At 41.7% G+C, this 110,000-nt stretch overlaps 6 protein-coding genes across 6 annotated transcripts in view; 1 reads left to right on the top strand and 5 right to left on the bottom strand.

Moving 5' to 3' along the window:
- Positions 1-3,845, bottom strand: part of phc2a (polyhomeotic homolog 2a (Drosophila)) — a 12,592-nt gene extending 8,747 nt beyond the window's left edge. The window contains exons 1-3 of the mRNA XM_076095486.1: positions 3,702-3,845; positions 3,183-3,261; positions 1,048-1,159 (exon numbers count right to left, since the gene is read on the bottom strand). Coding sequence (XP_075951601.1) covers positions 1,048-1,159; positions 3,183-3,261; positions 3,702-3,845 — 335 coding nt within the window. The remainder of the gene's footprint in view (positions 1-1,047; positions 1,160-3,182; positions 3,262-3,701) is intronic.
- Positions 3,846-31,232: 27,387 nt separating this feature from the next.
- Positions 31,233-41,331, top strand: rcc2 (regulator of chromosome condensation 2). The gene is made up of 13 exons (XM_076095475.1): positions 31,233-31,386; positions 32,580-32,794; positions 33,303-33,396; positions 35,197-35,340; positions 35,524-35,655; positions 35,986-36,074; positions 37,551-37,665; positions 38,025-38,191; positions 38,297-38,477; positions 38,653-38,758; positions 38,944-39,016; positions 39,120-39,197; positions 40,248-41,331. Exons 1-13 carry the CDS (start codon positions 31,290-31,292, stop codon positions 40,350-40,352), a joined length of 1,596 nt encoding a protein of 531 aa, XP_075951590.1. The 5' UTR covers positions 31,233-31,289; the 3' UTR covers positions 40,353-41,331.
- Positions 41,332-42,263: 932 nt separating this feature from the next.
- Positions 42,264-47,229, bottom strand: LOC142954458 (large ribosomal subunit protein eL22). Its single transcript, XM_076095480.1, has 4 exons — positions 47,169-47,229; positions 46,249-46,359; positions 45,834-45,958; positions 42,264-42,463 (listed from the first exon to the last, which is right to left on the bottom strand). Exons 1-4 carry the CDS (start codon positions 47,178-47,180, stop codon positions 42,319-42,321), a joined length of 393 nt encoding a protein of 130 aa, XP_075951595.1. The 5' UTR covers positions 47,181-47,229; the 3' UTR covers positions 42,264-42,318.
- Positions 47,230-50,861: 3,632 nt separating this feature from the next.
- On the bottom strand, positions 50,862-59,865 carry icmt (isoprenylcysteine carboxyl methyltransferase). Its single transcript, XM_076095478.1, has 5 exons — positions 59,614-59,865; positions 58,834-58,922; positions 57,172-57,341; positions 54,022-54,239; positions 50,862-52,936 (listed from the first exon to the last, which is right to left on the bottom strand). The coding sequence occupies exons 1-5, from the start codon at positions 59,830-59,832 to the stop codon at positions 52,757-52,759; spliced, it is 876 nt and encodes a 291-aa protein (XP_075951593.1). The 5' UTR covers positions 59,833-59,865; the 3' UTR covers positions 50,862-52,756.
- Positions 59,866-60,173: 308 nt separating this feature from the next.
- On the bottom strand, positions 60,174-102,660 carry rtel1 (regulator of telomere elongation helicase 1). The gene is made up of 34 exons (XM_076095474.1): positions 102,350-102,660; positions 101,729-101,927; positions 100,880-100,973; positions 100,689-100,770; positions 100,310-100,370; positions 91,939-92,014; positions 89,156-89,240; positions 88,249-88,314; positions 88,015-88,159; positions 87,827-87,865; positions 87,656-87,731; positions 87,066-87,163; positions 86,797-86,852; positions 86,098-86,169; positions 85,905-85,992; positions 85,448-85,580; positions 83,616-83,729; positions 83,209-83,249; positions 82,924-83,009; positions 82,687-82,764; positions 82,483-82,560; positions 80,375-80,521; positions 80,000-80,115; positions 78,935-79,058; positions 77,544-77,709; positions 77,281-77,438; positions 76,888-76,983; positions 70,469-70,682; positions 68,040-68,177; positions 67,334-67,465; positions 63,843-63,974; positions 63,120-63,308; positions 62,913-63,035; positions 60,174-60,487 (listed from the first exon to the last, which is right to left on the bottom strand). Exons 1-34 carry the CDS (start codon positions 102,449-102,451, stop codon positions 60,417-60,419), a joined length of 3,675 nt encoding a protein of 1,224 aa, XP_075951589.1. The 5' UTR covers positions 102,452-102,660; the 3' UTR covers positions 60,174-60,416.
- An 836-nt stretch (positions 102,661-103,496) lies between these two features.
- Positions 103,497-107,571, bottom strand: ndufb11 (NADH:ubiquinone oxidoreductase subunit B11). The gene is made up of 3 exons (XM_076095479.1): positions 107,355-107,571; positions 105,370-105,500; positions 103,497-103,706 (listed from the first exon to the last, which is right to left on the bottom strand). Exons 1-3 carry the CDS (start codon positions 107,526-107,528, stop codon positions 103,577-103,579), a joined length of 435 nt encoding a protein of 144 aa, XP_075951594.1. The 5' UTR covers positions 107,529-107,571; the 3' UTR covers positions 103,497-103,576.
- Positions 107,572-110,000: the final 2,429 nt, after the last annotated feature.

The raw sequence follows: 110,000 nt of genomic DNA, 5'->3' as shown, positions 1-110,000 counted from the left end.
GTCTAAAGGACTATCGCCCTGTGGAACTCACCCCCATTCTGTTCTCCAGCATGTCAAAAACAACATCCCAGCCAGCCTGGACCCTCACCAGTTTGCATACAGATCATTCCATACGTCATGACTCTTATCTGTATTATTTTGCAGCACCAGTAACAGGCCTGCTGCTGTTCAAAGCTGCTCTCCTTTCCCACAGTCAGTGCAGCATTACGCTGAACATGCGAGTGAAAATGACAGATGTATTTTAGGAGAGGACCGTGCTTTCCTCCATGGGGACCTTCAATGATCACCATGTTGGCCCTACATTCTTCTTATTGCTGAGACATAAATGGCCTCAGTGACAGGCCCTCAGCTGGAACCCTGTAAGGGTCTCTGTGTTTGCCATCTGGCTTCATCCGAGTTACTCTGAAAGGTTCAGCTTGTGTAGTGATGAGCTTCAGTAGCCACTAACTACACTTTCTGCTCATTCTGACTTGTAAAAGCTATTTAGAGGTCATTGGTGATGGGGTTCACATATTCCTATTAGGATTTTTTTATACTTTTATTATTATCTAATAAATATGCCAATTTGGAAACCAGTTACTGGAGTGTTATTAGTTTACATAGTGTATTTGTAGGGCTGGGTGAATTCAATACTAGCATTTATCATCTTTCGAAGGATGAAATCATACATCAAGATATCGTGATACACAGGTACGTCGTCTAAACTCATAACAACAAGCATATTGTAACTCAAATGTCTCAGAAAATATGATGATTTGGATAAAGTTTCAAGTAAATGAGCAAAAACTTTTCATTTGTCAAGTATTTAATTTATACAAAATAACAATGTGGTCATTTCATATAGACTATTTAAACATTGAATTACCAGAAAACATGCTCTCTTGAGACCCGGCAATTCATTTTTGTACACTGTAGTGCACATTATGTTTTTGCTAATTCCTCTCATACTACACATGTCACTCTATTGAGATACCGGAGACACACATTCCAGGGTGAATTGTAGAAATGAAGAAAACCAAGAGTAATGTCTTCACTCCCTTGCCTTACCGTTTGGCGCACACTGTAGAACAGAACCTCTTGGACCTTTTGAAGACATAGGCGAAGTCCACCTTCCCACACAGCTCACAGGTCAGCATGGGTTCCTTCTGGGCCTTTAGCTCTGAGGGAATACAGCCAAAACACACTCAGACCAACACCAGCAGCGGCACCATCACCGGTCCCTCCCTACCTCGTAGAGACATGGGGTACATCCCGAGTCTCTTAATTGTCATTTCCTCGCTCCTCGCTTGAACCGGAAGTTGTTCTGCTCTGCCATATTGACGGCCGTCCCAAAGCTCTTATTTAGATCGGAGGAGCGAGGAGCACATCCCAAGTCTCTTAATTGCATCCCCATTTCCCTCACTTGGGTCCTTTCCCTGCGTCTTAGTCCCTTCCACCAGGGATGCATGGAGGAAACCATGCGAGGAGAGAGGAAACGAGGAAATATGTTTTAAGAGACATGAGACGTCCTTTCCTCAGTTGTGTCAGAAGCGACGTCTGTTTCTGATGACGGTGGCTGATGATCACAGCTGGATCAGCTGTCGGTCGGCTTTAACAGCTGGAGAGACTTTTGATACGTTTGCGTCTGTTCACATGATCACTGTACTTAATAATAGTAACTAATAAGACTAATAACTAATAAAGACACACAGTAATCACCACTGTAGAGGTGTTTTCTCTCTGTAGTCTGTTACCTCTTAACAAATGTGTTCTGTTTAGAAGCGCAGGATCGATTTCTACGGCAGAATGCGTTTGTACGTCTTTAAATTCTGATTGTGAAGTCATTATTAGTTAACCCAGAATATGATTATGGTTTCTCTTGAACACTGGAATTAATTTATTAAGCTCCATGTTTCAGGTTAAATTTAAATGATAAGACTCATCAAACCCGACACAGGAATGATCCGCCTCACGTGACTGAATGAAATGATGATAAATGATGTAAAAAGTGTTTAGTCTCTCCAGCTCTCTCTGACTTTAATTGTATCCATAATAAAAGTTATTGAGGGAAATATCAGGTCATGAAAAGACAAATATTTCTAATAAATGAAGAAAGTTGTTTGTGGTCCTTTTGTTGGTCAGTCTACAATGAACATTTATTTAAACCAGATGGTGAATCAGAAAACAGGATCCCCTTGATCCCCAGGATCCCCAGGATCGAGGGGAGAGGAGGGATCTCTGAGGAGCCATGAGCGAGGACCCACGAGAACAGCCTTCCAGGAAGTATTTTAACGGCCGACACACCCCCTCATTGTTCATCAGTCATGTGATTGGACGCTGCAGCCGATCGAACTGATGAGATTTTTTTCAACATGTAAACAGTGAAGACGGATCACAGATTAAACTCAAGCTTTATATTTGATTCGTTTTCTGATTCAACATCTGGTTTAAATAAATGTTCATTGTAGACTGAACAACAAAAGGACCACAAACAACTTTCTTTATTTACTAGAAAGATTTGTGTTTTCATAATCTGATGTTTCCCTCAATAACTTTTATTATGAATACAATTAAAGTCAGAGAGAGCTGGAGAGATGAACCACTTTTTACATCATTTAATTCAGTCACGTGAGGCTGATCATTGCTGTGATCATTTAACCTGAAACATGGAGCCTAATAAATTAATTCAAGTGTACAAGAGAAACCATAATCATATTCTGGGTTAATTAATAATGACTTCACAATCAGAATTTCAAAACGTACACTCAAATAATTCATAAATAAGACAAATGCATTCCACCGTAATCGCGCTTATAAACAGAACAGTTTGTTAAAGAGTAACAGGCTACAGAGAGAACACACCTCTACTCTGGCAGTGAAGATAATTGTGTGTCTTTATTAGTTATTAGTATTATTAGATACTATTATTAAGTACAGTGATCATAGTCATAGTGCCCCCTGTAGCTGGGATGCAGGCATTGTACAGGACTGTCATGGAGAGGAGGGAGATGAGCCTGAAAGCAAAGCTCTCAGTTTACTGGCTGATTTACATCCCAGCATGCATCTGTGGTCATGATCTCAAGAAGAATAAGATCGCTTATGCAAGATGCCAAAATGAGTGCTAAGTCCAATCGTCTAACAGCAGGTAGAGAGCAGTGAAGCTGTGCTACTGGTCTGAGAACTTTATATCTACACAGCTTTACCTTTTGCTGAGAGGCCATCCATCTTTGAGTCTGCAGTGTGTCTCCTTAGGCTCTCGATGGAGAAAGATGGACGTTCCACCTGCAGACAGACAAAACACACTTCATCATAGCAGCTGATACTGTTGCACAAAACAAAACAAAGTGACCGAGAGCTCAAGGATAGATTGCCATGAAAAGTTGTTTTTGTGTCTTTATCTGCAGAAAACACAAAAGCAATGGGTGGAAACGGTGTGTTAGAGTGATCAATGCTTTTGATCAGTTCGATGTGTGCGTGTGTGGAGCTTCAGTGTGTCACCTGGTGACAGCAGTGTGGACTGATGGTTTTTCACCACGTTCTCATGCCTGTACCTTTTCAGAGAAAAAAAACAATCTATCTGGTCAGCATGTTTGAGAGCGGCCACTACAGACAGCCGACTCACAGGTCTCTGACTACCGTCCCTGTCTGTCCTGTGATGATCTGATTCTGTGTCTGTGTACTGGGACATTACAGAATGACACGTGCAGGGCTGCGGTACTCACGGGGAAAGGCTCAGCCCCCTCCTGGATAACGAAGCCTTCTATCAGATGGGTGAGGATATGGGACTTGACTAAGGCCTGGGCCGGTTTGCTCTCTCCATTGTGTTGGCTGCTGCTGCTGTTAGTGTTCCCATTCCCAGAGGTCATGACTGGAGCACAGGCCGCCCCTCACCTGTCAACACAAGCAGCAAGGCAAACTCGTCAAGCCACGTGGACCTGGGACCAGGCCCCACTGCTACTGATCAAACACACAAAGAATGCAATGTGAATGTAGCCGTTTACTGTTGCCCAGTGTTTTGTCATATGCACTAGTGCTAGTATCAGCTTGCTTGACATATAACAGGTGTTTTTTTAAACTCTTTGAGAACCATTTTTTATTTGGTAAAAGTGGTTAAAGTTGTTTTGTAAGTTGCTGACTTTGCACTTGCAACAAGTTGTCTTCTTGCACTTAGTCATGGGGATTCAGTTGTATAAGTTGAATGCATGCCGATGTAAAGTGTGGCCCCCCCATGTGTCACACTCTGAATGCAGTCTGGCGTGTCATTCTCTCCGCACTGGTGTTGAACAGCTCGGTCTACTCTTTGCCCTCATTTGTTCCACTTTGTTGTCCTTGTTCTCAGCTGTTTTGTCTGTTTCTGTGTAAGTACATTGAGAGCAATGAAAAAGTCGAATTCATGAGTCAAATTCCTTATATATGCCAATAAAGGATCACATTGTGTGTAACGCTACATTGTTGTTGTGGAAACCCATCGGTTCAATATCAAGCTGTGATTGTTAAACGAGAAAAGACTGATTAAATATCTGCTATACACAACAATGATCACGTTGTCTTGCTGGAACGCCTTGTATCAAATCAATGTAGCCCAGTGGTTACTTGGATTGGCTAGTTGAATGTGTGAATGAATTAAACTAACGTAACTACACAGCATTAAAGTCCACGCGTCCATGGCCCTTTTAAAAGAAGAACGACTTCAGAGTAGTTTGCTTACTTCTACAGACGGACCACCTCTGAATCGGTGAGAAAAGAGGCGCTCCGCTCGGTAACAATGGTAACGTTAGAGGGAAGAAAAACTCTTTGTTTAACGGCTCCAAACAACGCGTTCATTTACTTACACTCCCTCCGCCAAAACGGCGAGGAGCCGGTCCGCCACTTGTAACGCTGACAAATGTCCGAGCAGCTCAACGAGCCGCGAGTGAACTTATACGAGGACACGCAAAGTTAGCAACTGCTTCATATCCTCACTATGCTTCAGCTTTCTCCTGATTCCAACAGCAGACACAACAATCCTCTTGTCGCGTGCGTGTGTGGTTCACTGGAAGGATTTCCGGCAACAACCTTCAGAATAAAAACCTATATGGATAACGATATTTGTTTATTTTTCTGCATCAATTTCGACTAGCACCACTAACGTTTATTCTTGAACGTAGTTTGAAAGAATACCCAGTTAAAATATTTAACCGAAGGAATTGCCAGTTATCATACGATTGAAAGCTTCGGATATAAAAGCTAGTAAGCGGACCTGGTTTTAGTTTCCTAAATTTGCACTGGGCGCCTGGCGCTTCCAGTCCAGTGTCATGCCTTTATTCTGAAAGCATCGTGTTGTGGTTTGGTATTATCGTGCTTCGAACGTTGACTACATCACATTAACATACTACTAGCATTAGCCTAGTAAGTGGAAAGCAGTCTGGTCTGTCTGACTGCTGTGTGGGAACTAAATAAGAGGCTAAATAAGAACTAAATAAGTCCAGGCTGAGGACACTGTACAAATGAGCTTCCAATTACAAATTTAGACCAATATAATTCATAAACACTGTTAAATATTGTTCACTCAGTGAAGTGTATCATCTTTAAGTAGCAGTGAAGTTCACTGCCACTTAAAGATGATACGTGCTGTACGAAATGAGAAAGTCAGCTTTGAACTGGCATAAAAAACATTGAGGTGTGTAAATTAGATACATGAAACCCATATTAATAGTGTTCATTCAATAAATAATTCTGTACTGTAGCCTATTTACATTTTTTATGCAAATACATGTCTTTTTTCACTATATGTTCAAAACACAAACAATTGAAATGCAATTTAAAGATGAATAAACACACCTCAGACACAGTGTCAACATTTGAATATTTAATTAAATTAGGTTAAATCGTACACTATTTATAACTGTATCTGGCACATGTACAGCCATGCTGACGAATGAACACTGTCCTTATGATTCATTTAAAAACGTTTATTTTGAAGTGTGCAACCGGAAGTTGAGAAGACGCTGCTGCAGACTTGGAACCTCCACTGACATCTAGAAGCGGGACCACTCGTCAGTGCGGTCCTCTGCAATGACTCTGTCCTGTGAGGCCACCGTCAGAGAGAGTAGCCTAACTGCAGCACGAGTCTTATGTCATCGCTGGATTTGATGACAAAAGAGTGTTTAGCTTCTGGGACCCTGTCCCCGGCCTCCCTTCAAAGAAGGTTCATAAAGAAGAGGAGGGTCGCTCCGTGGGCGCAGCAGGATGCGGACAGCGACTGTCAGCTGTGCAGGTGAGACTCACAAAACTGTCCCAGAAAGTTTCAATTCACTGGAATCTAATCTACTGTTTCAGCTGCTAGTTGAGCTTTGATTTGACTAAATCTAGTTGTGATAAAGTTGTGTAAAGATGATTAAGACATCATCATAATTCTTTAAAAAACATTAATTCACTTAATCAGTGACAATTTATTTTTCTTTTCTGTTTTAAGATCAAGCTCTTAAAATATGTAGCTTGTCATTCCATATCTGTTTCATGATATCTTAGGCCATGTCTGCTTTTACAAAAAGGAAGGTGACCATTGTCCAACCATTTGTTACTAAATTGCTCCCTCTTAAGCATAAACTATTCTGTGTCCATATGTCGTCATCTGCCCATGCCTGTGAGGGTTTGCACGGTTTGAACTTGTGCGGCCCTAAATATATGACCGAGCTGACTTTAGTTGTGGCTCGATCACCATCTGCACAGGTGTGAACACATCACGCAGGCATTTAGACTTACATGTACATCCGTCGCCCGTTTATGCACCCATCTTTGTAGTCCGGCGCATCACTTCATAACTATTTTAGCATATAATAAGGAGCCCATGGAAACCCCCCTCCCCACACATTTTCATGTTGTCATTGGGGGTATGCATCTGACATTTCTTTGTAAAAACCAACAATGCGACAAATATTTTCACTTCATGTAGTAGTTTGCCAGGTGTGAAGGTGAGAAAGTATGCAGTTTTGTCTTTGTACATGCTTCAGTAATTCATCCGTTATATTCCTGCTTTTCCAGGTGCTCCATATTTTCCCTGTCTGGCAGTAGTCGCTCTGTTCGGCGGATTTTGACAGCCTGCATCATCTCTTTCCTGGCACTGCTTGGCTCTGTATCCATAGACCTCAGCTCCAGCTTTGACCTGCTGCACACAACAGAGGCTGCTTACGATGAGCTTACTTCATGTAGGACGAAAGCTATCCTGCAACACGTCAGTAAGCTTCAAAAGATGAGACATGTATTCACCAAAGACATGGGCAATGAGACATTGGAGGCAAGTTTTTCAGAGATTGTGTTTCCTGTGTTCGGTCATCTCTGCGGTGAAATGGCAGTTCAAAGCAATGGCCATGGGATCCCTTGTAGTGTTGAGTTGGCTGGATTTTGCCAAGAGTTGAGGTGGAGCGTTCAAGGATTTCTAAATACTTCTATGGATACAAATGGCACAAGTGAAAATGGTACCTCTGCTTACTCCCTGGCCATCGGAAGACTTCTTGACATCTGGGGTACCGTAGAAGATACTTTAATCAAAGTCAAACTGAATTCAAACTGGAGAGATGTACTGTCTGCAAGACTACTGATACAATTCATAGAGCTCAACCATCAGTTGATGGACTTCCCCCACATGGCAACTCACACTGACTTCCAGTATAAGTGGACTTATGTACTAAGCTACCTTGGCTTTGCCAGAGTTATGACGGAACAACTGAATGACTGCTGGGTAGAGAACATAGACCTCAAGTTAAACTCAAGCCAGCATGTAAAACATTCTTATATTTTTGACACAAGTCTTTGGCTGATCTCTGGAGCAGGGACAGAGCTTCTGTCGGGGTCTCACACTGGAATTCAGGCTCTGACATACACTCAGAACTGCTTGTTTGATCGTGCGGTGCCGGCTCTCAGGTTGGCGTCTCGAGCCGTGTCTTCGGGCCTCAGTATGAGGGTCTGCCTGCTGTCCATAGCCTGCCTCATCTACCCGGTAGTGATGGTCTCATTCAAGCAGATGACCGAGTGGATACAGAATTACGCCCAGAGCTTGAAGGAGAAGACAGAGGACCTGAAGCGCCAAAGGCAGTTGGCTGAGGATCTGCTGCACCAAATGCTACCCAAGTCAGTCGCCAAGCAGCTCCGCCGGCATAAACATGTCGAGGCAGAGAGCTATGAGAAGGTTGGTGCAATCGCAAAGAGTGAATTTATTTATCTCATTGTGTATGGCTCAAGTACAGGTTATAAACTAGATGATTGAGAGTGCTAAAACCCTTTTCACACCTGAATGGACCAATGTGCTACTCACTGATTGGTCATTGCAAATAAGGCAGCTATTTTGGAAACATCACTTTTCTCACTAACTATTTACCAAAACCAGTTCAAAATATTTTTGAGATGACAAACTGGTTATGTAGTTGAATTATCATGTTTTGTTGTTTATCTTCAATTCCTGTTGCCAGGCTCCAATGATCTCTAGGGACTGACTTCCCGACTGAAATCTTGTAGGGATGAGTGAGCTTGTAAGATGTAGTCTGGTTCTTTCTACAGCAATGTGAAAAAATAGCAAGCTCTTGGGGCAACAATGCGCTCTTAAATTTACGATGTATCAGCAAAAATAATAGTGAAAGAGCCAAGTTTCCCTGAGTTGATTGGTAACAGATGTTAAATCGCAGGACTTTGGGCATAGGTCAAATAACCAGCCTGAGGTGGGCAAAGCTTGGATTGGAAGTAGAGCTCAATACTGCTTGGAAAAGCAGGTCATTAGTTTGATCCCTGGAGGTGCAGGGTAAATCTTGGCTGGGAGGTGAAAGAGTAGTATTGCTTTTTGACTTCATGTCATCCGTAAGCTAGGAGCACAGTCTGCTGCCTCCCACCTCCTGTTGTTGCTCTACAAAAGCATAATTCAACCAGTCCCGCTGTACTGTCCTCTGCTTCTTCACCAAAAACAAGCTTCTCAGCATCACACTCACTGTCTCGAGAACCGTCACACGCCTAGCACTCACAATATCAAATGACACTGATCACCACCTAAACACTTAACATTACTTCCTTCTGGTCGGGGATACAGAACACTAATCAGGGGTCTCAAACTCATTTTCACTCCGGGCCACATCAGCATCATGGTCGCCCACATAGGGCCGGTTGTAAATGTAACTACTCGTAACATATTGTTAAATAACTGTCTCTGCATTTGATTATTGTTTATTCAAGTGTAAAAATATTGTACATGCAGTTATATAAATGTAAAAATATATTTAAGCACATTTCTGTTATTATAACTTAAATCCTTTTAATTTAGGGTTAAGAAACCCAGATTACTCTATCAAAGATCAAACTATTGAAGAAAATAGCAAAGACAAATATCAAACAAGTTATTACAATAACTTTGTTCAAAGCTTAAAATCCTTTCAAGGGAGCGTTTGCACAATCCCACGTGAAGTATTTCATGTGTTTTAAAGCCACGTTTAAAGTAGTCTTCAATGTACTCACAATACATTTCCATGTCAAGTGTACAGTAACCAGCCAAAGAGCTGCTTCTGTGACTGTGTGTTTAAGTATCTCATAATTTTGACTTTCAATCTCATAATTTTGACTTTCTATCTCAGAATTATGACTTTCTATCATAGTTATGACTTTCTATCTCATAACTTCGACTTTCTATCTCATAATTTCGACTATGGGGATATTTTTATTATGAAGTCTAACTTTTTTTTTATTTTTTAACTTTTTTTAAATTTTTGCTCGCGGATTCGCGGGCCACATAAAATGACGTGGCCGGGAGTTTGAGACCCCTGACTTAGATGGTCCATACCAGGACCTCTCTTTGACCCTCAACACTTCAACAAGAAAGCTCACCATCTTAACAATTGCATCTCAGTATGGTACCAGAAAGCACTGCAGAGGGTGGTAAAAGCTGCCCAGTGCATCACGGTACTCTACTCCCTACCATTTAGGCTACCCAGAACAAAAGGTTACTGTGGAGGGTGCATAAGAGACACCTCTCACCCTGGCCAAAGACTATTTGGACTTGTTGGTGGTGATTTTGGTACTCAACCCTGGACTTGTTAATTTGGACTTGGGACTCGACCAGGGACTTGTTAATTTGGATTTGGGACGTGACCAAGGACTTGTTGGTTTGGACTTGGGAATTGGCTTTGGGACTTGACCTAGACCTGTTGCTCTTGACTTGGATGTTATCGGCTCTGACTTGGTACTTTAATTACTTACTTGTGACTATGAAAACAACTTTTCGTTGTGCTCCCTCTTTCTGTAATCTTTCTTACCATGAATAAATAACAAACCCCAAGGTGTTAAAGTGTTAATGGAACTGTTGATTGTTAAAAAAGACTGCAACAGCTGCTGATAATATAACATTGTTTTGCTTTTAATGTCCATGAGGGAAACTCATCCTGCAACAAGGCATGATAAAAACAACTGCAATACATATGCAAACGTTAAAGGCAAATGGTAGAAACAGACAACACTGTTGAAGACAGATAAGACAATAACCTTTCCCCTCCACGCTCCTCCCCATTCACTTCTAACATTCAACCAAACGAATTCAGACCTCATAATGTTGTGAGGGTTGTGGGGTGCTGCTGCAAAGAACAGCTACCTCTGCAAGATCTGCAAACATGATGAATGAATGTGTGTGTTTGCTGCCTTTGTTGCTATTGTTGGCGTAATTACCTATAATTGCCCTGTTCCATATTCATCAGGAGATAAAACAAGTTATTTGGGTGAAAATTGCGTCTGGCTTATTGAAGAGGTTGGAAGCAGCTGTACCAAAAGCACTCTGTGTGTGTGTGTGTGTGTGGGGGGGGGGGGGGGGGTCCTATTCAGCTGTTACTGAATAGGACCACGGCTTATTTTTGAACAGATCTTGAAATAAAATCTGTAAAACAAGTTTTGAAGATCTGTATGGTAAAGACAAAGTGACGAGCAATACAAAAAAATGAAAATTAAAGATGGAAAATATCAATTCTGTTTAGCTTATTATGTCCTGACAATTTTACTTGTTCTATTGACGCTTTTGTCTATTCTATCTATTCTTGATCAAGTTAAATACATCCTTCTTCTTTTTTGGACATATTGTGACCAGTGCCAGATAATTAGTTGATATTTGTACAGTGGTGGAAAGTAAAATAAGTACACTTACTCAATCAGGTACTTGTGTTGTACTTGAGCATTTCCATTTACTTAATACCTCTCTTTCACTAGATTTCATGAAGAGATATTGCACATTATTACATATTGTATTGTACTTCTGTACTTTTACTCAGGATTTAAAATGGAGGACTTTTAATAGCATGTTTACATTGTTGTATTGGTATTTTTACTTAAGTAAAGACAATATTTGTTCCACGAGAGATAGTTAATGATTCAACTGTATAATGTTGGAGGACGATGTTTGTTTTGCTGAAAATGAAATGTACTTTGTCATACAAAAATGTGTTTTTTATTTAATTGTTTTACCTATACCCTCATTGATATAAGGGGTGGACAAAATAACAGAACCACCTTTACATTATAACTTTCATGAAGGTAGGATTTATTGTAGGATTGCTAGGTTCACTGTGTAAGAATGAATATATTTGCCCAGTTTTGTCAAGTACAGCCAATACCTTTGCACACTGATGAAGTCAGCTCTCTACATTTTGTTCCAGGTGACCATTTTTTTCTCAGACATTGTGGGCTTCACCTCTATCTCTGCGTCCTGTGCTCCTCTTCAAGTGGTGGAGATGCTCAACAACCTCTACATGTGCTTTGACACACGCATAGACTCCTACGATGTCTACAAGGTAACAATAAAATGTCACGCGCATGCACAGAAAGTTAGGAGAATACAGTAGTTGGGTTGCACACACAAGCTTTATTCTACTGACCAAACATGAAAAAGGTGCAGCTCAGTAGTTTCAGTTGTTGTTCAGCCTGCAGTTCCAGCCTCACTACAACGGTCATCCCTCTGTTAGATAGCCACTCTTCATTGAGTGCAGCTGTGCAGTGGGGCAACCAGGTGTTGTACCTCGTTCCTCTCTTTCAGGGAACAGAGGTTATCATCACAACATTTCGTTCCCTTACAGTCGATTTACTCGTTACAACACATGGGACATATATTCACGCCCCAAAAGGACAGAATGAGCCACAATAGGGGCTGTCACATCCAAACCGAGCAAAAGTATGCAGCGGCACAGATATCACTGACAGATACACCTTTAGATAAAGCCCCTGATGTTGCCATGCCCCTGGTTGAATGCGCCCTCACGTCGTGAGGCAATGGAAGACCTTTGTCTCTACAATCCAGTGAGAAATCTGAGAAATCCCAATCTGAGTACGGTGTATGTAGGACATGCACAGGACACAGGAAATGCAACCTCCCCTGTTCCTCTGTAGCAAAAGGAGAGCGAAAAGCCATAGAGCTATAGAATGCCGGGATCAAAGCCAGCATGACAAGTAAATATAGCTGCCAAACAGAGCTTAATTGTGGAAAAGGATAAGATAGAGCAGGGGTTCTTAACCTTTTTGACCTCGGGGCCCAACTTTTCAAGTACAAAGTGTCCCAGGGCCCATTCAAATATTAACACTATTAGTTTAACTAATTGATCTCACTCTTGGTTTGATTTGTATTCAACAACTATATTGTTACCTGTTCAACTCCACCCCTATTTTGGAGCAAAACCGCCTAAAATGACATACCCAAATTAAAATGGCTGTAGCTTCTGAACCACTCTGACTATATGCATCAAAAGTGTCAGAAAACCTGTAGGTCATACAGAATCAGAGCAGTGGGCCTTTGGAGTCAGTATAAATTGAAGATTTTTGTCCGCATAAAATAAAAAAGTATCTTTCTGTATAAATAACTGCCTGTGGCTGTATCTGTACATTTGAAGAAGATTGGACAAAGTATGACCATTCTACAGTGTTTCTTCCATGAAGAGATCCAGGCGGAGCTCTAAAAGGATATTTGGAGACCCAAATGGACACATGGTAACCAAATGATATTCTGACACACTAAAGATGTTTCTCCCTTTATATTTTGATATTATAGTATTTTCCTTTTATTTTTAGCCTTTGCAAATTGCAAAAACTATGTATATATGGTCGAAGACTTGGTGTGTGAGTGGCGGACTTGCTGTGCGTAATAGCTGCGACCGAGCGCACGTTCGAGCATGGGGGTAGCTTATAGAAGAGGAAGATAAGGTTTGTACTATAAGTACTAGCGTTTTCTGAAGCCACTAGCTCCATGGTAACATCCGCTAGCACATTGTCGGGTCTGTAATGTGTATTTTTCAGTCGAAATGCTGCAAGATCCGACTTGCAGCGGTTATGGCGACTTTGGACAGTGTGTGTTTGGGCTCCTTTTGTCAAAAATCCATCAGAAATGAAAGAAAATCGATGATTTCTTTGCAAAGATGAGGATTTTGGGCATGCTGGGATACCAAACACGGCCATGTTTTGTGATGTAGTTTGCGCAAGCAAGCCGTAGGAACGGAAGGGGAGGGGATCGAGGACGCCGGTGTCCTCGCGGAGTTGAACAGGCAAAACCCTTGTCAAATAAATGAGATGATACAATGTGATGATCACAAAGACATTTATTTATCATGTGTATGTAAACCTGCATACACAACAAGAAGCCCAACAGGCTTTCCCACGAGCGTTGGATGTTTCGTCGCTAGGTGTCGCTTTATTTTTGAAGGCTTCAGTGCTTCGTTTGATAGCATTAGCCCACATTCCACACACTGAGCCCTCGGCTCTGCCTCGTTGCCTCCGTTCACAAAGCCGTACTTAAGAAAGTCAGGATTGTACTTGCGCACACATTTAGACTTTTGGGGGGGTATGGCACCACTGTGGTCTTCATTTTTTCTTTTTAAAAACGTATCCATAATTTTCGCTTCAGGCTAGCGGCTAGCTGAGTGTCTTCTTCTGCTTATTGGAGCTTGTTAAACAACTGACTGACGCATTACCGCCACCAGGTGGTGGGAAGCTATATTGTTAATGAGCATCTCATGGATAACAGTAATATCTCTGGTGTCTTCAATTGATAACCTATGCGGTCCCGCGGCCCTCAGGTGCAAAACTGAAAGTTTTTTGCGGCCCTCTAGGTGGCGCTCGCGGCCCAATCGTGGGCCGCGGCCCCATGGTTAAGAATCACTGAGATAGAGCACTGAAATGGGAGTAAACTTCAGTCCAGACGCCAGTGCCCAAACGCCCGCCATTTACAGGCACATAGGCCTCTAGTGCATGATGAGCTCTTAATCTGGATCGTTGCCACCACACTTTGGGGTAGATCCATAGCTATAAAATTGGACCTCTCAACAGATATGCATGCAGCCGGCACAGTTCTGATCGCGGATTAACCACTTCCGCTCCTGCTTGAGAGAGGAGGGGAAGTGGGCCTTGCCGCCAGCAGACTGATTATCTCGGCATACCACAATTTGCCGGCCACTGAGGGGCCACCAGAATCAGGGACAGACCCTTTCCACACCCTTTCTAGAACAGGCAGTCAAATTTCCACTGGGGGAATGCATACAGGAGCATATTGGGCCACCGGTGTGCATCCAGTCCAGAGGTGCTACAGAGGGTACTGGGTGCCCTGGAGGCAAAGAGGTGGAGTTCTGCCTTGCCGAAACGATTACACATTTAAGCCACCATTAAATGGTACAACTTCCGCTCTCTTACAAGAGGTCCCCCCGGAGCACCGCCCTTTGGGAGGCATCTGTGGACACCACCTCGCGAAAGACATCCTCCCTTTATGGGAGCCCTGGCACAGTAAACCATAGTTCCCTTCAAGGGAGGAAAGCCTCCTCTTGTCAGCCCACGAAAAGAAAACTACTGACTCACTTCACTGAGAAGCCCAGAGCTTGAATGTGTGACAAGCAGGACAGCTGCACTGCCTGCTCTTTGGAGCCTGCTATCAGAGCCCAATCATCAAGATAGGCTAAAATGCAAACGCCTCTGTCGAAATGGTTCCCACACAGTGGTATTTCTTCCCTCACTACCACTGCTGCCTCGTTCCCTAAAACCATGTTCATTTTGGAGAGGAAATGGGGTGGTCAGACCTGGAACTGCAACTTGTACTTTGCAGTATTTTAAACAAAAAATGCAACCTTTATTGAATTTCCTAAATTAACAGTTACAACATTCCCACGGTGTACAGGAGGCACATTTGAGCACTGAAAATCATGAGAAACATAGAGAACACCTGCTGTGGTCACCAAATTAATATTTAGTGCACCCAAACTGGGGACTACATTTGTGTGCATGGGGGGGGTTGTACTTGGGCAACACCTTTAGGACTAAACCCCTGAATGAAACATTGAAGGCGCCTCTTGGGCAGCAACGGATGAGGGGGACTTCAATGCAGCTGGATGCAGCTCTCAACGTAGTCCCAGGGCTAGGGGGAGTGTGGTTTCATCCTCCTATGTGCTTACCCCCCCGGAGGTGGGCCCTTGCTCCAAGCCGAATAGCCGACTCCCCAGCTGGAAACCTGAACTCGCAGATGGTGTCCTCTTGGGGGCAGGCGGTGGCATTGCAGGCTTGCGGGTGCTCACAGTCTGGGAATCAGAATCAGAATCAGAACCAGAACCATTTATTGCCAAGATATGTTGCACATACAAGGAATTTGACATGTCGGGTGGTGCATAACATTAAACAATCAACAACAATCAACACAGTGAAAAAAGAAGAAACATATTAAAATGTACAGTAAAATATAAAATAAAGTGCACAAACGAACAGATAACAGGACTGTAAACAAGTGAGATGTACAGTAAGTGTAATGTAAAAGTGTCGAGTGTATTTAAGTAAGAAACCTAGAGGGGATGTGCAGGGGATTGACCAGTAGGAAATTGTCCTGGGGATGACACAGTCAGTGGGGGTCCCGGGCTTTGTTGACGAGCCCAACTGAAGACGGGAAAAAACTGTTCATGTGGTGTGAGGTCTTGATCCTCATGGACCGCAGCCTCCTGCCAGATGGAAGGGGCACAATCTTTCTTGCTTGCTTCAGGGTCCTTGAAGTAAACAAGTCCTGGAGGGACGGCAGATTGCAGCCAATCACCCTCTCGGCAGAGCGAATGATGCGCTGCAGTCTGCCCTTGTCCTTGGCTGTGGCTGCAGCGTACCAGACCGTGATGGAGGAGCAGAGGATGGACTCAATGATGGCTGTGTAGAAGTGCAACATCATTGTCTTTGGCAGGTTGAATTTCTATAGCTGCCTCAGGAAGTACATCCTCTGCTGAGCCTTCTTGGTGATGGAGCTGATGTTAAGCTCCCACTTGAGGTCCTGGGTTATGATGGAGCCCAGGAAGCGGAAGGACTCCACCACGTCGACGGGGGAGTCACACAGGGTGATGGGGGCAGGTGGGGCTGCATTCTTCTGGAAATCCACAACCATCTCCACTGTCTTTAGAGCGTTGAGCTCCAAGTTGTTCAGACTGCACCAGGTCACCAGATGGTCAGTCTCCCACCTGTAGACGGACTCATCCCCACCAGAGATGAGTCCAATGAGGGTGATGTCATCCGCAAACTTCAGGAGCTTGACGGACTGGTGACTGGAGGTGCAGCTGTTGGTGTAATGTTGGAATTATGTTGCACAGAGCCCCTGTCTGCTTCCTCTTCAGCTCAAACTTTGCCTGGATGGTGTCGCCCCTCAGCACATTCTGGCTCATCCAGATAGACCGCCCTGTCCCTATCCGGAAGAGAGTCAGCCACAGGTGTTTTTGTGCCATCACCATAGACGCTATCCCTCTGCCCACGGAGAGTGCTGCACAGAGGGTCGCATGGAGATTGTGACCTGTGGCAAGTCTGACCTCATTAAGAAGAGGTACCAGTGGACCGTCGGGGGGGCAGTGTAACCAGATCTGCCAGATGGATCGTCTGGTATGTCTGGAGCATGGTGACAGTGCTTGCCTTTGCTCGGTAGATCTTCTCCAGCTAAGGACGGCTCCATAGGTGCAGGATTGACCATGCCAACTGTTTCTGCTCACTGTATTGTGAAATGGGTAGACAGTGGTTTATACCATCACCTGATCAACTCTGAGACTAAATCTAGGCCCTTTTTGACTATTGACGGCTCCGGGGCTCCAGCTTCTGAGCCCGCAAAAGAGAGAGCTACTCTCTAGTTACTTGCATTGCGGTAAAGTGAGAGGAAGGATGTGTCGTCCTGGCCAACCGACACAGCAGCAGCGGCACACCGGCACAACGACAAAGCCTGCAGTTCAACCTCTGACAAGCTATGCATATCCAAGCCAATGTCCGGCCCCTCATCGTCATCATGCCGAGCTTTCTTCTATGTATTTCATGTTGTCAGCCCAGCTACCAGACTTCCATTAAGAGCTCTTCGCTGTCGGACTCAGACAATGCTGAGTCCCTTGACTCGGAGAGGTTGCTGCCGTTGCCGCTTGGGGTAAACCCATACATTTTGAGAATAATGTGTCCAAAATAATATCATTAATATATATACAGTATATATATATGGAATTAAGGGGGATGCCATAACATACTGTAAATAAAATGAATAAGATCCTGTCATATCTGAAACAAATTAAGACTGGACAATACAGACTCTGAAAAACTGAAAAGAGATTGGGTGGGGCAAATATATGACAGTACATTCTCTTCCAGAAATTGAGGAGTAATAATTCTTCAATCGAGTAAGAGATCCACGTGTGGACCAATCTTTGCAGTCTAAACATGATAATACGAGAGAGCTTTAGACACAATGTCAGACAAGCTGGCTTTGATAGATATCTGGAGACGACTGCATCCTCTTGAAACAGAACATACATTCTTCTTTCACCCACATACCCTTTTACTACAAAATAGACTACCTGACTACTGAAAGGCAGAAACTCATCTGATAATCTTTGCAGATCGTTATGTGAGAAGTTAGGAATGATGCTCAGCCCTTGTCGTCTAGAAGGCATTTGAAGGTTGAATTTGCATTCCTCTTCTACAGTCTAAAACAGTTTTCCTTTGGTACATCATTCATACAATGGGTGAGCTTATTATATATACAGACCCAATGGCAACTATATTGACTAATGGTATAACATCACGATCTTTTCAATTAGAATGCAGCAAAAGACGGGGGCACAATTTCTTAAAACCACGGCCAATTGCATTACATACCAATTCAAATATTAAAGGCATCCTATTAGGCCAACATGAATGCAAATTACTTTCATACGCTGATTATATTTTATTGATTTCAAGCAGCCCCCCAAGTAGCAGCAGTAATGACTGGCATAGTTATTATAGAATTTATTCATTTTAAATCAGAGGATATGCTCTTAGATTAGATTAGAGACAAATGACAGTTTAAATGGTCTCCTTCAGGGATGATACACAATATAATCCAAACCAACTTCTCTCCTATGATAACGTTAAAAATTTACTTCAAAATTGAGTTTAAATGAATTTCTCCCTACTTGCAAAAAATTATCCAATAAAAAGTGATAGTGATGGACAAGGAAAAAGCCTCTATTCAACTGTGCCAAAATATTTGCAGCCAAAGAGAACGAGGGTTTATCTTTACCAAAGCTAGACTGGTATCATTATGCATTCTCGTTTTTCAAATTGTCTAAAATAAATAAGCCATGGGTATGAATTGGTGTCACCATCTTCTCCAGAAACCTTTTTGACACAAGTAGCCAGGCCGGTACCATGATGCACTAATTAAAGTAGCTCAAGCGCCCAGTCAGGAGGTCTTAATAATCAGTTGGAAAAAAGATCTGACAGTGGTCATTCGGATAAACAATTGGAAAGAAATAATATCTTACTGGCACAAAGTCTCACAGGAAGCACAATCACAACTCACTCTTTCTAAAATCCTAAATAGAATTTATTGGACTCCAAATAAACTATCACGGCTAAAGTTGATTAAGTGTCCCCATACTGTCCCCATACTGCTGGCAGTATGGGGACACAACAGGCAGTATGGGGACACAACAGGTACTTTGTTGGACATCTGTTTTTCTTCTGTCTGTTGTCTTTTGTTGTGTTGTGACTTAAAGTTGCCTTTCTATTTATTATATTTATATATTTTGTATAGAAGATATGTCTTTTGGACAGCAAATGTGTAATGTGAGTTGGTGTTAAAGGGGAATTAGAAAAAAAAGAAAATCTGTACAATTTGTGATATAGCATGGATACCATGTGGTAATGTGTACCCACTTCTTTGTACAACTTAAACATCAATATTTGTTTTGCAAATTAAGATTTAAGGGAAATAAATCTTTATCTTTGATAAAAAGAACAATACTGCTGAGAAGATATCTGTGTCAATAGGAGGGGTGGTCGGCCATTAAAAAGGAGTGGGCTCAGAAAATGATTGATTTTTTTTTCAACATGATATTTATTGGTGTTGTAACGTAACAGCCACTGCATGCAATGCAGCAGTGTACAAGAATATAATCTCAGACCCTTGATACCAAATCCCCCTCCCTCCTTTTAATTTGTTGTTCCACTTGGTGGAAGCTAATGGGGATCGTTAAATAATTAATTTTCTTTTTTAGTTAACTTTCCTTGTAGTGAAAAGTCAAAATGTCTGTGTTGAATCAATATGTTATCATGACAGTGCTCCTTGAACCAATGTCCATATGTACCAATATATTGACAGTGCAATATCTGAGCAGATCCAAAGTAGCCAGCTGAGTTGTGCTGACTGCGGCTAAATGTCAGTCTGTAGACTAACATTGTGAACATTTACTGCAACTGGCTGTTTATCAGGAAGTAGATCCAGCATGTAACTCCACTGCTGTTTCTACATTTCTGTTTCAGAGATAGAACATGTTCAAGGTTATGGAAGGTCTATCATTGGACAGAGCTCCATTTACATTATTCTGAAACAACAGCTGGGCCAATATTTGTTGTTTTCATTATTTTTGTAAAGCTTAAACAGAAGGTGGTCGATGAGCTAAAGAGAAAACATGATTGGATGATCAGTTGACGATCTGGACATGACCAATCAGATTGGACTATGTAAAAACACACCCCTACACTGAAATCTGGTATCCATGATTCCAGTGTTGCTGCAAAACTGGGCAGGAAAAGAATATATGGGCATGATTGGTGGCATGTCTTTACAGGTTTTTTAAAAAAATGCAGTTGTACTCCCTCCAAAATAATGAACTTGTTTTCCATGTATTACAGCTTACATACTGCCATATTTCGGGTGCAGTGAAATTCATTTAATTCTTTAATTAGAAACAACAAGGTGTACTCTTCATCGATTGCTTTGATTTCCTGACTACAATCCTCAATCTAATGTATCGGACAAAGCATATTTTTGTATTCACTCTATTAGATGTTGTTTTAAAAGCTGTTGAGTGTAACTGCTTTACTGTTTTATTTGGTCCACTTTTTTTGAAGGAATCATGTAGATGTGCATTTAGATTTTTTTTCCTTTAAAATAAATCTAAACAAAAAGAAAGCAATAACATTTGTCCAAGGAATCATTGACACTAAGGCAGAAGCACATGCCTACATTGTGATACATTGAAACACAGTTAAACAGTGTAACAATAGAACAGAAACACCATACTGGAAAAGTGAGCTATTTTATTTTATTATGGACAAACACTTTTAGCATGATAAAGGAATCTTACCATAATGTGGTCTTCGGAAAAGCCCTGGAGGAATCAACTTGAGACTAATTTGCAGTAGAATGCTGGTCAAGCGTACCACTTTCTATGCTGTGTTTGTTCTTGTTTGTTCTTTGCCTCAAATTTCAAACTGAACAAACATGGAAGCTGATATACAAATCACGTTATCAAATTGTTTCATGGGTCATGCTACTATCAAAGTCAAATCCTGATTGCTCCATCTATCATCTCGCTACGACTCAGAAGTTGGTTACAGTCTTCATTTTTGTTTGGCCAAAATCTTTTCAGGTGGAGACGATTGGGGATGCATACATGGTTGTGAGCGGTCTGCCTGAGAGGAACGGGGACAGACATGCTGATGAGATCGCCAAGATGGCGCTGGATCTGGTAGCAGCCGTCAGACAGGTCTCCATCCCTCACATGCCCAACCACAGGCTGCAGCTCCGAGCCGGTATCCACACAGGTGAGAGAAGCGTCCTAAAAGATGCAGCCTGTCAGTTCTGTACTGACAACACAAAATGATCATTTGTGCAAGGATTGATAGAGAAGTTGATGGGTACAGTGAGTCAGGTGCTTAGCTGTGGGTGCTATCCAATACTTTACTTCAGGGAGAGAAACCTTGAAGATTACCATCAAAAAGGATATGGTTATTCTTGGTCCTGAGAGGATGATTCTCAGTGTATGTGATGACCCCTTGACCTTTCCTCTTAACGTCGTTGTCAACCCAACTCGTCAAATACCGACAGCTGTTAATTAACTCCAATGTAAACCCATCTGCATCAGTATTAGACAGTCAGAGCAACATACATATTCTAAATAACATAACAGAACGTTGGGTCAAACAAACAGACTTTCACCCAGGAAAACACTGTTTGTGTCTTGTGTGAAACTAAGTCAACGTTGACTTATTTTACCTTACTTTTGTTGCGTAAGTTAAGCAGTTAACTAATGCCGCATACGTAAGATACGTTACAAGCGCACCTATTTACAAAAACAAATGTACCTATTTGACCCAAACCACGACCTTTTCCTGAGTCTAAGGAAGCCTGTTGTTCCCTAAACCAAACCACGGAAATCTAAAAACTAACTAAACCTACGTTGGAAGTTTATTTTGAAAAGATACCATTTGTGTAACAGAACTTGACATGCCGTCACTGACACACTGACCAAGCTAAACCTAATCACTGGTTCATAAATACACTCTCAGCCAATCACATTACTGGTCTCATGTCTCTGAAAAAGCTGAGCCAATCACAGAGCCATGTAAACACACAGCAGCACAAACCTGCAGCCAGAGGCAGCAGTACTTTCGTAGTTTTTGTAATTTGGGTGACCCGACCCTTTGAGGGGTTATCTTTCTGACACCCAAGTGTTCCTCTCCAGTGTCCTCCGGTCTCCTGTCAGGATAAAGGCAGAATGAACACATACTGGTTGATTGGCCATAAGAACTACAGTGTGCAGAATGATGGTATCCCATTCCCTGTCTAGACCGTGTCAGACGTGTTTTTGCAAATCTTCAATTCCGAGGAGGAATTGTGATTAATTCAACTTAACTAAATTAACTTTCTTGATTTTTGTGACAAAATTTTAACTTTTTATCTAGCACCATCATCAGTTCAAAAATGTTATTTATCCAGTTTTATGACCAAATTACATTATAACATTCACATCAGCCTCAGCTGTGCTTTGTGTTTCCTGCACTTAAGTGAATGTCAGCATGCTAGCATGCTGAAGTAAGATGGCAGCAATGATAAACATTTCATACACTAAACATCAGCATATTAGAGTTTAGCTCAATCTACTGCTGTGCTAACCTACAGCCTCACAGAACTGCTAGTGTTGCTGTAGACTTTTAGTCTTTTTATTGAAATTATAATTTTTATTGGAAACCCTTATACTGGCGAGGCTTTGACAATAACACTATAGTCAATATATTGGGTTTTTTCTCCAGCCCTGTTGCATTGTGGGATGGTGAGCAGCTATAGAAACATGAGAGTAAAGTCGACATTGTTTGCCCTGGTCATTTGACTGGTTTAAATGTAAATGGCTCTCATTGACCGTAGAAATAGAATGAGTTAAGTTGCTACAGCGGTCACAGTTCTTTGCAGTGGCGACGGTACACGTACAAATGGCCGCCGGTCTGACCTGCTGCTATGTTCCATAGCTAAATCCATAAATGTCTCTTCTACTCTCATTTTATTTCTAAGAGCACAGTTCTTTTTCTCCTGGTTCTATAGGTCCATGTGTGGCGGGAATCGTGGGCTACAAGATGCCAAGATACTGTCTGTTTGGAGATACTGTTAACACAGCCTCTAGAATGGAGTCAACCAGTCTGCGTATGTTTACCTGGACACACAATACACAAACAAACTCATCTGTGTGCATGAATAGTTACACACCTCACACAAACACATAATTATAGCTGACCCTAAGTGGAAACTAGATATGTATGCCTGTATTTATAGGATTCAGTTTGACCTCTTCAGACTTTAGTGTCTCCAAGTGGTAGCATCCTCCAAAAAAAACAACATCCTGGGGCAGACGGCAGTGCATTTCTACAAGTTATACACATAAGTGCTTTAATAGATATTAGACCTTTGTTGCATGAAAATCCTTGAAATATGTACCATTTAATTCAAATTTGGAAAACTGATGGTGCTTAGAAGTATGCTTTGTTTGACTTTGGCTAAACCCCAGTCGTGTTTTACAGCATGTGTTATTGTTTGTGTGTCAGCTCAGAAAATCCACACCAGCTCAGAAACCTACTTGGCTCTGATCAAAGACAACGCCTACGAGCTGCAGCTCCGTGGAGAGATTGAGGTTAAGGTAAAGGTTCCCAACCATACTGTGAGATTCATTGTCTGTGCAGTCGTGAGGCAGTCACCCAGTGACAGTATGTTGTTGTATTGAGAAATCATTTTTTCTAATGTCATTTTAAAGATTGAAATGGACCTGGTTAAACAGTTGAGAGATATTCAATAAAAAGACTAAAACCTCGTCTCATTCTGTGAATGTGAGATCACTAAGTTCAGACACAGTTTTCATGTCATGTTCTAGGACAGTCAACTTATATTTACAAAGTTTACAACATTAAAGGGTCAGTTCACACACAATCAACATAAATATACCTTCTCACACAGTCCAAGTACTGTCTACATTTACATATAACTTTTTTATTTTGCCAGGTTGTGAGGTTTAGTATTGGGCAGCGGCATAGATGGATATTTCTGAAACCTCGGCATATAAAACTGAAACTATTTGAATGGCTTACCTCTAGTGCTTTTGGTAGCTTTTGTAATTTGGGTGAACAGATCCTTTTAAGTTGGATTTCTCATTAACACTCATCTGTCTGACGGGTTGGTAGTCACACACAAGTGTCACTGTTCCTCTCTTGTGTCCTCCCGTCTCCTGCCAGGGTAAAGGCAAAATGAACACATACTGGCTGATTGGCCATAAGAACTACAGTGTGCAGAACGACAGCCTGGTTTGCCACTGGAATCCCAACATGGCCAGAAAGAAGAAGACGGTGGCCGGCAGTGACGTCTCTGTGGGCAATGTGAGTTGAACTGGTTAAGTATTCCATGAGACTACCATTGGTGCTGTGTTGCCTGTCAGAATGTTAGGCCCTGTCCTGTAGCTGTTTCCCTCCATTCCCTTCCTTTTCTGTGCTTCAAATCGCCCACTCCACCTATTTTGGTTATTCCCTACTTGTATGAAAGCCTTTTTGTTCTGGTTTCCTTTATTCATCCTCATATTGCATATTTAACTTTTATACTGCATGTGGCTCATTTTCTGTGAATACTTTGATTCTCTATTTTATTTGAGATATCCATATAATTACGTTAATTTATATGTCCATGTAATTCTGTAAATTTTCAATTTTTGTAAGATTCCTCTATATGTTCTGTGTTCTTGACATGTTTGGTATGGTTAATAACATAAGGGTGTTACTGTAGCTACTGCTTTCTGACTTAGTAGTAACTAGTGTTTACTTCAAGTTGAACTGATCACTGGGAAACCTTTTCTGAAAGCTCTGATCCCACTTTAAAAGTGCCAGAAAGCAAACAAATATGACCGCCTCACGTCAGCCCAAGTCTATCATTCAAGGTAACTAAATACAAGTCAGTTCTATAACGTCAATGAACTGTATCTTTGAACCTCACTATACCAACTGTGCAATCATACAATCTTCAGTCGTCCAGTAGCGTGAATGTTTGCATGTCGTGAACATGGGAGTCTTTCCCATGGTTGCGATCCATCACATGTGAACATGGCATGAATATTCCTTTGCACCTTGTTGTTTCCTGCAGTTTCACTGAGTGGAATTCCAACCCTCAAAATTCACACATGCTGTTTTCATTCTCACAGTTGTCACAACTTCAGTTTGTCTCCCAGCACAGCTTACAAGTATGACGCAGTTGAAGTCTTGAAAGTCGATAACTAAGCATCTTAATGTCACCAGACGATTTCCCTTCAATCTCACTTCCCTCCATTTATTTCTACTGTTTCCCTGATGTTTACCGTCAGTATAGCCGATAGGTAAGCCCTGTTCCTGATGCTAAACAGCAGAGGAGTTGTGAAAACTCATTGTCGTTGATAAAATAATCTTTTGTCATTGATCGGAGTCTCTATAGCCATTCAATCGAACCTCTTAGGCGATTCTCATTCTGAATTTACGGTGGTTAGATGTGGTTTGACAACTCCACCCAGTGACACTCTGCAGGATTTTGGTAGGAAAATGAATGAATGTTATCTATATATATGTATATGTCATGAATTTCCCTTACATTCGTACCTCGGTGCCAGTCATCAGTGACAGTGCAGAGCCTCAGTGAGAACGCCACCACCCCAGTCTCCCTTCCGTCCTCAGTGTGAACCAAACTCCACCTCGGCCCCGGACAGACAAGCCTGGCCGGAGCGTGGCAGCTCAGATGGAGCCTTACGGCGGCAGCTACGGTACCCTGGGCTCCATGATCGGGGGGCTACAGGGAGGGGATGAGAGCCCTCTACCCAGAGTAGCAATGGGTGCCAACCCGACCTGCTGCCTGGCTCCAACCACCACCTGTAACCAGCTCAGGACTTCCGTTACTATGGGAACATCAATTAAACGAGGAGAATGACAGAGATTAGTTTGTAGTAGATAGTGTAATAACTGCTGACTTATGTGATTACTTGTCACCTTAAAGGAATAGTCCAATTCATATTTGCTTCTTTCATTTTTAAACATTTGAGTTGGAAAACCTCTATTAGAATGGTTGGTTTTCAAAATGAATCACCTGATCTCATAGCTTAACTTTTTTGAGTTCTAGTGATTTTTTTCTGTGGTATGTATGTATTTATGTTTGTATATTTTATGTATATACCTATTTGTATGTATTCTTGTTTCTTTTTTGTCACTGTGAAGCACTGTGTCCTAAATGTGAAGTATAAATACTGTTGACTTCCTTCCTTTTGATTCTTATTTGATAAAAGTGTATAGCCAAGACTTTTACTGAAAGCAGCCGGTATCTATATTTGTATTAACAATGTATGAACTCAAATTGTAAAAACTAATGTGACAATGTGTTTGGTGCCTCTAGTGATGAACCTGTAGAAAATGATCAGCTGTAATATGCAGCTCCCCTCGGCTTTACAGAGCTTTATAGTGGCTTTTCTTCTATCGCGTCAAACGCAGAGACGAGCTTGTGCATGTTGTTTGGCCCACAAGCTCACTGACTTGGTTCACACTCACCACAAGGCAAAATTCCTGTGCCAGCTTCTTGTTAACTTTTATAGAGGAGCAATAGAAAGCATCCTGACTGGAAACATCACAAACTAGGATGGGATGTGTACGGGACAGGACAGGAGGCTCTACAGGGGATTCAAACCGCCCAGAACATCACTGGTACCATCTACTGAGCATCAGTGATATTAGTGATGAGAGGTGCCTGCAAAGAGCTAAAGGATATTAAAATACTAAACCCACCAGCAAACACACGCATACACACACACGCTCACACACAAACAGACGTGTCTTCATGACTTTTGGGGACATTACATTTCCTGGAGATTTACCAAAAACCATAACCACTAGCAGTCTAATCCTAAACCTTACCCTAATCCTAAACCTTACCCTAACCTTAACCTCAACTTTAACCCAGTCTTCACCCGACAATTTAACGATTTACATTATGGGGATGAGCATTTTGTGTTTTGGAAGGAGAGTCCCTACAATGTGACTGTGTTTGAACAGATGTGTGTCCCCACACACTCACACATGAATCGGCCTAAATTACAAAATGGGCTGCTGTAATGCAGTTACATGTAGTCAAAAATGAAATCTAGAAGTTTTGAATCTGTACGTCTGATATATTCAGTATAAACTATAGAAATGTTTTCAAAAAGCACAATTGTTTTTACAGTGCTTTTAAATTATTAGTTAGCATTTCCATCATTCATCCTTTTTGTATCACAGGAAACGTCAATAAATATTCATATACTTGGTAGAGAGGAGATGACAGAATCTATCTCTAGTTCAGCCATTAACAAATTTATTAATGCTGCAAAAATCACAAACAATGTTTCCTTAGAGAAGTAAATGCCTTTGACAACTGCACACAAAGAAAGTATGCATTGAATTCTTTGTCTCACTGCATATACTACACTATACTCTACTGTTTCTATGTTATGGACAGTCTGTTATCTCAAAATATGACAATATCACGTCACACAACTCTTCTGTTCGTCATGCTTTTATGAATTATAGAAGTTAAAATGCCTAAATTAAAACAAATCAAACTTCAAATACAATGCACATAAATACATATATTTCAACTTTATGTATGCATTTACTAAGTCATAATTAAATTAAAGACTCATGTTGAATGACAATTATGAAGCTTGAATAAATAGTTTTTTATTGTAGCATGAATTTTCCATGCCATGTTGAATTGCAGTGTTGTCCAGCAGAGAGCAGCAAAGACCTGCCAAATACAAATTAATTTCATGAGCAGACTAAATATGAATGACTTTGAAATATTGTGAATATCAGCCCATTTTTTGATTAACTTCAGTGCCCTTTGTTTTTATCTTTTAAAGTCTATAGGCTCCATTCCATTATATAGGACTGATCTGTAAAAAACGTCCCTAGAAGGCCCTATTGTGTGATGTGAACGTTTTTTCGTTGTGTATGTGTGTATGTTTACAATTCAAGGATTCAAAGATTCAAGAATCATTTTATTATCATTATGGAACACTGGAATGCACAACAAAATGCAATTGTAGTCCATTTTCAACACAAGAAAAACATGACAAACAAAACAATGACAGTAGTGCATTTTTTGAATATGCATCATAAGGAATGTAAAAAACTATTCTCTGGGGAGATAATGGGGCTCAGTGGTAGAGCAGGGTTGTCCTTGAAATAGAGGATCAGTGGTTCGATCTCCAGCTCCACTAGTCCATGTCGAAGACGCTTAACCCCAAATTGTGAATGTGTGTAAATGTTAGTTAGGCAGGTGGCACCTTGTGTGGTAGCTCCTGTCATCAGTGTATGAATGGTTGTGAATGGGTAAATGATGACATGTAGTGTTAAATAGCTTTAAATGGTCGGAAGACTAGAAAAGAGATATACAAGTACTGTCCATTGACCATTTACCATAATATGGTCGACGTTTCAACATTAGAAATTCTACATCAATAAATGCCAATCAACTGTGACTGTGTTTGAGCACATCATGATGTCAGAACAGAGTCCACCTCCTCTGGTCCACCAGAGTCCTGCTCTCTGTCCTGATGTCCCCCCGTCAAGTGCAGCTTGATCCTGGACCACGATGGAGTCATGTCTCTGTGAAGATGTGGGCTCAACAGTCTACTGAACATCAGACAGCCAGGAGCATACTGGGTAGTGGAGTATCCTGAGGTCGTAGCAGGGTTAGCTTAGCTTCCATAACCCAGTTGCACTTTGGTTTTGTATTTCACCTGCTGAGCCACAAAAACCTTTTGGCTTTTTTCTCTTTTTAGCCCCAAAATACGCCCCAAAATATGAAAGACTTTATTTAAACATTAGACCTGCTGATTCAGTGGACAGTTTTAAACGACAACTAAAACACATCTTGTTTAGTATTGCCTATAGTCGCTGTCTGTTTTTTTATATTTTATAATTTGTAGAATTTAGAAATACAAATTTTCTCCCTTCCTCCTTTTGTAACTGTATGCTTTTTTGATGATTTTTTTTATGTTTTTGTTGCTGAATTAAAAAGCACATGCTGCATTCTGTGCATGAAAGGTGGTATAAATAAAGTTCATTCATCCATTCGTTGACCTTAATTTCCATGCAAAGCATTTCCCCAGGTGAAAGACTATAGCTTTTATATGAATGGTGCTGTTTGTTTGGTGTTATTTTTCTGTATGAATTTTGCCTGATGAAGGTCTGAGGACTGAAACGTCACGTGTGATGGACAGTGTGTAGGATTCTTTGGTGCTCTTTTTAAATCTATTAAAAGACTTAAATGAAACAACATTTTTTACACACACACACACACACACTAATAACTAATCCTAAATCTGAAAAAAGAGGAAGGTTTCCAATTTACTTTTGAATGTGGATACATGTGTGACACATCTCAGGTCTTCAGGCAGTTTGAAGACAACAAAAGTAGCTTAAAGCACCTTTACCAGATCTGGTTCTTTTTCTAGTTACAACAGTCCCCTCCTGCTCCTGCTTGCCTGTATACACATGAGCCAATGAAGAAGTTAAATTAGGATTCATATAATAAATTAAGATTTACTTTGGTTATTTACAACTAACTGCCTGGAAGATGTAATTTCTTCATTTGTGTCTTACCTCATCATCCTCACATTGTCACTGATTCTCTTGAGTGCCTTTTAGTTACCTTTAGTTTAGGTTAGAGTAATATAGTCCATAATGTCCGACAAAGCATTTGTGAAATTTATGTATGCTTTGAAAAATCCTTGGTTAATATATTAGCTGTATTTGCATGTATGTAACGCCACTAATGGCTATTTGTGCTTACTTTTTGGAGAAACAGGTCAGATTTAAGAAAATGCAAAGATGGTCAGAAAGTACAACATCTAGCAGGTATGAAGAAGATAAAAAAAATAAAAAAATAATGTTACACTTTTTCTAATCTTCTGTGAAATATTGAATAATTTCACGTCTTTGAGACTGAAATATTAGAACTCAAGAACAGAGATTGCGATCATATTTCATATTTGGTTCTGAATTGGGGACACCAGTCTTGGGTGCCCATCTTGAAACGGTGATGATTGTATAGATCTTCTGTGCTACTGAGTTGAAGATGTTTTTGAAGCACCCCGTTTCAGAATTTGTAACATTACTTTCTTGCAGCAACACCCATATTCAAGGCATTGTCTATTATCATGGCTACAACTTTGTGTTCTATATCGGAATCAGCTTTGTTAGCTGCATGTCCTACAATAAACTTGACACTGTTTCTTTGTTTTTCTCAATAAAGTTACACACTAATAGACATACAGCAGAACAAAAACAACAACAAAGCTTAAAGGTGCTAAATGAGAAATTGAGAGCATTTCTACTGGCCCTTTACACAGCAGCCATTTTGACATGTCATTGCGGGGTAAACACAGGTGTGGTTGACCCTGTTCCAGGTCTTCAGTGTTGTGAGTCCAGTCCCTATTTTTATTGATTTGGAACCCAAGGTATGAGTCTACCCTCTTCACTTCGTCTCCTTAGCTGATTACCAGAACAGGTTCCTCTGGTAGTCCACCACAAGCTCATTGGTTTTACTAAAAACAATGGTCCTGGCACTATGTGAAGAAGCTCTCTATCAGTCCTCTGTAAAAATAGTCTCTGAGTGAAGACAACATCATTTCCAGTGATGTCTCACTAGAATCTTATGTCTATATAGGGTTTACTTATTTGGGCAAAAATTACACTCAATACTTTTTATTAAATTCCTTCAAAGATTTCATATCATATGCACCTGGACAGACATGGATTTAAATTGCAACTTGACTGGTCGGTGGAGGCCGTGAGGCAAGCCAAAAAGATGGAACCTATAGTTTCAATCTTTAACAAAACATTGTGTTTTATAGGTTTATTAAGTTTTTTACATACAATCTCCAACTGAAAAGTAAGTTTAGCTGTCAGATAAATGTAGCTAATTGCATAAAAAGTAAGCCACAGTATTTACAATATATTTCAGGAGTGTATTTATATTAAAGATCTGCTTAAAAATAATGAAAACATGGAGTATAGAATAAATGTAATGTAACTTTTACCAGCTCTAGTTTTGATGTTTACTTGAGAGGAATATGAAGCATGATAATATGATCTGCTTAATGATTAGCCTAATTATGAAGAATTATCGAAAAAATTAGAAGATGTCATTGAGTAAAACGTTGTCATGTAATTACATTAAAATTCAAAACGCCAACACAAACAAAAAACATTGTTACATTATGCAAAGCCTGTTTATTATTAGGCCTATATTTATTCTTAATTCCAAGTTTTGGTCATTTTTTATGCCAGAGTTTTATGTCTTAATATAACTTATATTCGGTGGCAATACAACTTTTTGTAATACACGATTGTCGGTATTAGTTTTGTTAAACTTTTGCTTTCAGTGCCAGTTGTTTCCGACTAAACGTTGTCCTGTTTGTGCGTCATAGCGCTGACTGTTTCTCCGTCCAGTTGTATGAATTTGGTGAGTGCTTGGTTTCCTGTATGAATACTTAATGCAAACCACGTGGTGTGAAAGCAGACTGCAGCTTCTTTTGTTCAAATCAATCAAACCGGAGACGGGCAGAGAGCTGCTGAATCAGGAAATCACCGGTACATTTTGTTTCTTAGCTTGATGAAATTACAAATAACATGTTTTCGAAATCACAGAGATTGTACGTACGCTAAACTTAGAACGTGTCCAATCAAGAAAATATTGAAAAAGTTTTTGTCGTAGCATCCTTTCATGTAACGTTAGTTTCCATGTCTTTATTTAGAGTGCCTGTTAGCTTACAGTAGCGAGGTAACGTTAGCTTATTGAACCCATCAGTCAGCTATTCGCTAAATCTTAAACAAGTTTAATAAAGTCTGGGTTCCTGAGGATTTGCTGTTTTCAATAACATACCAAATTTGCCTTCCTTGTTTGTGTAGCGGCTAACTAACTATGCATGCTCTACGTTAGCCCGTCGACTAGCTTGTTACCCAACCATTATGTGAACAAAGAACGGCAGTGGTTAGCTGGTTAGCCCAATGAAGCTAGCAGCTAACGCTTGCTACCAGACGGACACCGGTAACTTAACATGTTTTAGTTTGCAGTTTGGCGCTAGTTTCCACTGGCTGTTGGTTAGACAGCTATGGTAGAAGGTCATTTTAAAAACAAATGCTTTATTCCAATGGTTGGTACTTGACAATAGAAGTGCACAGGGCTACTTGATTCACGTAGCGTTAACGTTCTAGTAAATTGAACGTTACTTTACACGTCTACGTTGGTCCATTTAAAGACACACACAGCACCGGAGTCGTTAGCAGCCGCTGTGTGTTTGTGTGTGGCTACAGACAGTATTGTCTGAATTATTATCTTAAAGTTTGTCAAATATATTTAACGAAAAGCAGAAGTGTAAAACATATTTATTTAATAACAGCCATCCGGTCACAACTTCCTCACGAGTTTCAATAGTTAATAGTTTGTCCGTAGTATTTATATAAGTCAGCTGTTTCCTGGTGTGGAACATCTTCACTGTGGCACATCAAAGACACATTTCATTGGCTCACTGCGTTGTGTAATTTTTCAGCATGGATGATTCTGTAATTCATAATGTGTGGACATTCAGTCCTACTTAAACAATCGTCAAATTATGTTTTTGTCACATTATCTATAATATCTTCCATTGTCCTTGGTGTTAATATTGTTCTTTGCTGTAGCCCAATAGCACTGTTCCAGATTTGAATTACAGTACAGTTACAGTCTGAATTACACAGTATTCTTACTGTCTGTATAAACTGACCACTGCCTCTTTCCCACCCAGCTTCGGATTTAAAAATGCCACGCAAGAAGGTTACGGATGTCTCAGGGAACGGTGGGATGAAAAAGAAGAGGGCCAGCGGCAAAAGGAAAGAGAGGGACTTTAGTAGCGACGACGAGTTTGACTACGAGCAGGAGAACAACAAGAAACCTGGCAAGCCCGCTGCCAAGTCCGGTCTCCAGCCGGTCACTGTGGCCGACGACGTCAAAGAGAAAATAGTGGGTTTGGGTTTGATACACTGTATGAAAACTAACCAAGGAGCTATTTCAAGAAAACTACCCAAATTATATTTATAAGTTTAAACGTTTCTTTAACGAACATTAAATTCTCACAAGAAGTCAGAATATTGAATTAGTAAAACACAACAATCTGCAGATGTATTGGTGTTCGAGTAGTGTTTTCCCCTTTGTGTTCGACAGTGTGACAGTGTCTTCAAAAAGCTTATGTCCAGTGTTTGTATATGATTACAGAAGAATAGTTACTTGCATTTAATCGATAAAAAAACAAATTGTACAGTTCATCAGTAGTTGGTTTAAAGTTCAGGAAAATAAACCAAAAAAGGCCAAACGTTGTAATCAGGATGATAAAAATGATTTCCCAAATGTCAGAATGTCCCCTGAATCAGATCACAGATGTGATCCAGCTATAGTTGAACTTATTCGCTAGTCCAAACAACAACATATATGTTTTTTTTATGTCATTAACCTTACTGTGTCCTTTCTACAGAAACTTGAGTGCTCAAAGGTTAAAGGTCAACTGATCATCTTTGGAGCAACCAACTGGGATTTGATTGGAAGAAAGGAGGTGCCCAAACAACAAGGTAGAATACCTTTTAATCAAATAGCTGGATCAGGTCTACAGGACTGTGATGTATGCCATACGTTATTACTTTCACAATAGCAATGATCAATACCTATCATATAAAAGTCATTTGAACTTTTGTCATTTCTAAATGCAAGAGAAGACAGGCGTTGGCAGGGTAAAGCCCATTCAGTGAGAGAAAGGCCTATTTTCATAACTTTACTAAAGCGGGTGCAGCCGTCCCTTTTCATCGACATCATTCTGTGTCAACACATTTTACAGGTGGCTACTCGCTGGAACTATTTCTTGGAGTTTTGTTGTCACATTGGTACCATTGTCCCTGTACAGAGACCAACACCATTGCTTACTGACTGTATTTGGCAACATACGCTGTAGACGCTGCACAGAAGTACTGGGAGGATGGACAAACTGCTGTTGGTCAAGAAATAGTTCCTGCTAGTATCTAAACTTACAAATTGTAATATTTACCTTCCCATTGATTTATAGATTCAACAAACAAGACATGTGTTAATTAGTGGACTTTAGAAGAGTTGGTGTGTGTATTTCTGAACTTTAGACAGATCCAGGCTAGCAGTTTCCCTTTGCTTCCACTCTTTATGCTAAGCTAACCATGTCCTGACTCCAGCTCTGTGCTTAACACACAAATGACAATGTTGATATCCATTTGTCTCTCGGCTTTAATGAGACCTGGAGCAGGATGACTCTCACGTAACCAGTCAATAACCATGTTACCGTGTTTGAATCAACACTCCTTCACAGGTGTGACACAACTTTTACCAACGCAGTATGGTCCCAATGTTAGCGTGGTCCTGATGCAGGGTAGTGAATAATATCCTATGATGAGATGTTGTGTTTGATGTGTGGCTCTCTGTACCTGACCCTCACTGTGGTGTACAGCTGATGTGTAGGAGGTTGTACAGCCAGACAGAATCAATAACGCATTGATCGGGTTCCCCCAGTGTGTCGTAGAGAATGGAATGACGACCACATGTTCGGTGTACATGTGTCTTTGTTTGGGATGCACAAGCCACATACGGATTAAAGCCAGTGAGATCCCATTAATTGATTGTGACAGTAATGTCTATTCATATGTATGCATGTTCTGTGCTGCCCCCCTGCAGCAGCCCACTGGTGCCTGGGGCGGGCTGTGTTCTGTCTGGTTCCATCCTTGCCTATCTACTCTGGTACACACTGATAAATGTGCTTTGTTGAGACTGAAGGGGGGGTTGGGGGTGTCAGCAGGAGCAGCTGCACAGACAAAGACCATCTCTAGATGGGCGAGAGGCTGCGCCTACCAAACCACCAAAAACCCATTCAAGCCCTTCTTTTGTAGTGCACTTGGGTATGAAAAGGTCTGGGTGGGTGTTTTTAGCACTTCCTGTGGAAGTGAAGCAGCAGTTTGTCTCGACTTGAACCGCCTCCATCAAAAATAAATGGAAACTAAATCTTTGTTGTGATGATATCTTTCTTTTCTTAACTGACTGACCTAGCTCGGTTCAAGTAACCAACGGATTTCACAATGACACACTCATCCCGGTACTGTTGAAAGGAAGAGTGCAGAGAGATTTCTGACACCCTTTAGAAAGTAACATGTATTTATATAAACCCTTAAACTAAAGGATAAGTCAGAACCTTACTGGTGATTGTGAGGCTGGACTTGTTTTATGAGGATGCTTTATATTAGAGGAGTTCATGTTGTGTTCTTTCCTCTCATACAGAGGAAATAACATGGGACAGGTGCTGACGGGTGGTGTGTGTGTGTGTGGATATCATACGGTTTTGGTCTGTGTCTTTTCAGCTGCTTTCCGCAATCTGGGCCAGAATCTGTGGGGTCCTCACCGCTACGGCTGTCTGAATGATGTCCAGGTCAGCTGTGTGGTGGCTGGGCCCTGTGCTGCACACAGTCTCCTCATGACCACTGAGGGCAAGCTGTGGAGCTGGGGTAAGTAACATGCTGCACTCAGCTGCAAATGATAAAATCATTCCTGATAAAATGATTGTGTGAGCCACACCAACAAAGTTTATGAGTGAATACTGACTGTGAGAACGTGGGTCTGTGTGGCGGTGTTAGTAGTCCAGACTGGAAGGAGTTCTCCATCACTGATCTCTTGGTTTCTGGCTTCAGGTCGTAATGACAAAGGTCAGCTGGGTCACGGAGACACCAAGCGCCTGGAGGCTCCCAAGTTGATCGAGGCCCTCGCAGATCATGTGATTGTTGCTGCAGCCTGTGGACGCAATCACACCCTGGCACTCACAGGTAGGCTGAACCAGGATGTGTGTTCCCTTCAGGGGCTTCTTGGTTTTCATCCCAGCCGAATACTACAGCAGCTGATCTCTGTCATTCAGTTCCTTCAGTTGGTGGTCATTGGTCCTCTGTTGTAGTCTTTGGTTGGAATAAAAACCAGCGTACTCTGGACTTCTAGTAATTGAACACAGAATTTGTTCGATTGTATTGGACATTATTTTGAGTTTTTGGTCATAAAAGATGTCATCCCGTTTTCATTGCTGTGTATTGTACAGAAGGGTAGACTGAATGTGAGAGTTGCTATATGCTGCTGTGTTTGCTGACGTCAGTGTTCCTCCTCAGAGGATGGCACTGCATACTCGTTTGGTGAGAACAAGCTGGGCCAGCTCGGCCAAGGCAACCAGACCGATGCAGTCCTCAGCCCAGCACCGGTGAGCCATCACTGTCACACTTATCACACTGTAGAGACGGGGAGCATGTGGGCTCATACAGACATGTTCTTTAATATGTGATCCATATGACAGAAAAGAATGAAATATGCAACGGGCTGCATATTGAGATGAATACAGAGTATATCGAGTAACCTTCAGTCTGAGCCATGCAGTCCTCCCCTGTGTAAGAACACATCATATACTCATATACTCAAGCACTACACACCATGAAGCATTTTGCTGATGTAGTAGAGCCCAGTTTTACTCAAAGACTTGCTCTTGAGCACAAGACTATCCATTTTCACAATCTGTTAGTGTTCTTCCACATACTGTCACTAACATGAGAATAGCGCTGTTCCACCTGAAAGGTTGGTCCACCTTAAGTGAGCCTCACACAAGTTGTCATTAACTTCTCAGCGAGCACATTTTCGTTAAGTCTTTCACTGTGGCTACAGCTCTGGTTTGTGTAATGCTGCGCTGCTCTTTACAGTTCCTCAGGAAGTATCAGTGGCATGGATAGATTTATAAAATCCAACTTAAATCTGATACAACAGATGAGTTATTAAACACTTCAGGAGTTCAGGAATAGCTTCTCAACAACACTTGGGCCAACACAGCCATGTCAGTTCACAAACCCTGCATGTGTCCCAGCCTGAGCCATAACAATAGCTACAGCCCCATCACAGCAATGGCCAGGCCGCAGAGAACTATATGAATTAGTGGTGTAATGGTACAGAGGACCGGTTCAGGAGTCACGGTTCAGTTTGGTACAACCGGAGAAACATCAGGATCTGTTTGTTTGCATTTATTTAGTACAGACACTAGGTTTCATTTTGCTCATCAGTAACTTTGGTTAACTATTGCCATTATAAAAATAAGGAACATTCTATATTGCACTCAACACTTACTATGGCTATAACTTAAAAGCATCTCTTATGATATGACATAAAAAAATACCAAAATACGTGGAATAATAAAAGAAAGCTTCACTAGGAGGATTCAGTAAGGTATATTTGGCTATATTTAAACATTCAAAGCACCCAAACATTTATTGTCACATCTGGGTGATGTGGTTGAATTTGTCAAAACATTTTGGATATGTTTCTGTTGAGCAACACGACTCACCTCGTCTCAAACACATCTCTCTCCTCTGTAGCCGGGAACCTGCAGTCCAGGTCTTCCAGCTCCAGGGTTTCACTTGTGCTCGCCTCAGCATATGTTGCTAACGGCCTACAGCTAAAAGTTTTCGGGTGGAATGCGGGCTTATGAATTTTGGTTCCGCATTACATGCGTCAATCCACATCCACCGTTGAACCCCAGAACTCTACCGGTTTACAATACACAAACCATTACAGCCTAATATGGATACAAATATGGATCAGAGACGATGCAAAAAGAGATTTTGAGTTAACATAAAAGTAGGAAGCATGTTAGTGTTCCTTCTTTATAGTCCTCCTTCTCTCTCGCTCCCTCTAGATTTCCTACAATGGCCAGCCCCTGGTGAAGGTGGCTTGTGGAGCTGAATTCAGCATGGTGGTGGACTGCAAAGGAAACCTGTACTCCTTCGGCTGCCCGGAGTACGGACAGCTGGGTACGCTCACAACGTGCAGACACACCTATTGTTTTTCATCTGACAGCTTTGTTAAAGTGTGTTTGAGTAACTTTGTTTTTGCTTCCAGCTGATGGATGATGCTGGAAGTTGACACCAGTTTTACAAAGAGTTCTTTACATCAGCACCTGCTTATTCAGCTGTCAGCAGTAGGGAAATGTCAGACATGTGAGGTCATTTAGAAGTGTTTAGAAATGTTAGTATCGACCTATAATCAATATTTTTAAACTCAACAGCGACGTTGACGTCTCCTTTAAAAATAGTATTGGATGCTGTATTATGTCTTAGAAATATTTGTCTCAAATGATATTTGTATAAAATGAGTCGTCTCTCTCATTCAGGTCATAACAGTGATGGCAAGTTCATAGCTCGCGCCCAGCGCATCGAGTTTGATTGTGAACTCATCGCTCGCCGTGTCGCCATCTTCATCGAGAAGTCCAAGGATGGCCAGATCATGCCCGTCCCCAATGTGGTGGTCCGAGATGTGGCCTGTGGGTCCAACCACACGGTGAGAAGCTCCACTTATTACTTTCCTCTGAACCGAATCATATGTTACAGTGGTCTTTACACTGAGCATTTACACTGAGCATTAAAAGTAGTGTGTGGCTTTCAGCTGGTGCTGGACTCTCAGAAGCGAGTGTTCAGCTGGGGTTTTGGTGGTTACGGGCGCCTGGGTCACACGGAGCCGAAGGACGAGATGGTTCCTCGACTGGTCAAACTGTTTGACTTTCCTGGACGCGCCGCCTCTCAGATCTGTACAGGCTACCAGTGTTCCTTCGCTATCAATGAGATGGGTAAGAACAGATCTCTGGATGTAACACGGTTTGATCCTAGTTACAGATTTAACTTTGAGGCAAAGGCTATAGATACTGAATACATGTTTTACTTCATCACTTTGAACTGACTTCACATTGGGTGTGTGCTGCTGTACTGTAGGTGTGTGATCAGTTTTTTATTTTTTATTTACAGGGGTGCTGTTCTTCTGGGGGGTGACAAACACCTCCAGAGAGTCAACCATGTACCCCAAAGCTGTGCAGGATCTGTGTGGATGGAAGGTCCGCAGTCTGGCCTGTGGGTGAGTGCTGACTCAACCTTTGTTCCTCCCTCCGAGTGTTCATGTGCACATGTGTACATTTTATTGTCCAGGGTCAAATCTCTGAGGCCTCAGTACACTGTTGGACTATCTGATATTCATGTTGTCACCCCTTGCTCTACATTGATGTGCAGAGTAGTTTGACTGAGTGTGTTTGTATTGAACAGGAAGAGCAGCATCGTTGTTGCTGCAGATGAGAGTACGATCAGCTGGGGACCCTCGCCCACATTTGGAGAGCTGGTAAGACCTGAGGCCTCCGCTCATTAAAATGATGGAACACATTTACAGGCATTTAATGGTGATGGAGCCAGGAGCTGATTGCACTTTGTCATTTGTCCTTCAGGGATATGGAGACAACAAACCCAAGTCCTCCACCACGGCCCAGGAGGTCAAGACCTTGGATGGCGTCTACATTGAGCAGGTAAATTGACATGTCAATCAAAGGTTCTCATCAGCTCCTAATAGAGAAGGTCAATACATCATATGCCACTTAGAGTTCCACACTGAGCCGTCCAACTTTGAATATGCCTTTGTTGTCTCTCTGTTTTGTCCTCACCACTGAGGGTTTGAAAAGGCTCAACTGAAACCAGACTAAGAGTCTACAGCCATGCTAGCGAGGCTAAATGCCTTTGCAGCATGCAAACATGTTCACAATGACGACGCTAACTTGCTCTTTGGTAGCAGGTATAATGGGGGCGACCTTGGCTCATGGGGTAGAGAGGGTCGTCCGGTAACCGCAAGGTCGGATGTTCGATCCTTGGCTCCCCGGGCGCTCCTCAGGAGCAGCCCACTGGGTTGGGTTAAATGCAGAGAATACATTTCCCCACTGTGGGACTAATAAGGGATTGTTCTCTTCTATTCTCTAATCTCAGTTTAGTGTGTTGGCATGCCAGCATTATCAGTCCAGCTGAGGCTGATGACAATGTCACTAGTTCTGCAGGTATTTGGTCAAATTCAAAGTGACGGTGCTCGATGAACAGTCAAAGGTCAGTTGGTCCTGAGTTGGTCATTTCACTCAAAACTACAAACCTAGTGAGCGCTAGAGGAAAAGTCATCCTCTCAGTACAAAGTCCTGCTGATATTAGTCAGTGTAATGATCATGCAGCTGAGCAGAGAAACCATCTGAAAATCAGGTTACTCTGATCTACACCGGTTACTGAGATGTGGTGTCTCGTTTACATGATGTAAAAATCTGGTTTCTTCAATGTCGATGAGAAATGTTACTGAAGTGCACGTAAACACACTGACTACAACATGTTCACCCTGCCCAGGACAAGTAGGTCACTTTGCTGTCACACATCTGAACTTCACTTTGACTTTGGTTTGTACACTTGTGACGAGTTAAGACATTTCTTTACAAGTGATGTGTGTGTCTTTGATCCAATGGACATGCTGTCTATTCTCTGCGCTACACTTGTTTGAGATGCACTGGCCTGTTGGAAAGCTTGAGTGACACTTGGTGTCTTTGCAGGTGGTGATGGGCTACTGTCACACTCTGGTGATTGCCAGACAGGACACTGAGCAGGAACAGGAGAGACTGAAAAAGCTGCCCGAGTACAACCCCCGAACGATCTGATCGGGCCTCCGACAGCAACACCTCAACCAGCGATGCTCATCAGGAACACCTGGCCTGTTTAGGCACTGCTGGTGTCACAGCGGGATGGTTGAGTTCAGGGGGAGGTGCTCACAAGTCCGAAGGATTTCCACACATCTCAACAACCAGCAAACAGGCTCTAACAATTTGGACAGTATAATCAGAGAAAATGGGACTGGAGACGGACAGAATCTCTGGATGGTCCAGCTCTCACAATGAACGGTCAAGATATCTTCACTTCCCACCTCGAGTGAACCTGCAACAGTTTGCTCCAAGCACTTCACATCTAGTAGAGGTGTGCTTCCCAAAACCCCCGTTCCATTTTGTAATACAACGAAACATTCATGTCTTGTTCTGTTGTTTTTCTTTGTTGCAGTATATAAAATGATAACGTTGTTTGTCACATTTACGGGTGCTATGACAGGACCCTCAGTCTTTTCCTACTGAGGGGTTTTCAAAGACCAATGCTCCATATCTGTGCCTTTTTCTACGTGTATGTTCAGGATATGGAAGTGTTGTTTGTGTCGTTCAGAGGATCAGCTGATTCAGCGGCTATGGCAGTATGAGCAGGCGTGTGCTGCTGCCACGGATTACAATCAGGATTTGAACGTCATGTTCTGAGTTGGGGCACTCCACTCGACGGTTACATTCCTTTTATCTTCTTCAGTGTTTGCATCAAGTATGCACACCTCAGTCCTTCCAAGACCAGTGTCTGCTCGATCTCGTCTTTGCTAATAACTATTCCGACGCTCAAAGCGGTTTCACAAGCAAGTCAGAACCTTTAGAACCAATAAATGCACCGTCTCTAAATATATCAAGGTGTGCTGGAAATGAAGGCATGTTCCTTTAAAAACAGCAGAGGTGTTTTCCTCCTACCTGTTCTTTCTTTTTTATGGTGAAATTTCTCTGGGTTACTTTGTTTTTTCATTGAAATGGTTAAATAAAGATTCATGTGAATTGATTTGTTGTCTTTACTTCTCTAGTCACAACCATCAAGTCATTTTAACGACTGTCCAAGTGTTCAGCCACCAAGTCATGTTGAGTCCTTTATTTTTTACCTTAAACTAAAATCTACAGTGTCCCTCACTGATCAACGCATCCTCTAAATACCATTTCATATAGCATCCGGAACCTCTTATCCTGTTCAGGGCGGAGGCAGGGAATCACCCTGGACCGGACACCAGACTCTCAGGGCAAATTTATCAATCCATGCTCGAATTTAGGAAGAATTGTGTAACAAAATAGACTTCACTCAAAGGTCCAGAGCTTTCAACCACGCCTCATTGTCTTTATCAGCAAACTGATAACTTGAGCAGGATTGCTTTTACAAAAGTGAACTGTGCTGCAACACTTCCTCTGGTGGTTCACTCTAGAGGAGCAAAGCCTGCTCTGAGAACGGGATCCTGTTTGCAGCTCATCATTCATGTCACATCACTCACCTGAAGGATCTGCAGTGTTCCAGTCAGCATGTGACTACAAATGCAAAAGAAACAACTTGACTGTAGCCTCATTGTCAAGCTTTCACTAAATCGTTTTGAAATACAAACGAGTTATTCACGCTCAATTTTCACCATGTGGAGACTGTTCTGTCCCTTGTGACCAATGCTGTTATTCAGATGCTTTGAACTGTCTTTATAGCACCTATGAGACAGAAAATTCACATTTGTCACACTGGACTTGAACTGTAGACATTACAGCAGAACTGGAGGAGCTAACTGATCAGTGGGCCAGAGTTCACCTGTGCCGAGTGAGTTTAGTCTGTAGGCTTGTCTTTACGTGACCATCTTAAACCTGTTTAAGAGTAAACTTTGGTTCTCATGTGAGCCTTGTTGGTTGTGACAGATCCGTCTGTCCCGTCACACCCTGCCAGTAAAGAAATCACCGGGACACCACTTCTGTACTGTAAACAACATTTATTTAAATGTACAAAATCTGATGAACTGTCAAGTTAATCTTCATCTTCCTCCTCCTCTTCATCCTGGTTGATCTGGAAGTAGCGGAGCTCGTAGCTCTCCTTGGTGTTGGCCACAACACGCAGCCAGTCACGAAGATTGTTCTTCTTCAGGTACTTCTTGGTCAGGTACTTCAGGTATCTGTGAAACAGGAGACCAAGACAGACCGTCAGACTCATTACTGGGATGATGGCAGCACAGTTAAATATAATAAGCACTGCCATGCTACCAACACTGAAGCTTCAGTCATGGCCACATTTAGTCACTTTCTCTTCACTAAGTGGTTTCTTTGGTTCTTGGCAATTTACTCCTCATTTCAAATATCCACAGGTACTGTCCCATTACTCCATTATTTTCCTTATTGATCAATCTGTTCAATAATCATTTAGTCTATAGAATGTCCATCACAACATGACATCACATGTTTTGGCTGATAAACTTTCTAAAAACCTGGCCATGGCCACATGTCACAGAAAAAGCAGAGAGAATGTACCAAGCTAAAAATGACGTCATGCTGTCAGCTGGATTTAATGAATGTCGACTTATTTATAAAGAAGAGTTTGGGAAACATGTTTGAATCTACACGCAATACAGCGAAAGTTATCTGTCGTTTGGATTTACGTTCACCGGGGATCTGACTGCACCAACGCCGCTATGCTTGGTGTGTTTGGGAAAAGCTCTCCGACAGTGCCATAGTCCCAAGCAAGCTGAAACGTCATCTCCAAAGAAACACCTGTCGCTTCACATCAACAACACGGACTATTCTGTAGTCACACTGAGTGAGGATCAACACATTGAGAGACTTGTCATTAAAATGTCAGCATATATGCTGTATTATGCTACAATGTGTCATTTTGTAACTTTTTGGTTGTTGGTGTGCCGCGGGATCTTTTTAATGTAAAAAAGGTTGGAAAACACCAGAGACGGTCTGCAGGGAGCAGAGCTCATTCTCTAAATGTAGAACACATAGCTAGTGAATTATCACAGTATTATTATTGCATCTTATACAATTCAGAGATATATTTTTGACCCACAATCCAATTAAGAAGTCATGTTAAAATCTGTAAAGAAATTAGTAACATTGGTCGCTGATTTTCAGCTGGTATTAAAGGTCCAGTGTGCAGCCTTTCAGGAGATAAACCAGCAGAAATAGAACTGTTTTCATATCTACATAGGGAGCCAGTCCTCTTCACAGAGTCCACCATGTTTCTACAGCGGCCCAGACAAACCAATCACTGACTCTAGAGAGACGTTCAGGTTTTTTGTTCCCTAAATGCCACCGTAGTTCTCTAACTTGCTGTGGTAACATGAGCTGCATGCTGAACTGTGGTACCTCCAGTCTTTGAAAGGCAGGAGTGAGTAGAGGCTATTCACTTGGCTGCAATCTGCAACCTCACTGCTAGATGCCACTACATGCTACACACTGACCCTTTAACACATGATCTGTATCTTCACATTTACATGTGCTATTAATAAATAAAGTTCTCTATTCAGCTAGGTGAATTGACCTGGAGCGTCCCAGGTCAATGGGAGCTCCAACATGACACACCTCATATAAACACATTATATAAAATATAGTCCTATGATTACTAACCATTAACAGACAGCAGCCTACTGCTCCTGTCTGTACCTTTACACTCACTATCAATACTGTAAATACTGCAGTATACTGTGGTACCATTACAACCCTATACGTTGGGTGAGTTTTTACTTAATGTGTCCAAACTTTACAGATATCATTTACACTTGAGATGCATCCCGATTATGTGAAGGGCTGCTTCAACGGATCGATTAAAATCAATTTAAATTTGGTCATTGCTTAGTTGGGTCTGTGTTATGATGCTCGACACGCTGTGGCAACGTCTCCACGGGGCAGTAAACCAGCCAATGCAGAGGGGTTTGTAGCTCACGTGATGATTTACAGGAAATGACACGTCTCCTCCTTCTCTGGAGAAAATATTTGAAAAGAGTCGGAGGCAGAGACGGACGATCCAGCAGAGAAAATACAGAGGAAAAGTCACGATCACAGGACAGAAACGACCGTTGGTTTTGTGATCGATCAATCAGCCCGGGTTTCTTTGTCAGTATTCAAAGTAATAATCGAGAGATTAATGGATTATCAAAATAGTCATTAGTTGCAGCCCTAATTAAGTGTTTTGCTGCAACTACACCTGAATTAACACGAGTTTCTCCTCAGCCAGACACAGATTTGATCTCTATATGAGCGTCAGTACAAGCCTATGGTGGGATACTGCAGGCCAACGTGGATGCACTAGTGTGCTCCAAAGACACTAAACTTGGCTTGGGACCTGAATGGTGGCCGGTTCATGTCCAGCGGAGTGTGGACTGTGTTTCAGTTCACGTCCTCTTATACTGCATTTACACAATATCAGAGCCTGCAGAGAGAATGCCAGTCCTCCATTCATTTGATTGCGGGTAATGTGCTTAACCGGCAGTGACGGGGACTGCAGGGGGCGCTAAACAACAACAACGCAGCAGCCTGTGGCGAAAAGATGAAACAGAATCGCAGACGTTTGTAGAAACCTGACGTCATGCTGCCAATAACCACAGATCCAGAGCTGTACAACCACGAGGGAACGTAAGACATAAATAGTTGTGCAGATGCTTAGTGTTAAAGAGCTATTAAGTGACAAACAGCTCCGCACAACCCTGCACTATATCGCCGCAACGCCTGATTTAGTGTAAATGCAGCCTTAAGGAACGGCACTGAATCCCTAAAGCGTAGTTTATGGTCTACAGAGAAGCCACAAAATGATGTCATAACCTGCACCAAGGCTCCAAGTGGTAGCGGCGCTAAGTCGGGCATCTCTGAATTTTGTTACTTGTGAGTGCGATCACGTGACTGTCACAAATCGTTCACTGATAAAAACACTTTTTACATGTCTAGGGCTTAGACAAAGAAGGCCAGTTCTTTTTGAGATGCTTTAGAAACAGGTCTTAAAAATCTACATTTGAGAAAATATTTTGGTGCCAAATCAAATTGTTTACAGGATATTCAACCTACGCTTCTTTATAATACATGCAATACTTAACATGTTTCTTTACAGAGCTTGTACAAAAGCAATAAAGTATCCATGAATATGAGATATGAGTTAACAGATAATCACAATCCTCCTCTGTATTCTGGAGGTTGGTTTATGGTGTTTTGCTTGTTACACTCGTCGTCTTTATGAAGTACATCTTCTTTATCCGCTCTCTGGACAACAATGCAACAAACAATGCGTTTAACATATTCATGCTCCATCTGTGGAGGCTCGCTACGGTTTCAGGTATAAACAAAGCTTTACTTCATGGCAGCCCATCTCTCTGACATCTCTCCACAGCTCCCTGTGTGTACATGTGTGGAATGAATAATAACAGAGTGTGAAAAGGCTCCAATGAGGGATTAACAAAGTCCTTCTTCTAGAAACTCTGTAGACTCAGACTAGGAGAGCCTTGTGATGTCTATGGCCCAGTAAACCACAGAAGCAGCTGGTGAAGTGTTACTGACCTTTTGGAGAAGGGCACCTCAGAGGAGACTGTAATCTTGCTCTTGCTCCTCTCGATGGAGACCACACCGTTACCCAGGTTACCGGCTTTCCCGTTCACCTTGATGCGCTCCTGAAGAAACTGCTCCTGGAAACAATGTTTATGGAAACGTCACACACACCCCACTAACAGCCATGTATACACTAATCTGAGATCTCAATGTTCAGGTTTAATATCTGCAGTTTGTGGCAAATATAACATGTCCACTGTGATGTTTACGTCATACAAGCAACTATTGAGTCTAAACAGTATGGATTGTAGATTGTGGTATCATTTATTTCTGTCTGTGCAAAGTCAGCAATAATTATTGTATCCTAATATTGTAAACAGACTAAAACAGCTGCACATTGAGAGGATCTGATGAGTGGCGGACTTACGAAGTTGGCAGCGTCCATGATGCCATCTTCAACGGGATGGGTGCAGTCCAGTGTGAACTTCAGGACCTGCTTCTTCTTCTTACCACCTTTGCCAGTGTTCTGCTTCTTGTGCTAACGAAACACGACACATTTACTAGAAAGAGGGTTATCTACCACAACACACACCAGAACGGAGATCGTGGCGCCATACACCGCGTAAAAACGACATATCTGGTGACTGACAAACAGGTCGAACGGAACATGGCAGCTGCTTCGTCAAAACACAGAATCCGTCTCTTATCGACAAAGATGCGTTTTCAACCACAGTTGGTTTGAGAAAATGGCTGAAAACTGATAAACATGCTGTGACGCTACTGGAAGATAATACTCCTGAATCCATAATCATAATAAACCAATGTATTCGTTATAAGTTTCGAGCTGGGGTGCATTGACTTCATGATAAAAGCAAGGCGAACATTAGTTGGATTTAACGCACGGCTTCCACTCCAGCTAACGTAAACGTTCCGGTGTCGGAGCTAACGTTACAGGATAACGGAAGGGAGTCCAGCTAACCGTATCATGTCACTGACGGTAAATATCAGCTGCTGCTACAAACACAGCATTTATACAACTTGTTAGACAAACTGCTGCCATGCAACCCTTCCGGACAAGCTAGCGGAGAGAAAACGTGGTGCGCCAACGTTACAGTACCGACAAACTGTCCGGCTAACGTTAGCTAAGAGGCAGATATAGGCCACAGAAAAACAGCTACCTATGTGCTTTTAACAACACTTCAAACCCGAAACCAAACCCTGCATTTGGAGCATGTTTTTTCCTCTCGAAACAAAAGAAAACTGTCTTCTCATCCCGCTCGTTTTCTCTGGCGTTAACAACGGAAATCTATCATTCTAGTGGATTTGTTAACACGCGACTTTACTTACAATAGGCGCCATGGCAGAGAAGCTAGCAGAAAGGAAGAACAGTTCGTGCGCATGCGTAACATGTAATAATCAAACGCCAAACTATGGATTGAATCCATGCATCTGGGATTGATTAAAAACTGGATTGTTTGTACCTTTTTTATCTGGTCCCTGCTATTAACTATACATCTATAGAGCTGCCATGTATCTCCTGTGTATACACACATGTTTACAGGTATCATCGTACTGCATTTTTCAACAATACAAAATACAACTGTACAGTAGGCTTGCAGGCAGGAGCTACATGTTCTAATGTTTTTATTGACACTGAGCCTCTGTGCCACTATGTGTTATTACTGCTCTGAGGGGGAAAAGTCCACTCAGGTGTGAGAGTCTCAGTTCTATGTGGACTCCTTCTCCTCATCAAACCAATGAAGTGGCAGGTTCTTTTAGAACTAGTGCTTCTTTTTTTACTCTGTGATCTTCTCCCGGTGTTCAGTGGCCTGTAAAGCAGTAAAGCACTTGCAGACATTCTCCTTCTGGAGGAGCTCCTGGTCTTTTGATAGCCTTTCAGCATGAGACTTAAGCTGTGCTCCAAATGGCATACTTCTTGTTTTAGTACATACTGCAGTGGCCCTTACAAACGTACTGTTGCATGATGTATCCATTCAAGTAAACTGTTAATAAAATATTGGGATTTACTTCCTCCTCAGAAGATGGCACCTTGAACTTTGACCCTCTTGCTCATATATCTGCTGTGCAAAAGAAAAGCTCATGGTTTAAGCTCACTCCTCGTTTGCTTTTGTTTACTCACCAATAACTCCTCCAGGCTCTTCTGAGCAGCCAGCTGTTTTATTTTTTTTATTTTATCCGGTTGTTGGCTCACTTGGATCCTCAGTCTGAAGAAAGGCTCGTCTCTCTCCTTGCAGAAAAGATTGCTCTTCGGTCTCCAGGTCTCCTCTCTGAGTTGGTCAGATACTCAACCTGGTCCCAGAAGAACTTTTTATAGATAGATAGATAGATAGATATATACTTTATTCATCCCCAGGGGGAAATTTGTATGTTACAGCAGCAAGAATATACTTCTGCAAACGAAGTAACAGAGTAAATAAAAATATTAAGTATTAAAAAATGCACAATATATACACTAAAATAACAGAGTATAGAGAATATTAGTCATTGTGTGGAATTATTGAGAAAATAGTTTTTATTACACTTCAAATATCCATATATTATACTTTTTCTCGGTTCAAATGTATGACTTTTAATTTGAAATATCTCTTAATTGGGACAGTAAAAATGTCTAATATTCAGTATGGGTGGAGTCAACGACGTCCTCAACACATGTATATCAGTCATTGTCTGGACTTATTGAGAAAAAACATTTTATTACACTTCAAATATCCATTTATTATACTTTTTCTCGGTTCAAATGTATCAGTTTTAATTTGAAATATCTCCTAATTGGGACAGTAAAAATGTCTAATTTTCAGTGTGGGTGGAGTCAACGATGTCCTCAACACATACATGTCAGTCATTGTCTGGACTTATTGAGAAAACTGTTTTTATTACACTTCAAATATCCATTTATTAGATATTTTCTCAATTCAAATGTATGACATTTACTTTGAAATATCTCTTAATTGGTACAGTAAAAATGTCTAATTTTCAGTGTGGGTGGAGTCAACGATGTCCTCAACACATACATATCAGTCATTGTCTGGACTTATTGAGAAAATACTTTTTATTACACTTCAAACATCCATTTATTAGATATTTTCTCAATTCAAATGTATGACTTTTACTTTGAAATATCTCTTAATTGGTACAGTAAAAGTGTCAAATTTTCTCTATGGGTGGAGTCAACGATGCCTTGATTACATATACATCAGTCATTGTATGGAATTATTGAGAAGAATATTTTTGTAGCAGCTCAAATATTGTGATATTAGCCTTTTTTTTGTCCTGAACATATATGCATTAGTCATTGTGGGGAATTATAGAGAAAAACATTTTCATAGCACCTTAAAAACTTCAGAAATTTGCCATTTGAAGATATAAATTCAGTTCAGTTTTTGCTTCGTAAAACATCTTAATTGACTGTCAGTCAGGTATTATTAATTTCCAGCAACCCTCAAATCAAAGAATAAATACACTTTACGCACAATTTAGGTGTATTTTCCCTTTAACTCACGAGATGATGGTATAATTTTTTATACTTATTGGAATATAATTCATTTAATCTCATTTCATTATGCAATATGTATACTTTGTTGGCATCTTATTTTGAAAACCGGATGTTCGTCTGTAGAAAACCGGAAGTTTTCACGTTAATCTTTCCGCTAACTTTGCAAAATCTTTCGCTCGCTCCCGTCCTGTGCCGTTTGGTTGCGTTTACCGTAAGTTTCAGCGTATAGGTGCACGACAATTTAAGTGTCTGCTGAGTTGACCACGGAGATCTGAGTGTCTGCTGACTTGACCGCAGTCACTGCGGCCACAGGGCAAACCGACCCACAGCCTATTAAGACCAGAGTTTCCCCTTTGATAGGAGCCCCTCAGAGCTTCATAGCTAATGCTAATGACTTGTGTTTTATTGCCGAAAAGTTCAACTCTGTTCCCCGCTACGCACTGCCCGAGGTGGGCATGGCGAGCAAGTGGTAATCGTCGCCATTTTTGGTGTATATTGGCGAATGGAGATCGCCACCAAGTTCGACTCCTGTGTCTACTTGTCTGCCGTGGTGCGAGATGATCACGAAGGCGGACTGCTGTCTGTTTCTTATTTACGGTTGGGTTCGGACCAGCTGGGATTACATCTCATCCCTACGGCCTTCATCTTAGGTTTTAACCTATAATGAAGCACTTTAGAGCACGGAGCACATAAAAACTAGAAACAGTAGTTACTCTAGCTCTTATGTTAGTGCATACATTATTACTTAGATGCTGAGGTGGAGCCTCGAGAGGGTAAACCAAAAACGAAGCCCATTAGAGGGCTACGCACAGTCATAGTACTGGAATAACATCGGGGCAACTACTAGTTCACATATTGCACTCAAGCGATCTGCGAGCGTCAACAGAGCGGATTTGACTCTGATCTGGGGATTTGTCCTGGAGCTCTGAACACTGTCCGAGAGCAGAACATTTGTGTCGTGAACTAGGCACGACCCGTCTCTTTTAAATATGTTTTGGCATGATTGACTTCCACTATTTGCTGGAGGGCAGTGGAGTAATGATGACAAGAAATAAAGGAAGAAACATGCAATAAAGACGTAACCATATATGCAGCAGGTCTCCAAGGTGAAATGCCTCTGGCATGTAAGATCAAGGTCGTAAAATCAGATCCATAACTTTAGCGCCTTGGTAGCCAAGTTGTGACAGAACATGCCATATGACCGCAACGTCCTGGGTTCGATTCCAGCCTTGGGACCTTTGTTGCTTGTCATACCCATCTCTCTCGCTCCTTATTTCTATACTGTCCTCTGTCAAAAAAAAAAAAAAAGAGGCGAAATTGACTAAATTAAACATTCAAGAAGCTCCAGATGAGGAAAAATAGTTACCATCGCAACATAGCTCAGATACTCGGAGAAACCATTTATTTCTCTATGGAAATAATATCTACCTCTGATTACACACTTATTTTCTACCCTGGATAAGAATAATTGTAATGTTGATATTAAGCAATAAGACAGTCTTCCAAAAACATGGCGTATTCCTAAAGATTTTGAATATGATGATTTATTTTCTTGAACGTTGCCTAGTGAAGCAAAACATACTCATTCAAACATAGCACTTGAGCACCACGAATGGTAAAAAAATGTTTTACCTACAGAGCATCTTTGCTCCCGAAAATCTTCATTGACTTTTTACCAATCTCCCAAACACAATGGGACCAGGGTTTGGAGAGTAGATAGCAGCACTGTGAAGATATTCAGACAGATCAATGTGAGCGAGAGAGAGAGCTGCAGAGTCAGCCTCTCTCAAGCTCAATATACAACTCAGTCAATTAGTTGGTTTCGAACACAATGTGGGCATGACCGGTCAACAGGAGAAGCAGTGATGCAATGATAGTAATTTATACTGTTCAGGGTGGTGACTTGACACAGAAAGCAAAAAAAAAAACAATTTATATACTAACAAAAAAGAAATGAGCGGCTACAACAAAGGAAACAATGTCAACACTGCCTCCCTCACAGATCAGGCGAGAACTGCTATAATCAAAATCTATCATGCCACTAGCTCCGTTGTACGAAAACACGTCTCGACTAAATGACAGAGACGTAAAGAAATGTCACTTTCATAAATAACTTTCATATGTGTGATTTGTGTTTTAGCCTGAGTGCACATTGAGGAAGTGGATATCAGGGTTAGCCATCAGTCAGGCCATGACCAGTCTTATATTTAGTCATCTGTGAATGATGGAGCTTCCTCGTCAACTACATTTAAACAGTCCCTAAAATCTGATAGACATCTATCTTTTACACATTTTTATTAAATAGTGCTTTGGAAGATAAATTATAAAAAAAATGCCACCTATTGTTCCCTTTACCAACGTTTGGATGCACTGGACAGCTTTAGTTCCATGGTCTATTCCATAGGGGAGGCTTTCCCACCTAAAAAGTACATATAATTAAGACACACTACTGAAAATATTTGGAATTGTATGTTCAACTGTTGCTTCAAATCAACCCTAACCCTAAAGCCATAACTTGTGGCAGAACTTTGGAGCTATGAGGAGGTGGTGACATGAAGTAGTGCATTTAGCCCTGGTGTGGAGAAACTAGGAGCAGTGGATTATTCTGCAGAGGCGGACAAGTTTCTAGGGACATTCGGCTCGTTTTTCTTGGGGGTAACTATTGTGAATCCAAGATGCCTACAGCTGCCACCCTCTGTAATGGATACAAGCCTTTCAAGACTACAGGGTAGAGGGCTGCACTCCAGACCTGTGGGAAACATCCTCGAGCTAAAGAAGCGCAACTAAACTCCCAAACCACTTTTTCCAGATGAAAACTAATGTATATGGTACTTCGTAGTGTTGGTAGAGTCAGGTCCATGATGTTCTAGTGCAAAGTATTTGAATTCTACATATGGTTATAAATATATATAGCGACTGCTCTACTGGTTGTAACTCTGCTTTTGAAATTGAATTTTGATATTGGCTGATCGATTGAATTTCAGGGCATTAGATTCTCTCTGAGGTCATCACAAAACAAAACGAGTTCCAAAATGGCCCAGAGGATACAAACACAGTGGGACATACAGTGGTGGCCACTTCTTGATAATATTGATTATCATAAGTTATAGACAACAGGTTATCAGTGGAAACAATAAGCATGGTGAAAGCATGCAAACAGAAAGACAACAGAAACAGACGGAGTGGGTGTTATTGGACTACATGTAGTACAGTGGAGGTTGTGTGGTCTGGAAGTTGGTAGAAAAACAGCAGCCCAGCTGCCTGCCGCCATCCCACGATCTTTGTCTGTGAGCTACAGGCTCTCAACCAGCTGCAGGGTTTCCCTCTGGAGGGCCGCCGCCGTGGCAGATGCCACACACCCACCAGGTCTGACCTGCCTCAGTGCTTTAAGTCTGTTACGTCCTGCATCCAGCTCCTGGGACTAGTTGACACGGATGCCTGAGATGAAGGGCAGCCCGGTGGGAACCTTCTTCTTGTATTCCACATAGTCCTCAGCAAAGAAATGGATGAGGGAGAGCTCCTCCTCCTCGATCCGCTCCCGGAAGAACCGCCAGCTGGCTATCGTGTAGCCCAATATACACACGGGGTTACACAGCATGATCTGCAACATTCAACAGTCTCATCAGTTAACTAAACACAACAACCTTTGCTCTCCTCGGTAAAGGAACTCCTGTGGGAGGAAGATGATGAAGACCTACGTTTGATAAATGTGCGGGTTGTGTCCACATGCTGTCCTACCCTCACTGAGATCTGAACTCAATGTGAGCCACCTCGGCATGTGGTCTGGCTGCATCCAAAGCAAACAAGATCCAATCTCAGAGCGTTCAGACTTTTAATGCTCGGCCTGGCAAAAGTCACATTGAAAAGACAAGTGTAACCACGGCCTGAGAATGTGCGGTGACATCGGTAGGAGGAAGAAATCTTGCCAACCACACCAATGACTCATGTCAGCCATAAGAGGGATGGCTGTCGGCTGGAACCAGGGCGCTGCAGCTCATGGTGAGTTTAACATGGCACTCACTGTATCGCACCAATATTCTCTCCAAATTACACTATTTTTCGTAGAGCTGGAGGTGCAAACAGGAAGCACTGGAACATATTCTTACCGTTATCTCACTATTACGTTCAAATGTCACCAAAATTGTGTGTCACGCTAAACTAGAGAAAACATATCGGAGAAAATTTGAGAATGTTTCACATCATTGCTTGGCTACCTGTATGCAGACACCGATAACAATAGGAGGGGGATCTCCTCTGTGGGACAAGTCTTTGCTCGTCACTGTAGCACTTTGATTTTAAACCTTTAACTCAACAAATGATGTACAAAGAAGACACCACAGATTAGAATTAGTGATACACAATATCATGCTCAAACTTGAGAATGCTTTCTTTTGCAGTAATAACTGTATTGACATGATTGGCTGACCTGTAAACCCAAATTAACAGTGATAGCAAATCAAGGCAACAATGGCAGTAAGGGTACTATACAGAAGTACACCAAACCTACATTTGCCTGATAAAAAGTGAGTTGTTTAAAAAGGAATTTTTGCTAAAACCTGCATGTACATTATTATTTGGGAGAATTCATGAAAATCATTATGAAAACAGAGCGTCTGAAAAAAATCAAACGAAGTATCAGTCTGAGTGGCAGCACGAGGAGAGAGAAACTTGTTGAGCAGTGCTCACCTGTGTCCCTGTGCTCCAGTAGAACCAGCCCACATAGGAGGGGTGTCTGAAGTAGGAGTAGACCCCGCCGGTGACCAGCACGTGGCTCTGGGCCTTCTCATTCTGGACAATGTGGTTGAAGTTGGAGCCGGCCGTCAACATGGCCGCCTTACGCAGGCAATCGCCAAACATGACCAGGAGCAGGCCCACGACGCTGAACCAGTTCAGCTGCTTCAGCTCTGAGAGAGAGGACAGACTGATAAGGTACTGATGGACTTCTGTTGGACTCAAGAATCCCTCAAACTCAACCTGAAGGACTGATTGGGAAATTCTGTTCAACTTGGATCAAATTCATTTCAGTTTCAAGAACTGATTCAAAAAGGTCAGGAACATTCTGAACCAACCAGTAACAATTTTCAACTTTTCATTCTTCTCTGCCTGTACACCTCAAGCTGGTCTGTCAGACACCTCATATATCTGCAGACCTCATGTTTGAGGAGCCAAATCAACCAGCACTGAAATCTGTAGGATTACAGTTCTGATATTAGTCCAGGACTATATGTCACACATTGCAACATAATAAATCCTCAAGAATAAAACTGAAAACATAAACCTCTTTCCTGTTTCTAAACTCATAATTCAGTAGTAACAGCAGCCCCTTATGCAACAAGTTCATCTTTTACCAGATGTTAGCAGACTAATGTTTAGTATCAGCTTTAAGTTAAGGCTTATTTTCATTCCACTTTAGTTTGAATCGTTAGATAAAAGATAAAGATACATTTCAACATTCCAATTTCCGTGTGGCATCTTTCGTGGCAGGATTTTTATTTCACTTCATGATTTGCTTTGTAAACATAGAAGTTACTTATTGTCACCTGCCCAGTAAAAAAGATTTTCTTTTCTACTTTTGCGGCAGCAAAGCAAGTGATGCATGGACTGTAGAAAAGGACCTAGTCACCGTGATGTCACACATTGGTTTGTGGACTTACGTTCTGAAACCTCGAGTCGGCATTTTGGCTATTTTGTTTTTTGCAACAAGGAATGAAACAGGCTGGAGCTACGTACAACCGAACGCTGTTTAAGACATTTTTAGGGAACAGAAATGTTACAATTAACTTTCATGAAGTGAAACACACAATGGAAGGGTTAAAGTTCTAAAACAAAACAGTCAGACAACTTCCAGACCGGACAACACCGTGGTAGCAACCTGTCAATCACAGTAGCCCCGCCCTAAAGCATACTCTGCTTTATGGTCTGTTTGACTCTAAATGGACCATAATGTACTAAATGAACATCATGCTGTATTGAAGAAGACTTGAAACTAGAGATCGAGACCATAAACTCATGTTTACAATGTTTACTGAGGTAATAAATCAAGAGAGAAGTAGAGTCATTTTCTCATAGACTTCTATACAACCAGAGGAGTCGCCCCCTGGTGGACATTAGAGAGAATGCAGCTTTAAGGCACTTCAGCTTTGGCTTCACTTTTCAGAACAGGAGGTTGTAGTCTGGGTGCACCTCATGGTCAGAGACCCTTCCCTTTGGCTCACAGACCTGAGGTCAGCAGTGGGACTCTTCTCAGCTGTTGTCCATGGTACTGAACTTGGACACAGGTTGTCATCTGAAATTACTCCACATCTATTAAAGTGACTTAGATTTACTGTCTAAATTGTGACTGTGAAATGAATGCTGCATATTGTGCCTCAAAACATTCTACAATGCAATGTCCAAAAAAGTATTGAAGTGGACATGTCTGCTACCATTCCCACAATGCTTTGTATAGACGCAAAAGTTACAGCTGCTGACAACCTCATCTGTGATGACATTAACTCAAGGATTTATAAGTGATCCAAATGTCAATGTACTGCTCACTAGTAAAGGGCAGTCATGTGTGTTACATTAAGAGTAATGACCTTCATCTCAACCAATCCAAACTGCTATTCTATCATTTCAAAGCACCATTTCACTATATTATTGAATATTCATGATTGAATAAGAAACAGTCAAAGTTTAATTCGACATTAGCAGGCCTCTCATAATAGCCAGCACTTTCACAGGCTAAAAAAAAGATGATTGGCTTCTCAATATATCAGCTGTTGCTAAGTATAGTTAACTTAGTAAGCTGATGCAGCCAGAGATGGTTAGTGCTGAGGGAGAGTTCCCTCTGTGACATCACTGTACTTCAGGATGACCAACCGAGCAAAAACAATGATCCAGCTGATCGAGTCGCATCAATTTCAAAAGAATCTTCCAGTGAAAGCCATAAGGCTCTAGCTGTTACATCAATGTGTCAGATACATATTTAACAGTTTTTATCTTCTCTTGCTCATCTCATTTTCAGGTCAACAGGTTTTGAATACTAGTTAGGCTGCATAGTTGCAACAATTAATTGATTTGTCGTCAACTATTAACATAATAGCCAACTATTTTGATAATTGGATAGAGTCCTTTCTTTTGAAGAAAAAAGTAAAAACTCTCTGATTCCAGCTTCTTAAGTGTGAATATTTTCTTTTCTTTTTACTCCATGACAGTAAACTGAAAATATTGAGTTGTGGACAAAACAAGAAATTTGAGGACGTCATCTTGGGCTTTGGGAAACACTTCTCGATTTCATAATTTTACAGATATTTTATAGACCAAACAACGAGGCTAATCCATTAAACCGAGAAAATACTAAACAGATTCTTTGACAATGAAAATAATCGGTAGTTGCAGCCCAACCTCAATACCACCTTGTGTTTCAGCCTTCTCAGCCAATGAAAAGTTAAACAGAATCCTTTAGTTTTACTTATAGTAGCTAAGTTACTTGCAAACATTAAAAGTCAACTCAAGGACTTTTGGTTCAGTAAACAGATTCAGATCTGACATGTGCCATCAAACATCTTTATCATCAGATTCTAATTCGGATATTTTTAGCCCAGAAATATGTGACATCTTTCCGCAATAGAGCCACGCCCAACCAGTGAGACCTTGGACAATATTACAGACACAGAACCGATATGACTGATGATCTGGCTGTGTACCAAGTAGGACTGTCTAGCTATTGTGTATATGTCTAGAATATTTTACACCGATATACTGTATGTTGACAGGTAAACCTTTTGCATGCTATCAACGACATACAAACTACTTTTCTGAGTGCAGTGACAACGAGACTGAAGACACACTCACCTGGAACGGTCAGCTTCTCTATAGTGAACTCCACCCATGACGAGACAGCAGCCAGCGTGTACTCCACACTGTGGTTGAGCAGGAATGAGTCCAGCGACAGGCTGCGAGGGTTGATGATGGCCGTCACCAGGTACTCAGTGTAATGGAAGAAGGACAGGGAGCACATGTACCTGCAGAGAGACATGTGTTCAATGTGGCCTGGTTTACAGAATACACATCCTGCTGTGTAAAGGTGGCACATGTGTTAATTCACTTGGATTCAATTGTGTAAAAAAATACAAGAAAAACAGAATTTCTTTTAAAAGAAGTCTGTGGATATTAAGAAACGAGTGTAAATTAATTATAAATCAATGAGTAAAGCTGAAGTCTTGTTTATTTGAACTACGTGCCTGTGATGTCCCTCATACGGATCTGTGTTCACTGGAACCATATGTAAAATGCACTGTTAAAATTCTGGGTGTGATAATGGACGGGGGCTTCAAGTTGGGTTAGCAGATAAATGTGATAAATTCAAACATTTGTATCATTTAGATTTTAGAGAGTTATACATGCATTCATCTTGACCATGCTTGACTACTGTACTGCCCTTTATGTTGGTGTTACCTGGTCCTCCCTCTCTAAGGATTGAGTTTACGATTTTATCGTTAAATCATTAAATGGGCTGGCTTCATCTCTCCGACCTTTTACAACCATACAGTCAGGGCCGTAAGTATTTGGACTGTGACACAATTTTTCTAACTTTGCCTCTTTACACGACTCCAGTGGATTTGAAAGGAAGCAGTCAATATGTGGTTGAAGTGTAGACTTTCAGCTTTAATTCAATAGATATAACAAAAATATCACAATAACCGTTTAGCAATTACAGCCCCCCACATTTTCAGAGGCTCAAAAGTAATTGGACAATTCTCTGACAAACTGTTTCATGGCCAGGTGCGGCCTGTTCCGTCACTATTTCATGACAAATGATGCCGAGAATAGGATTCAAAATGTTGAATTAGCATTTGGTAGCTGGTCCTTGGAACTCTCAGCATACTTTTGAGTCTCTGAAAATGTGGGGGGCTGTGTAAAAATGGCTGTAATTGCTAAATGGTTATTGTGATATTTGTGTTATATCCATTGAATTAAAGCTGAAAGTCTACACTTCAACCACATATTGACTGATTAGATTAAAATCCACTGGAGTCATGTAAAGAGGCAAAATTAGAAAATTGTGTCACAGTCCAAATACTTATGGCCCTGACTGTATGTACCATCAAGGTCACAGGTCAGCTGAGCACACCTTGTCCCGAGATCACTGGAGCTCAGTGGAGACTGGACCTTTGCAGATGGAGCCCCCGACGTCCCTCTGCATGTGAGGCTGGCCCCTACACTGCCTGTTTTTAAATCCCATCTTAAAACACATTTTTATTCTCTGGCTTTTGATTCATTATAAGACTTTCCATTATATATTATTGTCTCTTTTTTTAACTTCTAGAACACTCTGATCAACTGTTGTTTTTAAAAGTGCTTATACATTTGGATTGGATAAATATGGATTGGAAATACATAGATAAACAAAACAGGCACTTAATATCAATTTAATAAGAAACAACACAATGCATTTCTACACAGCAGCATAATAATGTTAAGTAATACAACAAACTGATTATACCAAATACGTACCAGCCAAAATGGGTCCAAGTAGTTTCAGAGAAGCTTATAATTAAGCCACAGCCAAAAGTAACTCCCAGAAAGCAGGCTCTCACAGCGACCTAGAACGAGTTGGGCACGGATTAGCACGAGTTAGACCGTAACAGGACCCCTCTCTCCATCATGCCTCAAGACTCATGCTTAACATCTGAATTACGTTATTAAAAACACATACTTAACATATTATAGCACATTTGACCAGACTACACTCGGAAATTCGGTTGTTTTTTCCCACCATCTTCAAATTTAGACCAACTCTAAAAGTTTAGATCGACTTTAGGCAAAGTAATAACGGTTTTATTCAGCGAATTTGTACCAGAAGCCTGGTAATTCCTCAAATACCTCAAGTAATGTCGAAGCAAATTACATTCGACACAAAGCAAAACACCGAATGAACACATTTGTGGAGTGGGTTCCGTCAGTCGGCTACTTCTGAAATAACATTGCTCACACGAAGAGGCCGACAGGCTTCACCTGGCTCAGGGTTTATCTAGAGACACCCCTGCCAGCTGTCTTCTTCCTCTTCAGCTAAGAAGATTAGTGGACTTAACTAGCTAAAGTGGTAGCTAACTAGCTAGCATTAGCAGTACAATAATAAAGTTGAAATAGCGATGCAAGTAACATCAGACAGCTGTCAACATTAGCTGGATGTAGACTGCTAAACAGCAATAACCCTGACGTGCGCTTTACTCAAAACGAGAGAAAGAAATGAGAATAAACGCAGGAAGTTGGCTACCTGACGTCAACGCTTACCTTGTATAGAGGTCCCTTGTATACGATTAGCAGGAGGCCGTTGATAACTGCAATGTGGATACAAATCACTATCTTCCCAGAAGTTTCCGTCAGATAATCAAAGACCCAGTCGAAATGTCCAAACCACGTTCTGATCAATGGGATCACAATCACGCTGAGCCCTAAAATAAATGTCTTTATACTTACTCTTCCTTCTAGCACCAACTTACTGCCTGCCATGATGGAAGTACTGTGCAACTGCTAATATCGCGATACCTAAAGGGAAACCACGTGATGTCCATATACGGCTTTCACATTGTGAAGTGAAATGACAGGATTTGCATTACACTTTTTAACCAAAGAAAACTAATAGCAGCTCAGTGGATTTCCAGCAAACCAAATGGGGTGCAACATGCCTGCAATTTTAGAGTTCTCTTATTTTGAATGAAAATTATGTTATTTTGTCCATTGATCAAACCCAACATTGAAACATATATAGCGTATAGTGTGACCTTTGACATCAAAAGATATCCATATTCTACCAATTAGCGGGCTACATTATGGAGTCAGTGAGACACTAGTAATTTCATGAATTTAATTAGCTGAATAAATATAAAAACACAAGATTAACATAATATTTTTCTATATTACATTTTCATGACATTCAGTTAAAAAAGAGCAATTGAATACTGAACAGGCTGTTGGCCTCATGTACAGATACATTACAAAGCCTCAGAGCAGAGCCTGGCGAGTTCATGGCTTTGTCAGCAGGAACAGTTATGAGCTATTTTAAATACATACACAATGTTCCTGTAACTCAGATTCTACTTTCTTTGGCTGCTGGAGAAAAAACTGGAAATCTTGCTCTGTGTCTTGAAAGGCGGTGATGACGACCCTAGAAAAAAAAAAAAAAAGTAAAAAGGATCATAACAAGGTATCATAGTGGGAAGAAGCGTTGGAAGTTTTACTGATATTATTTTTATTGAAACAAACTATTGGATACATTTTAACATTAACAACTTTTACCACCCAATAATATGTAGTGTTAAAGAAGACGCAGTGGCAGACAGAAATAAAGGCTGATACACCAGCCCCACATATCTGACCCAAACACAGAGCAATGGGCTGACACAGTGCACCACATTTTCACTATGATCTACCAGCAGAGGATTTCAAAGATGACTTAATCCACAAATAATTCTACAGTGTCATAAAGGATACAGTAAGTCTGGCAATATTTTATATTTTCTTCTTGTGCAAAACTAAAGCTAGATAAAAGTAAAAATGAAGAGAAAAGATGCTGTATTAAATGTATGTGGTGTGTAGAATTTGTGCCACATTTTGTCAAAAACTTTTTTGAAAGTCATGGTGAATTTTTCTTTTGGTGAAACTGCGGATGATTGCTTCTAACAGCTTGAGGATGTTATCGGTAGTGAATAGCCAGTAGTCCCATATTCTCTGTGCGATGTGTGAAGCGTACAGTGATGGTGCGTTCAAACAGTTTACCGATATTTGCCCGGTTTATGGGCAAAAAACAACTAGCATTTAAAAACAGTGTGGGGGCCATGACCTCGTTGTTGGTAAGTTAAAAAGCACTTTAACACTACATGTCATCATTCACCCATTCATACACTGATGACAGGGGCTACCATGCCCATCAGGACTCTAACTAATCATTCATACACCACACAGCTACGGGAGCAATTTGGGGTTAAGTGTCTTTCCCATTAACATGGACTAGTGGAGCCGGGGATCAAACCACTGATCCTCTGACTAGGACGACCCTGCTGTACTACTGAGCCACAGTTGCACCCAAGTAACCATGACATGATTTGGTGACAGAGGAGAAGCAAAATGTCACATCTGCTGATGGAGTAGAAGAAGTGGATAGGCCTGAACTATGCAGATCAAGGGACATTAGTCCAACAGACAAAAGTAAGAAGTTGAGTCAACTAAATATTTCCATCCCTGTATTTTGATGAACTCAGCTGCCCCTAGTGGCAGCAGGATGCGGAGGGAGAGCTCTGCTCTGCCAGTGCAGCCTCAGCTGTCCGGGCTGGACTCGCAGTGGGACAATGATGGCGTGTGTCGGCCCAACGTGCTGCTGTACTCCGCTCATCCCAGTGTGAGCGTAGGACTGCTGCATGGGCTGTCAGCAATAGAGGATGCATTAATCTGTCTCATTGATGCAATCTTGGAATGCAAGAGCAATATTTATAGAGTTATTAGCCGACTCTATATTAATAGAGTCGGCTAAAATGGGCAACTACAGTGCTACTTGATAGCATGCTGACAGCAAATAGGCAGAGCATACTGGACATTCTAGTGTGTTCTCTGGCCTGACTACAACCATTTTGTGTTCTCATTGAGTTCCTTGAATAGTTGGTGATTTTGTCCAGTAGTGCTGCAAGGACCTGGGTTTCAGCAGAGGTGTTGTGTTGGGGGGTTACTGGTGGTTTAGTCGTGCTGGTGGTTGGAGATGCATGGAGCTGTGTTATCACTAGCGGCCCCTACTGGTTAAGAGTAGTGAGAGAGGAGTCAGCAGTAAGTTAATGACAGTATAACAGACGAGGTCTGTCTCGCCTGTGAATTGAACTCTGTTTCAATTCTACATACAAAGTCCTGCTGACCCAAATACTCACTAGTGCCAAATGTAGATAATCCACTGCATAAAATAGTCCCCAACAAATACATTATTTCCTTCTGTTTAAATTATGTTTGGTAAAAACTACTGTTTTAGAAAACTACTCAGCCTTCTTTAAAAACTAAACTATATATTGTTTTAAGGGGTTTTGAAAGATTTACGTCTTCAATGGGAACCAATGGGATTGGAGCTGAGAGCCACAGGCAGAGTAGGATCATGTCATGGAATCTGTTGACTATAAGAAGAATCTAAATGAATACCTGTACAATGGTGCTCACTTTATTAACAATATTGTGGTCCTCAGATTTCCCCAAACCCTGTTAATAAAGAGAATACAAGTAAAGCGATTCTTCAGTCAAATGTCCTCGATGCAAGAACAGTGGTACCACAATGGTGTGTTTAGTCAAACATAGTTCTGGAAGCAGGGGGAACTGGTAACTTCTGCCAAAAGTGCTGGCTGATCTCCTCATCTAAACCGTGGTAAGATATTCTTTAACCAGTTTCACTTCAACAGCTCCAACACTGGTGCAGTGCAACTACCAACCTTTGACATCTAGTAGCTAGACTGCCAAACGGTTTGTTCCAGATCCTCTGAGCTCTTCTCTAACCCTCGAGGAGGATAAAAGAAATACCAACACGTTTCTATGATACTATAATGCATCAGGTTGTTCTTCACCTTGTCTTTGATGGTCTTCACTCGCAGCAGGAACTTCAGCAGCAGAGACGGACTGACCTATCAAAGCATCCAACATCTCTTTGTACTGCTTCTTGTGGCGAGGGGGAATAAACATGCTGAATCCTAAGAAAAGAAAGACGAAAGTGAGAGAAGAGAGACAACCTCCGACAAGAGTGTAAAACATTGTCGTGATTTGAAAGAACTTACTGATTAGAAGGTTGAAGTCCTCATCTCTCTCTGTGAATAAGCTCACCACTGTGGTCACCAGCTCTTCATAGCTGTCCGTCTTCTTGTAGCTCTGAATGGCCTGAAAGAGCCGAGCTGATTTCTCTGCTCCGATGGCTTTCTTCACATCAGCCAGAAAGGCAGCGGGGACGTCTCTCTTTGAAGCAGAACCTGATTAACACGACAAGAGAATAGTGGAATCTATTTCATACTTAATAACCATTCATTCAAACCAAGCTACATTGTTCTTCAACCAAAATACACTCAAACTTGCTAGTTCATATACATTTGTATAGACTTATTAATGCTGCGTGATAGGATTAGACAGTGGACATCTGTTCATGTGATAGGTTGACCTAAATTTGTCATGTTTCACAGAGCTAAACTCTCATGAAATTAAATCACGTAGTAGAAGAATTGCGTGGACGTGCTGACTGGTGGGGTTTTGGGATGTCAAGATAATGTTAGACAGTGGACATCTGTTCATGTGATAGGTGGACCCACCTTTGTGCAGTGGGATGGCCTGAGCTGACTTCCATTCTGCTGGTATCCTACCAGTAATGAGTGTTACATTAAGTCTATGGGCAGTACAAGTAGTGATCAAAGGAGCACTAAGACTCAGGAGATTAGGATCTAGATATATACAAGCTGCACTGAATACTTGATAATTCGTGAAGTCAAAGGTAGAAGGATGTGAAGTCCTACCAGTCTGAGGATCTCTGGGTCCCTGCTGGTTTAGGTGGGGTCCTCCTTTGTTGAGCTGCTGTGTATTCAGCTGACTGCAGGTAGACGTCCAAGTAGAGGAGGTCAGACCCACAGCAGGCTGACTGGCTGTAGCTTGAAGAAAAGAAAACGGAACAGTTACAGATGTTGTCTTCCTTTCCTACTGTACCGTCAGTTAATAACTCTTGTGTCAACAGGAAGACTTGAACACAGATAAGCCCTCCACCTTATGACATGTTCATTTGCTCAGTGCTGTTTTTTTGTCCGGAGAATGTCCAATATCATTTTAAACAAGTGCAGTTGCTGAGATGCTCCTAAGTCCTGGAACCAAACCGGACTGCTGTTGTGGGAGAACACAGTTATAGTCTAAATGAGCACTTGGTTTTTGCTCTCATGTGACACAAATCTGATTCGTGTCACATATGCAGATCACTCAGCATAGTGTCGGAGCGGTCTGTTGAAACTACAGAAGAAGAAGAACCTCTCTCTCCACAGAACCATATGGAAGCATGTCATAGGTTATTAGAAACTGATAATGTTTGCTACCCGACAAAATTTTGTTTTTTTTCCATATTACTGAGTTCTACTGGTAAATCTGGAGTCATGTTTCACTCAGCAGAACTCAGATTTCATAAATAAGTAGTTGTATGAATGTGTAAACTGCATTATTAAGGCAGAGGAGCATTATCTGGAAAACATCACACTTACTCACTTTACATGTATCTTAAATTAGTAATGAATTATGTTAAATCATGTTGGCCAAATTAGTTAGTTTCTGTTTATGAGTCATAATAAATCATAAACTATCTTTTAAAGGAGTAGATGTTCACGAGTAAGCTCGGCTCCGTTATATAATAATGTAATTATATATAATTTGTTGAAGGAGGTTTTCCTCTGACAGTAGAAACAGTTGACTCTATTTGCCTCGTCAGTCATTTCAAATGTAAATTTAGTGATCAATAATAATACATTTTATTTATAGAGCACTTTTCAGAATATTCAACGAAACTTTACATTAAAATCATCATATAAAAAAGCTATACACTAAAAACATAAAACACACAATATTGGTCACACTTTAAAAGCAGTTCTGTAAAGGTGAGTTTTGATTTGGGAATTGAACATGGAAAGATCGGTGCAGTCTCGCATGCGTTTGGGGAGAGAGTTCCAGCGGGAGGGGGCAGCTACGGAGAAGGCTCTGTCGCCCCATGTCCGGGGCTTGGTCCTGAGTGGAAGAGACAGGAGGTTGGCATCAGAGGAGCGGAGCCGACGGGATGGTGTGTGGTGGTGGAGCAGGTCGGTGAGGTAGGAGGGGGCCTGATTGTGGAGGGCTTTATGAGTCAGGAGAAGGACTTTATATTGGATCCGTTGTGGGACGGGGGGCCAGTGGAGATTCTGGAGAACAGGGGTGATGTGATCACGGGAGCGGGTGAGCAGGCGAGCAGCAGAGTTCTGGATGTACTGGAGTTTAGTTAGGATTTTGGATGATGTCCCATGAAGAATACTGTTGCAGTAGTCGATTCTGGAGGTGATGAAGGCGTGGATCAAAGTTTCAGCAGCAGATAAGGAGAGTGATGGGCGGAGACGGGCTATGTTTTTGAAGTGGAAAAAGGCAGTTCTGGTGATTTGGTTAACGTGGTGTTCAAAGGAGAGGTTGCTGTCGAACATGACTGAGGTTGCGGATGTGTGGGGAGGGAGACAGAGTGGAGTTGGTGAGGCAGAAGTTGTGACTGGTTTTAGTGAGGGATTTGGGACCGATGATGATCATGTCAGATTTATCACAATTGAGTTTGAGGAAGTTGGTTTGCATCCATGATTTAATGTCAGTGAGGCAGTTGGTCAGAGTGGAGTGAGTAGCAGTGGTAATGGCTTTTGTGGAGATGTAGAGCTGGACATCATCGGCATAGCATTGGAAGTGGAGACCATGTTGACGTATGATATTACCAAGAGGGAGCAAGGAGAGGATGAACAGAAGAGGACCAAGCACCGAACCCTGGGGGACGCCTTGAGACAGAGGAGCAGTGGAGGAGGTGCAGTTGTTGATGCTGATGAACTGTTGTCTGTTTGTAAAATATGATTTAATCCAGGAGAGAGCAGTTCTGGTGATATTGAGGGAGGATTTGAGGCGGGAGAGAAGGATGTTGTGGTTGATGGTGTTGAAAGCTGCAGTGAGGTTGAGGAGGATGAGAATGTTGAGGTGACCAGCGTCTGAGGAGAGGAGGAGGTCGTTGGTGACTTTGAGGAGGGCTGTTTCAGTGCTGTGCTGTGAGCGGAAAACGGATTGAAAGTGGCTCAAACAGATCGTTTGAGATGAGGTGGGCTTTGAGTTGTGCAGCGACAACGTGTTCCAGTATTTCTGACAGAAAGGGAAGATTGGAGATGGGCCGGATATTGCTCATGGTGCCAGGGTCAAGTCCAGGTTTTTTGAGGATGGGGGTGACAGCAGCCAGTTTAAGCGTGTCGGGGACTGAGCTGGAGCTGAGGGAAGAGTTAATGATTACTGTGATGAGTGGTGAGATAGCTGGGAGACAGTCCTTGACGTGATTAGATGGGATGGGATCCAAGTGGAGCTTCTCATTCCTGTTGTGAAGTTAGACAGCTCCAATGGGGACCCAGGGGAGAACTGAGAAAGGTCCTGAGGGGTGGAGGAGGGCAGGTGGAGAGATGGAAAGGGCGGGGGAGGTGTTCAGGTTACTGTAGATGGTGTCAATTTTTGTTTGGAAAAATGAAAGGAAAGAGTTGCATTTGTTCACTGTGAAGGATGTGGAGGTGTTGTCCCTGGGTTTGAGAAGCTTGTTTATTGTGGAGAAGAGAGCCTTTGGGTTAGAGGAGCCAGAGTGTAGGAGGTGTGAGTAGTAGGTGGACCGGGCTGAGATGAGATCATCTTTGTATTGCTGAAGGTAGTCAGAGTGGGCTTGGAGATGGACTGTTAAACCTGTTTTCTTGCAGAGTCTTTCAAGCTGGCGCTTACAGGATTTCAGGAGTGTACCAGGGAGCTGAGTGTGGTTTTAATGGGAGCCAGCTGATCAAGACAGGAGAGTGTGTTATTGTAGTAGTTTACAAGATCGGAGGGATTAAGCAGAGGGATCAAGCTGAACTTTTCACAGTTCACTCAGTTCTTCTGGTAAATTTGTCATGTTTCACAGAGCTGAACTCTCATCAAATTAAATCACGTAGTAGAAGAATTGCGTGGACGTGCTGACTGGTGGGGTTTTGGGATGTCAAGATAATGTTAGACAGTGGACATCTGTTCATGTGATAGGTGGACCCACCTTTGTGCAGTGGGATGGCCTGAGCTGACTTCCATTCTGCTGGTATCCTACCAGTAATGAGTGTTACATTAAGTCTATGGGCAGTACAAGTAGTGATCAAAGGAGCACTAAGACTCAGGAGATTAGGATCTAGATATATACAAGCTGCACTGAATACTTGATAATTCGTGAAGTCAAAGGTAGAAGGATGTGAAGTCCTACCAGTCTGAGGATCTCTGGGTCCCTGCTGGTTTAGGTGGGGTCCTCCTTTGTTGAGCTGCTGTGTATTCAGCTGACTGCAGGTAGACGTCCAAGTAGAGGAGGTCAGACCCACAGCAGGCTGACTGGCTGTAGCTTGAAGAAAAGAAAACGGAACAGTTACAGATGTTGTCTTCCTTTCCTACTGTACCGTCAGTTAATAACTCTTGTGTCAACAGGAAGACTTGAACACAGATAAGCCCTCCACCTTATGACATGTTCATTTGCTCAGTGCTGTTTTTTTGTCCGGAGAATGTCCAATATCATTTTAAACAAGTGCAGTTGCTGAGATGCTCCTAAGTCCTGGAACCAAACCGGACTGCTGTTGTGGGAGAGTCCAGTCTACATAAGCACATAGTTACTGTAGTCACCAACCAGAGATTCAAGGGTCTTAACAAGGGAACAGATTTCAGATGGACACAAAACTGTCAAGCAGAAAGAAATAGTATGGCCAGTCTCTGTCTGCTGAACAGTTTGAAAACCCCTTTTGGAGTTTTGGACAGTTGGACGGACAAAAGAAGCATCCTGATAATGACGGAGTAATGTCCATTTTCACAAACTTTAAAGACTAATGTGAACATTTTGTATCTTTGAGCTTGCTAGTATTGTGAGACACATTTCCAACATATGAAGAAGAGTGCAGTGTTGGGTTGGGATGAGTGTTTCATACCGCTCTGCAGCATCAGTGCTTTCTTCTCGTCCACTGACAGTGAGTGATTGGGTTTGTATCCACAGCCCTGTCCAGTCAGCTGCTGGCATTTCTCATCAAACCTCTTCTTGTGATGTGGGCGAACAAACTGGTACAGGCCTGTGACACAGAGGGGTTATTTCTGACAGCCTAAATATAAACTCATTTGGGATCAGTTTAGGCCTGCACTCTTTCTTGATGTTTGCAATAAAGGCATTCAGTTAAAGACCTAAAAACAAATCCTTTCACCATCGCTACCTGTGCCATTGCATTAAGCACAACTGTATTGAGGGATATGCACCATGTGAGCACAATATAAAACTACACTGATGAAGACAATCTTTTGTCCCAGGGCCCCTCTACCAGACAGACCACAAAATGTAGATAAGAATACACCTTCGTTGGCCAAACTCGACTTGTTAATCACCAAATTTGCAAATAATCAAATTATTTGCAAATAACTGACACTCTGTACATTGGGATTTTAGGACCCTGGGCAGTATCCCGCTTTGCACCGAGTAGGTAATCCTGCCTTGCTCATGGGTCTCCATAACACACAGTGATGTAAGGCAGAAAATCTTAAACCCTCTACCCTGAAATAAATTGCACACAACCGTCCTGTCAGAACAAGACTAGGAGTCTATAGCAGGTAAACCAAGCATTCACATTGTGAACCGATAGTGGCGCTAGAATAGTCAGGGGATCAAAGTTATCACAATTCATCCTGAGAGGAACATGAACGTTTCAAACTAATTTCATGACAATCCATCCAATTGTTGTTGACAGACAGGCCAACATTGCCATCCCTGGAGCCATGCTGCTAGTGTGGCTAAACGCTACCTTTGCAACAGGTGGTTGATTGAACTCTATGGTCTATTTGAAACTGTGTAGACTGTTATTAATATGTTTGCTCCTCCATTTATATGAATGACGTGGACAAAATATTAGACTCACTTAAAGTACGGCCTCAAACCCTACTATACAATAGAAGCAACACAACTACAGTAGTGTCTCAGAATGTAGTGCATGTTCTAAATATAGCAGGTCTGTTGCATTCAATTGAAGTACATTATGCAATAAACTTCCATTCTCATTTGTTTAGTGAATAGAATAAAAGACACTGCTGTAAAAGACACAGCATGAGTGGCTTTTGAAAAAAAGAAATAAATATGACTTCACGTTCTCGATGTAAACAGAGCGAATCGGTTAAAAAAAATAAATAAATAAAAAATTTTAAGGCTCCGGATTCCAAGTTGGGCGGGATAGCCTTCACGGTGGAAAGATGATTGTTCTACTGCATTAATGTTAAATGTGGATTTTTACCTCCTCTTTACTGGTTATCAATCAGTCTCAATGCCTCAAGATTTGGCGGAGGGGGAGAGCTCAGCGACCAGCAGTAGCAGAGCTTTACCTCGCTGAGAGCCAACATGGACAGCACGCTGCTGGAGGCCCAGGCTATACTACTGGGCTCGCTGGAGGGAAGGAAGCACTGGAGAACCAAAACCAGCTTAGAGACAATTCCGCTTTTGTCCACAGGGATCGCCAAAATCAACCCAAAATGAAACGTCCTTGTTAATACTTTAAGACAGGGGTCTTCAACGTTTTTTTCAGGCCAAGGACCCCCAAACTGATAGAGAGATGGAGCAGGGACCCCCGACTATATATATTGTATAAAATTGTGTTTTATAGTAAACTGGGCCTGGCTGGTACCATGAATACCTCTTTATTGTGCATTCAATACTAAGCTATTCAAATAATACACAGGTTCATATATTCATGTTTTTATTTTAAACATGTGCAAGACACAGTGAGTAGGGTGGCCGTGCCACTGCCATTTAGAAACATACCTTGTCAGCTGATACCAATGCCAATATCAACATTATCTGTCAATTGCATGATAATCATGCATACAAGCTATTCAAATTGATGTTTTCATTTTAAACATAAATGTGGAAACCAAAATGAGTGATGGCCTATTAGTGCCACTGCCATGCATAAACATACCTGTTATCTTGCATACAACACTGAACTATTAAAATAATGGGCAGATTCATGTTTAGAAAAAAAATTGTCTAATCAACCAAAACTTTTGCGGACCCCCTGCAGTACCTCCACGGACCCCCTAGGGGTCGCGGACCCCCTGTTGAAGACCTCTGCTTTAAGATAATAACAAATAATCTTAACATTGACCTTGATTCATGAATTCATTACATTACTAGAACCATAGTCTAAAGCAAATGACTCACTGCATTTAAAGTGTAGAGATACAAGATGACTGCCTGCCGTAAGTAAACCGTAGACTCTCACGAGAGCTTTACACAAGACGGATCCCTTCTGGCCATAACCGCTTAGCAGCCTGTTATTCACTACACTGTTAAGCTCCCCGATAGAAAAAAAAGCCGGAGGCTTACCTCGGAGCAGACAGTGTGTATTAGCGTCCTCAGTTAGGACAGCCGCCTCAGTGAGCAGCACGTCCAGGCTGTCAGTCTTCTTGTAGGTCTGCAGAGCCTGTATGATGCGGTCAAAGTTGAACTGGCTCAGTGACTTCTTCATCTCTGCCAGGAAACTCCTGACCCTGCTGCTGGATGAGCCTTCCCCAGAGACATCCTCCGACACGCGCGACTTCTTCAACAAGGAGGGAGAAAAATACACTGCTGATATTTGCAATGAAAAAAACTTTTAAGAAACAAAAAACAATCTGAAACACCATAAATATAGTGGTGGGCCGTCAGGGCCAGCTAAGCCTTCTCTACTGGCCTAAACAGAATCACAAAGTTATAGCTATATTATAATTAGTGCTGGGCAAGTTAATGCATTAATTTCGTGTTAACGCATTCATTAATTAACGCCGACAATTATTTTATCGCGCGTTAACGCATTTTTTAAATTTATTAAATTTTTTTTAATTGAAAGACAAGAGACAATACATAGACATAACAGAGGATGACAAGAACAGTGGGATAAAAGCCAGCAAACATCCTATAGTCAGTTGTGTATGTGTGTATGTCCTTGAGCCTTTTGAGATGGGAAAAATAAAAAATAAATAATAATAAAAAAACAACAACAACAACAAAAAAAAAAACAGGTAAGTATTTTTAATTTATTATTATTGTAACAGACTGTCTCATGTTTATCGTTTTGTATTGGAGATATGATGTCCCTTCAGCGTTGCCGTAGAGAAAAGGCGACTTCCGCTTCTGGTCGGGGGGGGGACGGACACTCAGATCTCCGTGGTCAACTCAGCAGACACTTACATTTTAGTGCACCTATATGCTGAAATTCACGGTAAACGCATTCAAACGGCACAGATCGGGAGCGAGCGAAGGACTTTGAAAGTTAGCGGAAAGATTAACGTGAGACAACATCCGGTTTCTTCAGACGAACATCCGGTTTTCAGAATAAGATGCCAACAAAGTATGAATTATATACACAGTATAAGTATAAAACATGCTACCTGCATCTCATGAACCAAATGTTATTGCCCTTTTGTTCATATAGCAGCACTTTTAAAATAAAAGTGCGCAATACACTACTTTTGAATTCATTATTGAACTTTGCCATAACAATGCGATTAATCGCAAAAAATCCAAACGATTAATCGCGATTAAATATTTTAATCGTTGCCCAGCACTAATTATTATTTAATCATTTTTCATAAATACACAATGTCCATCCATCCATCCATCCATTTTCCTCCGCTTATCCAGGGTCGGGTCGCGGTGGCAACAGGCCAAGCAGGCTGACCCAGACTTCCCTCTCACCGGCAACATGTTCCAGCTCATTCTGGGGGATCCCGAGGCATTCCCAGGCCAGCTGGGAGATTTAATCCCTCCAGTGTGTTCTGGGTCTTCCCCGGGGTCTCTTCCCAGTTGGACGTGCCTGGAAAACCTCCAGTGGGAGGCGTCCAGGAGGCATCCTAATTAGATGCCCGAACCACCTCAGCTGACTCCTTTCGACGCGAAGGAGTAGCGGCTCGACTCCAAGCTCCCTCCTGATGACCGAGCTCCTTACCTTATCTCTAAGGCTGAGCCCGGCCACCCTACGGAGGAAACTCATTTCGGCCGCTTGTAGCCGCGACCTTGTCCTTTCGGTCACGACCCAGAGTTCGTGACCATAGGTGAGGGTAGGAACGTAGACCGAGTGGTAAATTGAGAGCTTTGCCTTCCGGCTCAGCTCCCTCTTCACCAAGACGGTCCGGTGCAGCGCCTGCTTTACTGCTGCAGCCGCACCGATCCGTCTGTCGATCTCCCGCTCCATCTTACCCTCACTCGTGAACAAGACCCCGAGATACTTGAACTCCTTCGCTTGAGGTAGGCACTCCGTCCCCACCTGGAGGGAGCAATCCACCGGTTTCCGGCAGAGCACCGTGGCCTCAGATTTGGAGGTGCTAACTCTCATCCCCGCCGCTTCACACTCGGCTGCAAACCGCCCCAGTGAATGCTGGAGGTCACGATCCGAGGAGGCTAACAGGACCACATCATCTGCAAACAGCAGAGAGGCGATCCCGAGACCCCCGAACCTGACGTTCTCCACCCCCCGACTGCGCCTAGATATCCTGTCCATGAAAGTCACGAACAGGACCGGAGACAAGGGGCAGCCCTGGCGGAGGCCAACACCCACCGGGAACGTGTCTGACTTATTGCCGAGAATCCGGACACAGCTCCTACTGCAGTCGTACAGAGACCGGATCGCCCGTTGTAATGGGTCCGGCACCCCATACTCCCGCAGCACCCCCCACAAGAACCCCCGAGGGACCCGGTCGAAAGCCTTCTCCAAGTCCACAAAGCACATGTAGACTGGTTGGGCAAACTCCCAGAACCCCTCCAGTAGTCTTGCGAGGGTAAAGAGCTGGTCCACTGTTCCACGGCCGGGACGGAATCCGCATTGCTCCTCTTGAATCTGAGGTTCGACAAACGGTCGGAGCCTCCTTTCCAGCACCCTGGCATAAGCCTTCCCCTGGAGGCCGAGTAGTGTGATACCCCGGTAATTTGAGCACACTCTCCGGTCCCCCTTTTTGAAAATGGGAACCACCACCCCGGTCTGCCAGTCCATGGGCACTGATCCCGACCCCCATGCGACATTGAAGAGGCGTGTCAGCCAGGACAGCCCAACTATGTCCAGCGCTTTCAGCATCTCAGGGCGGATCTCATCCACCCCCGGCGCCTTGCCACCGAGGAGCTTTCTGACTACCTCAGCGGCCTCTGCCAGGGATATGGGTGAGCCTCCCCCTAGATCTTCAGGCGCTGCCTCCTCTGCAGAGGACATGTTGGTCGGGTTTAGGAGTTCCTCAAAGTGCTCTTTCCACCGCCCGATGATGTCCCCTGTCCGGGTCAGCAGTCCCCCCCCCCCCCCCCCTGCTGAGAACAGCCTGGGGTAAGCCCTGCTTTCCCTTCCTGAGCCGTCGGATGGTTTGCCAGAACCTCCTTGAGGCCAACCGAAAGTCCTTCTCCATGGCCTCCCCAAACTCCTCCCATGCCCGAGTTTTAGCATTCGCGACCACCGCAGCTGCAGCCCTTCTGGCCTGCCGATACCTGTCAGCTGCTTCAGGAGACCCCTGGGCCAACCAGGCCTTGAAGGTCTCCTTCTTCAGCTTGACGGCTTCCCTCACCTCCGGTGTCCACCACCGGGTTCTCGGGTTGCCGCCACGACAGGCACCGATGACCTTCCGGCCACAGCTCCTTGCGGCCGCGTCCACAATAGAGGCTTTGAACATGATCCATTCGGATTCCATGTCCCCAACCTCCCTCGGGATGTGTGAGAAGTTCTTCCGGAGGTGGGAGTTAAAGACCTCCCGGACAGGGTCCTCCGCCAGACGTTCCCAGTTCACCCTCACTACACGTTTGGGCTTGCCGGGTCTTTCCAACCGGTTCCCCTGCCATCTGATCCAACTCACCACCAGGTGGTGATCAGTTGACAGCTCTGCTCCTCTCTTCACCAGAGTGTCCAAGACATACGGCCGCAAATCAAATGACACGATTACAAAGTCGATCATTGATCTCTGGCCTAAGGTGTTCTGGTACCAGGTACACTTATGAGCCACCTTATGTTCCAACATGGTGTTCGTTATGGCCAAACCGTGGCACGCACATAAGTCCAATAACAAAACACCATTCGGGTTCAGATCAGGCAAGCCGTTCCTCCCAATCACCTCCCGCCAGGTTTCTCCGTCATTGCCCACGTGAGCGTTGAAGTCCCCCAGGAGAACTATGGAGTCGGTAGGCGGCGCCCTTTCCAGGACCCCTCCCACCGACTCCAAGAAGGCCAGATACTCTGAACTGCTGTTTGGTGCATAAGCACAAACCACAGTCAGGGCCTTGCTCTCTGCAACCCGTAGGCGCATGGAGGCGACCCTCTCGTTCTCCGGGGAGAACTCCAACACAGCGGCGCTCAGCCGGGGGCTCGTGAGTATCCCCACTCCCGCCCGGCGCCTCTCACCCTGGGCAACTCCGGAAAAGGACAAAGTCCAACCCCTCTCCAGGAGCTTGGTTCCAGAGCCAGCGCTGTGTGTGGAGGTGAGTCCAACTATATCTAGCTGGTATCGCTCCACCTCCTGCACCAGCTCTGGCTCTTTCCCCGCTAGCGAGGTGACGTTCCACGTCCCTAGAGCTAGTCTATGCTGCCGGCGATCGGCTCGCCCAGGCCTCCCGCCTGACCCGCCGCCCGGTTTGCATTGCACCCGACCCCGATGCTTATCCCTGCGGGTGGTGGGTCCACAGGGTGGCTGCTCCATGCTGTTTATTCGGGCTGAGCCCGACCGGGCCCCATGGGCGAAGGCCCGGCCACCAGACGCTCGCCGACGAGCTCCCCTCCTGGGTCTGGCTCCGGGAGGGTGCCCCGGTTTCCCTGGTCCGGGCAAGGTGACTGAGTCCGTGGGCTGCTTTTCATTGGGGTCGTTTTGAACCGCTCTTAGTCTGGGCTCTCCCCTGAGACCTGTTTGCCTTGGGAGACCCTACTAGGGGCTAATGCCCCGGACAACATAGCTCCCAGGATCACTGAGCCACTCAAACTCCTCCACCACGTTAAGGTGGCGATTCGCGGAGAAATACACAATGTATTATACAAAATACAACTGGGGAGGCTCGACTGTCACTGGCGTCCATGAATCAAGAAGGACTTCTTACTGGAACGATGTACTGGGATTAAACTCTTTGTCAACAAAGAATTCGGTATGTGACAAACTGCGTTTGTTTTTTTACATCTGCAGTAACGTTTTTATGAATAATATTTGAATGGCTCGTGCTCTTGTGTGGTGGAATGCGTGGATCCGCTGCAGGTTTGCTGGATTGATATGTCATGCTTTGCTGTCATATCAATATATGTGACTGGTTCTTATGACTTTGTGGTTGTCATTGTGTTAATTACGTTGATTTGACTATGCATTGTCCGTTAATGACGCAGCGTCCCGTCATGCACGGATTCATGTATCTGCACCGTAGCTGTTCAACTGTAGTAGGACAGCACAGAAGGCCCAGGCATAAAATACACGGCCCGCCACTGCATGAATATGATGTTTAAAAATCAACAGCCAGCAATGCATTGGGATGGTCCTGTCCTTAACTCTACCAGATACTATAAATCTAATTAAAAAGGACAATTTTGTTTTTGCAGAACGTAATCATCTGCAAAGACAAAAAACACTGAAACCAACTTCCAAATGTATTATATAGATGTATGTATCTAGAACTCAATAAAAACAAGTACAGTACATATGGTTTAACAACTTATAATCATAAATGGGAGCCGTCATTTCCTGTGTATAGTGTATAGCATGCATTCTTGTGGAGAATGAAGGAGCCACATTACAGTATGCATCCTCTCAAGGACCTCAGTCTCAGCCTCTTTCTGTGGACCTACCTTTAACTGTGTGCTATGGAAGCCTGAGAGGCTTGAGTTGGTCTGTGTTGTTATGTGCAACCCTTTCTATGCGTGTGTGGCTGTGTGATGACGTAATAGTTATTGCTTTTTGATTGTGCTTTACGCAATATAATAATATATTCTATGACATAGTTGAATATATTAAATTAGATGTATAATATAAAACAGTATAACTTAATACTTATATTGATAAATATAACCTGATTAAAGGGGTATTCCACTCATTTCCTTCTACACTTCCATACAGCTGGGGTCCTCTTCAGTAGATCCTCCCTGCCTTTCAAACACTTTGACCACGCTTATTTTACTAACTTACTTCCTACAACTGTATTTAGTGTTTCTGAGGATGAGTAGTACTCATCACTATCCAAATGACCACTCTAATTTAGTCAGCGCTCTATCCTTTAAAGACACATAAGCAGTATGCCACCTGGAGTAAATATGTATCAAGTCCAACCCACAAAGCAGCAGAAGGAGCTATGATTGGCCAGCATTTTGGTGTTGGGTCAGGCCACCAATCCAGTTATTACTGTAATAACTGTGTATTTTGACATTTCTGGAAATGTTTAAAATGTATGTATGAATATACTCAGAATGAAATGTTCCTTCTGTAGAATGATAGAAAATTGGCTCATAGTTGTTGAGATACCTTGAATGTCAGTAAGACAGACGTCAACATCCTTCCACCCTAGTCTAAAAAGATGCCATTTTAACTTGGCAGAGACTTTTAGATGTTACTCGCACTTGCAGCTGCGTGTACCAGTTACTTCACTCACAATCTATGTGAGGACCTGCAAAACAAATCATCTTTTTAGGCTTGAAGTACATGACTGTGTATTGGCTGTGGAGCTCCAAGTTCACTGCAGCAGAACAGATCCAGTGCAGACTTTACTTCTAATGGTGTTAAGCCTCTAAATCTAACATAACAAAAAACTGTAGACAATGTAACATGTACCTGTTCTTGGACCAATTTGATTTTACGTTTTCCTCCCCGCATTTCATCATCCATCCTCTTGTCACATTGAAGAGACAGCGTGGACAAACGGTCGGCCTTCAAAAGAAAAAGTGAACAACAAATTGAACAAATAGGCACAGTCCTCTTGAAACGACTTAACCGTTGTTGTTTCATCAGTTATAGGTGTACTGACCTACTTCAAACACACAGGCTATTATACACAGTATGATTCTCACTGAAAATAGCACTGTACCAGACATTTACCACAGTAAATTGGCTATTGTATACACAGGTCTTCTCTTTTCCACAAAGCCTCTCTTTTTGACATGTATGAACCACACATGTCTAAAGACTAGTGAGACAGACCACGGTGTCTCTCAGGAAACAAGCTACCTTCTCTTCTCCCACGACAGCATCATCGTCCTCTCCATCGCAGTGGTCCCCTCGCTCCAGAGCATCCAGCAGGTTGGCTGGTCTCTTCTGACTCTCCTGCACCTCACACTCGTACTCGATGCAGATCCTGGCCATCCCATTGGCTCCAGAGTGTTCATCTGATCACAGAGACCAGACAACAGGTAACCAATTAATGAAGGACTAACCTTTCCTCTGTGGATTTAAAGGACACGTAGAGACCCTGCCTTTGTCTTTCTACTCACTGAGTCTCCTCCTCTTTAGGCTGGGAAGGTGGGCGTCCAGCTCCTTGGCCTTCTGGGTGTGGGCGCTTTGGGAGGACGAGCCAGAAGGGAAGGCAGAGGACCGAGTGTCTGGTGAGCACACTGTCCCACAGCTCTGTGCTGCAGCCTTCTTCTCTACCACAGGCCTCTGGCACAAGCCCAAGCACAGGCAGTCAGTACAAGCTGATGAATGCAACTAGGACCAACTTCCATAATGCAGTGCCAACACACAGCCCGGTCAGATGTACGGCTTTTCGGGTGACACATTCTGCCACAGATGCACGTGATGGATTTAACCAACAGGTGATGCGGGCGAGAGTCACAGTTTACATGTCATTATGGTGTTTGCAGGGTGCGTCTCTCTCTCTGCATATGAATTTAAAGGAGGATAGCACAAATAACAGTTGTTTGTGACGGTCAGTTTTGCTAGAATATTCTCCACCTCAGAAAGTCAGGCATTACTAATAGCACAAATGAAACTATGGTGGGACAAAAAGCTGACTTTACCTTTATTGTACAGAAATCTTAATGACATCAGAGACTAGTCTCACTGGGAGTTAATGTAAAGACTGTATTCTAGTGAAAAATCAGCTGTACTACTGTCACCATCTCCACCAGCCTCTCTCTACTGGTGGAGGTTTGTGCTTCTTAATCCATCTCTTTGTCCTTTCTCATAAAAGTCGTCTGTCTCCTATTGTATTAATAACATGAACAGTTCTTAGGGATTATCATTTCATGACTGACTTAAGTGGAATTTAACTGAGTGCAAGTAAACGTTGTGAAGGAGAGAATACTACATACGCAAACTGAAGCTCTGTTTTTCCATATTTGTCATGTGTAACTGTAAAACTCTCTGTAGGACAGACACTTCCTGTTGCAGTGGTCTATAATTCATTGATTGAATTCAGGGACATGTGTTCTGCTTTCTAAGACTGCACCACTGGAGTGCATGCTTTAACACTGTGGTAGCCATAGCAACAGCATGGAGAAACCTGACAGACTTGTATCTTGATTTACAGATGTGCATGTGGACCTGAGACTCATCCTGTAACATGTTCTCAAGGACTTGACACCTGCGTTGGACATGTATTTGTGTGTACGGTGATAAGACAGTTGAGTGTGCTTTGGGGTCTCAGGATGGTAACAATATCAACTTTCTGGGAAGAGATGTTGCTGTTGATTGTTTCCAAATATATATTCTAAAAATATAAATATATATTTTGCTTTCAGCACCAAAAACCAAACATGAGTTTCTGAGTACAGTACACTGCTGTTACAGCAAACATCAACAGCCCTTATTAAATCAAGCTCAACAAGATAGTTGATGGCAGGAATTGTATCATTTTGTGAACTGAGTGAATGCTAGAACCTACCATTTTCTGTGCCACCCTGAAGAACTGAGAGACGTCCCGGATTACATTCCCAAAGCTTTCATACAGACGCACATAAGGCCTGACCCAGGACGGAAGCTGAGCCCTGGCACCAGAGCCCTTAAACCTGCGGGAAAAGTCTTGTTATTCTAAATCACCTTATTCCAAATCATGCACCTTCATTATCATTATCCCAGATGATGTCACACCAGAAAGCTGGAGTTTGAATTAGTAAATGGACTGCACTTGTATATGTTTTTTCTAGTCTTCCGACCACTCATAGCACTTTAACACTTCAGGTCATCATTCACCAATTCATACACTGATGACAGGGACCATGCAAGGTGCCACCTGCCCATCAGGACTATCTAACATTTATTCCCATTCATACACCAACAGGCACAGCCTACGGGAGCAATGTGGGGTTAAGTGTGTTGCCCAAGGATACATGGACTAGTGGAGCCGGGGATCGACCCTGCTCTACCACTGAGCCACAGTGGGCATTCAGCAGTGGGCCATCCAGTAACATCGACTCCAAAATGTCTGCTGTAAAAAGGGTCTAGACACTGAAGCAGCGACATGGATTTCAGCCATCATTCATTTTATCATGTCCACTTGTGCCATGAACCATGGCTGTTGCACTTCTGTGGAATGTGCCTTAACCAGTATCTCAGCGAGGCATTCCCTGTGTGAAGAAAACATTATGATCCAACCATTCAAGGGATTTGAATCCCTTTCCTGTTTGTTTAAACTTAAACGTCTTTTATCAGTTAACTTTATTAGCTAATCTATATTTCATGCGATTTTCAAAATTCATATCACGTTCACCAGAGGGGCACGCTCACATGCACTAACATGAACGTGTGGCAGGCCCGGCTATGTACATAAAGAACAGAGAAGCTCCGATTACAACACACATCTTTACATAGAGAATAGATGTTTGATGCTAAATGAATGCTCTGAATATCACATTCAGCACCTTTGAGAACAAATCTGTTCTCATGATTGGTTCTTGCATGAGGCCCAAAGTATGCGGGAATAGGTATGACTGACAGCTCCATGTCTGACCTTTGATCACACAGTAAGATGGCTCCATAGTCCTCCTTGTGGCGAATGACTCTGCCGATGGCCTGGTTCACAGCTCTGAAAGCCTGCTGTTTGTACCACTCCTGTCCAGACAGGTACTGTGTAACACACACACACACACACACACACACACACACACACACACACACACACACACACACACACACACACACACACACACACACACACACACACACACACACACACACACACACACACACACACACACACACACACACACACACACACACACACACACACACACACACACACACACACACACACACACACACACACACACTGAGCCACTAATACAACATCAGCCTTTCCAGTGAAACTTGGTAACAATCCACTCACCTTCAGCCCAGGAGTTTTCTTCCGACTCATCTCATCCAAGAACTGCATCTTCAGGATGACTCGAGGGTCCATCTTTGGAGGGAACGGAAGGCCGGTGATGATGACGCCCCGACCAAAGGTGTCTGCAAAATCCAGACCCTCACTAGCCTGGCACAGGAAGACATGAATAGAAGTGATGGGAGAGGGAGGCCTGTGTGTGAACTTACATGTGATATGAAGTAAATTACTCCGTTACTCTAAAGCTAGGAGACTAGCTGAGCGACTACGGCTTTCGATTGAAGTTGATGAAATAAAAATTTTAAAAAATATTGATAAAACTGCAATGCTGGCAATAAGATGGACAGAGACAAAGAAAGCAATACACAGGACAAATTGAAAAACTATTTAGAGCTAAATGGCATTATAGAGAAAAAAGATGGATAGGCACAAAGAGCTTATTGTGCACATTTAAAACACATTCTATTCTTCCATATGCTCATGTGGTATGGAAATCCAAATGTTAGAATACATTTAAATGGCAACAAATATGCCTGATAAAATGATAGGAAAGCTCCAAATGCAACCAAGTGAGAAATATTAACTAAATTAGAGTAAAGCTTTCCAGATCACAAGTGAGAGCCTCCAACATGTGGCCAGTAAGTCTTACATGGGTTGTATGAGGTTTGTGAGGAATTTAAGTATTAAAAGCATTTTTAATATGATTAATGGCACCCCTAGTGGTGAATATTAAATGTCACAATGTATTAAATGTCACATTATATTTACCTATGGAATGTATTATATGTTTACAATATAGAGGATATTATATGTTACAGTATATTTACTTATAGAAGTGTTAAACCATAAAAGCATAATCATTGAATGTATTAAACTAAAAAGTATAGTCACTGTATGTATTAAACACTGTAAGAAATAGTCGTCAGGGCCAGAAAGGGATATTTGAGTAAGACTTTTCAGAAGATGATCGTATGAGGACAAGCTGAGCATGCAGAGACACCGTCAACAGAAAGTGGTCAGTGAGGAGCACGGAGCAGAGGGCAGGCGGAGTCCGAAGGAGGCGGAGCCCGAAGCCAGGAGGGGGCTACTGGATTTCAGCCAATCACTGAGCTGACACGGACATTTTCAGACACTTTTGGACACTTTGAGACACTGACAGAACTTAAAAGACACTGTTTCACTGGAGACCTTTCAGAGCTCGCGGCATCCATTTTATAGATAACTGGCTAGGCTGGACTATTGGGTGCAGGTCGTGTGTTCTCGGCTTCATGAAACATATACTATCGATAGTGTAATTCAGGTTGTAACTGTTTTAGCTTCTGTTAATTATTAAATACCTTTTTTGATTTTAACCTGAACCAGCTTATTTTTTTGTATGACTTTGCTGCCGAACGTTAGCAGCAACAGAAGTCCTGCGGCCTTGCCTCCCTCTGGAAAGTTTCAGCCCTAACAGGTTCTTCTCCATACTCAGTCTATTACTACAGGAGATGGAGTTTGGAGAAACAGACAGGAGAACCAGTACAGGAGCAAAGTAATGTACTGCTGTGATGTATTTCAGACACCTAAAAGAATCAACATCGGTTTAAGTGTAGCTATGTTTAGAATATGTTCACCTCTTTACCTTTCTGTCAGACAGTCCTTTCTGATGGACAACTGAAGCCGTTATCTGTGCTCTCTTCAATTACACAAGACTAATATTAGGTGTCTGAAATACATCACAGCAGTACATTACTTTACTGTCTGTTTCTCCAAACTCCATCTCCTGTAGTGACACACCGAGTATGGAGAAGAACCTCATACAACCACACTTCTAAACATCTGAACTATCCCTGAGTTTTCAACAGCTCAGATACTTAATTTCCAAAACGTAACATCCAACAATTTCCCATTGTTAGATGGAAAGTAAATGTTTTCCAGCAATTAAGCCAAAATAAATGTTTAGTTGATGGGGCCACTAAAGAGAAGCCATCTCTAAATGTCATAATTATCCATCATGCATTTAATTGCAATTTACTCTATTCATCTAAAATGCTCCATCTGACCTTTTGGAGTTATAAAGATAAAACTGTTTTAGGACTTTTCCAAACTCTATGGGTACACAGTAACCTCACCTTGCCTCGACACACAGCAAAGAATGTCCCCCCCTTAGATGTTGGATCATTGACTTTGTTGTAATATCCGTCAATAACCTAAGAACAGACAGAGAGACAACATCTATTGTTGTTATCAAGCCCTTTAAGCAAATGTTACCAGTGATGTTCCAATCAGAGGTTTTCAAAGTCATTCATGTAGATATTAAATAAAACCACACTCACCTCATTAAAGGTGCCCTTTCCTTTAGGTTCAACAAACATGGGCTTTACGTTCTCAATGCGATCTGCATGTCCGTTAGTCTGGTGAGAGAGAACACACACACACACACAACCTGATCTTGCATGGCAACACTCAATTCAGAAATCATTTGGAACATCTAAAATAAATAAATCAACAGAAATACGATATAATATATGGAGAACTTTTCCTACAGATGATTCTGCTGATTTTCCACTTACTCTCCAGAAGTCCAGGGTTTTTTCCATTAAAGGGAAGGAGGGGAAAAACACTAAAAGACCATCAGGAACAACACGGCTCAGGTTGGCTGAGGAGAGAACACAGCAAGCAACTTATTCATGTGATGATCGAGACAGAAATGATGAGACAATTAAAAGCAATGGGAGAAAACCACTTGGCCCTTCTGTTCAAACAGTGAAATAATAAGTACCGTTTAGTTAACGACAATCACTGCTGAGAAAAACACATCTTCAGAAATAAAACATTTCTGTATTGTTTGATCTTACCAACAGTGTTGCCTAAAGACGCCATGTTTTCAGGAAGAAACCTGTCACAGAGGGAAAGATGATCAGTTCTATTTACATCATCTCAACAATAAGGTTGTCTGTAGATCTCTATTGTATTATTAAAGTGAGTGCTCCAAAGGCAGAGTCACAGGACGTGCCTGATGAACACATGAGACACGGTTGGGATGTATTGAGATGGAAATTATTCTATGAGAAAGACAGGAATCTAAGTTCAGAAAGTTCAGCAACAAATCAAAACAGGAGAAGAAATTTGTTTTGTGGACGTATATGCTCAGGCCAGAATATACACCATACTTCATCCCAGTGTACTGTGCTTGGCATGTGTGTCTCGTGTGTAACTACTTGTTGATAAAAGTAGAGGACTGTCTGTAGAATAGAATACTAACCTTCTATCAAACGCTGAACTTAGGTGGACTCCATCTGGACCTCGTTCAATGATGCCAACAAAGATCTGGTCCCGCTCAATCACATGGCTGTTCTCCAGACTCACTGAAAACGGGCTGCAGCAAACAGCAAGAGCAACACACATTGTTGACAACCACAACATGACAAGGTCACTAAAGTTTGAAAAGAGATATTTCGCATAACTTTTCCTGATCATTTTTGATGAAAGGTGCTTTTGTTTAATAAAGCCCTTCAGCTGTGAGGAACTTGACTGTTGTACAGATTCTTTGTATTCAATGAAGAAGACACTAAAAACTAAGAGTTGCATCAGATTTGGGTAGGAATCAATACAACTGACACACACATTCATAAAATTGGTTCATTTAGAGCTGCACATTTTTCCAGAAGTAGTCAACACTGTACCAGAATATCAAGTATGATGCAGAGCAGTACAGTAATAATAAGGACAGTTTCTGGACTGAGGGGGATGCACCAAGGCTTTAGACGATGTGCTTCATGCAAAGCTGGGAATTCAGCAGGTTTCGGCCACTCTGACCTGAGTTGGCGGCTTTGCATTTTAAGCAGTTGCTAGTTGCTGCCTGACGAAGCTTTGACTGCACTTCATCTGGCTCAGCTGTCAGCTTCATTTCTGCTTTCTGTGGAGATATTGCAGTCTGGACCGACGCGTTGGCCTTAGTTTGTAAATGATATGCACGGCCCATTTATTATACTTTTGATTGATTCTGGACCCCAGTCTGTAGTGTAGTCTGTATGCTGCCATGTACAAGACAATATAGTGTACAATATAGATCCACGGACCAGCTATTCTGATTCATGTACGTTCATATTTATAGATTTTGGATATCTGAATATGACATACATCTTGTTATTGCCTGGTTTTAAAGGCTGCATTACAGTATGGTGATGGCATTTTCTGAACTAACCACACTGTTTTAGCTTTTCTATTATTCAACTTAGTCATTGTGTCCACATTACAAATGATTATTTATAAAAAACATTGTCATTGTGTAAATGTTTAGTAAAAGCACCAACCATACAATATTGTTGCATATCGATAGGTATTTGGTAAAAACAATTGTGATATTAGATTTTCTCTACATCGCCCGGCCCTATTGTCAAGCCAATTCATTTTTGAATATAGCCAATTGTGAGGTGAAAACCCTCAACCTGGATCTTTGACTCCAAGTGAACATTTGTGCCAATTTTAAAGAACCCCCCCCCCCCCCCCCCCCAGGTGTGTGAGATATCTGGTTCATGAGAATGGGACACATGTACGTGAGGGCGAACAGACAGACAGACCACCCAGAAACATGATGCTATAAGTATGAAAATAAAACTTGTGGACGAAATTGTTTGTACGGCCGCATCAATTCACATGCAGTTACGTATTTCACCAAAAAAACATGAAACACCACTTTTGGTGAACCTATCTTCCCACCTGGGCACCAAAATACCACAAAGACAGTGAAAACCAAAACCCTGGTCAGGAAAATACCAAACTGTTTGAGCGCTGGACGTTGCACCTCCACAGAAATAGGGCCCAATGTCTTTTCATGTCGATCTGGGCCACGCCCTCTTATCAAGACGTATAAAAACACTGTGGGGAGTTGTGTGTAATTCTTCCAGGGTCAGCCTGATTCATAGTCACATATGTAACTCTTGTTTGAGAAGGGACTGAGACTGACAGTAGTAGCAGTAGTTCAGTGTTGAGCTGTAGTGTTCTACCACTCAGACTACTAAAGTCTGTGTTGAAGAACTACAACACTGCACCTCTGTAGGTAAAACGAGCTTTGAGGAGTAACAGGTGACTTACATCCTCATCTCACAGGTGAATGAGGAGAGGGGAGAGAGGGTCCCACTGGTCAGAATGATGCAGCGAACACCTTGATTCACAAGATCCTGCATGCTGAAGCCTGGAGAGAAGCACCAGTAACTCAGGATGTTACCTACAAGGAGCAAAGACACACATACGATCCAGTTAACCAGGGTTCCTCATATGTCATATGAGAGAAAGTACAGACTAACTAAACTAAACATTTAACGGCAAACACAACACGTCATGGCATTATGGTCATCAATTAATTTAGACAGGATGGAAGTTAAATAGAGGCTATAATGTTTATTGTTTAGTCTTGGGGTAGACTGTATTTGAACAAGGCGTTCTTAACTGAAATCTAATTTGAATAAGACAAGATAAGGGGATCAATGCTTCCACAGCCGTCGCTGTGTGAATACTGTAACCCAGCACGCCACAGGCTGTGTATCATCACCTTGTTTCTTTGATGAAGATGAAGATGAGGCCCACACATCAGTGCTTTGCGGTTTCTTGTGATAGCTTTTGTCTCGATGGATATGAACCTGAGCCAAAAAGACAGATATGGTTGCTGACATCACTGTAGACATAAGTGCATGGAGATGCACATTTTTCCATATGGACACTCGGGTCTCTTAACAAACATGCACCTTAAAATGAGCCGTGTTGGTCTGCATCTGCTGTTGTCTGTCCTTCTCTGAAGGTTCACCACAGAACACCAGCTACGAGGAAAGGAAAGAAAGGAAGAAGTATTGCTGCTGCAGTAAACTGAATGGATCAGAGTGTTTTACCATTTTGGTCAAATTTGTCAGGTAGAAAGTGCAGCAGCAAACCTGGTAAGCTACTGCAGACAATTTGGGAAATGTGTTTTTGTTTTCTGCCCAAAGAGTGAAATGAGAAGAACAATATAAATCGAATGACGTCATGTCTTCGTACGTCTGTGCAGTGCCTCTGGCTGTAGTGCAGGTGGTCAGATGAGAGCCGGTTTTACTTTTGGTCTCTGTACTGACATGATCCTAAACCTGGCAGTTTAACTGTGGCAACGACGCTACAGGAAACTGCAGTCACTGTACCCGACTCACCAAAAAATAAAGTTCCAGCACGTATCGCCCCACCTTCTCTTTGTGTGCAAATTAAATAAACATGTTAATCAGTGAGCTTTAGAGATGCTGGTTGGTATATTTTTAAACTCTGGACAGAACCAGGCTAGCTGCTTCCCCCTGCTTCCAGTCTTTATGCTAAGCTAGGCTAACCAGGTCCTGACTGTACTTACACATACATGAGACTGATGTAGATCTGACTCACAGGAATAGAGTGTAGAAAGTGTAATCTAAAAACTTGTAGCATACCTGTATGATATCAGCCAGCTTCTGCAGTCCACTAGTGTTCAGGAATATTCCCGGTTCTGATGAGATATATGTGTCACACATTATACTAACCTCGACACATAACAGGGTCTGCCGATATAGCCAGCAGACGGTGTCGTCTGTTACACTCCTACTTATATGTGGCATGAAGGGAAATGAGACACCATGTAAAAAATCGACATCACATGGTGGACAGCAGAAAGCTAAATCATGTGACAAAGAAAAATAGGGAGAAATGAAGCCATACTGACGTCCTGATAAGTGTCCAGTGATCTGCTCCAGAGCTTCATATACAGCCGTCTTGCTGTTGTAGGTCAGGTGGACTCTCTCCAACAGCTCATAGATGAAGCTGATACAGACAGAAGACAAGTCTCCTTCAAGATCCATATTCAACTGACTGTGTGGCAAGTCAAAAGGAAGACATCCACTGGAGTCTGGTTTGGGTTGATTCTGAGGAAGCTCGTTTCAGAACTAGAAGTCTCTTACAACTGTGTAAAATAATGTCACTCCATAGCCCAACATCCCGCAGATGGCATGAGATAACAGACACCATGAGTGTTGATGAAAAATAACTACAATATAAGACAAGAAATATGAAATGGAGCCTTTCATACTTCATTTGATGTCCTATTTTACATCACTATCCCTGACTGTCTCTTTATTGTCCAGTACAAAGAATTTATAAGAGGCAGGTGAATCCGTGCGTACAGAAAACCTAAGCAGTGTATGACTTAACATGTGTTTTGGAAGGATGGTTAGACAGAAGGCCTGATCCATTGACACACATGAAAACGTTAATCGAGCAAAACGTCTATTACTATCTATTACCACTCTCACATACATTCCAGATTTTGTGATGCCCTTTTCACTTGGAACATCATAGGAATCAATGACAGCCTCCAGATCCAGCAGTATCTCTGTCAAGCACACGAAAGCAGTTTGTTAAAACGCATCCCAGGCAAGTGCTGAAATAAAGCTTATTTATCTTCTTTATAGCTTTAAGAATACTTACGTTTGATCTTAGCAATGGTTTCTATATTTACTTTTAAACCTGAAACCGAAAAACATGACCTGCTTAAATATATATAATATACTGTAAGAATATTTTTTTTGATAACATTCAAATACATTTTACATTTTGTGAAAATGACATGCCATAAATCCCAGCCCCCATGTGTGCAACCTCATAAGCATTCTGACCAGAGTTGAGGGTCTCGACGTTGAAGTCTTCAGAGACGGTGGCTTCCTTAGACTGCTCCACCAGCAGCCTGTCCACAGCACTGATGGCTGAGGCTACATCATAGGGAGTGAGGTCAAATGATGTGGACTCTTCACAAGTCTTCTCCTGCAGACAACAGAAACATATGGTGGGACATTCGCCTCTCTATGAGAACTTCATCATCATTATTAACTATGTCCAGGACAGAGTCTTACCACATTGTGAGCTTCATCAAAGATGACCACGGCTCCGTTTAGCTCGATATTGTGAGCTCTGCGGCTCTGTGGAACCAAGGAAAAGACCTAAATACTAGCAGTCATGTAGCATGAAAACCACAACAACTTCAAGAATCTCGATGATAAGCATGTTGTGTAGTGTGAACAGTACAGAGATCTGACCACTTTGGAAGTTGTGTAGAGTGAACTTGGCATTAATCTACTTGATAATGTAATACAAATCATTATTAAACAAAGCCTTCTCCACTTGTAATCTCTTGTCAATGCTAAAAGATAAAGTCTAGTTTGAGACACTTAAAGTGAAGTTCATTCAGGTATCCTTGTGAATAAGGTGGAAGCTTGATGACGTAGTGAATACTCACAGGGCTACTACACAAACTATTGTAGCTGGCGAGTTAGCCACCACTGTGTTTGTGGATCGAGACAATGCTGCTGCTAAACTAACTGGATACTTGTTACTTCTGGACACTAGCTCACCAGCCCTCCTAAGACCATCAATTGATCACAGTAATTCTGCTGAAATAAAATAATTAAGCTCCAAACTCTGCTATGAGAAGAAAAAGCATTAAGTAGCAATAACTAACTAATTTACCACTAGAAGTGGTCACCTTGTCAGTAGTGAGACGAGGTAATCCTCCCTGTGTCACCATAAATCACCAAGGAAATGAAAACATGTAATAGCCATTACTTTAAATCGGTAATAACGCATTATGTGTGTACGAGACATCCTCGTAGTGTTGTGGCACTACTACAGTCAAGAGGTCAAACCCTACACTAGAAATCAATTCCTACAACACAGGCGGAGAAACAGAATGTGTCACTGATGTCACCAAGAAATAAGCTCTCCCTCTATTCACAGCCATCACTCATCTGTGAATCAGCTCACCTTTGGATCCAGCAGGTAGTTGTAAGGCATAAAGATGACATCTGCTTGCTGCTTCAAGGACCGGGAGAGGTAGTAAGGACAGACCCTGCAGGAAAACGGTCAGCTTTGAATTAAAATGTATGTAGTACATGAAAAAAGTAGGAGCCATCTTAGTATCCCTAGAGGTCTGTCGTTACACAAAGCACATAATAACTAAACTTCAAGATGCTTCTAGAGCAGCAACAGTAATATTTACAATAGCATAGTCACTATACTGTATAAACTCATTAATATCAACAGATGTCACTCCTAAATAAAATAAAGACTATGCATGACTGAGTGAATTGAAAAAACAATGAACAGAGAAAACAGAAAGAAAGAATTTGCACCAAAACCATATTTACCAATCTGCTGATGTCACTCCCAGAGGCCTGTACTACGGAGCATGTTCATACACAGGCTATCTTTTGATTAACAGCCCTTACAGCCGTGACCCCTCTAAACAGTCCCACGAAACTGGTTATCAACTCAGTAAATCCACCAGCTTCTCTCAATCTGGTTGTGAGCACCTGTTTGCAGCATCTGACCAATCACAACCGTGGACACATTTTACAAATAAAGAGAAAACTATGCTATCAGAGGAATACGTAAAAGATAAACACATAATTCAGAAAGGACAGCTGGAAGAAATGACTGTCTGTGAATGTGTTTAAATCAATAGCTTCATAATATCACTGCTTCATATAGAACACCATAGATCTGACTATGATTACATGTGTCTATTCTCTAAGTTCATGTGTTGCTTGGATGTATTCTTATTCTTTCAGCTGTTAGGCTGCTGGTGTGAAACAGACTTGGTAACAATTCAAATAAATATAAAAACATAATTCATGGTAAGAAGGTTTCCTTCCATAACTTAACCGCAGCAGAGTAACGCTGCATCCAGTGTGTGACTGTAAGACAGGACTCCAAAACGTCACACTGCAACACACGGCTCACACATAATGAATATATGATGACAGAATATATACTGATTTGTCTGTTTCACACCGCCGGGGTTACAGAGGAAAGAATACGGCTAGAATATTGTCACACGCCATCAGAATACATCTGCAACACATGAACTTAATATAATACACACATGAAATTATAGTCAGATCTGTGGTGCTCTAGATGAAGCATTGATATTATAAATCTGTCCATTTACACATTCACACTGTCAGTGATTTATTGCCAGCTGTCCTTTCTGCATTTGTCTGTTTAAACTGTTGCTGTCAGTCTGAATTAGGACTTAAACGTCTTCGTATTTCTGTAATACTAATTTACGTTCTACATACTAGGGGTGGGAATCACCAGAGATCCCGCAATACGATATTATCACGATAGTTGGGTCACGATACGATATTATCACGATACTGCGATATTCTGAGTATTGCGATAACATAGGCCTATATTGCGATTTATTACTTTTTTCAACTTCAAATTATGTCCCCAAAGGAAAACTGTGTCAACATGTTTTATCTAATAAGATAAAGTTTTCAGTCTGTTCATCTCACTTCAATCATTTTTATTGCAGCAAAATATGATTGTCAAGCAGACAGACTGACCAACAATGTCATAAATGTTGCATGAACCTGACAAACTGAACTGTTTGTATTACTACATAGTCCAACTTAACTAAATGCAAACGTGTGGACTCAGTATATGAACTATAACTTATATAAGTAGGATATTAGAGTTATATAACTCAGTATAACTTGCGATGCGTGGACGTCAAGGGCAGAGAGACAGTTATGCGCTGCACTCTCCCCATGAGCCTGGCTACTGTTGGCAGATTTAACCCCGTTGTGAGGCCAGATGTCTCTATCTTTGTTTTGACCAACTTCCTACCAATCACGCTGACCCAGGACCTTTGCTGACCTCACCAGAAAACAACTCAGCACCATCTGGTGGACTGAAAAAGCAATTGATTTGATTTTTCTTGTAATTTTTTTTTCTTCTTTTAAAAAAAAAATAGTTTATATAATAAAAGATCGATACTTGGCGTCCGTGTATCGATACAATATCGCCACGCAAAATATCGCGATACTATGCTGTAGCGATTTTTTCCCCCACCCCTACTACGTACTGAGCTGTGATTGGTCAGTAGGCGGAGCCTTTATACGAGTCGATCTCTTATCTGGAACTTCACCAGCTCTGGAGCAGGTTAGGTCTTCAGCATCAGTTACCATGATACACCCAGTAAGAGAAGTGAACCTCCGCCGTGGAATTGAAAACCAGAGTTACCCTGAAGTTACCTCACTAACCCCAAACCCTGCTTCGTAGAACAGGCCTCTGGTTTCTTGAAGCACCCATACAAGAACAACCCTAAAAATACCTTCTAACTATTTAGAACCAGTTCCCGGTCAGAGGGGGATTCTGGAGCATCCTCATCATCAGGGTGGTTGCTAAGGTATCGCTACAGTGTTTAGGAGGCAGCCACAGCTCGGTCCTTGTGGCTGGTTGGGATTTGCTGGATGGCTCCAAATGTATTTGTGTAGGTTAATGGGGGATTGTCACAGTGATTCTCTGGGCTCTGTTGTATTATCAAAGGTATTAATGGAAGCCAAGTTGGGTTTTTAGGAAGCTTCAATTGTGTTTTTTCCTGCATTGAATAGTCCACATGACTGATAAAGAAAATAATCTGCAGATGAATCAATAATGAAAATCATTAGCTGCAGTCCTGCTCTCCACACACATCTATTTGGCAAACACCATGAATCAGCTGTTTCATTGGACTTATTAGTGAAACAGACAAATCTCACCTCTGTTTGTTGCCGAACTTGACCAAGTCTTCTACGTCAAGGATAGACTTCACCAGATCTTTGTCAGTGCTCTTCTCTGAGGAGGAAAAGGAAGACTTGTCAAAAAGGATACAAGGGGGGGGGGGGGCGCGCTAGCGAGCAAGATATGGAGTAAGACGCAAACTTCAGTGCTCCTGCAGAACCGACAATATTTTTATCAAAAAACAGCTACTATTACAGAAATACCAGCCTCAAAGCTCACCAAGGATGAAGTTACGTCGTTTTGAATGGTGGAAAAGCTTAATAAATACAAATATAAACCCGGCGGCAGCTCATCGCGGCCTACAAGAACCACGAGACAGAGCCCACCAGGTGACCCGGACCAACCCTCCCCCACCCGAAGTGAAAGCCCAGGTATGACCGCTGAGCGAATGAAAGCGGACATCTTATCTTCCCTAAAGGGAGATATTTCAAAAATTATAAGAGAGGAACTTAAAAGCGCGCTAGCGGAAGATTTCAATGCCCTCAAGTCCGAATTACAAGCGGTGCGGTCCGAAATTGGTAAAAACACGACCGCCATCCAAACAGAAGTTGAGCACATGAAAGCCGACATACAAGACATGAAGGGCGGCTTATCAACATGGTCTGACGAGGTGGTCGCACAAGAAGCTACGATAACCAGCCTTCAAAGACAGGTGACAACTTTAACAGACCGGTGCGAGGATATGGAGGGGAGAATGAGACGGTGTAATATCCGAACAGCTGGCATTCAAGAACAACCGGACTCCAGCTCCCCTAAAACAGTTGCCAAAATTATTAAAGAAGTCCTGCAGATGGACCGGGACATAAAGATCAACCGATCGCACCGCACATTCGCCACCATGAAACCAGGAGACTGGGAGAAACCACGAGTGATCATCGCTAAAGTACACAATGACGGAGATGCTGTAGAGATCCTGAGGAGAGCCCAAGAGAGCACCGCTGGTCTACAACGGGAACCGGATCGCTATCTTCCCAGACTACACACCCAGCGTTGCCAAAGCCAGAGCCGCGTTCATGGACATACGGTAGGCCCTACGAGGAAGGAAGGGAGTCCGCTACGGTCTACTGTACTCAGCCAGACTCCAGATTTCACACAACAACGAAGACAAAGAGTTTCTGGATCCCAGCAAAGCCATGGAGTATGTCCAGAAGGTGGTTATCCCAGCTACTGAGGCTGCTGACTAAATGTATCCCTACCAGTACTGTTGATCACAGTAAGGACTGACCAGTGAGTTTTGCAATTTCACATATTGGCACATCATTAGGGCCCGAGCAACCGACAACGTCGGGCCAGCGAAGGCCCTATTGAAATTGTACTCGTTTAGGTAAACGTACGCATGGTTGGAGGACTTGCCATGCATGAAAACTCACCAAATTTTGGGGACTTATCAGGCCTGGTGAAAATAGCCATCTGAAAAAGAATGCATCTTTCTGTGTATAAAAATGGCTCTCTAGCGCCCCCTACAATTCGGACCGGCGACGCTCCTCGGTCAGTATGTCCGATTTACTTGAAATTCAACACATGTCCAAATCCGCTAGATCTAAAAAAAAAAAAAAAAGCCTCTCAGACCCCTAAGCTCCGCCTACTTAGATTTTCCGCCATCTTGAATTTAGTGAAAAACACATTTTTGCGAACTCCTCCTACACGCTGGGTCCGATTTCTATATAATTTGCTGTGGATCATTAATGGACCTATATCATCTAAAGTTATCAAAAGCTTTTTTTATATCTCTTTGCATTTACAAGATATGGACCAATACACTTCTTAGGGGCGTGGCATAATATCAATACACATAACTTCTCAACCATTTGTCCTAAATTCCCAAAATATTCAGCATATGTGCACATCGCATCCAGTAACATACCCTGATAATTTCTTTGCATTCGACCACTAGGGGACTCTACACTTTTTGCATTTTTCAGCCTTCGTACTTTAACGAACTCCTCCTACAGAATTTATGCGATCTTCTTGATATTAAAATCGAGAGTTTCCGTGGAAAAACCTTGACGTGGCGTGGCGGACATTTTTCCTCATTGTTCATGAAAAAGGAAGTTGTCATAACTCCAAGGTACATTATCCAATCTGCAAAAAAACGTCTTATGCATGATGCTACTTCAAGCCTAAACATACTTCAATTGAAAAAATTTCAATAACTCATTGCGCCGCCTACTGGCTAAAGGAAATGTCTGATGTAACTCAGCTGGACTTGTTCCAAACGGTCCCAAACTTCACATGCTTGATAACACTCATGGCCTGAGGATGTCTACAAGCTAATTTTCCCTAATACTCACAGCGCCACCTGCTGGTGAAAGGAAATCTGCGTTTTTTTGACAAACACCATCCGATTTACATGACTTTTACACCATGTGGTTTACACTTGATATAGAGCTACATAATGCACGTGTTCTGCAGCGCTAGGCAGTGGATACAGGAAGCATCGGACTATTTGCAAAGCATCATTTCCAGCATCAGGCGGTCCACGCGGGATTGAAAACGTCTCACTCGCAGATGCGCTGTCCGACGGTCGCGGACGTTCTCGGACGCGCTGGACGGAGTCCCGCCAGCACCCCCGACGCGCGGGAGGATGCGAGGGCCCGTTCATCGCTGCTCGCAGCTTTAATTATGATTATCATTATATCATTATTCATCTTTATTTTATATTTAAATAATATTTTTTTTATATTACTCGAGTCACACCTGAGAAGGGAAAAGGAAAAATGTTTCTCATAGCTAATATTTTTAATATACCCATCTCCATTACCAGGACACAAACCCTTATAGCCTATACTGTGCCCGTTATTTCTATTCATATTGCTTGTATCATTCCGCTATACTTGCTCACTGGCAGCTACCTTAAGAGGAGACTACTGATACACCTTTAGCTCTGCGTGCAACTCAAACACTATTTTACCATGAGGAGCTGTTTTGACTTCACAGACCTATGCCAGGAACTGCAGGGGCCTGAATGGCCATTACTCGACACCGTCCTTTTCTGTGTCTACTTTTCTTTTCTTTTTTCTTTCTCCATTCCTTATCTTAGCACACCCATAGCATAGTCAATTCAATCTCGACTGTGCACTGTTGCGACTTGCCCTTAGTGGCTAGGGACTAGGTCCCACCTGACTGTTGTTAATGTTAGTTAACAGCAGTTACAACTGTTGCGTTCCCCTTGTTCTGATCCCACTGTTCTCCGGGGATCCTACATTGGATATAAGAACAACAAGTTCATCATCCATTTTTCTTAAATACCCTTTTTTACCCCACCCCCATTGGTTTCATTATCTAGTCCAACTCTCCACACTCCACATAACAAGATACATGACCCATGTGCTGCCTGTTTGCTTCCGCTTCCCATCTCTCTACACAAACTCCCAAAATATGCAAATTACATACCGTATGTAATGGACCCACTAAAAGTTATAAGTTATAATGTCAAAGGTCTCCATAGCCCTGTTAAGAGAAAGAAAATTCTGCATCAGATGAAACAGGCCAACTGTCACATTGCATTCCTTCAGGAAACCCAATTATCTGACGCGGAACATGAAAAGTTGAAAAGGTCTTGGGCAGATAAAGTATATTACTCTTCACACCGGTCAGGGAGAAAAAAAAAGGAGTATACATACTCATACACAGACAAATTAATTTCACACAAACACTAGTTCATAAAGACACGGAGGGGAGATATATTTTAGTTAATGGATTAATTGATGGCACAGAAGTGTCCCTCATAAATGTATATGCACCTAATGAAGACGAGCCGGGCTTTATCAGGACGTTGTTCAATAAGATCCTACAATATAGTTCAGGGCTGCTACTGATGGGAGGAGACCTGAATTGCGTAATGTCACAATTAATGGACCGACAACCTGCCTCTAAAGCTCCACTCTCTAGAATGAGTAGAATGCTCAAATACCAATCCCTAGAAGCAGGCCTTGTAGATATATGGAGAAGCAAGTTTCTGAGAAGCAGGGATTTCACCTTCTATTCAAGCAGACATACATCCTATTCAAGGATTGATTATTTCTTTACCACTAAGGCAGAGAGATTCTGCCTATAACTATATCCGACCACGCACCTGTGGCACTAAAATGGGATATAGGCCAAAGACCAACATCTAAACAATGGAGACTTAATGCATCTCTCTTTAATGATAAAGAATGTACCTCCTTTATCACAGCAGAACTCAAGGAATACTTGGATATCAATACCTCGGCCGAAACATCATCTCTTATATTGTGGGATTGTGCCAAAGCATATATTAGAGGCCGTATTATTTCATTTACTTCTGCTAGGAAAAGAGGAAAAGAGGCTAAACAGAGCGAATTGGAAGATAAAATGAAAGACTTGGAACATAAACATAAACAATCTGCGTTGTCCAGTCTCCTAAAAGACCTAAACACAACCCGGAGAGAACTCAACAGCCTATTATCAGATATAATTGAGGGAAGTTTAAGATTCACAAACCAAAGATACTATGAACACGGTAACAAGGCAAGCAGATTATTAGCATTTAGATTAAGAAAACAGCAATCATCTAATACGGTACAGAAAATAAAATCCAAAGAAACGTTTGTTACAAAACCAGATAAAATAGCAGAATCCTTTGCAGAGTTTTACGAATCTTTATACAAAAACACGGATACCTGCTCTGATGATGCAAAACTTACAGAGTTCCTAAATCCTATAAAGTTAACTGAACTGACAGAATCAGCAGCTAAGGAATTAGATAAGCCTATTGAGGAATGGGAGATCAAGCAGATGATCTCAACACTCAAAAATAATAAAAGCCCAGGACCAGATGGATATATTAATGAATTTTATAAAACCTTCAAGGATATGTTATCACCACTGTTGCTAAAAGAATACCACCATGCATTAGAATCTAAAACTATGGCACCGTCTTGGACTGAGGCAACTATAGTGGTAATTCATAAAGAAGGTAAAGACCCCACAGAGTGCCAATCCTACAGATATCACTGCTGAACGGGGACCTGCGCATTCTAACAGCAATCTTAGCAAGAAGAGTTAATCATGTAATAACTGGAATCATCCATCCTGATCAGACGGGATTCATCACTGGAAGATACTATGGCGATAACTTACGACGCTTATTAACCATAATATCCCATCAAAAAGAAGAGAAAACAGAAGCAATGATTATGTCCCTAGATGCTCAAAAAGCATTTGACCGGGTATCATGGCAATATTTATTCCAAACACTAAAACGGTTCAAATTTGGCCCCAACTTTTTAAATTGGATACAAACATTATATTCATCACCGCAGGCAGCTGTTAAAGTTAATGGACATAGATCACAAAGATTCACATTGGAACGCGGCTGCAGACAAGGCTGCCCTTTATCACCCCTGCTGTTTGCAATTAGTATCGAACCCTTGGCCCAACTCATCCGAGATGACAACAAAATAAAAAGGAACTGTAATACATAAAGAAGAACATAAAATATCTCTTTACGCTGATGATGTATTATTATATCTGAAGCAGCCTGCTTCAACAATACCACATCTAAAAGGAACTCATCTCAAAGTATGGATACTACTCAGGATACAAGGTAAATGTGGAAAAAACAGAGGTTATGGATATCAACGGTAACATCTCAAGAAGTGTAAAACTCCAAAGTGGATTTAAGTGGCCAAAAGACGGTATAAAATACCTTGGCATATACATTCCCCCATCCTTACAGAATTTGTACGAGGCCAATTATAGTAAAATAATTCGGTGCATTGATAGTGACCTGGAACGATGGTCTACGCTCTCTCTCTGTCCCTGCTCGGTCGTGTTGAAAGTATTCGCATGAATGTTCTGCCCAGACTTCTCTACTTATTTCAGATGCTACCTATAGAAGTTCCAAAACCAATTTTTGATAACCTGGATAAAATCATTTCCAAATTTATCTTGCAAAAAAAGCGTCCTAGAATTAGACTTAAAACCTTACAGCTATCTAAGCTAAATGGAGGCCTTAAACTTCCAAACTTAAAATATTACTTCTGGGCTGCACAAATGAAACCTTTGATAGCGTGGATTCAGAATAACACATACAATCGCTGGCTTAATATTGAGAAAAATTTATGCCCAGAGCCCTTACAAATTTTGCCTTTTTTAGATGCGCCCATAAAAGAACTGGCAGAGTGGACTAAGATCACTCTTAAAATCTGGAACAAAATACAGACATCTTTTGGGCTTCCGAAGTTAACTTCATTATTAACAAGTATTGAATCTATGAAGACCATCACACCTAACAATCTAGACACGGGCTTTAGAAAGTGGTCAGATATGGGACTGGTTTACCTCCACCAGCTATTTAATGAGGACAACCTCAAGACATTCGAGCAGCTGAAAAAGGATTTTGATCTCCCCAAAACAGATTTCTTCAGATACCTACAATTGAGAACTTTTCTAACAACACACAAAGACTGGGGAAAGTTTGTGAAACGTACGCCTATAGAAAGGTTTTTAATGGAAATACAGATGGGGAACGAAGATAAGAAAACAATAAGTAAACTATATAACGTATTTCTATCTATGAATCTACATAATTCCCTACTGATAAAGCAGAGATGGGAGGCGGGAATGAACATTATCATACCACAGAATACCTGGGAGGAAATATGCACAGTAGGGCTGCACAATTATGGCCAAAATCATAATCACGATTATTTTGATCAATATTGAGATCACGATTATTTATCACGATTATTCATTAATTTTAGGGACAACATCTTTTTATTGCACTTTCACGTTTAAATGAACATGAACACTTCCATTGTTGTGCTACATTCTGGCTAATGTACAAATCTTTGCATCAGACTGGTCCTTATCACAGTGCATCTCGTAGAAGGAAAATATAAATAAAATAGTATCAACACTTTTTACCCAAAATTAAATCAACAGAGCACTGCTTTCACTTCCATGTTGTGCTACATTCCAGCTAATGTACACGTCTTTACATCAAAATAAAACGTATACGGTTCTTATTCACCTGAAGCATTTGATTTACCTTTCACACGACACCCGTGACCGTCTGCTCTCTGTTCTGTTGTCTGTCTCGCTACTCTTCTACTAATACCGGAGTCGACTGCAGACAGAACTTTTTTTGAGGCTGCCGCTGCAGGGTGCGCGCATGACACCTCCCATCTCGTTCGCCCCCTGGTGGTTGGCTGACTGTTAGTTGAAGAAGCGCTTGATTTGATGTGTAGCAGAGCATGCATTTTAAACGTCAATATCGCTGACGATCATGCTCATTTAATTGTGGCAGCCAAAATCGTGATCGCGATTAAAATTCGATTAATTGTGCAGCCCTAATGCACAGAGGCACACCTAGTTTCAAACTCAAACGGAAAATAATCATCAGATTCTTCAGAACACCAGAAATAGTAGCCAAGATGGGCCCAACACATTCCAACTTGTGTTGGCGGAACTGTGGAACACATGCTGCCAATCACACACATATATTCTGGCTATGCCCCAAGTTAAATGCATACTGGAGAGAAGTCTTTGACGCCCTCAAAGAGATATTCCAACAGGACATCCAACAAGACCCCACAGTAGCACTATTGGGAGCGATACCTGAAGGCCTGGATGGGAGGGCCAAAAAATACCTTCTGAACATACTACTCACAGCAGCATTGAAGGGTATAACCATCAGATGGCTAAAACCAGATCCCCCTACATACAATATATGGATCCAAAAAGTATGGGACATCTATCAAATGGAGCGAATCACATATTCATTAAGGCTCCAAAAGCCTATCTTTACTAAACGATGGAGTCCTGTCATAGCATTATTAATACAATGAGGGTTACTATATGTTGCTAGATCTGGTTGAACTGATACCTGTTAACTCTCTCTATACACACACACACACACACATTATACACCATCCTCTCTGAAAAGCATATATAGCACCTACAATACTACATTCAGGAGTGGACAATTGTTATTTCTTCATCCCTTGTTTTTATTTTTTATCATGGATGCATGTAATCAATTATCTATTCTTATTATTTTCCCCCTCTTTTTCTCTTGGAGTTAGCACCATCTGATGTTTGTTGTTCCTTCTGTGCGTTGTACATTGTACCTGAATACCATGTGCACCAAGACTACATACAGCTGAAAAATGGACAAAGAAAGTACCTGTCTGAAAATGCATGTTGTTATGTTGTTGAAAACTAAATAAAAAGTGAGTTAAAAAAAAAAAAAAAAAAAAAAAAAAAAGAATACAAGTAGCATTTAACCAACAGAGGTTAGTCCTCCCGGTTTGCTCATTATAGTCATTTAGTGTTGCCTCCCTGATGTCGACTGTATGTAGTTAAAACGTGTTGTCACATTACCTTCAACGTTATTGTAGTAGACACATGACCTGGTGGAAACTTTTCCTCTGCACATGTGGACCTGAAAAACAGGTGATAGCATGGAATCCACAACAAGGCATGTAATGAAATCTGTACACATGGGTTCAATACCCCCTTTCTCCCTCCAATGCCAGAACAACAACTTTCCATGTCTTCTTAGAGACCCCAAAGCCCCAGACTACTCCCCCATTCTGACTATTCTCCCAGCTCACCATTTCTGCTTAGAATCTCAACAACACGGACAATGAGCTGGGACAAATGTGGAGGATTCTTTAGGACAGGTCAGCTGACACAGGACCCAAAACAAGGGTATTTGCATGTAATCTTACAGCGTGAACAAGTGTAGTAGTTTGCTCACCTTGACATGGTTGCTCTCCTGTCGCATCACTTCCTGGTTGATACACAGCTGCTCTCTTGATCCCAGCACACACACCTTTGGACTGAATCAGCAGAGAGAGAGATGTTGTACATCAGAAAAAGGCACTGCACTAACAAAAGGCTTTACTTGCATGAAGTGCATCTTGTACTGTTTGGAACCACATTGTTTACCTGTATGAGGTGTTCTTTAGCTCACTGATAACCTGTGCCAGCTGAGAGTGAGTCCTGGAAGCGTATATGATCTTGGGAATATCTGTGTAGTAGGCTGAGAAACAATAACAGCACATAATAATTACATGAGAGTTACATGAATACCATAGAGAGCAAAGCCACTTCCCTTCTGATGAGAAACAAAGCGGTTTTGATCCTGTTTGAATTGTGCCATGAATTACACATACAGTATGATGTTTGTGAACTTAAAAGATAATTCTGGACGTCAACAAAGTTGCAGTTATATTACAGACATATATTTCACCTGAAGGGGAGGGGCACTGCCTCTCTATAGTGATGGAGAGGTTAGGTCAGCAGCTGATTCTTTCTAAAGACTATACTGGTATGAGCAACTCTGTCCCCTTGATGTTAGTGCAGGATTAAAGCACCCAGCAGAGACTTGGGATGATGTGAAAAGTAGGCTCGTTCGAGATGAATCGATCACCGGTGATCTCCGCACAATGCATGCTGGTTAGATTTGTCCGACTTGATCCCGACTTTCTCTGATGTCATGAACACATGGGCAACGATAACCTCACGAGAGCGAGGCGATGCAGTCGGCTGTGTGTGTAGTTCTGTTTACCTGCTTACATCGCTGCAGACACACCTTGTGGAGAGCTGGTTTGCAGTTGCTAACACTGTACACTGAGTCAGGTGATGTATGAGCTCAACAGTTCAAAACTCATTGTTGTGTTTACATGTATTAAGCCAATACTGGATCCTGAAGAAGACAGCCCCTGACACTGTAGACTGCACTGAGCCGCCTGGTAATATGATGTGAACATACTCGGTGAAAGGATGTGAACATACTTGGTGTGGCTCCGTCTGTAGCAGCCGTCCCCCAGGAGGACATGGGTGTGTTGGGGAACATCTCCTCCCCGTTTAACTTCTCTGCTATCTTGCGGGCAGAGATGGTGTCCTTGAAGTGCTCTCTCCAGGCCAGGGTGGCACACAGCAGGCACAGAGTTTTACCAGTACCTGTGGGACTCTCCAGAACCCCATTTTGCTTCTGAAACAAACAGGCACACATGAAGGTTTCATCTTTGAAGAGAGCATCTGCCAAACTCAGCAGATTTTAACTCCTGACAGAACAAGGATTAAGATGATTCACAAGTCAGATTTTAGGTGATTCTGCCACTTCCAGTGACCTGGAGATCAAGCAGCTGTCAATCAGCTCTTCACTTGTTGTGCTCTGGGGTTTGTTTCGATGACAGATTATTATGGCAGCTAACACTTTTTAAAAGTTGTCCTATGTTCGTTGGAAAAGGCAGCAGCTTCGGCCGTCTATCACACAGATGACTGTAAATGATGACAGAGCTCTTAGTCCACAAGCAAGAATGACGTCTTTTACAAGTGCAACATAAACGTTACACCAATCTAAACCAATGAGACATTACATGTAGGTTAACCCATGACGGGACTCCGCGTTACCTTTTGAAGACACTCAATCACTTTGCCCATGTAGTCCTTCTGACAGTCATATGGAGGAAAAGGGAAATTCACCGTCACTCCATTCAGAGTTAGTGAAGGCATCGTGAGTGTCCTAGCTTCACTAACAGCTGCAGCATTAACTAACGTAGCGCTAAAAAGGACGCACTATGTGAAAACTGGTCGTTGCTCCAGATTAACTGTCAAACACTTTAAAATGAAGTTAACATTTCATTGTGAACTGAGAAGTTGTACTGCTCTACTCTCTGGACATGCCTGAGCTTGGCGCCAGCTTGCCGATTTCAGGCGCGCATCCTGCTCATGCGCGCTTTACCTACGTACTGTGCTGCGTTCAAATACTCCCGGAATAATAAACACGTGTTGACACCAGCGTTGGCGCTGAGGAGGCCGGTCTGCTATGTGAGGAGTCTCCCGCAGGAAACATGCAGTTCACTTCTTTAGGCATCGACATTTACGACCCCTCCGGTGCATATTGTCATATCAAAAAATATATCTGTGCATTAATCTGGTATTCAGGTAACTACGGTCAATTTGTAATTACTTGTTTCCACTTTTATTTTTTTGATAGTTTTTTAAACATTAAAACACCAATAACTAAAAACAGCCATCAGCCAAATGCTCAGAAGCACAGACACGTCTATAGGTTCACACAGAGAATACTTAACACTCAGTAGGCTTTCTGATCTTCTGAAGGCTCCGACTGTCTGAGACTGGAAGTGCTAACTTGATATAAATATAGACACGGTATACTGAATGCTAGGTATCGGTTATTCATTAGATGTCAGCATTTCTAATGCAGACAAAAACTACAAAGGTTCTACTTCACCTCCTGCTGTATTGTGCTGGAGCTGTGTCTATAGTGCGTCTGCCATTGTAAGAATTACAGGGGTGGCTATTATTAAGTCATGGCTTAAATATTTTCATAAAGACATTGATAAGATGAATCTCTTCTGTTGCTGTTAAAATTTTACTTGGGAATGTGTGAAACACATTAATGAAAGTTAAAACATGAGGTCGATATTTTTTTACCCCACCTTCATATAGACTGGAGTAGATGTGTATCTATTAGTCACACTGAAAAGGGTCCAATCACTGCTGTTTAAAGAAGTCACTGTCCACACATAATGACTCAATTCAACAAGTACATCATTTATTCTGTCATAGTGAAATACATTAATCATGAAATAGAGCAGGTGGATGTTGGACATCCTACTCCTCTCCATCTGTGGTCAGAACGATCTTGTGTGGGTCGTAATAGTTCTGGTCTATGAGAGGAAGACCCTCCTTCTCTCTCTGCTGGACCACACGCTCTGCCTCCCTTCTGGCCCACTGCCGCATGCTGGAATGACAGACGAAGAGAGAGAAGGAGGGAGTGAGGAAGAGAAACCTTCAATACTAAACATTAATAATAAACCTCAGATTGACTGTTGGGTGGGTGGCCACTTGGGGCTGAAGATCACCACAAAAAGCTTAAAAGCAGGAATAAATAATCAACAATCAATGCTAAAAAAAAAACGAGAGACAGTCAGTGCGACTACTGACAGTGGCAAGCGTGTGGCTAGTCAGTGGCAAGCGTCAGTCAGGTGTCAGGACTGTGGCACGTCAGTGGCTAGTCAGTGACTAGTCAGTGGCTAGTCAGTCAGGTGTCACAACAGCGGCAAGCGAGCGGCACTCGTTCGGCACCCGTCAAGAAGCTGCCGAGCGGGCGGGGCCACATTTCCTGAGAACACCCATTGTTGTTACGATTGGATTTTGATTAAACTATATTACGAACCGTATTGCATCAAACCATCCACAGATTAATCGAAAACTTGATTCTTGCTGTGTACATGGATAAATGAATATTAAATCGCATGTAGTCAACTATTGTTGCTAACATACTCACATCGGCCCACGTTTATTTATTTATATTTATTTATTTTTCTTCTAATGTTACCCTGGTATGTGCTATAGACAAACAGTTTTCTTGCATACGGTCGGTCATTCTATTGCCTTGACTTTTATTTTGACTTTTTTTTTTTTTTTTTTTTTTTTTTTTTTTTAACTAATCGGACTACCTGTCTTGCTTTGCGTCGTTCTTCAAAAGAAAAAACAAATAAACCATAAAACAGACTATCAAAACGTACACGGACCAGGGGGGCACACTCCTCTGACTATTGGCACTGGCAGCTACTGACACCTACATCTAAGCAGAGGAAGAGTGAAGATATTTTCAGACATGTATTTTTGGATTGGACTTTTTATGGGTTTTAACTTTAAAACGTTTTTATATATATATATACTTTTAAATGATAATAAAACGGATGATTTATTTTCATTATTTTAGCCGATTGTTGTAAATAACTATAAAAGAAATAATTTGGAAAGAGTGTATTATGTTCCCTTTTGTTTCAAAACCAACAAAATCATACTTAAATAAAATGAATGAGAAACAAAGAAGTACAGCGTGGTTACTCTCAGGATGTATACAGAGAACGGGTGGCTCAGGTGACTCAACTAAAATCCATACAATGATGATAAAACTGATTTAAGGCAGCTGACCAATCGTAACAACAATGGGTGTTCTCAGAAAATGTGGCTCCGCCCACTCAGCTCAGCAGCTTCTTGACGGGTGCCGAACGAGTGCCGCTCGCTTGCCGCTGTTGTGACACCTGACTGACGCTTGCCACTGACTAGTCACTGCGGTGCCAGAAGGAGGATCTCGGCCTTGCTGAAAAAAACATCTTCAGGTACTATGTATTAAAAATGTCAAAACACAGTTAATCTGCTTTATCAGGACCATGTGATGAGTGTCGAGTCTGCTTTTGAAACATGTAGTCAGGTGATGTAGTCAAGTATTTTCTGTACCAAAAAAACATTTATAAAAAGAGCATGACACTTTCACCCTGTCCTTTAACAGAAAACCTTGGCTCAGCAGACCCATCATTGTATTACACACATCATCTCATATTTGACAGCAAAAATGGTAGCAGATGTGACAAGATGAGGAAGTGAGAACTCACCCGTGGTCTGGTAAATAGTGGATAAACGTTCCCCCTATAACGAGAGCCACTGAGATGCCGAAGAAGAAGCCCACCCTCATGTTCCACTCATCCACCACAGGGTCACTGGAGAAGCCATGGTAATCTGGATTCTGACAATTACAGAGGAGGGGCATCAGCTACAGCAGCCATTCCCAAACACTGGGTCGCAGGAGATTGTATACAGGTTGCCAAATAAAAGTGAAGATATTTATTCCATAGTCTTTAATTTAACATTTCTTTCTGCAGTACACTTTTGAGCCACACGAGGGAGTCTGAACGTTCGTGTTCTTCTAATAATTGTAATCTACTCATTAAATATAGACTGATATGAAAGACTAGTGTACATTCTGTTTGTTGAACTGATGAGGAAATGAAGACTCTACCTAATGCATTTAGTTGGTCTCATTTATAAAGTATTTCACATGTTTATATCATATATGTTTTCAATAACTAAACAAAGTTGTGATTTATCAAACATACATCTCTTCTAAATGGCTGGTTTACCTTTTCAAAGTATATATATAAGATGATGAGGAAATGGCAATGAAGATGATCAGGAATGTTCATTTACAGACAAATTCTCTCTTCCCCTGATTATTATTATTATTATTATTATTATAATAGATAAGGCCTGTTGTGAATTGGGTTGCGATGGCTTGTCATCGTTAAAAAGTGTATCCCCAGAAAAAAAGTTTGGGAAACAGATACAGTACAGACCTTCATAAATCAGCCACTTGTTCCCAGAGGAGCCATAATAATTTGAACGACTGTCATTTGAGTGTTATCAAAGTGACTGTATCTAGAAGACCCGACTGATACTTAGTCAATTTCCATACTCACTACAGCAACACAGGAATAGTCTTAACAAGTTTACTGACTAGTACTATTAGAGAAGGCGACAAGAAGATTTTCAATGTGCTGAATATTGTCAGACTAATGTAAAGTCAATCATAAATCCACGGAAAAATCCAACACCTGTGAATCTACCTGGTGCATGCAGTGTGTGTGTGTGTGTGTGTGTGTGTGTGCGCGCGCTACACGGCTGAGATTGAATATAATGGCTGAATAAAAATGTCTGGACATCCCCTCCACTTACTGACTCGGACTCAAACGGGTCCATTCCTGAGAGTGCAGGGACTCAAGCACACTTTTCTGCAGACTTCAATTAGGAAGATTACACATAATCCATTGTATATCATTGTGACAGTGTAAAATTAATCAATAATGTTAATAGTACAAATACAATAACTGACATCTGTCTTTTTAAACATTCAATGTAAATGTGTATAGATGTTGTGAAGATTGATAATGCACACATCTACCAGCATAACACATAACAATCGTGTACATATACCAAACTACCGTAGCCGTGCATGTCTCTCTCTCTTTGCTGTGTTCTGCTGCAAACTGTACCTCAACCAAATATTGACAGGAAGGGGGTCATTTTATGTTTGAAATTAATTTAGTGTGTGTACTTCATGTAGTGTTGTTAATGGCGTCAGTTCCATTCAACAATAAAACGCATCACTGTTACATAAAAAAAAAAGCATGTTTCAGGCTTAGCTTGTTTGGACTCAGTACCTGGATGAATAAAGATGAGTCTGCTTTAATCTAGCTGCATTAGTAAATATGTGATGTGATCAGTGTACAACTCTTATGCCTGTACGTGTCAGAAGCACAGAGACGACAACCACTCTGATAGTCGTAAACAACCTAAAGCTACGAACGCTGAACATGTAAGTTGCTGATGTACACAAACGTGTGTGTAGCTCAAGCTAGCTAATGTTACCTAGCTCATACGTTTCTCTGCGGGTCCAACATTAGGTATTTTAGAGTAACAGCATTTTTTTTGTCAGTCTAGTAACCACCGTCTGCATGTCTGCGTACATGACATAAAGCTAAACTTTATTCGGTTAGTAAACGTTTACGAAGACTAAATGATCGTACGACGGAGAGAAACTCACCTTGACATACGGGCTGACCTCACTGTGTCCAGTCTTCTCCGCGGCTGGGTGGAGCTCCGTCACGGCGGTTGAACCAGCAGCACCGGTCGGTTTTGACTGGGAGATGAACCGGGCCGGTGGGTTTGAGAGTAACCGGGGCAAAGCGGGCCCGAACCGCGACAGTCGGGTCAACATTTCACCTGTTTGTGAAGGATTGTAATGACCCGGAACCGGAAACAAAAGGTTAAGTCCTCTTCTTCTTAATTTCCTCAAAGTTAAAGGGAGTATTACTGCCACTAGGAGGTGGTCGATGGTAATGTACCCTCAGGAATCTGATGTAGATGTAACAAGCCATTTAAATTGCTTTTCTATAGTCTATGTGGTGAAACAGAGTCAACATATTATACTAAATAAATATATTGTAGGCTACTGACCAGAATTCCGGTCTTTAGTCAGGCTTTCAGTATCATCCATAGTGCAGACTGACTTCTGTTCCTGGTGTGGTGGACTCTCGCTCAGGTCTGCCCAAGAACATGCTAATTACCATATAATATATAACAATATTTATGGTCCCCAGAGGATTATTCAAAATGTTGGTCTTTGTTGTAGCCTTACTGTCAGGACAACATGTGAAGTAGTAGAACAAGTACTGAAGATTCAGAAAGAGCGTGAACGGACTCGGTAATATCAGTTATGCAGTAATATTTATCTTAACTGACATTAGCAAACCATGAGCCAGACTAAGTAAAACTGTAGCAGCTAAATACCTAAGTGAACTGATCTGAACAAGAGTGCGGTATTGATGATTTCCTGCTCCACGTTATATAGTCTGATCTGTTCTATAGAATCTATAGTTTATATATAGACCATCAGGGAGCGTCGTGAAGGTCATGGCGATGCTAATCCCAGCGGGTGCTTGCTACACCATGTTACACAGACACCATTGGCATCGTCAAACATTTTCAATATTTCATATTTAAACTGAAAACATTAAATGAACACAGATAAGTCATTCAAGTATATACATACGTATATACATATACGTATATACATATACGTATATACATACGTATATACATATACGTATATACATACGTATATACATATGTATATACATATATATATACATATACGTATATACATATATATATACATATACGTATATACATATATATATACATATACGTATATACATATGTATATACATATACGTATATACATATATATATACATATACGTATATACATATATATATACATATACGTATATACATATATATATACATATACGTATATACATATATATATACATATACGTATATACATATATATATACATATACGTATATACATTTATATATACATATACGTATATACATATATACATATACGTATATACATATATACATATACGTATATACATATGTATATACATATACGTATATACATATGTATATACATATACGTATATACATATGTATATACATATACGTATATACATATACGTATATACATATACGTATATACATATACGTATATACATATGTATATACATATATATATACATATACGTATATATATACATATACGTATATACATATACGTATATATATACATATACGTATATACATACGTATATACATACATATACACATATACGTATATACATACGTATATACGTATATACATACATATATACATATACGTATATACATACGTATATACATATATACATACATATATACATATACGTATATACATACGTATATACATATATACATACATATATACATACGTACATACATATATACATACGTACATACATATATACATACGTATATACATACATACATACATATATACATACGTACATACATATATACATACGTACATACATATATACATACGTACATACATATATACATACGTATATACATATATACATACATATATACATATATACATACATATATACATACGTACATACATATATACATACGTACATACATATATACATACGTATATACATACATACATACATATATACATACGTACATACATATATACATACGTACATACATATATACATACGTACATACATATATACATACGTATATACATATATACATACATATATACATATATACATACATATATACATACGTATATACGTATATACGTATATACATACGTATATACGTATATACGTATATACATATATACATACGTATATACATATATACATACGTATATACATATATACATACATACGTATATACGTATATACATATATACATACATATATACATACGTATATACATATATACATACGTATATACGTATATACATATATACATACGTATATACATATATACATACATATATACATACGTATATACATATACGTATATACGTATATACATATATACATACATATATACATACGTATATACATATACATATACGTATACGTATATACATACGTATATACATACGTATATACATACGTATATACGTATACGTATGTATATACGTATACGTATACGTATATACATACGTATACGTATATACATACGTATATACATACGTATATACGTACGTATATACGTATGTATATACGTATACGTATACGTATATACATACGTATATACGTATACGTATATACATAC

Source organism: Anarhichas minor, unplaced genomic scaffold, assembly GCF_050575085.1.
Source record: "Anarhichas minor isolate MPS153535 unplaced genomic scaffold, ASM5057508v1 ptg000020l, whole genome shotgun sequence".
In the NCBI taxonomy this organism is placed as follows: Eukaryota; Metazoa; Chordata; class Actinopteri; order Perciformes; family Anarhichadidae; genus Anarhichas; species Anarhichas minor.
This window is presented reverse-complemented; position numbering and strand designations above follow the sequence as displayed.

Coding starts and splice junctions, on each gene's coding strand:
- ndufb11 (XM_076095479.1), bottom strand. CDS start 107,528: ATGTTGACCCGACTGTCGCGGTTCGGGCCCGCTTTGCCCCGGTTACTC. Junction 105,501..107,354: donor AGGTCAGCCCGTATGTCAAG/GTGAGTTTCTCT, acceptor TGTAATTGTCAG/AATCCAGATTACCATGGCTT. Junction 103,707..105,369: donor CACTATTTACCAGACCACGG/GTGAGTTCTCAC, acceptor CTGTCATTCCAG/CATGCGGCAGTGGGCCAGAA.
- icmt (XM_076095478.1), bottom strand. CDS start 59,832: ATGGCAGGCAGTAAGTTGGTGCTAGAAGGAAGAGTAAGTATAAAGACA. Junction 58,923..59,613: donor ACAAGGGACCTCTATACAAG/GTAAGCGTTGAC, acceptor AACTCGTTCTAG/GTCGCTGTGAGAGCCTGCTT. Junction 52,937..54,021: donor ACTGGAGCACAGGGACACAG/GTGAGCACTGCT, acceptor TGAATGTTGCAG/ATCATGCTGTGTAACCCCGT.
- rcc2 (XM_076095475.1), top strand. CDS start 31,290: ATGCAAACCACGTGGTGTGAAAGCAGACTGCAGCTTCTTTTGTTCAAA. Junction 35,656..35,985: donor TCACACCCTGGCACTCACAG/GTAGGCTGAACC, acceptor GTTCCTCCTCAG/AGGATGGCACTGCATACTCG. Junction 36,075..37,550: donor CAGTCCTCAGCCCAGCACCG/GTGAGCCATCAC, acceptor CGCTCCCTCTAG/ATTTCCTACAATGGCCAGCC.
- rtel1 (XM_076095474.1), bottom strand. CDS start 102,451: ATGCCTTCACTAACTCTGAATGGAGTGACGGTGAATTTCCCTTTTCCT. Junction 88,315..89,155: donor ACTACCTGCTGGATCCAAAG/GTGAGCTGATTC, acceptor TTGGTTCCACAG/AGCCGCAGAGCTCACAATAT. Junction 63,036..63,119: donor GGACTTCAACCTTCTAATCA/GTAAGTTCTTTC, acceptor TTCTTTTCTTAG/GATTCAGCATGTTTATTCCC.
- LOC142954458 (XM_076095480.1), bottom strand. Junction 45,959..46,248: donor TCATGGACGCTGCCAACTTC/GTAAGTCCGCCA, acceptor CATTGTTTCCAG/GAGCAGTTTCTTCAGGAGCG. Junction 42,464..45,833: donor GAGGTGCCCTTCTCCAAAAG/GTCAGTAACACT, acceptor CCTGTTTCACAG/ATACCTGAAGTACCTGACCA.